We start from the raw sequence: 144,179 nt of genomic DNA, 5'->3' as shown, positions 1-144,179 counted from the left end.
AAAGCAACTGAAACGCCAACAGTAGCAGGTGTTCAAACATCTTCAAGATCAGCAACCACAACGGTTGCAACAGCTCCTCAAACTACAACTAAATTGTCAAGCAGCACAATTCTTCCAGTGTCTACGAGTCATGTCCAAACAACGACAACTGAAACCCCCTCCTCAACCATTGCTGAAACTACAACTATGACTCCAGCCACAACTGCACCAATTGAAACTGCAGTTCCAACCACAATTCAAACTCCGGCCCCAGCAGTTTCTGAAACTACAACTATGACTCCAGCCACAAATGAACCAAGTAAAACTACAGTTCCAACCACAACTGAAACCCCCGCCGCAACAGCTGCTGAAAAAACAACTATGACTACAGCCACAACTGCACCAGCTGAAACTGCATTTCCAACCACAATTGAAACTCCGGCCCCAGTGGTTTCTCAAACTACAACTATGATTCCAGCCACAACTGTACCAAGTGAAACTGCATTTCCAACCACAATTGAAACTCCGGCCCCAGCCACAATTGAAACTCCGGCCTCAGTGGTTTCTCAAACTACAACTATGATTCCAGCCACAACTGTACCAAGTGAAACTGCAGTTCCAACCACAATTCAAACTCCGTCCCCAGCAGTTTCTCAAACTACAACTATGACTCCAGCCACAACTGCACCAAGTAAAACTGCAGTTCCAACCACAACTGAAACCCCCACCCCATCAGCTGCTGAAACAACAACAATGACTCCAGCCACAACTGGAGGAACTAAAACTGTGGTTCCAACCAAAATAGCAACAAAAACCACAACTGTTGCTGAAACAACAACTATGACTCCAGCCACAACTGTTCCTCCAAATGCAGTTACAACTACATCAATTCACCAAACTACAAGAGAAGCTGTGAGCACCACATATATTCCAACAACAGTAAGTAATGCACCACCAAAAGCAACTGAAACTCCAACAGCAGCAGCTGTTCAAACATCTTCAATATCAGCAACCACAACGGTTGCATCAGCTGCTCAAACTACAACTAAATTGTCAAGCAGCACAACTCTTCCAGTGTCTACAAGTCATGTCCAAACAACTACAACTGAAACCCCCGCCCCAACCATTGCTGAAACTACAACTATGACTCCAGCCACCACTGCACCAACTGAAACTGCAGTTCCAAGCACAATTGAAACTCCGGCCCCAACAGTTTCTCAAACTACAACTATGACTCCAGCCACAACTGCACCAACTGAAACTGCAATTCCAAGCACAATTGAAACTCCGGCCCCAACAGTTTCTCAAACTACAACTATGACTCAAGCCACAACTGCACCAACTAAAACTGCAGTTCCAACCACAACTGAAACCCCCGCCCCAACAGCTGCTGAAACAACAACTATGACTCCAGCCACAACTGGAGGAACTAAAACTGTGGTTCCAACCAAAATAGCAACAAAAACCACAACTGTTGCTGAAACAACAATTATGACTCCAACCACAACTGTTCCTCCAAATGCGGTTACAACTACATCAATTACCCAAACTACAAGAGAAGCTGCAAGCACCACAAATATTCCAACAACAGCAAGTAATGCACCACCAAAAGCAACTGAAACGCCAACAGTAGCAGGTGTTCAAACATCTTCAAGATCAGCAACCACAACGGTTGCAACAGCTCCTCAAACTACAACTAAATTGTCAAGCAGCACAATTCTTCCAGCGTCTACGAGTCATGTCCAAACAACGACAACTGAAACCCCCTCCTCAACCATTGCTGAAACTACAACTATGACTCCAGCCACAACTGCACCAACTGAAACTGCAGTTCCAACCACAATTCAAACTCCGGCCCCAGCAGTTTCTGAAACTACAACTATGACTCCAGCCACAACTGCACCAAGTAAAACTGCAGTTCCAACCACAACTGAAACCCCCGCCCCAACAGCTGCTGAAACAACAACTATGACTCCAGCCACAACTGGAGGAACTAAAACTGTGGTTCCAACCAAAATAGCAACAAAAACCACAACTGTTGCTGAAACAACAACTATGGCTCCAGCCACAACTGTTCCTCCAAATGCTGTTACAACTACATCAGTTACCCAAACTACAAGAGAAGCTGCAAGCACTACAAATATTCCAACAACAGCAAGTAATGCAGTACCAAAAGCAACTGAAACGTCAACAGCAGCAGCTGTTCAAACATCTTCAAGATCTGAAACTGCAGTTCCATGCACAATTGAAACTCCGGCCCCAACATTTTCTCAAACTACAACTATGACTCAAGCCACAACTGCACCAACTAAAACTCCAGTTCCAACCATAACTGAAACCCCCGCCGCAACAGCTGCTGAAACAACAACTATGACTACAGCCACAACTGCACCAGCTGAAACTGCATTTCCAACCACAATTGAAACTCCGGCCCCAGTGGTTTCTCAAACTACAACTATGATTCCAGCCACAACTGTACCAAGTGAAACTGCAGTTCCAACCACAATTCAAACTCTGTCCCCAACAGTTTCTCAAACTACAACTATGACTCAAGCCACAACTGCACCAACTAAAACTCCAGTTCCAACCATAACTGAAACCCCCGCCGCAACAGCTGCTGAAACAACAACTATGACTACAGCCACAACTGCACCAACTGAAACTGCATTTCCAACCACAATTGAAACTCCGGCCCCAGCCACAATTGAAACTCCGGCCTCAGTGGTTTCTCAAACTACAACTATGATTCCAGCCACAACTGTACCAAGTGAAACTGCAGTTCCAACCACAATTCAAACTCCGTCCCCAGCAGTTTCTCAAACTACAACTATGACTCCAGCCACAACTGCACCAAGTAAAACTGCAGTTCCAACCATAACTGAAACCCCCGCCCCATCAGCTGCTGAAACAACAACAATGACTCCAGCCACAACTGGAGGAACTAAAACTGTGGTTCCAACCAAAATAGCAACAAAAACCACAACTGTTGCTGAAACAACAACTATGACTCCAGCCACAACTGTTCCTCCAAATGCAGTTACAACTACATCAATTCACCAAACTACAAGAGAAGCTGTGAGCACCACATATATTCCAACAACAGTAAGTAATGCACCACCAAAAGCAACTGAAACTCCAACAGCAGCAGCTGTTCAAACATCTTCAAGATCGGCAACCACAACGGTTGCAACAGCTGCTCAAGCTACAACTAAATTGTCAAGCAGCACAATTCTTCCAGCGTCTACGAGTCATGTCGAAACAACTACAACTGAAACCCCCGCCCCAGCCGTTGCTGAAACTACAACTATGACTCCAGCCACAACTGCACCAATTGAAACTGCAGTTCCAGCCACAATTGAAACTCCGGCCCCAGTGGTTCCTCAAACTACAACTATGATTCCAGCCACAACTGCACCAAGTGAAACTGCAGTTCAAACCACGATTCAAACTCCGGCCCCTGCAGTTTCTCAAACTACAACTATGACTCCACCCACAACTGCAACAAGTAAAACTGCAGTTCCAACCACAACTGAAACCCCCGCCCCAACAGCTGCTGAAACAACAACTATGACTCTAGCCACAACTGGAGGAACTACAACTGTGGTTCCAACCAAAATAGCAACAAAAGCCACAACTGTTGCTGAAACAACAACTATGACTCCAGCCACAACTGTTCCTCCAAATGCAGTTACAACTACATCAATTCCCCAAACTACAAGAGAAGCTGTGAGCACCGCAAATATTCCAACAACAGTAAGTAATGCACCACCGAAAGTATCTGAAACTCCAACAGCAGCAGCTGTTCAAACATCTTCAATATCAGCAACCACAACGGTTGCATCAGCTGCTCAAACTACAACTAAATTGTCAAGCAGCACAACTCTTCCAGTGTCTACAAGTCATGTCCAAACAACTACAACTGAAACCCCCGCCCCAACCATTGCTGAAACTACAACTATGACTCCAGCCACCACTGCACCAACTGAAACTGCAGTTCCAAGCACAATTGAAACTCCGGCCCCAACAGTTTCTCAAACTACAACTATGACTCCAGCCACAACTGCACCAACTGAAACTGCAATTCCAAGCACAATTGAAACTCCGGCCCCAGTGGTTCCTCAAACTACAACTATGACTCCACCCACAACTGCAACAAGTAAAACTGCAGTTCCAACCACAACTGAAACCCCCGCCCCAACAGCTGCTGAAACAACAACTATGACTCTAGCCACAACTGGAGGAACTACAACTGTGGTTCCAACCAAAATAGCAACAAAAGCCACAACTGTTGCTGAAACAACAACTATGACTCCAGCCACAACTGTTCCTCCAAATGCAGTTACAACTACATCAATTCCCCAAACTACAAGAGAAGCTGTGAGCACCGCAAATATTCCAACAACAGTAAGTAATGCACCACCGAAAGTATCTGAAACTCCAACAGCAGCAGCTGTTCAAACATCTTCAATATCAGCAACCACAACGGTTGCATCAGCTGCTCAAACTACAACTAAATTGTCAAGCAGCACAACTCTTCCAGTGTCTACAAGTCATGTCCAAACAACTACAACTGAAACCCCCGCCCCAACCATTGCTGAAACTACAACTATGACTCCAGCCACCACTGCACCAACTGAAACTGCAGTTCCAAGCACAATTGAAACTCCGGCCCCAACAGTTTCTCAAACTACAACTATGACTCCAGCCACAACTGCACCAACTGAAACTGCAATTCCAAGCACAATTGAAACTCCGGCCCCAACAGTTTCTCAAACTACAACTATGACTCAAGCCACAACTGCACCAACTAAAACTGCAGTTCCAACCACAACTGAAACCCCCGCCCCAACAGCTGCTGAAACAACAACTATGACTCCAGCCACAACTGGAGGAACTAAAACTGTGGTTCCAACCAAAATAGCAACAAAAACCACAACTGTTGCTGAAACAACATCTATGACTCCAACCACAACTGTTCCTCCAAATGCGGTTACAACTACATCAATTACCCAAACTACAAGAGAAGCTGCAAGCACCACAAATATTCCAACAACAGCAAGTAATGCACCACCAAAAGCAACTGAAACGCCAACAGTAGCAGGTGTTCAAACATCTTCAAGATCAGCAACCACAACGGTTGCAACAGCTCCTCAAACTACAACTAAATTGTCAAGCAGCACAATTCTTCCAGCGTCTACGAGTCATGTCCAAACAACGACAACTGAAACCCCCTCCTCAACCATTGCTGAAACTACAACTATGACTCCAGCCACAACTGCACCAATTGAAACTGCAGTTCCAACCACAATTCAAACTCCGGCCCCAGCAGTTTCTGAAACTACAACTATGACTCCAGCCACAAATGAACCAAGTAAAACTACAGTTCCAACCACAACTGAAACCCCCCCCGCAACAGCTGCTGAAACAACAACTATGACTACAGCCACAACTGCACCAGCTGAAACTGCATTTCCAACCACAATTGAAACTCCGGCCCCAGTGGTTTCTCAAACTACAACTATGATTCCAGCCACAACTGTACCAAGTGAAACTGCATTTCCAACCACAATTGAAACTCCGGCCCCAGCCACAATTGAAACTCCGGCCTCAGTGGTTTCTCAAACTACAACTATGATTCCAGCCACAACTGTACCAAGTGAAACTGCAGTTCCAACCACAATTCAAACTCCGTCCCCAGCAGTTTCTCAAACTACAACTATGACTCCAGCCACAACTGCACCAAGTAAAACTGCAGTTCCAACCACAACTGAAACCCCCGCCCCATCAGCTGCTGAAACAACAACAATGACTCCAGCCACAACTGGAGGAACTAAAACTGTGGTTCCAACCAAAATAGCAACAAAAACCACAACTGTTGCTGAAACAACAACTATGACTCCAGCCACAACTGTTCCTCCAAATGCAGTTACAACTACATCAATTCACCAAACTACAAGAGAAGCTGTGAGCACCACATATATTCCAACAACAGTAAGTAATGCACCACCAAAAGCAACTGAAACTCCAACAGCAGCAGCTGTTCAAACATCTTCAAGATCAGCAACCACAACGGTTGCAACAGCTGCTCAAACTACAACTAAATTGTCAAGCAGCACAATTCTTCCAGCGTCTACGAGTCATGTCGAAACAACTACAACTGAAACCCCCGCCCCAGCCGTTGCTGAAACTACAACTATGACTCCAGCCACAACTGCACCAATTGAAACTGCAGTTCCAGCCACAATTGTAACTCCGGCCCCAGTGGTTCCTCAAACTACAACTATGATTCCAGCCACAACTGCACCAAGTGAAACTGCAGTTCAAACCACGATTCAAACTCCGGCCCCTGCAGTTTCTCAAACTACAACTATGACTCCACCCACAACTGCAACAAGTAAAACTGCAGTTCCAACCACAACTGAAACCCCCGCCCCAACAGCTGCTGAAACAACAACTATGACTCCAGCCACAACTGGAGGAACTAAAACTGTGGTTCCAACCAAAATAGCAACAAAAGCCACAACTGTTGCTGAAACAACAACTATGACTCCAGCCACAACTGTTCCTCCAAATGCAGTTACAACTACATCAATTCCCCAAACTACAAGAGAAGCTGTGAGCACGGCAAATATTCCAACAACAGTAAGTAATGCACCACCGAAAGTATCTGAAACTCCAACAGCAGCAGCTGTTCAAACATCTTCAATATCAGCAACCACAACGGTTGCATCAGCTGCTCAAACTACAACTAAATTGTCAAGCAGCACAACTCTTCCAGCGTCTATGAGTCATGTCGAAACAACTACAACTGAAACCCCCGCCCCAGCCGTTGCTGAAACTACAACTATGACTCCAGCCACAACTGCACCAAGTGAAACTGCAGTTCCAACCACAATTCAAACTCCGTCCCCAGCAGTTTCTCAAACTACAACTATGACTCCAGCCACAACTGCACCAAGTAAAACTGCAGTTCCAACCACAACTGAAACCCCCGCCCCATCAGCTGCTGAAACAACAACTATGACTCCAGCCACAACTGGAGGAACTAAAACTGTGGTTCCAACCAAAATAGCAACAAAAGCCACAACTGTTGCTGAAACAACAACTATGACTCCAGCCACAACTGTTCCTCCAAATGCAGTTACAACTACATCAATTCCCCAAACGACAAGAGAAGCTGTGAGCACCGCAAATATTCCAACAACAGTAAGTAATGCACCACCGAAAGTATCTGAAACTCCAACAGCAGCAGCTGTTCAAACATCTTCAATATCAGCAACCACAACGGTTGCATCAGCTGCTCAAACTACAACTAAATTGTCAAGCAGCACAACTCTTCCAGCGTCTACGAGTCATGTCGAAACAACTACAACTGAAACCCCCGCCCCAGCCGTTGCTGAAACTACAACTATGACTCCAGCCACAACTGCACCAAGTGAAACTGCAGTTCCAACCACAATTCAAACTCCGTCCCCAGCAGTTTCTCAAACTACAACTATGACTCCAGCCACAACTGCACCAAGTAAAACTGCAGTTCCAACCACAACTGAAACCCCCGCCCCATCAGCTGCTGAAACAACAACAATGACTCCAGCCACAACTGGAGGAACTAAAACTGTGGTTCCAACCAAAATAGCAACAAAAACCACAACTGTTGCTGAAACAACAACTATGACTCCAGCCACAACTGTTCCTCCAAATGCAGTTACAACTACATCAATTCACCAAACTACAAGAGAAGCTGTGAGCACCACATATATTCCAACAACAGTAAGTAATGCACCACCAAAAGCAACTGAAACTCCAACAGCAGCAGCTGTTCAAACATCTTCAAGATCAGCAACCACAACGGTTGCAACAGCTGCTCAAACTACAACTAAATTGTCAAGCAGCACAATTCTTCCAGCGTCTACGAGTCATGTCGAAACAACTACAACTGAAAACCCCGCCCCAGCCGTTGCTGAAACTACAACTATGACTCCAGCCACAACTGCACCAATTGAAACTGCAGTTCCAGCCACAATTGTAACTCCGGCCCCAGTGGTTCCTCAAACTACAACTATGATTCCAGCCACAACTGCACCAAGTGAAACTGCAGTTCAAACCACGATTCAAACTCCGGCCCCTGCAGTTTCTCAAACAACAACTATGACTCCAGCCACAACTGGAGGAACTAAAACTGTGGTTCCAACCAAAATAGCAACAAAAACCACAACTGTTGCTGAAACAACAACTATGACTCCAGCCACAACTGTTCCTCCAAATGCAGTTACAACTACATCAATTCACCAAACTACAAGAGAAGCTGTGAGCACCACATATATTCCAACAACAGTAAGTAATGCACCACCAAAAGCAACTGAAACTCCAACAGCAGCAGCTGTTCAAACATCTTCAAGATCAGCAACCACAACGGTTGCAACAGCTGCTCAAACTACAACTAAATTGTCAAGCAGCACAATTCTTCCAGCGTCTACGAGTCATGTCGAAACAACTACAACTGAAACCCCCGCCCCAGCCGTTGCTGAAACTACAACTATGACTCCAGCCACAACTGCACCAATTGAAACTGCAGTTCCAGCCACAATTGTAACTCCGGCCCCAGTGGTTCCTCAAACTACAACTATGATTCCAGCCACAACTGCACCAAGTGAAACTGCAGTTCAAACCACGATTCAAACTCCGGCCCCTGCAGTTTCTCAAACAACAACTATGACTCCAGCCACAACTGGAGGAACTAAAACTGTGGTTCCAACCAAAATAGCAACAAAAGCCACAACTGTTGCTGAAACAACAACTATGACTCCAGCCACAACTGTTCCTCCAAATGCAGTTACAACTACATCAATTCCCCAAACTACAAGAGAAGCTGTGAGCACCGCAAATATTCCAACAACAGTAAGTAATGCACCACCGAAAGTATCTGAAACTCCAACAGCAGCAGCTGTTCAAACATCTTCAATATCAGCAACCACAACGGTTGCATCAGCTGCTCAAACTACAACTAAATTGTCAAGCAGCACAACTCTTCCAGTGTCTACAAGTCATGTCCAAACAACTACAACTGAAACCCCCGCCCCAACCATTGCTGAAACTACAACTATGACTCCAGCCACCACTGCACCAACTGAAACTGCAGTTCCAAGCACAATTGAAACTCCGGCCCCAACAGTTTCTCAAACTACAACTATGACTCCAGCCACAACTGCACCAACTGAAACTGCAATTCCAAGCACAATTGAAACTCCGGCCCCAACAGTTTCTCAAACTACAACTATGACTCAAGCCACAACTGCACCAACTAAAACTGCAGTTCCAACCACAACTGAAACCCCCGCCCCAACAGCTGCTGAAACAACAACTATGACTCCAGCCACAACTGGAGGAACTAAAACTGTGGTTCCAACCAAAATAGCAACAAAAACCACAACTGTTGCTGAAACAACAACTATGACTCCAACCACAACTGTTCCTCCAAATGCGGTTACAACTACATCAATTACCCAAACTACAAGAGAAGCTGCAAGCACCACAAATATTCCAACAACAGCAAGTAATGCACCACCAAAAGCAACTGAAACGCCAACAGTAGCAGGTGTTCAAACATCTTCAAGATCAGCAACCACAACGGTTGCAACAGCTCCTCAAACTACAACTAAATTGTCAAGCAGCACAATTCTTCCAGCGTCTACGAGTCATGTCCAAACAACGACAACTGAAACCCCCTCCTCAACCATTGCTGAAACTACAACTATGACTCCAGCCACAACTGCACCAATTGAAACTGCAGTTCCAACCACAATTCAAACTCCGGCCCCAGCAGTTTCTGAAACTACAACTATGACTCCAGCCACAAATGAACCAAGTAAAACTACAGTTCCAACCACAACTGAAACCCCCGCCGCAACAGCTGCTGAAACAACAACTATGACTACAGCCACAACTGCACCAGCTGAAACTGCATTTCCAACCACAATTGAAACTCCGGCCCCAGTGGTTTCTCAAACTACAACTATGATTCCAGCCACAACTGTACCAAGTGAAACTGCAGTTCCAACCACAATTCAAACTCTGTCCCCAACAGTTTCTCAAACTACAACTATGACTCAAGCCACAACTGCACCAACTAAAACTCCAGTTCCAACCATAACTGAAACCCCCGCCGCAACAGCTGCTGAAACAACAACTATGACTACAGCCACAACTGCACCAACTGAAACTGCATTTCCAACCACAATTGAAACTCCGGCCCCAGCCACAATTGAAACTCCGGCCTCAGTGGTTTCTCAAACTACAACTATGATTCCAGCCACAACTGTACCAAGTGAAACTGCAGTTCCAACCACAATTCAAACTCCGTCCCCAGCAGTTTCTCAAACTACAACTATGACTCCAGCCACAACTGCACCAAGTAAAACTGCAGTTCCAACCATAACTGAAACCCCCGCCCCATCAGCTGCTGAAACAACAACAATGACTCCAGCCACAACTGGAGGAACTAAAACTGTGGTTCCAACCAAAATAGCAACAAAAACCACAACTGTTGCTGAAACAACAACTATGACTCCAGCCACAACTGTTCCTCCAAATGCAGTTACAACTACATCAATTCACCAAACTACAAGAGAAGCTGTGAGCACCACATATATTCCAACAACAGTAAGTAATGCACCACCAAAAGCAACTGAAACTCCAACAGCAGCAGCTGTTCAAACATCTTCAAGATCAGCAACCACAACGGTTGCAACAGCTGCTCAAACTACAACTAAATTGTCAAGCAGCACAATTCTTCCAGCGTCTACGAATCATGTCGAAACAACTACAACTGAAACCCCCGCCCCAGCCGTTGCTGAAACTACAACTATGACTCCAGCCACAACTGCACCAATTGAAACTGCAGTTCCAGCCACAATTGAAACTCCGGCCCCAGTGGTTCCTCAAACTACAACTATGATTCCAGCCACAACTGCACCAAGTGAAACTGCAGTTCAAACCACGATTCAAACTCCGGCCCCTGCAGTTTCTCAAACTACAACTATGACTCCACCCACAACTGCAACAAGTAAAACTGCAGTTCCAACCACAACTGAAACCCCCGCCCCAACAGCTGCTGAAACAACAACTATGACTCCAGCCACAACTGGAGGAACTACAACTGTGGTTCCAACCAAAATAGCAACAAAAGCCACAACTGTTGCTGAAACAACAACTATGACTCCAGCCACAACTGTTCCTCCAAATGCAGTTACAACTACATCAATTCCCCAAACTACAAGAGAAGCTGTGAGCACCGCAAATATTCCAACAACAGTAAGTAATGCACCACCGAAAGTATCTGAAACTCCAACAGCAGCAGCTGTTCAAACATCTTCAATATCAGCAACCACAACGGTTGCATCAGCTGCTCAAACTACAACTAAATTGTCAAGCAGCACAACTCTTCCAGTGTCTACAAGTCATGTCCAAACAACTACAACTGAAACCCCCGCCCCAACCATTGCTGAAACTACAACTATGACTCCAGCCACCACTGCACCAACTGAAACTGCAGTTCCAAGCACAATTGAAACTCCGGCCCCAACAGTTTCTCAAACTACAACTATGACTCCAGCCACAACTGCACCAACTGAAACTGCAATTCCAAGCACAATTGAAACTCCGGCCCCAACAGTTTCTCAAACTACAACTATGACTCAAGCCACAACTGCACCAACTAAAACTGCAGTTCCAACCACAACTGAAACCCCCGCCCCAACAGCTGCTGAAACAACAACTATGACTCCAGCCACAACTGGAGGAACTAAAACTGTTGTTCCAACCAAAATAGCAACAAAAACCACAACTGTTGCTGAAACAACAACTATGACTCCAACCACAACTGTTCCTCCAAATGCGGTTACAACTACATCAATTACCCAAACTACAAGAGAAGCTGCAAGCACCACAAATATTCCAACAACAGCAAGTAATGCACCACCAAAAGCAACTGAAACGCCAACAGTAGCAGGTGTTCAAACATCTTCAAGATCAGCAACCACAAGGGTTGCAACAGCTCCTCAAACTACAACTAAATTGTCAAGCAGCACAATTCTTCCAGCGTCTACGAGTCATGTCCAAACAACGACAACTGAAACCCCCTCCTCAACCATTGCTGAAACTACAACTATGACTCCAGCCACAACTGCACCAATTGAAACTGCAGTTCCAACCACAATTCAAACTCCGGCCCCAGCAGTTTCTGAAACTACAACTATGACTCCAGCCACAAATGAACCAAGTAAAACTACAGTTCCAACCACAACTGAAACCCCCGCCGCAACAGCTGCTGAAACAACAACTATGACTACAGCCACAACTGCACCAGCTGAAACTGCATTTCCAACCACAATTGAAACTCCGGCCCCAGTGGTTTCTCAAACTACAACTATGATTCCAGCCACAACTGTACCAAGTGAAACTGCAGTTCCAACCACAATTCAAACTCTGTCCCCAACAGTTTCTCAAACTACAACTATGACTCAAGCCACAACTGCACCAACTAAAACTCCAGTTCCAACCATAACTGAAACCCCCGCCGCAACAGCTGCTGAAACAACAACTATGACTACAGCCACAACTGCACCAACTGAAACTGCATTTCCAACCACAATTGAAACTCCGGCCCCAGCCACAATTGAAACTCCGGCCTCAGTGGTTTCTCAAACTACAACTATGATTCCAGCCACAACTGTACCAAGTGAAACTGCAGTTCCAACCACAATTCAAACTCCGTCCCCAGCAGTTTCTCAAACTACAACTATGACTCCAGCCACAACTGCACCAAGTAAAACTGCAGTTCCAACCATAACTGAAACCCCCGCCCCATCAGCTGCTGAAACAACAACAATGACTCCAGCCACAACTGGAGGAACTAAAACTGTGGTTCCAACCAAAATAGCAACAAAAACCACAACTGTTGCTGAAACAACAACTATGACTCCAGCCACAACTGTTCCTCCAAATGCAGTTACAACTACATCAATTCACCAAACTACAAGAGAAGCTGTGAGCACCACATATATTCCAACAACAGTAAGTAATGCACCACCAAAAGCAACTGAAACTCCAACAGCAGCAGCTGTTCAAACATCTTCAAGATCAGCAACCACAACGGTTGCAACAGCTGCTCAAACTACAACTAAATTGTCAAGCAGCACAATTCTTCCAGCGTCTACGAGTCATGTCGAAACAACTACAACTGAAACCCCCGCCCCAGCCGTTGCTGAAACTACAACTATGACTCCAGCCACAACTGCACCAATTGAAACTGCAGTTCCAGCCACAATTGAAACTCCGGCCCCAGTGGTTCCTCAAACTACAACTATGATTCCAGCCACAACTGCACCAAGTGAAACTGCAGTTCAAACCACGATTCAAACTCCGGCCCCTGCAGTTTCTCAAACTACAACTATGACTCCACCCACAACTGCAACAAGTAAAACTGCAGTTCCAACCACAACTGAAACCCCCGCCCCAACAGCTGCTGAAACAACAACTATGACTACAGCCACAACTGCACCAGCTGAAACTGCATTTCCAACCACAATTGAAACTCCGGCCCCAGTGGTTTCTCAAACTACAACTATGATTCCAGCCACAACTGTACCAAGTGAAACTGCATTTCCAACCACAATTGAAACTCCGGCCCCAGCCACAATTGAAACTCCGGCCTCAGTGGTTTCTCAAACTACAACTATGATTCCAGCCACAACTGTACCAAGTGAAACTGCAGTTCCAACCACAATTCAAACTCCGTCCCCAGCAGTTTCTCAAACTACAACTATGACTCCAGCCACAACTGCACCAAGTAAAACTGCAGTTCCAACCACAACTGAAACCCCCGCCCCATCAGCTGCTGAAACAACAACAATGACTCCAGCCACAACTGGAGGAACTAAAACTGTGGTTCCAACCAAAATAGCAACAAAAACCACAACTGTTGCTGAAACAACAACTATGACTCCAGCCACAACTGTTCCTCCAAATGCAGTTACAACTACATCAATTCACCAAACTACAAGAGAAGCTGTGAGCACCACATATATTCCAACAACAGTAAGTAATGCACCACCAAAAGCAACTGAAACTCCAACAGCAGCAGCTGTTCAAACATCTTCAATATCAGCAACCACAACGGTTGCATCAGCTGCTCAAACTACAACTAAATTGTCAAGCAGCACAACTCTTCCAGTGTCTACAAGTCATGTCCAAACAACTACAACTGAAACCCCCGCCCCAACCATTGCTGAAACTACAACTATGACTCCAGCCACCACTGCACCAACTGAAACTGCAGTTCCAAGCACAATTGAAACTCCGGCCCCAACAGTTTCTCAAACTACAACTATGACTCCAGCCACAACTGCACCAACTGAAACTGCAATTCCAAGCACAATTGAAACTCCGGCCCCAAAAGTTTCTCAAACTACAACTATGACTCAAGCCACAACTGCACCAACTAAAACTGCAGTTCCAACCACAACTGAAACCCCCGCCCCAACAGCTGCTGAAACAACAACTATGACTCCAGCTACAACTGGAGGAACTAAAACTGTGGTTCCAACCAAAATAGCAACAAAAACCACAACTGTTGCTGAAACAACAACTATGACTCCAACCACAACTGTTCCTCCAAATGCGGTTACAACTACATCAATTACCCAAACTACAAGAGAAGCTGCAAGCACCACAAATATTCCAACAACAGCAAGTAATGCACCACCAAAAGCAACTGAAACGCCAACAGTAGCAGGTGTTCAAACATCTTCAAGATCAGCAACCACAACGGTTGCAACAGCTCCTCAAACTACAACTAAATTGTCAAGCAGCACAATTCTTCCAGCGTCTACGAGTCATGTCCAAACAACGACAACTGAAACCCCCTCCTCAACCATTGCTGAAACTACAACTATGACTCCAGCCAAAACTGCACCAACTGAAACTGCAGTTCCAACCACAATTCAAACTCCGGCCCCAGCAGTTTCTGAAACTACAACTATGACTCCAGCCACAACTGCACCAAGTAAAACTGCAGTTCCAACCACAACTGAAACCCCCGCCCCAACAGCTGCTGAAACAACAACTATGACTCCAGCCACAACTGGAGGAACTAAAACTGTGGTTCCAACCAAAATAGCAACAAAAACCACAACTGTTGCTGAAACAACAACTATGGCTCCAGCCACAACTGTTCCTCCAAATGCTGTTACAACTACATCAGTTACCCAAACTACAAGAGAAGCTGCAAGCACTACAAATATTCCAACAACAGCAAGTAATGCAGTACCAAAAGCAACTGAAACATCAACAGCAGCAGCTGTTCAAACATCTTCAAGATCTGAAACTGCAGTTCCAAGCACAATTGAAACTCCGGCCCCAACATTTTCTCAAACTACAACTATGACTCAAGCCACAACTTCACCAACTAAAACTCCAGTTCCAACCATAACTGAAACCCCCGCCGCAACAGCTGCTGAAACAACAACTATGACTACAGCCACAACTGCACCAGCTGAAACTGCATTTCCAACCACAATTGAAACTCCGGCCCCAGTGGTTTCTCAAACTACAACTATGATTCCAGCCACAACTGTACCAAGTGAAACTGCAGTTCCAACCACAATTCAAACTCCGTCCCCAGCAGTTTCTCAAACTACAACTATGACTCCAGCCACAACTGCACCAAGTAAAACTGCAGTTCCAACCACAACTGAAACCCCCGCCCCATCAGCTGCTGAAACAACAACAATGACTCCAGCCACAACTGGAGGAACTAAAACTGTGGTTCCAACCAAAATAGCAACAAAAACCACAACTGTTCCTGAAACAACAACTATGACTCCAGCCACAACTGTTCCTCCAAATGCAGTTACAACTACATCAATTCACCAAACTACAAGAGAAGCTGTGAGCACCACATATATTCCAACAACAGTAAGTAATGCACCACCAAAAGCAACTGAAACTCCAACAGCAGCAGCTGTTCAAACATCTTCAAGATCAGCAACCACAACGGTTGCAACAGCTGCTCAAACTACAACTAAATTGTCAAGCAGCACAATTCTTCCAGCGTCTACGAGTCATGTCGAAACAACTACAACTGAAACCCCCGCCCCAGCCGTTGCTGAAACTACAACTATGACTCCAGCCACAACTGCACCAATTGAAACTGCAGTTCCAGCCACAATTGTAACTCCGGCCCCAGTGGTTCCTCAAACTAGAACAATGATTCCAGCCACAACTGCACCAAGTGAAACTGCAGTTCAAACCACGATTCAAACTCCGGCCCCTGCAGTTTCTCAAACTACAACTATGACTCCACCCACAACTGCAACAAGTAAAACTGCAGTTCCAACCACAACTGAAACCCCCGCCCCAACAGCTGCTGAAACAACAACTATGACTCCAGCCACAACTGGAGGAACTAAAACTGTGGTTCCAACCAAAATAGCAACAAAAGCCACAATTGTTGCTGAAACAACAACTATGACTCCAGCCACAACTGTTCCTCCAAATGCAGTTACAACTACATCAATTCCCCAAACTACAAGAGAAGCTGTGAGCACCGCAAATATTCCAACAACAGTAAGTAATGCACCACCGAAAGTATCTGAAACTCCAACAGCAGCAGCTGTTCAAACATCTTCAATATCAGCAACCACAACGGTTGCATCAGCTGCTCAAACTACAACTAAATTGTCAAGCAGCACAACTCTTCCAGTGTCTACAAGTCATGTCCAAACAACTACAACTGAAACCCCCTCCTCAACCATTGCTGAAACTACAACTATGACTCCAGCCACAACTGCACCAATTGAAACTGCTGTTCCAACCACAATTCAAACTCCGGCCCCAGCAGTTTCTGAAACTACAACTATGACTCCAGCCACAAATGAACCAAGTAAAACTACAGTTCCAACCACAACTGAAACCCCCGCCGCAACAGCTGCTGAAACAACAACTATGACTACAGCCACAACTGCACCAGCTGAAACTGCATTTCCAACCACAATTGAAACTCCGGCCCCAGTGGTTTCTCAAACTACAACTATGATTCCAGCCACAACTGTACCAAGTGAAACTGCAGTTCCAACCACAATTCAAACTCTGTCCCCAACAGTTTCTCAAACTACAACTATGACTCAAGCCACAACTGCACCAACTAAAACTCCAGTTCCAACCATAACTGAAACCCCCGCCGCAACAGCTGCTGAAACAACAACTATGACTACAGCCACAACTGCACCAACTGAAACTGCATTTCCAACCACTATTGAAACTCCGGCCCCAGCCACAATTGAAACTCCGGCCTCAGTGGTTTCTCAAACTACAACTATGATTCCAGCCACAACTGTACCAAGTGAAACTGCAGTTCCAACCACAATTCAAACTCCGTCCCCAGCAGTTTCTCAAACTACAACTATGACTCCAGCCACAACTGCACCAAGTAAAACTGCAGTTCCAACCACAACTGAAACCCCCGCCCCATCAGCTGCTGAAACAACAACAATGACTCCAGCCACAACTGGAGGAACTAAAACTGTGGTTCCAACCAAAATAGCAACAAAAACCACAACTGTTGCTGAAACAACAACTATGACTCCAGCCACAACTGTTCCTCCAAATGCAGTTACAACTACATCAATTCACCAAACTACAAGAGAAGCTGTGAGCACCACATATATTCCAACAACAGTAAGTAATGCACCACCAAAAGCAACTGAAACTCCAACAGCAGCAGCTGTTCAAACATCTTCAAGATCAGCAACCACAACGGTTGCAACAGCTGCTCAAACTACAACTAAATTGTCAAGCAGCACAATTCTTCCAGCGTCTACGAGTCATGTCGAAACAACTACAACTGAAACCCCCGCCCCAGCCGTTGCTGAAACTACAACTATGACTCCAGCCACAACTGCACCAATTGAAACTGCAGTTCCAGCCACAATTGTAACTCCGGCCCCAGTGGTTCCTCAAACTACAACTATGATTCCAGCCACAACTGCACCAAGTGAAACTGCAGTTCAAACCACGATTCAAACTCCGGCCCCTGCAGTTTCTCAAACTACAACTATGACTCCACCCACAACTGCAACAAGTAAAACTGCAGTTCCAACCACAACTGAAACCCCCGCCCCAACAGCTGCTGAAACAACAACTATGACTCCAGCCACAACTGGAGGAACTAAAACTGTGGTTCCAACCAAAATAGCAACAAAAGCCACAACTGTTGCTGAAACAACAACTATGACTCCAGCCACAACTGTTCCTCCAAATGCAGTTACAACTACATCAATTCCCCAAACTACAAGAGAAGCTGTGAGCACCGCAAATATTCCAACAACAGTAAGTAATGCACCACCGAAAGTATCTGAAACTCCAACAGCAGCAGCTGTTCAAACATCTTCAATATCAGCAACCACAACGGTTGCATCAGCTGCTCAAACTACAACTAAATTGTCAAGCAGCACAACTCTTCCAGTGTCTACAAGTCATGTCCAAACAACTACAACTGAAACCCCCGCCCCAACCATTGCTGAAACTACAACTATGACTCCAGCCACCACTGCACCAACTGAAACTGCAGTTCCAAGCACAATTGAAACTCCGGCCCCAACAGTTTCTCAAACTACAACTATGACTCCAGCCACAACTGCACCAACTGAAACTGCAATTCCAAGCACAATTGAAACTCCGGCCCCAACAGTTTCTCAAACTACAACTATGACTCAAGCCACAACTGCACCAACTAAAACTGCAGTTCCAACCACAACTGAAACCCCCGCCCCAACAGCTGCTGAAACAACAACTATGACTCCAGCCACAACTGGAGGAACTAAAACTGTGGTTCCAACCAAAATAGCAACAAAAGCCACAACTGTTGCTGAAACAACAACTATGACTCCAACCACAACTGTTCCTCCAAATGCGGTTACAACTACATCAATTACCCAAACTACAAGAGAAGCTGCAAGCACCACAAATATTCCAACAACAGCAAGTAATGCACCACCAAAAGCAACTGAAACGCCAACAGTAGCAGGTGTTCAAACATCTTCAAGATCAGCAACCACAACGGTTGCAACAGCTCCTCAAACTACAAGTAAATTGTCAAGCAGCACAATTCTTACAGCGTCTACGAGTCATGTCCAAACAACGACAACTGAAACCCCCTCCTCAACCATTGCTGAAACTACAACTATGACTCCAGCCACCACTGCACCAACTGAAACTGCAGTTCCAAGCACAATTGAAACTCCGGCCCCAACAGTTTCTCAAACTACAACTATGACTCCAGCCACAACTGCACCAACTGAAACTGCAATTCCAAGCACAATTGAAACTCCGGCCCCAACAGTTTCTCAAACTACAACTATGACTCAAGCCACAACTGCACCAACTAAAACTGCAGTTCCAACCACAACTGAAACCCCCGCCCCAACAGCTGCTGAAACAACAACTATGACTCCAGCCACAACTGGAGGAACTGAAACTGTGGTTCCAACCAAAATAGCAACAAAAACCACAACTGTTGCTGAAACAACAACTATGACTCCAACCACAACTGTTCCTCCAAATGCGGTTACAACTACATCAATTACCCAAACTACAAGAGAAGCTGCAAGCACCACAAATATTCCAACAACAGCAAGTAATGCACCACCAAAAGCAACTGAAACGCCAACAGTAGCAGGTGTTCAAACATCTTCAAGATCAGCAACCACAACGGTTGCAACAGCTCCTCAAACTACAACTAAATTGTCAAGCAGCACAATTCTTCCAGCGTCTACGAGTCATGTCCAAACAACGACAACTGAAACCCCCTCCTCAACCATTGCTGAAACTACAACTATGACTCCAGCCACAACTGCACCAATTGAAACTGCAGTTCCAACCACAATTCAAACTCCGGCCCCAGCAGTTTCTGAAACTACAACTATGACTCCAGCCACAAATGAACCAAGTAAAACTACAGTTCCAACCACAACTGAAACCCCCGCCGCAACAGCTGCTGAAACAACAACTATGACTACAGCCACAACTGCACCAGCTGAAACTGCATTTCCAACCACAATTGAAACTCCGGCCCCAGTGGTTTCTCAAACTACAACTATGATTCGAGCCACAACTGTACCAAGTGAAACTGCATTTCCAACCACAATTGAAACTCCGGCCCCAGCCACAATTGAAACTCCGGCCTCAGTGGTTTCTCAAACTACAACTATGGCTCCAGCCACAACTGCACCAACTGAAACTGCAGTTCCAACCACAATTCAAACTCCGGCCCCAGCAGTTTCTGAAACTACAACTATGACTCCAGCCACAACTGCACCAAGTAAAACTGCAGTTCCAACCACAACTGAAACCCCCGCCCCAACAGCTGCTGAAACAACAACTATGACTCCAGCCACAACTGGAGGAACTAAAACTGTGGTTCCAACCAAAATAGCAACAAAAACCACAACTGTTGCTGAAACAACAACTATGGCTCCAACCACAACTGTTCCTCCAAATGCGGTTACAACTACATCAATTACCCAAACTACAAGAGAAGCTGCAAGCACCACAAATATTCCAACAACAGCAAGTAATGCACCACCAAAAGCAACTGAAACGCCAACAGTAGCAGGTGTTCAAACATCTTCAAGATCAGCAACCACAACGGTTGCAACAACTCCTCAAACTACAACTAAATTGTCAAGCAGCACAATTCTTCCAGCGTCTACGAGTCATGTCCAAACAACGACAACTGAAACCCCCTCCTCAACCATTGCTGAAACTACAACTATGACTCCAGCCACAACTGCACCAACTGAAACTGCAGTTCCAACTACAATTCAAACTCCGGCCCCAGCAGTTTCTGAAACTACAACTATGACTCCAGCCACAACTGCACCAAGTAAAACTGCAGTTCCAACCACAACTGAAACCCCCGCCCCAACAGCTGCTGAAACAACAACTATGACTCCAGCCACAACTGGAGGAACTAAAACTGTGGTTCCAACCAAAATAGCAACAAAAACCACAACTGTTGCTGAAACAACAACTATGGCTCCAGCCACAACTGTTCCTCCAAATGCTGTTACAACTACATCAGTTACCCAAACTACAAGAGAAGCTGCAAGCACTACAAATATTCCAACAACAGCAAGTAATGCAGTACCAAAAGCAACTGAAACGTCAACAGCAGCAGCTGTTCAAACATCTTCAAGATCTGAAACTGCAGTTCCAAGCACAATTGAAACTCCGGCCCCAACATTTTCTCAAACTACAACTATGACTCAAGCCACAACTGCACCAACTAAAACTCCAGTTCCAACCATAACTGAAACCCCCGCCGCAACAGCTGCTGAAACAACAACTATGACTACAGCCACAACTGCACCAGCTGAAACTGCATTTCCAACCACAATTGAAACTCCGGCCCCAGTGGTTTCTCAAACTACAACTATGATTCCAGCCACAACTGTACCAAGTGAAACTGCAGTTCCAACCACAATTCAAACTCTGTCCCCAACAGTTTCTCAAACTACAACTATGACTCAAGCCACAACTGCACCAACTAAAACTCCAGTTCCAACCATAACTGAAACCCCCGCCGCAACAGCTGCTGAAACAACAACTATGACTACAGCCACAACTGCACCAACTGAAACTGCATTTCCAACCACAATTGAAACTCCGGCCCCAGCCACAATTGAAACTCCGGCCCCAGTGGTTTCTCAAACTACAACTATGATTCCAGCCACAACTGTACCAAGTGAAACTGCAGTTCCAACCACAATTCACACTCCGTCCCCAGCAGTTTCTCAAACTACAACTATGACTCCAGCCACAACTGCACCAAGTAAAACTGGAGTTCCAACCACAACTGAAACCCCCGCCCCATCAGCTGCTGAAACAACAACAATGACTCCAGCCACAACTGGAGGAACTAAAACTGTGGTTCCAACCAAAATAGCAACAAAAACCACAACTGTTGCTGAAACAACAACTATGACTCCAGCCACAACTGTTCCTCCAAATGCAGTTACAACTACATCAATTCACCAAACTACAAGAGAAGCTGTGAGCACCACATATATTCCAACAACAGTAAGTAATGCACCACCAAAAGCAACTGAAACTCCAACAGCAGCAGCTGTTCAAACATCTTCAAGATCAGCAACCACAACGGTTGCAACAGCTGCTCAAACTACAACTAAATTGTCAAGCAGCACAATTCTTCCAGCGTCTACGAGTCATGTCGAAACAACTACAACTGAAACCCCCGCCCCAGCCGTTGCTGAAACTACAACTATGACTCCAGCCACAACTGCACCAAGTAAAACTGCAGTTCCAGCCACAATTGTAACTCCGGCCCCAGTGTTTCCTCAAACTACAACTATGATTCCAGCCACAACTGCACCAAGTGAAACTGCAGTTCAAACCATGATTCAAACTCCGGCCCCTGCAGTTTCTCAAACTACAACTATGACTCCACCCACAACTGCAACAAGTAAAACTGCAGTTCCAACCACAACTGAAACCCCCGCCCCAACAGCTGCTGAAACAACAACTATGACTCCAGCCACAACTGGAGGAACTAAAACTGTGGTTCCAACCAAAATAGCAACAAAAGCCACAACTGTTGCTGAAACAACAACTATGACTCCAGCCACAACTGTTCCTCCAAATGCAGTTACAACTACATCAATTCTCCAAACTACAAGAGAAGCTGTGAGCACCGCAAATATTCCAACAACAGTAAGTAATGCACCACCGAAAGTATCTGAAACTCCAACAGCAGCAGCTGTTCAAACATCTTCAATATCAGCAACCACAACGGTTGCATCAGCTGCTCAAACTACAACTAAATTGTCAAGCAGCACAACTCTTCCAGTGTCTACAAGTCATGTCCAAACAACTACAACTGAAACCCCCGCCCCAACCATTGCTGAAACTACAACTATGACTCCAGCCACCACTGCACCAACTGAAACTGCAGTTCCAAGCACAATTGAAACTCCGGCCCCAACAGTTTCTCAAACTACAACTATGACTCCAGCCACAACTGCACCAACTGAAACTGCAATTCCAAGCACAATTGAAACTCCGGCCCCAACAGTTTCTCAAACTACAACTATGACTCAAGCCACAACTGCACCAACTAAAACTGCAGTTCCAACCACAACTGAAACCCCCGCCCCAACAGCTGCTGAAACAACAACTATGACTCCAGCCACAACTGGAGGAACTAAAACTGTGGTTCCAACCAAAATAGCAACAAAAACCACAACTGTTGCTGAAACAACAACTATGACTCCAACCACAACTGTTCCTCCAAATGCGGTTACAACTAGATCAATTACCCAAACTACAAGAGAAGCTGCAAGCACCACAAAAATTCCAACAACAGCAAGTAATGCACCACCAAAAGCAACTGAAACGCCAACAGTAGCAGGTGTTCAAACATCTTCAAGATCAGCAACCACAACGGTTGCAACAGCTCCTCAAACTACAACTAAATTGTCAAGCAGCACAATTCTTCCAGCGTCTATGAGTCATGTCCAAACAACGACAACTGAAACCCCCTCCTCAACCATTGCTGAAACTACAACTATGACTCCAGCCACAACTGCACCAACTGAAACTGCAGTTCCAACCACAATTCAAACTCCGGCCCCAGCAGTTTCTGAAACTACAACTATGACTCCAGCCACAACTGCACCAAGTAAAACTGCAGTTCCAACCACAACTGAAACCCCCGCCCCAACAGCTGCTGAAACAAAAACTATGACTCCAGCCACAACTGGAGGAACTAAAACTGTGGTTCCAACCAAAATAGCAGCAAAAACCACAACTGTTGCTGAAACAACAACTATGGCTCCAGCCACAACTGTTCCTCCAAATGCTGTTACAACTACATCAGTTACCCAAACTACAAGAGAAGCTGCAAGCACTACAAATATTCCAACAACAGCAAGTAATGCAGTACCAAAAGCAACTGAAACGTCAACAGCAGCAGCTGTTCAAACATCTTCAAGATCTGAAACTGCAGTTCCAAGCACAATTGAAACTCCGGCCCCAACATTTTCTCAAACTACAACTATGACTCAAGCCACAACTGCACCAACTAAAATTCCAGTTCCAACCATAACCGAAACCCCCGCCGCAACAGCTGCTGAAACAACAACTATGACTACAGCCACAACTGCACCAGCTGAAACTGCATTTCCAACCACAATTGAAACTCCGGCCCCAGTGGTTTCTCAAACTACAACTATGATTCCAGCCACAACTGTACCAAGTGAAACTGCAGTTCCAACCACAATTCAAACTCTGTCCCCAACAGTTTCTCAAACTACAACTATGAGTCAAGCCACAACTGCACCAACTAAAACTCCAGTTCCAACCATAACTGAAACCCCCGCCGCAACAGCTGCTGAAACAACAACTATGACTACAGCCACAACTGCACCAACTGAAAGTGCATTTCCAACCACAATTGAAACTCCGGCCCCCGCCACAATTGAAACTCCGGCCCCAGTGGTTTCTCAAACTACAACTATGATTCCAGCCACAACTGCACCAAGTGAAACTGCAGTTCCAACCACAATTCAAACTCCGTCCCCAGCAGTTTCTCAAACTACAACTATGACTCCAGCCACAACTGCACCAAGTAAAACTGCAGTTCCAACCACAACTGAAACCCCCGCCCCATCAGCTGCTGAAACAACAACAATGACTCCAGCCACAACTGGAGGAACTAAAACTGTGGTTCCAACCAAAATAGCAACAAAAACCACAACTGTTGCTGAAACAACAACTATGACCCCAACCACAACTGTTCCTCCAAATGCGGTTACAACTACATCAATTACCCAAACTACAAGAGAAGCTGCAAGCACCACAAATATTCCAACAACAGCAAGTAATGCACCACCAAAAGCAACTGAAACGCCAACAGTAGCAGGTGTTCAAACATCTTCAAGATCAGCAACCACAACGGTTGCAACAGCTCCTCAAACTACAACTAAATTGTTAAGCAGCACAATTCTTCCAGCGTCTACGAGTCATGTCCAAACAACTACAACTGAAACCCCCTCCTCAACCATTGCTGAAACTACAACTATGACTCAAGCCACAACTGCACCAACTAAAACTCCAGTTCCAACCATAACTGAAACCCCCGCCGCAACAGCTGCTGAAACAACAACTATGACTACAGCCACAACTGCACCAGCTGAAACTGCATTTCCAACCACAATTGAAACTCCGGCCCCAGTGGTTTCTCAAACTACAACTATGATTCCAGCCACAACTGTACCAAGTGAAACTGCAGTTCCAACCACAATTCAAACTCTGTCCCCAACAGTTTCTCAAACTACAACTATGAGTCAAGCCACAACTGCACCAACTAAAACTCCAGTTCCAACCATAACTGAAACCCCCGCCGCAACAGCTGCTGAAACAACAACTATGACTACAGCCACAACTGCACCAACTGAAAGTGCATTTCCAACCACAATTGAAACTCCGGCCCCCGCCACAATTGAAACTCCGGCCCCAGTGGTTTCTCAAACTACAACTATGATTCCAGCCACAATTGTACCAAGTGAAACTGCAGTTCCAACCACAATTCAAACTCCGTCCCCAGCAGTTTCTCAAACTACAACTATGACTCAAGCCACAACTGCACCAAGTAAAACTGCAGTTCCAACCACAACTGAAACCCCCGCCCCATCAGCTGCTGAAACAACAACAATGACTCCAGCCACAACTGGAGGAACTAAAACTGTGGTTCCAACCAAAATAGCAACAAAAACCACAACTGTTGCTGAAACAACAACTATGACCCCAACCACAACTGTTCCTCCAAATGCGGTTACAACTACATCAATTACCCAAACTACAAGAGAAGCTGCAAGCACCACAAATATTCCAACAACAGCAAGTAATGCACCACCAAAAGCAACTGAAACGCCAACAGTAGCAGGTGTTCAAACATCTTCAAGATCAGCAACCACAACGGTTGCAACAGCTCCTCAAACTACAACTAAATTGTTAAGCAGCACAATTCTTCCAGCGTCTACGAGTCATGTCCAAACAACTACAACTGAAACCCCCTCCTCAACCATTGCTGAAACTACAACTATGACTCCAGCCACAACTGCACCAAGTAAAACTGCAGTTCCAACCACAACTGAAACCCCCGCCCCAGCCGTTGCTGAAACTACAACTATGACTCCAGCCACAACTGCACCAATTGAAACTGCAGTTCCAGCCACAATTGTAACTCCGGCCCCAGTGGTTCCTCAAACTACAACTATGATTCCAGCCACAACTGCACCAAGTGAAACTGCAGTTCAAACCACGATTCAAACTCCGGCCCCTGCAGTTTCTCAAACTACAACTATGACTCCACCCACAACTGCAACAAGTAAAACTGCAGTTCCAACCACAACTGAAACCCCCGCCCCAACAGCTGCTGAAACAACAACTATGACTCCAGCCACAACTGGAGGAACTAAAACTGTGGTTCCAACCAAAATAGCAACAAAAGCCACAACTGTTGCTGAAACAACAACTATGACTCCAGCCACAACTGTTCCTCCAAATGCAGTTACAACTACATCAATTCCCCAAACTACAAGAGAAGCTGTGAGCACCGCAAATATTCCAACAACAGTAAGTAATGCACCACCGAAAGTATCTGAAACTCCAACAGCAGCAGCTGTTCAAACATCTTCAATATCAGCAACCACAACGGTTGCATCAGCTGCTCAAACTACAACTAAATTGTCAAGCAGCACAACTCTTCCAGTGTCTACAAGTCATGTCCAAACAACTACAACTGAAACCCCCGCCCCAACCATTGCTGAAACTACAACTATGACTCCAGCCACCACTGCACCAACTGAAACTGCAGTTCCAAGCACAATTGAAACTCCGGCCCCAACAGTTTCTCAAACTACAACTATGACTCCAGCCACAACTGCACCAACTGAAACTGCAATTCCAAGCACAATTGAAACTCCGGCCCCAACAGTTTCTCAAACTACAACTATGACTCAAGCCACAACTGCACCAACTAAAACTGCAGTTCCAACCACAACTGAAACCCCCGCCCCAACAGCTGCTGAAACAACAACTATGACTCCAGCCACAACTGGAGGAACTAAAACTGTGGTTCCAACCAAAATAGCAACAAAAACCACAACTGTTGCTGAAACAACAACTATGACTCCAACCACAACTGTTCCTCCAAATGCGGTTACAACTACATCAATTACCCAAACTACAACAGAAGCTGTGAGCACCACAAATATTCCAACAACAGCAAGTAATGCACCACCAAAAGCAACTGAAACGCCAACAGTAGCAGGTGTTCAAACATCTTCAAGATCAGCAACCACAACGGTTGCAACAGCTCCTCAAACTACAACTAAATTGTCAAGCAGCACAATTATTCCAGCGTCTACGAGTCATGTCCAAACAACTACAACTGAAACCCCCTCCTCAACCATTGCTGAAACTACAACTATGACTCCAGCCACAACTGCACCAACTGAAACTGCAGTTCCAACCACAATTCAAACTCCGGCCCCAGCAGTTTCTGAAACTACAACTATGACTCCAGCCACAACTGCACCAAGTAAAACTGCTGTCCCAACCACAACTGAAACCCCCGCCCCAACAGCTGCTGAAACAACAACTATGACTCCAGCCACAACTGGAGGAACTAAAACTGTGGTTCCAACCAAAATAGCAACAAAAACCACAACTGTTGCTGAAACAACAACTATGGCTCCAGCCACAACTGTTCCTCCAAATGCTGTTACAACTACATCAGTTACCCAAACTACAAGAGAAGCTGCAAGCACTACAAATATTCCAACAACAGCAAGTAATGCAGTACCAAAAGCAACTGAAACGTCAACAGCAGCAGCTGTTCAAACATCTTCAAGATCAGCAACCACAACGGTTGCAACAGCTCCTCAAACTACAACTAAATTGTCAAGCAGCACAGTTCTTCCAGCGTCTACGAGTCATGTCCAAACAACTACAACTGAAACCCCCTCCTCAACCATTGCTGAAACTACAACTATGACTCCAGCCACAACTGCACCAACTGAAACTGCAGTTCCAACCACAATTCAAACTCTGGCCCCAGCAGTTTCTGAAACTACAACTATGACTCCAGCCACAACTGCACCAAGTAAAACTGCAGTTCCAACCACAACTGAAATCCCCGCCCCAACAGCTGCTGAAACAACAACTATGACTCCAGCCACAACTGGAGGAACTAAAACTGTGGTTCCAACCAAAATAGCAACAAAAACCACAACTGTTGCTGAAACAACATCTATGGCTCCATCCACAACTGTTCCTCCAAATGCTGTTACAACTACATCAGTTACCCAAACTACTAGAGAAGCTGTGAGCACCGCAAATATGCCAACAACAGTAAGTAATGCACCACCAAAAGTTTCTGAAACTCCAACAGCAGCAGCTGTTCAAACATCTTCAATATCAGCAACCACAACGGTTGCATCAGCTGCTCTAACTACAACTAAATTGTCAAGCAGCACAACTCTTCCAGTGTCTACAAGTCATGTCCAAACAACTACAACTGAAACCCCCGCCCCAACCATTGCTGAAACTACAACTATGACTCCAGCCACCACTGCACCAACTGAAACTGCAGTTCCAAGCACAATTGAAACTCTGGCCCCAACAGTTTCTCAAACTACAACTATGACTCCAGCCACAACTGCACCAACTGAAACTGCAATTCCAAGCACAATTGAAACTCCGGCCCCAACAGTTTCTCAAACTACAACTATGACTCAAGCCACAACTGCACCAACTAAAACTGCAGTTCCAACCACAACTGAAACCCCCGCCCCAACAGCTGCTGAAACAACAACTATGACTCAAGCCACAACTAGAGCAACTAAAACTGTGGTTCCAACCAAAATAGTAACAAAAAGCACAACTGTTGCTGAAACAACAACTATGACTCCAGCCACAACTGCACCAAGTAAAACTGCAGTTCCAAACACAACTGAAACCCCCGCCCCAACAGCTGCTGATACAACAACTATGACTCCAGCCACTACTGGAGGAACTAAAACTGTGGTTCCAACCAAAATAGCTACAAAAACCACAACTGTTGCTGAAACAACAACTATGACTCCAGCCACAACTGTTCCTCCAAATGCAGTTACAACTACATCAATTCCCCAAACTACAAGAGAAGCTGTGAGCACCACAAATATTCCAACAACAGCAACTAATGCAACACCAAAAGCAACTGAAACTCCAACATCAGCAGGTGTTCAAACATCTTCAAGATCACCAACCACGTCAAGTGCTCAAACTACAACTGAGCCTCCAACCACTGCAAATCATCCGTCAATAACAACAGAAGCTCCAACAACTACAATTGAAACTGTGAGCCCAACAGTTCCTCAAACAACAATTGTACAAATGACAGCAGTTGCTCAAAATACAACTGCAACACCAACCAAGGTTTTTACAACTCCCACTGGAGCTTCAACTACACCTGCCACTGCACCAGTACCTCCGATCATAGTTGCACCAACATTCTCTGGAACAATGACCACCACTGCAGCTCAAACCACCACAAGTCCACGTAGAGTGTATGTTTCCATTTTATTTTTTATTTCTGGTCCACCTTTTGAAATTGTTTCCCAAACTGTTCAACGATGGACAATCCTAATGTTGTCTCCATTTGTTTCTGCAGAATGGGCATAGTTTTTATCTTCTTCCGACTTGTATTCTACACCATCAAGCCTGTCCCCACTGAGAGAGAAATTTTCACAATTGTCCACACTCTCTTGGATGTTCGTATAATACACACAAATCATCCAGTGAGAGTACGGCGCTATGAAACGAAGATGAATGATCCTGTTCCAATGCAGAATATGACTTATCAGAGTAAGTCACATGTCCACACACCATATGTTAACATCTGGCCCCTGTCAGCTCCATCTGAATATAATTCCACAGGGGTATAAGCCCAGAGGACCATTTTACTAATATATATATACACTCTCTGGGTGCTTTATTAGGTAGACCTGTACACCAGCTTGTTAAATAAATACATTTAAATAAATACATATTTAATCTGCCAATCATGTTATAGCAACTAAATGAATAAAAGCATGCAGACATAGTCAAGAGGCTCAGAACAAATGTCAGAAATCTGATCTAAGTGACTTTGACTGTGGAATGATTGTTGGTGCCAGACAGGTTGGTTTGAATATCTCAGAAACTGCTGATCTCCTGGGATTTTCATGCACAACAGTCTCTAGAGTTTGCAGAGAATGGTGCAAAAAACTAAAAATATCCAGTGAGCAGCAGTTCTGTGGGCAAAAACACCCTGGTTAAAAAGAGAGGTCAGTAAAAAAGGCCAGACTGGTCAAAGCTGGTGACAGTAATGGCGACAGTAATGCAAATAACCACACATTACAGCAGTGGTATGCAGAAGGTCATGTATGAACTCACAATAGTTTAAACCTCTTGGATAGGCTACAGCAGCAGAAGACATTCTGTGTCTGTCTAAAAAATATTCTCATGATGATGGGAATGGACAAGTTTATGTTAAACCAACACAATTAAATTAAGCTTTTTTTCCCCTCAGAACTATCCAATGATTCCTTTGCTTTGACACTGGGCTATGAGATAAACAACGTGAGCATGGAAGAAAACTCTAGTCTCAGGAATGAGACGTACGAACGCATCACGGACCGTGTCAAAGACCTGGTGAGCATATACTTTGTCCATATCATACTAGGAAACTAATGGAGAGCAAGGTACCTTACTTTTTATAAATTCAGTTTTTTTAAAATCTGCATGCTCTTCCTTCTAATTCTTTTTCTTCTTATTCAAAGCGATCGTAGCAACACTGAACATTCCAGTTACTGCTCAGCTGATCATAAGTTCATAGCTCACAAGGCAGTGAGGAAGTAATTCCTGTTTATTCAACCATTTAAAATATATCTGTTTCTGCTTTAACCTTTCAATTTTAGTTTAACCGAATACTGAACCAACCTGGTGCAAATCCTGTCATCGCTCCACAAGCTGATTTTAGGTAAGTCCCAAAGGCTTTCTGTAAAGTTCATGTTCATTAAAAAAAAACTGTTTAGACAAATATCTACGGAGGCAAGCTGCAAACATATACTCACACTTAAATGTACAAAAGGTGTATTTCATCAGCATGGAGCCAAGGATTTATCAATCCCGCCTTTTTTATGTTCCTACAGGGACGAGCGTAACGAGATTCATGCCATGGTGAAGTATGTCTATCGCGCAGATGATATGAAACAACCAAGCGAATTCTTGACAGCAGTACTGGAAGCTAGTGGTAGGTATCTTCCTGCAACATCAACAGCTGTTTTTTTTTTAATTTTTAAATTTTTAAATTTTTTTACCTTTTTCATAAGCTTTTTCGAAGGGAATTAGCACAAAGCAACTTTACAGTGATCTAACCCCCCCATGACCATGCATTGAGTGGCAGTGGCAAGGAAACACTCCCTGTCTTGTAATAGGAAGAAGCCTTTAGCAGAAAAGGAAGAAACTGACCCAAAATGGAAGCCCATCTGCCATTAGCTGACTCCATTAAAAAGGCTGATTACATAATACATGTATAATAAACAGGAAAATGACAGTACATGCCATTGAAAATTTCAGTTTGTAACTGAAGCCGGGAAAGGATGACTCTATCCATAGCAAGAGAGGAGTTGGAAGGCCAATGAGTGGTACTCTCAGACAGGGGACAGGCATGGAGAAGGGTGCTCAGTCAGTCTTCTGGCTTCTGGGAGAACAGGACAAAAAGCTCACAAGAACGCTCACCACACACCAGCTGAGGTGGAGAGGGAGAGAACAATGTTTTCGCTAATTGAATCCGGGAATGATTAGATGGCAGGTTGAAAGAGCCAGGGTTGGGAATTTGGCCAGGACACCGGGGAACCTCCTACTCAGGACCTATGTTTTAACTTGTAGTTTTCCCAGGATGTCTCCCATCCAAGTACTAACCAAGCCTACACCTGCATAGCTTCAGCCATTTGGCAGGAGCGCGGTGCATGATGGTATGGCTGCTGTGCTGTGGGTGGACTACAATCACTACAGGCTCACCAATTACTGATATTGGTATAGTTACATGGCACCATTAATATGTTGTGGATAAATAGTTTTATGTGCAAAAATAACTAAAACATTATTTGATTTGATTGATGTTGTACTTTCAGGCCTGGCCCCTACCACAACCACCACTGCAGTCCCCACCACCACAAGCAGTGCTGTCCTCATACTGATCACAGAAGCTAAAGCCAGGTTCCCGGGATGGGCCCTGGCCATCATAATCCCCTGTGGTATTGCCATCATCATCCTCCCCTTCTGGATTCTCCTGTTTGTAAGTACTGTAGTATGTGTGTGTGTGTGTCTGTGTCTGTGTGTGTGTGCGTGCCTGTCTCATTTTTTCTCCATCTGTTTTTCAGCAAGCTGTGAGGAAGCTTTCCCTCACGATAACTTTCCCTCTGTGTTGCAGTGTATGCTCTCTCTCTCTCTCTCTCTCTGAGTTTCTCTCCCTCTGTGTTGCAGTGTCAGCTGTGTGGTTGCTGTGTGGCCATCAAGAGACGTTGGCGCAGGATGCGGGCCTACCACATACAAGAGTACAGGCCACATCCCATCTGAGGGTGGAGTTTTGATGTCCAGTTGGAGTCCGGAAATCCAGTTTCATTATGATTAATGTTCTATTATAAGTGTTATAACGCAAATGATAAATAGCAACTGCATGGCTTAATGGTGTAAGCTTTATGAATCCTTGTTCATTATTTTCGCTTTAACATGAGAATAACTACTCAAACATTAGACACAGGTATTTGAACACAAAAGGGTATACATGTTACTGTAAATAATTTTTCCTGTTGTTTATTATCCTGAATATGTGTGTTCTATATTGATATTTGATAATCCCAAAATGAAGTAATATTACTTAATTAAATTAAAATCTGCATAAAAAGTTGCAAAAGAAAATAGCTACATTTGACAATTATTAACTTAGGTTGTATTCTCATGTTTCTTTTCATATGCATTATTTTATATGCAAACTGTATATTCCATAGACTGTTTGCAGCTTCTGAAGGTTGTGGGAAACGAATGCATAGCACAATAAATTCATATCATTACTATTAAATTCCTCTTCTTTCTTGTTTATGTCTTTTCTAAAATTACAGGCTTCATGCAACGCATCCTTCACATCCCTCACATGCTTCATATAAGCGAGATCAGGACAGAACTAGGTGCATTAAACAGGTGATCAAAAGGGTAGCCAAGGCTGGGTTAAGTTAAGGCAAGATAAGGATGACATGCTAAACACACAAGGGATGACCAATACAGCCTGCTGGCTACAGAAAACTAAGGGATAGGAGCAGATGCTGGTGGTCATGGGGGGCTTGTGGTCATGGTCATTTTTCAGTTTCAGATTTTTTCCCTTTTTCCTCCCAATTTGGTAGCCAACTTTACCCTCTCTAATCCAATTAGTGGATTACAGTTGATACGGCCCAAAGGGATCTGGCGATCTGAGAACAACACGCGTTCTTCAAGCCGTCTCGTCCCATGCTCGTGACTGTGATTCCAAGGCCCCCCCCGGGGGCTGTTCTGCACCCTGCCAAGACCCTCCCTTTCGGCAGGACCGGGAATCAAACCCCAGTCCTCGGTGTGCAACTGCAACAAACAAAGTCTGCTGCATCTCAGCCTGTTGCGCCACCACAGCTCCAGGTGTGATGCTTTCTTATATCATTCAAGATCAGAGGTGCATTTAAGATGGCTGCCATGCAGTTGGAGCACGGAGTGGGACACATTTGTATTAAAAAGGCATTGGTGCCAAACTAATTGGAAAGTCCAAATAAAAAAATTAAGGATATTTCTTAATTCTGAATGATTTGTTCCGACTGAAGATTCCAAATGAACCATTTACATACACACTGAATAAATGTGATTCGATTAAGGTCTGTGTTTGCATGCCAAGCATTTAGTCAGATTAAAACATGTTCATGATCTCACGTAGCTACACAATACACATTTCTCGCATATCGCCAAATCTGTGTTGTGTAATAGGTACAATAATTAGTCAGGCTAGTCGAACTGACATAGCTGAATATAATTATCTTGCAACTAAACAAGAGATATTTCAGTGGATTCTACTTTCGCTCATTTTGTCAAACAAATGTTTGAATAACTTATTCTTTCGAGTCTTTCGAATAGCGTTTCATACTTTTTAGTTTGTTTAATGTTGGTTTGACAAGAAAAAAAAGGCTGACCCAGAGACATCTCTCTCTTGCTGGGTCAAAACTCAGTGGCGTCACTTACCCTGTGAACAAACAGGCGCAGGAAGAATATGTATTGCATTCAAAGAAAGCAGTCCATTTAAGTGTTTAAATGGGATACTGTGTATATATTCTCCTGTTAAATGGATTGTCAAAAGATGTCGACTACCCCGTTTAAACAAAAAAAATTTTTTAATCGGAATAGGGTCATTTGTTCCGATTGAGTGGTTCCATGAGGCAGGCACATAGAGCTACACACTGCCTCCACCTCCATGAGATTCAGAAACTATCCAGCACGGGTCTTGATTTGCGAGAGAGATTTGTGTCTGTAAGCAGGCAGAAGTGCTAGAGCATATATGGTTCATTACATCTCTTGAAACTGCTGGGTTTATTTCCGGCTGATTTCACAGAAGAGTCAGTCTTTGTTTGAGAGCAAACAGAAGAGTCATTGAATAATCTCACTCTGGGGAGTCTTTGGGCTCCATAAGCAGCAGGCCTGAGTCGTAATGAGGATCCATGGGATTTGTAGTTTTTTTTGGTGTTTTGTTTTGTTCAGGTGACAGGCTGAAAGAAAATCAATGAAAGAGTGTTCATATTTAGAGATCATTCCTAGGAATTACCTGCTTTATTCATTTTGAGAGCTGGACTCAGCAGACAGTCTGAATAATTGAACACCTTGTTTTGCAGTTCTCACATATCTCAAAAGTAATTGTTATAATGCTGTTTTGTTGTGACATGTCTTTTCTTATCTTTTTTTCCCTGTATATTCTTGGAAGCTTTTGTTTTTGCATTTTTTTAATGAATGCAGTGTAGCCAGAGGATGGGGCTATTGCTTGTTTCATTTGGTTGCCTTTAGAGGACGAACACTGGGGTCCTTTTTGTGAGTTTTAGGTTAAACCCCAGAAGTTCCATTGCATGCATCACTTAAATCAGGTCACTGACAAGTACAGAAAATCTGTGCTTTTCCCTCTGTGAGATTGAGCACCATAATAGAAAATGGCAAAACAATTAATATTCAGCAGGCATATTTTTACTATGTGCCTTTGCACCATTTATCAGTGTCGTGCCATGCTGGCATTCTGCCGATAAATGTGGAACTGTGCAACATGCCTTTCTGGGCTTTCTGGGCTTGGATTAGGTTCATATTAGATACAAGGGCCTTTCATAGGCTGGACACAGATGAGACTTGGTGGTGGAAGGCACTGCTTACAATACCAACAAGCCATCAATTGAAATAAGATTACGATCTCAATTGACCTGCCTGGTAAAATAAACACAAAGTAAAGTAGGTATCAGCCCTGCTATGATAATTGGCATTTGGAAGTCAGATTGATGATTATTATTATGTTTTATAGATCTTGTAAATGTTTGCTTTCAGATTACCATACATTGGATGTCAACTAGAAAATGCTAACATACATTTTCTATCTAATTTAGTTTACTCATTTATATTACAATAGCTTGACAAACCATATAAAGGCACATGTGTAAATTGGATAGCATACATTACATTAATGGCATTGGGCAGACACTGTTATCCAGAGCAACGTACAGTTGATTAGACTAAGCAGAATGCAGGTTTAAGGGCCTTGCTCAAAGGCGCAACGGCTGTGCGGATCGAACCACCGACCTTGCGTGTCCCAGACATGTACTTTAACCACTACGCTACAGGCCACTGAAGTTACCAAGCTTGCCCTTGCCCTTTTCTTGTTGGAGGAAGGGAACTACATTCTGACCCCTATCTGCCACAGTTGTCTTAACTTTAAAATCAGGCTTGAAGTTAAAAAACACAGCAAGTGTGTGTGAGTGTGTGTGTGTGAGTGTGTGCATATGTGTTTTTGTGATCAGTTGTGATTTATTCAAATTGCATATATTTGTATTTATTTATGGCGGCACGGATGGTGCAGTGCGTAGCACTGCTGCCTCACAGCAAGGAGGTCCTGGGTTTGAATCCCCATCGACTGGGCCTCTCTGTGCGGAGTTTGCATGTTCTCCCCGTGTTTGCGTGGGTTTCTTCCCACAGTCCAAAGACATGCAGGTTAGGTTGATTGGAGAGTGTAAATTGCCCATAGGTATGAGTGAGTGATTGAATGGTGTGTGTGCCCTGCGATGGACTGGTGACCTGTCCAGGGTGTATTCCTGCCTTTCGCCCAATGTATGCTGGGATAGGCTCCAGCCCCCCTGCGACCCTGTTCAGGATAAGTGGGTTAGGATAATGAATGAATGTATTTATTTATGTTTAATCTTTGTCGTGTATTTGCATTGCGAGACAAGTACACGATAAAATGGCCAGTGTTAATTAATTTGCAACCAAATGTATATGAGTCCAATAGGAACCACATGTACACTGTAACAGTTAATTTAACACAGAAGATGTTACTGCATAGTTTCCTCCACACCTGTTTCTCCTGCCATCGTTCTATCAGGTAGCTTCAGGTTCAGAGATTCTGGTGTTCTCTCTTAATTAAGATACAGTGGAGGTGCATGTTTGTTCCTAAAGGACACATTTTTCCAAATGTGCCCTGGAAGTACAATAATGTTTTATTTATGTACAAGGTAACTTATGCAAGCAAAAAGGCACAAATGAATTAATAAACCCATGGCGGGGTGTACAGTTTTATTTACCAAATAGGGTATCACCCCAGTGACAAGCATTCGTGCCTTATTAGGAACTTTTTGTACCTATATTTCCTGAGAGTGTAGGTGATTGTGCCACTGTGGTGACACAACTGGGGAGGAATGAAAATCATTTTTAAAAAGTTTATGAGAAACTGTCTGTTGAATCCGGGCCTGTGGAAAACAGAAGAAAACCCTCACAAAATAACAAACTGATGAAGGCGTGCAGCAAAAATGTCTTTCTCCCTGTCTTTATATTGGGACAGAAATTTGGTGAAAAACACAACTTATATTTAAATGTCCTTCCAACTGTGGAAAATGTAATATATTTTACTGAGTGGCAGTGACCAAAACAGAAAAAATTTGTGTGGGCTAACATCCACCTCCCTGCATTAATTTCTGAATTGGAAGCACTCACTGAATGTCACAAATAATAAGAGAGCATGAGTGCAATGGAAAAGGCCAAGCTACATGGCTACTTATTCAGAGGTAAAACATGTTTTTTAATGGTAATTATTATGGACAGATTCTCCACTATCAGAATTTGATTGGTAGATCATAGAACACTGCTTATAGTTCTCTCATTGTTATTAGTGGCATGATTATGATTCAATAGGCTACAAATACCGTAGTGTGCAAAGATTTGGGCACACCTGGTTAAAAAAGGCTTTTACAATGAATATTTAAGTGAATAGAAGTGAACCTGACCTCTACATGGTACAACGTTCCATATCGAAGTGATACCCCTCACACTGTACAATTCAACAATATAGAGAACAATGCAAGTTTGACATTCATTTACATAATTTATAATTTATTTACAGATTCTTCTTCTTCTTCTTCTTCTTCTTCTTCTTCTTCTTCTTCTTCTTAAAATGATGTTTTCCAGGAAGATGTAGGGGAGACTGGGATTGTAACATCAAAATGTTTGTTTTCTTGAACTGCACTGATCTATTATGTGTAAATATCAGAAAAATCACTACATTTTTTGTAGTGTCAATTTTGTAGTATCACAAGTGAAAAAAGGTCTTCACAATAAACGTATCATAAAACTGTGTTTTATACACAGAATCAGCTACATTTTAATACAACATTTGAATCTTAATATTGTGATATCATATGTTTAAAGAGGTGGGTCCCAATGTGAGTGGGGTTGGTTGGCACACGGATCATGTGGTAATACATGCATTTTTCATATATTAAACATGATTAAATATAATGTATACAAATCCACATGCCTGTGTGTGTGAGTGGAGCTCTGAGCACAATATTGTGGTTACTGTCCCATCAGTCACACACAGGCACAAAAACACAGATGAACGCAGGCACCATAATCCATAGATCCACACGTACACAGGTTTATACACAGATGCACACACTCAAATGCAGCCCCCCTACACACACACACGAGGAGAAAGATAAAACGAGAGAATAGTAGGCCTATAGGTATGGCATTTCTACTGATGAACTTGTTAAAATACTGTTTGGTTTCAACTCTATTTATTATATTTTTTTTTTTTAGGCCTTTTTCAGCTTTATTGGACAGTATATAGAAACAGAAAGAATGGGGGCGAGAGAGAGGGAAAGGCAAATTGTCAGATGGTCGGATTCGAACCGTTGACGTCGTGGCTCACAATGAGCATGCGGTCAGTGCTCTGCAGGCTGTGCCACCGAGACACCCTATTTAGTATATTTATAGTCTCCCATTGCATAGGTGTTCTTATTTGAATTTAATGTTGAAAATTATTTATATTGGTTGCTTCATTCTTTGTAACTACAGCATTTTAACATTGTGCCAACCAACCCCATAACGTGCCAACCAACTCTGTGTTGGGGTTGGTTGGCACGAGTGCGCAACATGATTTGAATCATTAGTCACCTAATTTTATGAAACATTTGTGGACAATAGCATATAGCTGTACAATTGATGCTTCTCATTCACCCATTCATACACACACTCACACACTGACAGCGATTGGCTGCCATGCAAGGCGCCGACCAGCTCGTCTGGAGCATTTGGGGGTTAGGTGTCTTGCTCAGGGAAACTTCGACACAGCCCGGGCGGGGGATCGAACCGGCAACCCTCTGACTGGCAGACGACTGCTCTTACTGCCTGAGCGATGTCACCCCATTGTGCCAGGGAAAAGTGTGCCAACGATGTATACCGACCAGCGTGCCAACCAACCCGTTCTCCAATACAGTGAATGTTGCAGTATGAAACAATAAAAATGACCGCACAATTGTATCAAGAGCACAAATCATTGAGTGAGGGCTCAGTGAGGGCATGCTACCTATACATCTCAGGCCTGTAACAAAAGAACCTCTGCTGCAACAGCCCCATGCCTCAGCACCCCCCCCCCCCAGAAAACAATTAAATTAAACTAAATGAAGGTGCACCTCAGAGACAGTTTGCTAGAGGCAAACCTGAGCATGAACCCACTGATGGCACTGGGGGTGTCTGTTATGTGCAAGCTAGGCTAATGTTATTTCAGGTGATGAATAATAACGAATAAGGTGTGTACTGGCAAGACTATGAAATACCTGGGGGGGGGGGATAGCCAGAGGCTAAACTCCCCACCATGAAACTCTGCAGTGATTCCATCTCTGTCAGTTGCCCTCTCTGCTTTCTCCTGCTCGGAATAAAGTGGGGGAAACTACACAAAGAGGTGGACTGTAAACAAACCTGTTAAGCACCAGCAAAAATAGTTCTTGAGACTTTATACCTAAAAAGGTTAGTGTTTTACAACAGAAATATATATATTTTGCGATGCCTAAGTCTAAATGGAAGACTCTACCTTCGGTGGCCTTGGGAGAAATCACTCCTCTCAGTAAATACTTCTGAGGAGGACAATGAAAACATCTTTGACTCCACATTAAAAGGCATTTTCTGGGACTTGGCCTCATTTAATATTGGAGAGCATCTATTTATATTGCCAAAATATTTTTATTATTATTCGGTATGCTTATAAATAAGGAGCAGGCCTCCTTTCAAATAATAAAAGACATGTGAAATTATGGGATGTTTGCATTTTTATGGGGGTTGGGTATTTGACAAATTTTATTTGAAGAAATTTTCTATAATCTTCTGGACCTGCTTCTGCCAGAGAGGAGAGCAAGGAGATTATATAGTATTGTATTTTACACCTCATATGGGGCAGCATGTAGTGGCATGGTGCATGACTGGGACCCGGAAGGTTAGTGGTTCAAGCCCTGGTGTAGCCATGATAAGATCGTGATAACTATCGGGCTGTTGAACAAAGGCCTTTAAAAGCCCATACACATTCTTTTCTTGGTTTTAGTATCTAAAACATTCACAAAGAGCAGGGACATCGGTTTTTTTGAAAGGTCCCTAACCCTACCCCCCAGAGCAAAAAGATACATCATGTCACGTGGGAAATTGTTTTACAAGCAGCTCGGAAAAATAGCAGTTAGACTTAAAGACCATAAAATATGCATACTTTCAGCAAAATTGCAATTGTTTCACTTGGATCAGTATGGCGGTGGCATGGATGGTGCAGTGGGTAGCACTGCCGCCTCACAGCAAGGAGGTCCTGGGTTCGAATCCCCGTCGGCCGGGGCCTCTCTGTGCAGAGTTTGCATGTTCTCCCCGTGTCTGCGTGGGTTTCCTCCGGGTACTCCGGTTTCCTCCCACAGTCCAAAGACATGCAGGTTAGGCTGATTGGAGAGTGTAAATTGCCGATAGGTATGAGTGTGTGAGTGAATGGTGTGTGTGCCCTGCGATGGACTGGCGACCTGTCCAGGGTGTATTTCTGCCTTTTGCCCAATGTATGCTGGGATAGGCTCCAGTCCCACTGTGACCCTGTTCAGGATAAGCGTGTTAGGATAATGAATGAATGAATGGATCAGGATGGAACACAAATTGAAAGCTCCAAGATTACATGAAAAGCTCAAAAACATGGGCCTTTAACCCAACATTCAGAGGGGGATAAGTTTAATCCTGATAAGTTTAATCAACTGTAAGTCATAAGTTGTGATGAATAAAGGTGCTTGAAAAGTAAGTCAGTTAACCATTAATTGTATTCATAATTATGTTTGGTAAAAAAATGTTTAAAAAAAGATTTAATTTGAAACTGCCATATTATTTGAAATAGTTCAATAATGTATTGCACATTTATGAAATGTACAATACATTGAATTTGTACATTTCAAATGGTTAACCCATTAGATTCTTACCCTTTTTTAACCCTTTTTTTAAAAAGAAAAAAACTATTCAACTTCACAACATAGGCAGTTAAAGCAGTGTCCCTATGGTCAGAGGACATTTTGTTGTCAAGGGATGTCCAGGCGTGGAGAGCGGGAGGTGATCCTGGAAAAATCTGAAATGTGAGCCCGCCTGCTCCCCCAAAGAGGGCCACCTCATTGCGTGCTCTCTCTACCTGGATGACCAGGCCTGGCTAAATGTCACGATTTTCACATCTTTTTAAAACCAACTTGACCTCACTGCTCTTAGCACAATACGCTTTGTGGGAAAAGGTTTTCTTGGGACTTATGAACAGAATAACAAACCGCGATGATGCCATCAGCAGTGGTCAGGTGATGTGAATCACTGATTCTTGTGTCGCCTGAGGCCTCCAGCTGCGTCATCCCCTACAGTATTATATAATTTCCTGCCATGTTTTTTTTAAATAACACTTTTACATTACAAATGCGATTATTAAGTTCTGAATTGAATATTCTAATGCTGATGTAACAATCACTGCTGGTGATTGAAAGCACCGGAGTTCTAGAACACTGATAAATAAAATAAAAAAATTTGAATCCAAAAAACCTACTCTTCAAATGGTTAAAAGGGCAAATCATTTGGGCATAACTCCAGGGGGGGATCTTGCACAGTTCACATGGAGGAGTGTGACTAAATGCTTTTGTACAACAAAACAACAATTTCATTAGGCTACTTGCTTGGTGTGCAGGTGGCTGGTGGAGAGGAGGGGACAGTGGATTGTTTTTTTTTTTTCATTAAAAACATTTCCATGCGCACGCATTCAATCACTCAGAGAAGTTAAGAAGTGTAAAATTTAACTTAAACTTAAAACAGTGCAAAATAATCTGTGTGAAGACTCTGTACAAGTGTTAGAACAATCAATAGTTTCTTTTTATAAGTGCACAGCTAACATTAATTTGAAGTTTTGAAGCCTAATTTGAAGCATAGTTAATGGCTTAGTTGGACATAGTAAGCATGTGCATCATGTTTTCTGGCGGAATCAACCTTTTTTTATCTGCAGCTTCATATACTGTAGCACACAGTGAAGTGTCTTAAACAATTATATACATGGTCTGTAGCTGTTTTTGCAAAATATCATACTGACATATGACCTCCAAAATAGTGTCTCCACAACTCCTTAATTTGCTATAATTTAATGTAACATGAATTAATCAGCTATTGAATGACTATGGTAATTCAGTTTGCGGGTCACCTAGCCGCAGTACTAGCATTTAAATGGGGCACCCATGCATTAGGGAAATCAAGGTGGTCCTTTCAAAATCATACCGATCAACAAGGTGCATTTATGAAATATTTATGTTCTCAAAGTCTGTGAGCTTGAACTAATTAGCTTCCAAATGCTCACACTCTCTCTGCCCAGGGAATTATTTCAAGGTAAAGTGGGCTAGTGTGTTTTCACCGGGCTCCATTAGGGCTCCATTTCTTTGTGCAGAGTGGTTATTGTACAACTGCAATAATGCACGGTTTTTTGTTCTGTTTTTCTTTGTGGTGAATTGGCTGGTGGTCTACAGCTATAATCAAGCTGATGCATGGGTGCTTCAATCGACCAATGGGGAGATAGCAGCAACTAGACTGGCTACAATAAAAGCTGAAAATATCACTTTTGTTTTTCAGTTTAGCATTTAATGATCTTTGGAATGAGCCAGTGTTCTACAAAATAATCTCTGATGAGATAATTCCTTTGAATTTATTTACACCTTGCCCTTGCAGTACACCCTGTAGAATTCCAGAGTACTGTATTTGTGGAAAAAAAAAACATTTGTTGGCATGGATAGTGATAGTTATACTGTTCTGTTTGCTTCACACACACTGTTCCTGACCAAAATGGCTTCAAACATGTATATACCTTGACTTTGTTATGAAAAACATCGTCACTTTTATGTCTAAGCATTAAATAAGAAATGTCTTCACTCAATATAGATATGGGAAACCAAGGGCTGACTTTAAAGATTCACTGTGCGCAAAGCGTGAGGTACTTTCTTTGGAACCATTTTGGTTATTTATTTATTTTGGCTCCAGAATCTGCCTTTCTTTGTCTCCCAAACGATCATAAACCCCTTAAGTATTGCCCTTGTTCTTGACAAATGCTTGAAAATTACATACCGAAAATGAAATGGTTACTATACATGAACCCTTTTGACAACAGGCATAATCCCGGTCTCTTTCGAAAGGTAGCCCTTTCTCATACATACATTATGTTTTTGATTGGATACAGATTCTTGTAGTTGTGGCTGGTGCGCTTAGGGACACAATGGAGCCAAATCACAACACCGGACAAATCCCCTTTCAAATATCACCAAAAATGAGCATTCTGCATTGTTTTTTCTAATCTATGTCTATGCAGTTTTCCAAAAAGGACATTTGGAGACTCCAAAAGGACACACGGAAACTAAATGATATTATGGGTATAAGGTGTTAAATACTGCATTTTGCTTACTAACTATACAACAACTTTTTATCCTGGAAAGAACTTCACCCCACCTGTCAGTCTCAACCTCCCTATCCTTGCAACTCTTATCAGACAGCATCGGGTTGTGTAGATCATAAAAAAATACTAATATATTAATTGAGATTCATTAAGTTTTTGTCAAATACCCAACCCCCACCAACAAGTCAAACACATTCCACAATTTCACATGGTAGTTATTATTCAAAAGCAGGCTGGCCCCTTATTTATAAGCATACTGAATAATAATAAAATGTTTTGACAATGTATTTAAATGCTCACCTATATAAAATGGGGTCACGTCACTGAAAATGTACTCCATTGTGGAGTCAATGGTGTTTTCACTCTTGAATGCTATGTTATCGTTACGCAAGCAAAAAAATGCTATGTTGTTTTATGCAAGCCCAAAGAGGTATACATCCTTGGAAATGGAATGTCCTCAGCTAAATTGCATTTTCAAATGGTTAAAAATAGCTAAGTTACACAAAATTTTATTTTCAATTACGTTACCAATACTGGTCAGAGATGCTTGTACTTTGGCTGATCATGTTCTAGAAAGCCTATACAAAACATAGATAATATAATTCCTATGTACAAGTACTTTTTGAGAAGTATACAACCAACAGCCAACTACAGCCAAGTATAATTCCTCTTAGTAAACAATGGACATTCTATCAAAGTTTCTCAGAGCTTCTCATTTTTACAATGAGATTTGTATTACGATGATGATTTGTTATGCATTTGGTCCGCTGGATCGTGAAAAGGACACTTACATTGCCTTATTTCTTGTACTATGTGGATTTCCAAAAAGATGAGGTCCCCCCGCACTTGTTTTACCACCCACATGTTACAAAATAAGAAACTGTTGTTGCTAAAGCAATGGCATCTTAAAATAGGTTATATTGATAGAACCATGAGTTTTAGTACAATGACCGATGAGACTCAAGGGGTTAAAATCTTCACAATGAAATGGGTAAACCTGTGGTGGGAAGCTAAATGGATATGTTTGCCATCCTGCTGGATAGCACAGAATGATCTTATAAGGTCTTACTGTGGCATTTCCCTGAAAAAATAGCCAGGCTTCTGTAATTAATTAGACGACTTCCTTCAGTTTTCCTGATGTTGCCACAGGATTTAAGTTTAGCTCTTGTGACTGTGGCTTCTGCAGAGATGTCATTTTAAGAACTAGGTTAGCCTACCGTAGAAGCACCTTGTCTCAAGATATGACAGTGTTGTCAGTAGACTACAGTAGGCTGTCAAAAGCCGCAGGCTACTCTTAGGCAATGCCATGCAAGACACCAAGCAAGACCGGGGTACAGGAATCTCTCAAGGAACAGATTTAATTTATTCATATTTACCTTGATTGTATTGTTTTTCAGCCCATTTGTGTAGGATAATAGCCCAACAAAAGGCCATAAGTTAAGAATGCGTCTCTCAGTATACAACAGAAGACGAGGATAAGGCAGATGTTTCTCCCAAAAAGTTATTTTGCAGCAGTTACAGACTAGCTTTTTTTATTTATTTTATTTGTTTATGTACTTCTAACAAATTTCTGACATTGAATATATTTTCAGAAAAAATAGCTGGGCTTCTGAAATTAATTAGACATTTCAGCTCCAAGACATGAGCACTTGTGCAAAGTCAATTCATCTGAGCGATTAGAAGTCCTCCGGTTCTAAGGTTCCATTTGAAAACCAGGGCATTGAATGTATTTTCAGAATTTCAGTCAAAATTTCAATAACACTAGTGTTTATTATGGGATAACGTTAACGTTTTACTGCAGCTCAATACCTTGAGCACGCTATTCTATAACTAAAAAATACTGACACATTATTCAATTATTTCACAAGTTTTACTATACAAAATAAAACCAGGGAAGATAATAACACAGGCTATCAAGCTGTTGGCAGCAGTGAATGACTCCGTGTGAACTGTTGCTCAAACAAAATAAAAAAACAACATACAATTCAATTATATTAATTCATATGAATGATATGCCTTACTAAACTGAACTGAGCAATTTTCTTTTGAGTGGAAAATGGGTGTTTGGGGTTCTCACACCTTGCATAAGTGACTTTCTCCTTGGTTATTTGAACTTGAACGTGACTCAAATACTTGAACTGGATTTTCGGGCCACCTATCAACATAGCCGGCCCTCCAGATAAAAATAATAACAACACGTCTTTTTGTTAATCAGTCTCTATGACATTGAGCACAATCGGATGAAATTAGCGAGGAAGACATACATCGGAAAAAACTGCAGTTTCGTTTTCTTAACTGCCAGAAAGACTGCTCAGTGATGTTACATTTACACACAGTTGATTAGACTAAGCAGGAGACAATCCTCCTCAGGATGCAGGGTTAAGGGCCTTGCTCAAGGGCCCAACGGCTGTGTGGATCTTATTGAGGCTACACCAGGGATCGAACCACCAACCTCGCGTGTCCCAGTCATGTACCTTAACCACTACGCTACAGGCCGCCCCTGTTGGAATTAGCCGCATCATAGTAGGTGTAACGATCATTGCTTGTTTAAAACAAGCGGTAATTATGTTTTGTGCCTTAGACCAGGTTTGAGCAGGTTGGTGGCAAAAGGGCGAAATGTAGACCTGTCTGGCTGTTAAATTGCAATAAGCTACACCAAATTGATAAAGATTGGCTAACTCTTGACTGACACAGCCCGAGCAATGGCTCTCCTCCCACTTCAGTGTGTCACGAGTCCCGAAATTACCAGAGGCATCTTGTTCATCCAGAAAATGCGAAATCAACAGCATGCTAGCGTGCAAAATATGGCCCCAAGAGTCTAACCTGCAGGATAACGGAATGATTCACAATGTAAGCAATAAAGTAACGCAAACATCATTGCAGCCTCATGTTCCCCACGTTCATATTTAGACAATAGGTGTTCCCCTTCCATTTAAACATTATTCTTTGGTGCGGCTGGAAATGTGATGCGTTTAGCAGGCAGATATTCACAAAGGAGCAAAGATGTTGTTTATATTTCAAAAGCATGTCAATAACAGTTTCCTTGAATAAGCCCTTTGGGGGTCTTCAGCTACTAGAATATGAATCTACTCTGTTTGTTTCTTGTTGTAGCTTTGTTGACTTGACAGTTTAGAAGTGTACTGGAGCTGGAGGCCACAGCCTGGGCTGAGAGTCCTAATAAATCGAGTGTTTGGGAACAAACTCAGCTGGATTAGATGAGTCAATTACAGTGTGCTTAGCTGGAGTTTAAACCCAAGGTTAAAGATGCTTTAAACTCCTTTAAACTGCATTACAACTGGAACGGCTAATCCAGCTTTCACAGATTTGGATAGCTGTTCCAGTTGTAATGCAGTTTTGTGGCCCAAAGGATTAAACTCCAGCTAAGCACACAGCAATTGACCCATGCAGTGCCAGTGTGCAATGTAGGCCACTGTGCGGGATGTGCAAGTGCTCATGGGCATGAATACGTGCCAAGGAACTCACAACCACGGGCTAATGGCAGACACAACAAATGTACGTTCACTTTTGAACATGAAGTCGACTGCAGCCTTGGTGTACGCGTCCTCTGGCTATGGAGATATGATGCAGTGCACTGAGTAACGGGGCTATATATAGACCTGGTACATACATGTGCGCCTGATGCATGGCATGTATATAACGGAGAAACCATTAGTATGATTTATAAACAGCTTCATAGGTCTGCAGGGCTAACTGTGATCAATGTCATCTTAGTTTTCACCACAATGGTACAAGGTAATAGAATGCTTGCTTGCTGAGATAGTATGAGATACTTCTGAGATCTTTTTTTAATCTAATTAATTAATCACCATCTGTTTATTATGCATCTCACATAGTTATGCGTAGTAACATAGTTTAATTTCACCTCATTGGATTAATGCATGTATCCCTTCTATTACAGTATTACATGATGGTGGCTGCAAGATACTATTATATATATATATATAATAATAAATATAGATATATATTATTATTATTATTATTATTGTTATTATTATTATTATTTTATGTATTTTGTTATTATTATTATTTACAGTACACAGTTTTAGTTTTGCCTATACGAGTTCCCATCAGTACTGTACTCTCAACAACACTGATATTTTTTTTAATGAAATACTTTGATTTCATCCCCAAGCCAGCTCTTGAAAGCAGATATTTTTTTGGTAAAATATATGCTCAGGTTATGCCCTGAGATTAAAGGTTGCCTGTAGGTACGTGACCATGTGTTTGCATAGATAACCATATCATAAAGAGATATCTGATTAAGTATTGAAAAAGCGTGCTCTTCATGTGAGGGATACTGGGAGAGTAACAGAGTACCTGTGTCTCTTGTGGGGAGACCATGTGGTGCAGCCTGCAGGGCCGCAGAATATCAACCCATGCGGGAGTCACAAGCTCCCCACTGCCACTGCGCTGATATAAAACCACCTGCTGTTTGTTCAAGCGCTTCTACCTCGCAGCCATTAAGCTGGAGACTTTGCCGGCTTAAAAGTCAGTTTAAGCCTCGGGTCCGGGGAGCTGACAACTGTGTTACAATGACAATGGGGGTTGTGCGTCGGAGACAAACCTTTAGACAATATCCTTTCACAGTCAGATTTGCACATACCTAACAGAAATTAACCATGAAAAATAGTAGGGCATTAATACCTGATTTACAAGAAGACATTAGACAGGTAAAGTGGAGCATCTACATATTGTAATATCATATTGCAATCATGATTGGATATTACTTTCACAGGTTCTGGCTGAATAGATATTTAGATGCAACAATTGTAGCAGTCATTTCTAATTTGATATTCAATTTTCATACTAGATAATGAAAAAAGATTTCCCCCCTTCTTGATTTGCCATATAATTGCATATTTGTCATACTGAATGGTTTCAGAGGTTTAGACAAAATGTAGCATTAGACCTGAATAAACACAACACATTATTATTTAATTTATTGAATGAAAACAGTTATCAAAAACCAATATCACCCATGTGAAAAAGTAATTGCACCCTTTATAACTGGTTGCACCACCTTTAGCAGCAATAAGTACAACCATACTACAATTTGATATCAGTCTTTCACAACACTATTGGCCACTCTTCTTTGCTGAGCAGCTTATTACACTGTCTAAAGATCTAATATTACATTTTGTCCACACATTCAGTGTGACAAATATGCAATAAGAAAGGAAATCAGGAAGGGGGCAAAAACTATTTCAAGGCACTATGTCTTAAGATAGCCTTTTTCTGTTTAATATGCTGATTGCATTTTTGTGTCAAATTTAATAGGTGATCTTTCGGCATAATTATGTTCAGCAGATGTAATTTATAAAATATATGAGCAAAAAAAGATTAGTTTTGTGCGGGATGATGAAAAATCCACGGATGCTAATGCTGCCAGTGCATACGATACGTGAGCTGGCAACATCAAAATCTGCATAATGCATCTCTCAACATCCTGCAATATTGCTACAATATATCACCCACCTCAATAATTCAGGCCAGGGTTTTCCAACCACCATGTAAACTGTTGTTTTCTTCCAACCATTTTCTGAGTTTTTGCTCATTTCCATTTGAAATGCCCTCGAAATTTGCATAAAACTAAAAGCTTAAATTTGTCTGAGAGCTCATCTGACTGATTAAAAATGTGGAAATGAAACACGCAGATCCCTATGTTCCAGCGCATGTTGCGATCTGGTGTACTGTCAATTTCGCATTTTCCAGACGATCCAGCTGCCTCTGGTAATTTCGGGAATCACGTCGAAGTGGGAGGACAGCTGCCGCTCAGTCAGTCAGGAGTGCTCATTGCCATTATCGTTTGGCTTATTGTAATTTTCGTTTGGCTTATTGTCATTTTCGTTTGGATTATTGTGATTTTTGTTTGGCTTATTGCTATTTTCCTTTTGCTTATTGCTATTTTCGTTTGGCTTATTGTTATTTTCGTTTGGCTTATTGTCATTTTCGTTTGGATTATTGTCATTTTTGTTTGGCTTATTGCTATTTTTGTTTGGCTTATTGCTATTTTCGTTTGGCTTATTGCTATTTTCCGGTCAGACAGGGTCCTCATTTTACCCTTTCGCCGCTCGCCTGCTCAACCCGGGTGCAAGTCACAGCCCAGTTTATGGCATATTCTGCCCTTTCACATGCAATGTGCACATGATCAGCCAACACAAAAGCCAATTAACATTTTCCGTGGATCGTATGCTGTTCAGTTTGTCTTTTGATATAAATCCCGCAAGCAGGAAAAATGCATCAGTTACATTGCATTTATTGTTCACTGTTTATTTCTTTGTTGTCGTGTAAAGTTTCTGTTTTTAATTGTTTGCGGCATTACAATACAATTTGTCATTGTAAATTCTAATCCCTCCGATACGGGATTTTATGTCTGAAGTGGTCTTGTGTGGAAGTGTCTGAAATGATAAAAAAGGCATAACGCAACTTTTAAATCTTTTCATTTTAATTACATGACCATAGTTAAAATGATCACTACAGTAGGGTTAACTAGCACAGATTATGATTAGTCTCTTGGCATATGCAATCTGTAATAAATGTAATATTTAATAGACATAATTATTGTTTGTTTTAAGCAAGCAATAATCAGTACATCATGGTTTCCACCTACCATGATATACTGGTTACTACCAACATTGAGCAGTCTTATCCATCTTGCTGTTAAAAGAATTAAACTGCACAATGTTTCTAATTCATGCCAGTACTGTATATGCAAACTGCATTAAGTCTATTAGTTATCTCCTAGCATATCTTCCTTGCTAATATCATCCGGTTGTGCTCAATGTCAAACCGTCTTGTTATAATTTTTTGTCTGGAGTCACTCAGTTCAGCTTAGTAAGGCATATCATGATTTATGATATTATGATTTAATTGTTGGTATGCAACAGTACATACCACTTAATTCACGGCTGCAAATGGCTTGATAGCCATGTTATGACCTTCCATTGTTTTATTTTGTTTCGTAAAACTTAATAAATACTTGAAAAATGTGTCGGAATTTCTTAGTAATAGAAAAAGTATTGAGCTGCAGGTATAATGGGAAATTAAACATTATTAAAACATAATAAACATTTTTCTGAAATTCTGACAGAAAATACGTACAAATGTATTTTCAAACAGATTTCTCTTATTTATGAGATTTGTCAGAAGTCAATTTCTGGAAAAAAATACAAAAAGCCTGTACGTACCGCAAAATAACTTTTTGGAAGAAACATCTGCCTCATCCTCGTCTTCCATTATATTCGTAGTGAGAAGTGTTCATTTTATTGCATATTTCACAACAGGCCTGGGTCAAATATTATTTTTGATTCAAATACGTTTATTTTCTACTGAGCTTGTCTGGTGTATTGGAATCCTCTCAACAAGTGCAAACCCTCCCTTCTGGTCCACTTGATTGGCTCAATTGCACCAGGCAAGATCAATCGAGCACAGAGAAGTATTTGCCTCAAAAAACAGCTATGTATTTGACCCAGGTCTGTTTGACAAGGGTAAATCCATCATTGAACAAGTGTCTTCAGTCTTCAGGAACTGCAATTTAGGTTCGAAAGAAAACTAGTGTGCATAGGGACCCTCAGGACCAGGGTTGTCTTCAATGTGACAGTCTCATATTCAGACAGTGTGTGGCTGTTGATATTCCCCGACAGGTCCTCTGCTGCAACCTCTCAGACAATGAGGCACATTGATTGTTTAGAGGTGGAAAAAGCAATTGTAGCTAGAGAAACTTAAGAACAGAATAATTTCCACTTGACCTATATACAGTTTTTATGGGCTACTTCTTCACGGCAGACAGGGTCCTGGACACAGAATCACTTCCATTGGAGTATATGATTTTGATGATTGATGGCTGAGAATCTAAGGGCATTTTCGTTGAGTTAATTTTAGTTAATGTCTAATGTCTCTCTCTGCACAGGAGCCTCTTTTTTGCTTTTTTTGATAGATGATTTTAAGTGAGGAGGCAATTAGAAGGGGTGGTGGGGTGCGTTCTTCATGGGGCGTCCTGTCATTGCTTGAACCCGTTGCTATTTTCAGCTGGCATAAGGAGTGTCCATAAGTTTGTTGCCAGTCTTCACTCGGACCGGCCATGGGGTTAGGTGATTCATTGCTGTAATTTATCAGTTCCAGCACCGCCCCCCACCCCCAGTCCCCAGGCTCCCTCTTTTCCTCTGACTGTTCCTGAATCAGTCTAACTGTGTTACGCAACGCTGAGTGTCAGGCTAGGGCAGCCTCAAATGAACATGCTCAGTTCAGTACCAACATCTCATGGGCCGTTTACTATTGCCTTTTTTTTTTTTTTTTTTTTGCAGACAGTCAAACATAAAATAGGACATTCGGTAGAATAAACCCACAATAAAGAGAAAAATAATGTATGGTTGGTTTAACCTAGTCTCTCTCTCTCTCTCTCTCTCTCTCTCTCTCTTATTAGTGTTTAAAGAGATGGACTTATGGTAGAATATAATATTATAAATTGATGAATAATTTAAAGAGGTTTTGGATGATTTTGTGGACAATGATTGGTATAGAAGTCAAGTATCACTCTCTCTCTCTCTATCTCTCTCTCTCTCTCTCTCTCTCTCTCCTCTGTCCGACTGTCTGTCTGTGTGCCCATCTGTCTGTCTGACTCCGTGCAGCTGATGTCATTGCCACTCTCTGTAAACCGCCAGTTTTATTGTAACTCTCTGAGGAGCACACACTCCCAGGGCTTTTCTTCCTCTTGCTTTACTGCAAGGGCTCAAAGGCCCCGCCCCCCTGGGCCACAGGCTCGGAGAGTGAAACAACCACAGATGGGGACACATGAGGAGATGTGCATCTGCACTGGAGAGAGAGAGGGAGAGAGAGAGAGAGAGAGAGAGAGAGAGAGAGAGAGAGAGAGAGAGAGAGAGAGTGAGAGTGAGAGAGAGAGAAAAGAGAGTAAAAGAGGGTGAAGAGAGAGAGAGAAAGAGAGGGAGAGAGAAAGAGAGGGTAAAGAGGGAGAGGGTGAAGTGAGAGAGAGAGAGGGTATGTGTGTGTAAGAGAGAGAGGGTAAAGAGAGATAGAGAGAGGGTGAAGAAAGAGAGAGAGTAAAGAGATAGAGAGGGTAAAGAGAGAGAGAGTAAAGAGAGAGAGGGTGAAGAGAGAGAGAGAGAGAGGGAAAGGGAGGGGGAGAGATCTAGAAAAAGTGAGAGAGTAAGGGGGAGAGAGAAACGGGGGAGAGGGGAGAGGGGGTGTGAGAGACAGCAATAGAGAGTGAGAGAGGGGGAGGGAGGCAAGAGGGAGCAGGAGAGAAAGGAAAAGAGAGGGAGGGAGAGATTGTGTGTGTGTGAGGAAGAGAGGGAGAGAGAGTGGAGAGGAGAGTAGGACACAGAGAGAGAGTGTCCTTTGAATCTGTGAGTCCTTTGAGTATGAAAAAGAGAGAAAAGAAGCAAAGAGATAAAGTGAGAGAAAGCAGCAGAGTGGGCAGAGATAACGGCTTCATTCAGGGGCTAGCGGTAAACGCTAATTACCTGCTCAGTAGTGGGAGATCCATGTGCTGAGTGGACTGCAGCTCTCTCTCTCTCCCCAGAAGCCAAGCGTCAGACTGCGTCTCGCCGAGCCCGGATTCTCCCTATCCCACGCCAAGAGGGCCAGCTGCTTTTCGGGGAGGGAATCTGCCATCGTCAGGCTCAGACAGTCCTGTCCCGAGGGGGCCGGGCCAACAGGAACACCCCTTTTTCAAACCATGGGCACCTGCAGGAAAAGATGCAAGAGGCAGATCCTGAAATTCGCCCAGTACGCCTACAGGATAATCACCGGCACACTCAGCACGGGTAAAAGTTCACCTGCTTTACTTTCACCTAGACTGTGGCCTTACTGCTGTCGTGTTTGTCTCAAGCTTGTGGTTTGTTCATTATATCGTTTTCGCGGCAAAATTTAACCATGCTTATGGGAAAAAGTAAGATACTTTCCTTGTCGTTATTTGTCACTTGTCATTTGCAGTGCGGCTGAAAGCTCTCAGTCCATCGAAGTCCTCTGTGATTATTATACAGATTGCATGCACAGAATACCCACTGTGTGTTTATAATGCCATGGGATATTGCAGAAAAAGTTGTTTTATTGGGTCTTCTTTGTTAATTATCTTTTCTGAATAGTTATCGCGATGATGTTGATAAAGGTTCAGTACAATGTTTATACGAACCATAGTACAATGCATAACTAATCAGTGTGTCCATAGTACTATGGACCATTTTCAATACTTGGCCACATCTGCTTTGTTTATTTGATAGTTTATAATTTTTTTCTGTCACATATATGTTTGTATTGCTTTCCCTGCGCTTTGTCATACTGCGCTTTGCTCAGAATTAAAGGCCAGCTCCTCTATAAGCCCTTTCAGAGTTTGCAGAGATGATTGGTGACATTGAACAATAATAGGGGCAATAATACTAAGTCTTAATGCATTCCTTCTCAGGCTTACAGCACAAGAGTTAGGGCCATGTCATTTCTTTAATGTGAAAACTTTTACAAACTTTAAGTAATGCATTTAAAAGTCTGGCTATTCATCAATAAATATACACTCACCAAGCACTTAATTAGGAACATTTTTACTTTATTACACCTACATATTCATGCGATTATCTAATCAGCCAATTATGTGGCAGCAGTGCAATGCATAAAGTCATGTATATACAGGTCAGGAGCTTCAGTTAATGTTCACATCAACCATCAGAATGGGGAAAAATGTGATCTAAGTGACTTTGACCATGGAATGATTGTTAGTGGGTGATTTGAGTATCTCAGAAACTGCTGATCTCCTGGGATTTTCACACACACACGTCTCTAGAGTAAGCAAAGAATGGTGCAAAAAAAACAAGTGAGCAGCAGTAAGCCTTGTTAATGAGAGCCATCAGAGGAGAATGGCCAGACTGGTCAAAGCTGACAGGCAGGTGACTGTAACACAAATAGCCACACATTACAACAGTGGCATGCAGAAGAGCATCTCTGAACTAACAACGCATCATGTGTGTCTGTGTGTGTTATAACTGAGGATCCACAGAATAAACAAGCTGTATATTTTACATTCCACACCCCAAGGCTAAACAGCACCACGGATGTGTTCTTATATTGACATTAACAATATGGAAGGAATAATGTGCGAAAGAGTATTGGCCTCATGTGACCTGCTGATCTTTACTACAAGAACCTTGTTCATGAATTTGTGGAATTTCCCAGTTCCATTTTAATGGAATACTGTACATTCTGGCGGATGTGTCTACAGAGATTCATGAAAGCATCTAATTGCTAATTGCAAATGCTGGGTCAAAAAATAAATAAAGAAAGAGAGAAATTGTAAAGCATATGGCTTCCTGTAATTTCAGGAAATGAGCGTAATAGGATTGATTACATTTTATTGCAGGAAATTCTCCTATGTCATTATGGCCATAACACATTTTCAGTAATTGTACTTTTCCTAACAGTAATTGCTATTACTGTGGAGGGACAAAACAACTGATGTCCAAACAGGCTTTCTGTGTTGATTATATGGCTAGAACAGTGAAAAGAAGCTCCACCCAACAGTGCAGTTTATTTCATGACCAATGTCGTGGGCTTCAATTTTCCAAAATGGGCTTTGCATTGGAGCTGTGTGTGACCCATAATGAGAGTGTGAAAGGTGGTTGCATTGTTGTGAGTATTTAAATCTGACCCTCATACAGTATCTGCAGTTGATGCTACTCTGCCCCATATCTCTCCTGGCCAATTACGTGCTGAGCTGAAGCTCCACCACCTGTTGAGAATGACTGAACTGACATTTCGGAATCAAGGAAGGAACCTGGACTCTGTTTACTGTCCTACCTGTTTCTAGGTCACTAGCATGGCAACTGTTTGGAGACTGAGCGAAATTAGCATCTCCTGATTTTGAGGCGTAGCTCCGATTCAGCCGCCTATGTGTCTTGCTATTCCACAGAAGCATAAACAGAAACAGATGTGACATCTGCAAAGGTGCCAAAGAAAGGATGTGGCTTTGTTTCTTTTCCTGCTCCAGATCTGTATGCGTAGCATACATAGCCAGCCTTGCTTGCTTTATTCCTAGTTCATTTGCCCGTTGTGCAAAGGTCCTAATATATTGTATCATTGACAGATTGTGAGGGGGTAAACATGATCCCTCCCCCAACATGTCAACTGGGTGGATTCATGCAAAACATTTAATATCAAACCATCCCCCAGTACACACACACACACAGAAACACACACAACCCCCAGGTGGTTCCCCCCTGCAATTATACCCCACCCCCCCACCCCATGTATATGCTGCCATGATGTACTGTAACTCATCCAGAAGAGAACTGGCTGCAGCATGATAGGGAACAGTTTGGTACTCAATCGGCTGTATACTAATCTGATTAGCCACAAGCTACAGATTTAGTTCACACAGAGAGGCTAATGTGTGCTGGGTGTGTATTTCGAGAATCAGACAAACAGATGTGTGCACGGAGAACCAAATGATGAAGCAAGAGGACTATAAACCGAGGTTTGCCGGTTCGATCCCCCTACCCGGGTTGTGTCATAGTGTCCCTGAGCAAGACACCTAACCCCTAAATGCTCCTGACGAGTGGGTTGGTGCCTTGCATGGCAGCCAATCGCCGTTGGTGTGTGAGTGTGTGTATGAATGGGTGAATGAGAAGCATCAATTGTACAGCGCTTTGGATAAAGGCGCTATATAAATGCCAACCATTTACCATATAAATGCATAGGTGTATGGCTGCTATCTGTTCTGTAAACAGTCCAGGTCTGCTAGCTGGCACAATAGATGTGCAATGTATCATATCACAATATATGCGATATGTATCCTTGAAGCAATATTGTGCCTGAGAATAAATTAGAGGGATATTGATACAGAGGGTGGAAAGTGGTTCCCCCACAGTTTTGCAAATGAAGAGCGGTACTCTCTATGGTCTTGTCCTCAACCTGTGATACAAATCTCAGAATAAATAACAGAAAGAAGGAAATGATGATTCCAGAACTCAGAAAGGGTGTAAGAGATAATGTAACATGCCCTTCTGTCAACGCTCACCAAATATCATTGTGTTCATTTTTTCTATGATCAGTTCTATTTTATATTTAAAAAAACAAAGGTTAACATATTCAACAGAAACCTTCATTTTTACTCCACAAATGGTCATCCAATCTGTGAATATGCATTGGGTTACCAACGTACAGTTTATGCCTGGCAGATCTTGAAGGTTACTGGATTTAGTGATTCTCCTTGCTACTGAAATACTGACAGTCACAAATGGGGAAGTAAAGTGGAAGATGGCATTTCCGGTATACTACTAAGTGCAATTCTAGCAGATTTCATCATCGACGGCAACAACAACAACTTCATATAAGTAAATGAAGCATTAAATCGGATTTGGCTATTTTAAGTTTAGCCTATTGTTGGCACTTTCTATGATGATTAAGCCTACTGCTTGGGGAAATGCCATTGAGGTTGGTTTATTATGACTCAAAATAAACTGAACTGAAATAAATAGCCTATTCAATTTCATATAGGCCTATTATACGTCACTTTTAGAGTTACGAAAATGTGTTCGGGACGATCTTAATTCCTGGTGTGTTCAGCTCTCTTAGGTTCTATCGCATTCACACATAATGGCCTGATAGGTAGCTGCAAAAACAATTATTTCATAGTTTTTTCCTCAGAATGGACCAGTTGGACAGTCAATGAGACACACTGTGGCACACCTTCAAGATTGCAAATCTACAATCTGTAATCCTGATCTTGTGGTATCTGGATCAGAATGACCCTAACTTAATAATTTGAAAAACCGAGACAAAACCTACAAGATCAATTTGAGCTGGCATAGCAAAAACATGGATTTCAAAATTCAGATAGGTCTGGTTTAGTAATCTAGTTTAGAAATTTTGAAATACTGGGCCTTGGGTTAAATACTGGGTTGATATAATTAAAGCTATCATAGTTGATAGTGCATAGTTTTTCCTTCACCAAATGTGTTTAACTATTCTAGTCAGGACAAAAGTAATCAATTTTAGCATTGACAGCGGCAGTGCAGTGTTGCCACTCACTAAAGTTGGATTTATTGATAATGCCAGTACAAAGGTCCAGTGGCGGCTGTTGACCATTTATTGGGGTGGGGCGCCATACACATGCAGGCACAAACCAGTATTCACCTCCAACTTCTATAATTATTTACTTAGATTATTTGAATATACACAAAGGGTAACAACACAAAAGAAACGGAAAGCCTCTTTAAGCCAAAGGGATTTCCTTCACTGAGCGAAAAATGGCACATCTACTACTCTGACCAACAGATTTTATATATTAGACAACAAAACATATATGCTTGTAAATAAACTGACAAAGGAATCACAAACCATCACAAAGATGAGACACAACAAGACCTATTACATTCAATGAAGAAGTTGCCATTTGAGCACCTACTGAACACCTATTCATGATGCTCCGAACAGCACCTGAAGCACAACTAGCCTACTAAAGTAGCTGGCAGGGGAGCACCATTACCTTGTCACTGTGTGCTGAAATGGATTGCGTATGTGACTTGTTCCAAGTTTTTGTATGAAAACCGAAGAAATTAGACTTAAATTAGACAAAAAAAAACCAAAGTTGATCGGGAAGTAATTTCCTATTTGTTAGTCATGAAAGTTGCAATGTTCAGAACATTGTGAGCTAACTTTGTGTCCCGAACACAGTGAGCACACCTTAAAGCAGCCATCATCAAATCTGGACCTCAAATCCAAATCTGGTTCTGGTTTTCTTTTCACCCAGGTAAATGGCAGGCATTTATATAGCGCCTTTATCCAAAGCGCTGTACAATTGATGCTTCTCCATTCACCCATTCATACACACACTCACACACCGACGGCGATTGGCTGCCATGCAAGGCCCCGACCAGCTCGTCAGGAGCATTTGGGGGTTAGGTGTCTTGCTCAGGGACACTTCGACACAGCCCGGGTGGGGGATCAAACCGGCAACTCTCCGACTGCCAGACGACTGCTCTTACTGCCTGAGCCAATGAGACGACTGCTCTTACTGCCTGAGCCAATGAGACAACTGCTCTCACTGCCTGAGCCAATGAGACGACTGCTCTTACTGCCTGAGCCAATGAGACGACTGCTCTTACTGCCTGAGCCATGTCACCCTATCAGGTAATTAGCTGAACAGTTTGATCTACTGAGTGGCCAGACTGTCCTCACACCTGACTTTCAGGTAAAGGGAGGATGGAAAACCAGCAGTCCTCGGACCTCAAGGACCGTGATTTAAAGATACCTGCCTGAAAGGGTTAACTATGCAGATTCGCTCAGAGGCTCCTGTGACAATTTGGAGGCCCCCTGTGACAATTTGGCGGCCTCCATGTCACCCTTGTCTCTTCGAGGCCTTTGTTAAAAAAGGCCTGGCTGTCCCCCTCTGTGTTAAGGACAAAGCACATGCCAGGGCTTGTATCTCCAATTTGTACCAATCAGGGGAGAGAAAACATCGCTTTTTCAGTCGCTGTCACTCTGGGGGAGATGGCCTCAGATTGGTTTTGGTGGGAGCGAGCACCAGGCCCGTCGACGACCAGTCCGTCTTTGTTCATCACCCCTTTGTTTCCTGACAGCGACAGCGCAGTATCACGTTGCCGCCGTCTTCTAGTGACGGCCGAGCAGAAAACCTATATTCCTGACCCAGCGCTGAATATTTCATACCGGGCGGGGGATCGCATGGCTCTTCATGAGGTTCTGTTCTGTTCCAGGGGTTGATGACTCGCAGTTGTGCTCCGAGGGAGGTCATTGCGTTATACGTTTGTAAGGACTTTTTTTTAAGCTTTTGAATGCATTAAAAAAAATAACAAGATAAAGCAGTATGTTAAAATTATATTTAACTTTCAAAGAGCGGAGCAGAATTTAGTAAGAACAGGCATCTTATATGATTATCGGCATTCATCATCATCCGTGCTGTCCCTCATATTACGGTTCAGAACGAATTAGTTTTTGTCATTTTAGTCAGGCTCCTTCTCCAAACCTGCGCAAAAACCCAAACCATTCCCCATGCTGGCCTTCGGCAAATGTAATCATGTTTCCTCTTTACTCTAATGTTTGCAAATGAGAGTCAGTTCAGTGCGCAGAATGAGCAGTTTATTTCCAGAGGCCCAGGCATGGCAGAGGCTCTATATAGCTTTGTATAATTTCTTGTATAGCTTTGCTTGAGATATAGGCAAAGGCAACGGTTGTGTAAGAACAGAACACATATAATTACTGTACTCACTCCGGGACCTTATTCAGCAACTACTGGATGCTCCCTTTGCTTCCTTGCGATGTAACAAAGGAACTGAAGTCCATCAAACTGAAACCAGATTGCGTGAGCAAAGAACTGGGAGGCGATGTCTGGCAGCTGTTTTGCAAAAGCTACTGCGGGTGTTGTTCTTCTTGATTTGTGTTTCTCGATATGTTTCTTTTTTAATGTCTAAATGAATGGTTGAGCATGTTCTGCTTGCACATGGGGAAGAGAGGATTTTAGAAATCAAGCTGAAGATGTCATACAATTTTATATACCCGCCCCCCCCCCCCCCATTAATCATTTTAAACCATCTGCGCTAATAGGTGCTTAAGAATATTATAAAAATGTTTTATTCCTGACTTTATGTGGAATGAATAGATACATAATTACAGATGTCATGTTTTTATTCAGGCGGCATGGATGGTGCAGTGGGTTGGGTTCGAATCCCCGTCGGCCGGGGCCTGTCTGTACGGAGTTTGCATGTTCTCCCTGTGTCTGCGTGGGTTTCCTCCGGGTACTCCAGTTTCCTCCCACAGTCCAAAGACATGCAGGTTAGGCTGATTGGAGAGTCTAAATTGCCCGTAGGTATGAGTGTGTGAGTGAATGGTGTGTGTGCCCTGCGATGGACTGGCGACCTGTCCAGGGTGTATTCCTGCCTATCGCCCAATGTATGCTGTGATAGGCTCCAGCCCCCCTGCGACCCTGTTCAGGATAAGCGGGTTCCGATAATGGATGAATGAATGAATGAATGAATGTTTTTATTCTTTTCTTTCTCGTCAAGTGTGTCATTGTGCGGAACGTCTCCTAATGCGGTGGCAGCTGCAGCTAGCACAGCTCTCGGACTGCTCTCGCTCTCTCCTGTCGCAGCTGTTCGCATTGATGCCCTGCCGCATCACGAGCGTTAAGGCTAACGTGTCAGCACACACGCACGCACACTCTCACTCTCTCACACACACACAGACACACACACACACAGACACACACACACACACACACACGCACACACGCACACACGCACACACACACACACGCACACACACACACACACACGCACATGCACGCACACGCACACACACGCACACACACGCACACACACGCACACACACACGCACACTCACACACACGCACACTCACACACACGCACACACACACACACACACACACAGACACACACACACACACACACAGACACACACACTCACACACACACACACTCACACACACACACACACACACACACAGACACACAGACACACACACACACAGACACACACACTCACACACACACACACTCACACACACGCACACACACACACACACACCGCGCTTGCGTGACACCACACTCATTCTTCAGACTAAACGATGTTCTGCCTCAACTTCACAACTCAATCAGGGTGCGTGAAAAAGAAAGGCGCAATCCGAATGCCCTGTTATTCGACTTTGTGAGCGCTCTTGCAGGTTTTTGCAGTCTTGCGATACTGCCCTGAAGAAGGTTCCGAACTGCATTGGCATTTTCAAATGTTTCATGACATGCATTTTACCTTCCATCACTTTCCCAAGTGAAAATGTTTTTATCACACTCATTCTTGTCACAAGAAAACGGAACCCCTGACATAATATATTCGGCTTTTGACCACTGTATGACAACTCTACAATCCATGTATAGAGTTAAGTAGCTACTGAAGCAGTTCAGGATATGTAACTTGCTCAAGGATATAATAGCAGTGATCCACCTGGGAACTGAACCTCCAACCTTGTATGGGCCCTCAATAAAATTTAAATGTTATTGTGTGCACTGACCAGTATGTTCATCACACAACCGTGCCCCTTATGACACATACATTTTTATTTATAAGTCTCAGCATGTTCAGTTCATGCTTGGCTATATTTGTTTTGCAGACATCCATAGACATTTTAATAATAGCAAATGCTGTGAAGACATGACACATGGAGGGTTGTGAAATCAATTCATTTTTTATACTTTGGAAACCGTCAATAGTCATTTTCTGTGAATAATTTAAATACATTCAAGGCCATGCACTCAGTCTGTGTTCAAAGTTTAATCTGTTCATCTTTTCTAGTCGCTTGTTATTTTTTAATAAACCATTTCAGGGAGGGAGACAAATTCACTGAAAGACTTTGTGGAGCCAAGAGCATGTGAGATGCTGGAAGACATACATTACCATGACAGAAGCCTTTTAAACCAATAAGACGCTTGCATAATGCAATTTCACCGGCTTTGAAACGGAAAGCATCTTATATTGTCTCGGTGAACAAAATTATGTTTTTCCAGAAGCTTCTGCATAAAGGGAAAAGCAAGCAGTTCTCCAAAAGCAGTTTTACGTGCTATAAATACACAATATCACAAACAATCTCATGGCACAGTAACAATAACACAGTACCAGTGCTGGAGGCTCTGAGCGGTTGGCACAACTTTAATGAAAATTCAAAAATGTTCCTATTTTTCTTGTGAATACCCATACTCAGGTGAACTGATCCTTTGTAAGTGCTTCTGCAAAACAAAATGACCAATATAATATTCTCCATGTCATTTCCCATCAAAATCTCTTTCCTCATTTCCTAATATAACACGGACACTACTTTCTTTCCAGCACCTTGAGTCACATCTAAAAAATAATATATAAAATGAAAAAGCAGGTGTCAAATTTTGAATTTGACGAAACTGCCTCGAACAGCTGAAAGTCCAAATGTAGACTTAGCAATAGGTGTCACTGAGAAGGGCAAGTTATGCGTAGGGTGTGAGTCCAAAGGGAGCTGAAGGACTGGGCCCCTGCCAGAACAGAAAAAAGGGTGTGTGAAAGTCAGGATGACACAGTGTTGTTTCGGAGTGGGGGGTGACCTCCGCCCGGCGTATTTCGTACACAAGGGTTTCCTTTTGTGAATCCAGTTAATCAGTCCTCTCCTGCTGGTCCCTACACAGCCTTGCAGCTGCGGAATAGATCACATTATTCGTGAGTAATGGGGAGACAGAGAAAAGTGCCCCAGCTTTGGGATAATGGATCTGTCCGTTAAACATGATATCAGTTTAGATGCATTGCCTGCGGTCTATCTGAGCAGTGTGATTAACAGTTATTAAAGCATGACCAAAAAATAAATTGTAAACAGCTACTGTATGAGCTTTCAGAGTTTAGGTACGATGAACAATGGGCCTCATGCAAGAACATTTTCATTTTCTTATTATAAATTCATCTTACTTGTTTTGTGTAAAGGGCTCATTCGAGTCTGCCACAGCGGATTCAACAAATGCTCCTAACTTCAGACAGCTGTCCTAAATGGAGATGTCCATTACAATACAGTATATACAGTAATGTAGATGGATTATGTTAAATAGAAGGCTAATGACCAATTAACGAGCAGAAGGGATGTCTACCTCATAGTCGGTATCTGATTGGGTAGAATGCGGTTAATTGTTTTTCGGCAAAACATAATAATATATCAGACCTTTGATAAAGAATAAGTCCTTATTCCTCCGAAACATTCCACTAAAATATGTTTCTGAAAACATTTGAGGCTAGAAATACTGTAAGAAATTCATATTGGATCTGCAAAGCCCAGTTAGAAAGTTTGATCTGAATTATGTGTGCCAAACGAGTGGCGCTGACGTGTACTGGAAGCCTCTCCATAGGAAATGAAGGGAAGGTGTTGTTTACATGATCCCTGCGACAGGTCAGGACCACTCGTAAACGTTGTTCCTACCTAAGAATACATTCTAAATAAGAGAAAATTGGTGAATGCGACAAGTTCTCTTAAATCACTCGTACAAGCGATTTACAATAAAATCTGTGTGTACGAGTGGTTCAAATGCCTGAGCCTGTACATTCTTATCTCCAGACATGATTGTGTGAGTGCATGCACGGACAGACACACACACACACACACACACACACACACACACAACACAGCAGTGTAGATGGAAACTAAAGCAGGACAGTAGCTCCATTTGTTTATTATTGTTTTATACAGCCATGGGCTAGGTTCTGAGAGGCTTCCTAAATCACCATGGTACCCACAGGACACTCAGGGCGATGCAATACCCAGCACAGCATGACCACTTGATAAGGATAATTTCCTCATCAGCTCTGTGCGACAGTCACGGCATGCTGTAAAGCCATGAACAGGGCTGTCTTCACTATAGCTGCTCTCAAAATGCCCACAACACACTTACACCTAGATAAATATCTTTCATCAAATTCAGTATATCATGGGGCCAATATATTGGCAAGAGCCAACAAAACAGATGGTCCCTACACCATCCCGCTTTGGGAAAGACGTCTCATTTACAGGGTAGGGCTCGGAGCTGGTGGGATTATTTGAACACTGAACCCATCCGGTCTAATGTAAAGAACCAGCGAGAGAGCAGCCAGTGAATAAATAAAAAATAAAGAAAAATAAAATAAAAAATAAAAAATACATTCCAAGTCATCTCTCATACGGATAAAGTGGCCATGGCCTGCTGGAATGCGCCCCGTGGAGCAATTTGACAGCGGCAGGGAGGAGTGAAAAATGTGCTTCGACAGAGCCAGGATAGTGTCAGAATAGGGCCGAGTGGCCTTTAGTGAAGACTAACTCTGGGATGGCACCGTGAAGCCTCTACGGATTTGGCGGCTCGCCATTTAACACGACGGAAGAATGGACCTGGTAAAGGTTTCAGTCACGGGAGAGAAAGCGAACGTGTCTATTAGCAACACTGCTGATGCGTTTTCTGCTGCTGCTGCAGAATTCACACCGCCTGTATTTCATGCGCTTGCAATGGCTTTTTTATTGGAAGGCTTGTGAAGAGCAAGATCATTTCTGTGCGTGTGTGTGTGTGTGTGTGCGTCGGTGTATTGATGCAATGCAAGTGTAACACTGACAATCCTAAGGCCCATCCACTCTAGCAACCTCGGTCAAAACATTCCTTGAAGATGGCGCCTCCCACTATTAAGCCACCTAATGTTACCACAATAAATAAGCAGATACCATAAAGAAGCTGGAGATGAACTGCCCATTTTGGCTTCCATTCACAAGTGCTTTGATAATAACAACATACATACATTTCAATAGTAATTGAAAAGTAGTACTCTAACTTTCGCTATTAAACATTTTTGTGGTGAAACCAGCGTTTGTTGAAAACCCAGCTAAATTTGGTTAAGAAGTGAAAGCTTTATAGACTACTAGGACATAGCTTGGCTATCCTATTTTATGTCCTGTTAAAAACGTTTTATTATTAAATATGCTATTGGGGTTAACCTGCAGTTATGTTAGCACTATAGCTGGCCTGTTAACGTCAAACCGTCTCCTAGATTTTTGCCCTCTAGATGTCTAGGTTCTGAGTTTTATAGTAATCTATAGTAATTCCAGCGACTTACTGGTAAAGAGTATCATTTGCAAATGATTCTGGTGTATTGACTTATCAGCATTATGACGTTAAAGGCGCCTAGGATCAAGCTTGATCTAGCTGATGTTAGCATCGTATACATTACGCTGGCTCTCTGCAGCTCTCGCTGCAAATCTTTTGACACGTTTGGTAAAAGCAAAGCAAGCCAGTTGCTAGTTTCAATTGTCACTTTTATTTAGACAAGCAAGCTTGCAAAAGTCAGGTAAAGTAAGCCTAAAGTGTTAAGTGGCAGACATGAAATGAGGAGATGAAATTCAGCTAAATAGTTACTGTTGTGTCTGGCCTTTGCAACACAACTACATAAAATAATAAAGCACGGAGCAGAGATAACGTTTCACTTCGTTTACTGGGCGAACTGTAAAAACATATCACTGCGCAGCATACGTGCATACATTATAGCCGTGTATCAGTGCAACATAAAATAGTTCCGGCTCTTTGCAAGTACATTACAGTTACTTTTGGACAGACTGTCATTGGAGATGGTGTTAAAGTTCAGTTGGTGATGAGGTCCCACATAACGTTAGCTGAATCCACTCCTGATATTTCAGAAAATGTGTCTTTAACTTACACATGATCAGGCTATCTTGTGTCACATTGCTAGTCCCCCAGGCACATCTTTTTACTATTTTTGAACAATAAAAATCTCTTTGCTTATCTATTTGAATGTGATGGATGCCAAAATTGCAATCATATTATGGCTCTAGAGGATGGAATGGTTTGTGTGTGTCTCTCTCTCTCTCTCTCTCTCTCTCTCTCTCTCTCATATAGAAAGATGGTCTTATCGTAGAATATATTTATTATTTTACTTATTGATGAAGAATTGTTTAAGGAGCTTTCGGATGATTTTGCGTACTACAGTGCAATTGGCGAATGACTGTTATTCTCTCCCCTCTCCGTATGTCTGTCTGCCTGACTAGACTTGTATTTTACAAAGGCTCAGGCTCGGAGACTAGGATGAGCAAGGATCGCGTTTCTGTATGGAATAGCTTCCTCTGGCTTGCTCATCCATGTGCTCTGCAGAATTGATGCTTGAACTAGCACCCATTAGTGTGTGACACTTACATAAGGTGTTAGCTGAAGCTTTAGTACAGATTGCTTGTGGTCCTGAAAACTGATCTCTGTGTTGTTTTGTGTTACCGGGGCATTAAACAGGAGCCAACAGTGTCAAGTGGACAACCTATGGCAAGCTAATTTTGTGAAAACACTCGTTTGGTTTCAGCCTCAGGTTCCAGTGTGTTTTTTTTTTTGCTAAATCTGAGAAGTCTAAAATCGATACTCTCTGGGCTTCCAGATTTAGAGGTCTCTCTTTGTTTCACAGAGTCCTTTTGAATCCACTGTTTTTCTCACTTTTAAATGAATGCTGGCAGTAATATCTGGGGCAGTGCTGCAGTCAGGGAATTGACATTTTCACCACAGGCATGCGAGTCAGAATCTGGGCTGTAGGACAATGTTTGACCCTTAACCATGGGACGTCTGCTTCAGAAATCTGGGCCACATGTATGAGAAATATGTTCAATTAGTATGCATGGACTTCTGCTAAATAAATACGATAATTAATCTGTTTAACCCTTTAAGGTGTGAGAACACAAATATTATGTGATTAGGATGGTCTATACTGAACATTCTAATGCTGTTGTGCAATTGCTACTGGAAATTGGAAGCAATGGAGCTCTAGAACACTGACAAAACATTTTTAAAAAATCAAAGGGTTTAACATCTCCTGTCGTCAGTTGGTGCTCCCTTCTTTTCTATTTTTTTTTTCATTTAATCTCTTTTATTATCTGAAGGTAAAGGCAATAACAATGTAAACATGACCCAAGTGTACACAAACACAGTCCATGCTCTAATATATATGATGCTTTAAACTGAATATCTTTAAAACTACTTTAAAGCTGTGTTCTTTTTTTAGGTTCCAAATTTATTTTTTGCAGTATATTAAAAAAATAATTTGAATAGAATTTCATTCTGCACTGTGCAACAGCTCTAATGTGTAGTTTCTTTTCATCACTTCAAAGTCGGAAAAAATGTTGGCGTGTACCTTTAGCAATATTACTCTATGGGAAAACAATGTGCAACAATGGGTACCCTCCAATTATTTGTGGCTGCTCTATATCCTCTGATAATATTCTCTTATATTAACGGGGAAAGAAAAATGCTTTTTCTTTTCATGATTGACCAAATTAAGCCAGTATAAAAACCAGCAATGTACAATGTTATTCATATTTGTTCCTAGCTGCTGGTTATTGCCATTTCAGTTGTATCCCACTGCTACTCATGACACCTATTAATTAATTTAATGAATAAATGTTTTTACTCTGTGATTTCTTCAATTTCTTTCCGATTTTCCTTGATTTTCAACAGCTTTGCCAGGACTACTCTATGAATTCAGTCAAGATTTTCCATGACAAATATCCAGCCTTAATTACTAAGCATTGATTTAATACAAAAGTTATTTAAATATTTCAAATTGGATCACATGATTTGATGTTGAAGTTTTAATTTGATGTGCAAAGTCAGCAGGACCTAAGCTTCTAATCTTGCACATTCCGAATAGTTCATACAGTATTGATAATACAGCCACTTAAAGCAAGAACACTTGGAATATATATCAATGATGAGGAGCACATGGTGTGTTAAATTAATTATACATTCTGTCCCAGTTGACACATAATCTTCCACTCAATGTTACTGTGACTGTGTTATTGCAACTTGATACCATTGCTCCAGTGCTCTGAGAACTATGCTGTACTGTACCATGAACCTCCAAAACTTAACTGTTCACAGATGGTCTTGAATGTTGGGCTCTGGTGGGTAATTTCTGCCTGCATTATTTGATTTGATTTGAATCTTTGTTTCGAACATGTAAAATAGTAACAAAACAGAAACAGTAGTTAAAAACAAAAATTCCCTCCACCAGCACTTAAACTTAAACCTATTTACATGTGCGAAAAGGAGTAGGAAGAATTAACACTCCTACCCCTTTAAAAGCCATGTTGAGTTATTGAGTGCTTTGAATGAAGAATTTCAATCAAATTGAAAATGAACTTGTGTTGTCCATGCCTTGGCCAGTGATTCAAGTCACTGCAAAAATATTTATCTCATGCCGACATGTCCAATGCAAAGCCATCTGTATTAAACACATCTTTTGCAATTCAAATTACAGTACAAAAGGTCAAGATGTTACATTTTTTAACAAATACTTTGGAAAGCTTAAGGCTTTAGACCTTATATGTCCGAGGCTTCATTTGAGATGATTTCAATAGGCGCACACCAAAGGTCACTGGTACATTGCAAAAGCAGAAAGAAAACCATTGCCTGCTTCATGAAATGAATCTGTCATGAATATGTATGAATATGTTCCTGACATTTAAAAAATGTTAGAATTGCTCAGATTATGCATATATTACATGACTGTTTTAGGAGGTAATTCACTGCAGAGTAAACTGAATGTTTATATATGGTTCAGGTTCAGTTTCCAGTTGCACTGTCCATAATTCAGGCTTGCAATTTGATTGTCAACTTAAGTCTTATGACATGAATCTGTCGCTCCAGAAATGAACTGTAACCTTGGAAGATATTTCTTTCTCCCCAATCAAAGGCTAACCTTGAAGCTGCATTGAAATGCAAGGCGTCCTTGTGGTTTGCATGCAGTCAGGCCCATTTGTTGTGTAGCCGATGCTAAAAAGAATTAGCCATCAGACACAGAAGTATAGGAACAGGGAACGTCTTTACTTCAGCATTTCTGAAACTCTTCTTCATTCATTTTCCGTAGCTTACGTCAGGCATCATAACGCAATACAGCGCCCTCTAGGGTCTCAATATAGTTTCAGATAAGCACCATAATATACTGTAGTAATCCAATGCGATACTGAAATAATGCAGTGAATGAATGCATATGGACACAGCACCATTGTCCCGGGAACAGGTCAGCAGCACAGTTGATCAGGCTGTCTGTTGTCGCTATGCTACTGGTGTGGAAAAAAGGACTAGATGGTGTTATGTGTATGGAGGGGGAGGGGACTATTAGCTTCACAAAGATTCGATTACACGGTTAAGAGACAGAGAATGGTGAATATTTAAACAGAGAGGAATCCCTGCTTAGTCAAGTAGCGTAAGGATATAAATAGTGAGGAAAACCTAGATGACCTGATAGCAGCGTAGCATACCCCTCATATTAATGACACTATAATTGTGTATCTTACGGAGTGTACGTCTCTCCTTCTCCTTCTACAATCCCTTAGACCTGGGTCAAATAAGTAATTGTTTTGGATTCAAATATTTTTCTGTGCTCAATTGATCTTGACTGGGGCAAGTGAGCCAACCAAGAGGACCAAAAGGCAGTTTTGCACATTTTGAGAGTAGGTTCATAGGTTCCAATATACCAGACAAAATAATTGTTTCGAATCAGCTACATGATTTAATAGCTTTTGATGAAAATAGGTATCTGCAGCAAGACAACATTTTTAGTTTTTTCTTGAAAACTCAAAAGATACATTTGAGGATCTGTTGAGGATTATTTTCACTGAGGGCATCATTCATATTTGCCCGGTTTTGTTGCGTATTTCACATAAATGCATGGACATGACATTCATTATGTTAATTTAGCAGATAGTCTTACCCAGAGTGGGTTGCAATACAAAAGAACATAAGCGCATCCATCTAATTTATGTAAAGAACTGTGTTAGACCTGGCTAAAAACATTCCTAGAACAACACATGCTTATGAAACCTCAATGAAGAGCTTAATGTAATTTACCCCATGCCAACCAATGCAAATTGCAGATGCACACAGTTAATGTATATATAGAACGACAAATCATGTTATAACAATCCTTAAGTAAGTCCGCAATGAATTATGTATATTTCACATTGCATTACATTGGCAGTATAGCCATGCATGCTGTAAAGTGTAGTGTATGAAAACCTATTGTAGTTATGCTTGGTATGCAATATAGATATGTACCTTGTGTATTATTAAACATGCAGTATACATAGCTGTCAATCCAGTTGATCAAGGAGATTAACTACGTCAAACAAATGTGTTTTAATGTACACCCATGGTAAAGATAATAGTCATAAGTATTTTCCTAGCCTCTTGTCTAGTCGTTAAGGTACATGACTGGGACACAGAAGGTTGGTGGTTCAAGCCCTGGTGTAGCCACAATAAGGTCCACACAGCCATTGGGCCTTTGAGCAAGGCCCTTAACCCTGCAATGCTCCAGGGAGGACTGTCCCCTGCTTTGTCTAATCAACTGCAACTCACTTTCTTCTTCTTCTTCTTCTTCTTCTTCTTCTTCTTCTTCTTCTTCTTAGTAGTAGTATTATTATGTGTGATAAGGTTAGATAACACATTTGGAGGGACTTTTTGACCATTCCTCTATGCATAACTTCAGAATCATTGAAAATCATGGGTTCACGCTTATGGTCCTCCCTCTCCAGTTCAGTCCATGGGATTTAAGTCTGGAGACTGAGATGGCCACTGCAGAACATGAATGTTGTTTTCACTTAACCATTTCTGTGTGGATTTTGATATATGTTTGGAGTTATTGTCCTGCTGGACAATTTGCCTGTGACCAAGTCTCAGCTTCTTAGCAGAAACTAGCAAAATGTCCTGCTATTTTGTTGAATTAATTGTGCCATTGATCTTAAATAGTACCCCGGGACCACTGGCAGCAAAACATCTGCAATACATCCATGACCCACTGCCATATTTGACAGTCAGGATGAGGTGCTTCTTCTTGTATACTTTCCACCTTTGCTGCCAAACATGTTGATGTGTGCGTTCAAGGCCTTCAAGTCATAATTCCAATGATGGCTGACAAACCCCAGATGCTTGGTTTTGTTTATTGTGCTCAGTAAGGGCTGGTATTTTTTGAGGCTTGGTGACCCAAAGACACAACTAATTCTTAAACTGCAATTCTTGGGATAGCCTCCCTCACCATCTCCTTCACTGTCCATGGGGTCAACGCCAAGGGTGCCAATAGTTCAGGAGTCTGTACTGTACTATAAGGACAGCACTGGAAAGTGGATACCCATTTGCAAATACACTGTGATATTGCATCAACTTCCATGATAATGTATTCAGTACATTACACATAAAACTACCATTAGAGCTGATATGACATTCCGCTGTATTTTCCATGCAATTAATGTTTTTTTTTTTCCCATTAAAAATGAATTAGTCATTAATGTTGGCGCACACACAATAGCCCCTTTCATATGAAGCCAGAAACGTGTCTCCCCAGGCAATTTGTTTTCATGAGAGGACTGTGTTGTGCTCTATTACCCCCTCCTCCATTTTGTCTGTCCATTTAAATCCATTAGGCTGCCAGCACTGTTGTAGGCTGATTAACCCTTTGACAAGTAGGACTTTTGAAAATGTTTTTTACTGTTACTGTTTTTTACTGTTACTGTTCTAGAATTCCATTCTAGAACCGGTGCCGTGATTGTTACAGTACATCAGCGTTAAGAACATTCTAATCACAGTTTTTATTCTTAGACCTTAACAGGTTAAGGGTGCTAGATGCTAGCAGTGTGAACAGAACTCAGTGCTGTTTCCTTTCCGTTATGTCTATGTTTGCTCTGTTTTCCGCCTCACGGATATCTCTGTGTGCCATATACTATGTGGGCTGACACGATACACAAATTATGCACACTGTAAAATGTTCAGTGTTAAATCAACTTACGGAGCACATATTGTCCCAGTTGAGTTAGAGTTGCATAATTTGTGTGCTTTGTGTATTGTGCACAATTTGTGTCTCTTACCTGTCCGTACTCAGCTTCAGTCAAACCAATCAAGAGTAACGGTATTGAAAGGAAGGGATTATAGTTGCAGTATTGTCATGATAAACAGCAGACAGGTGGCAGTGTTGCATAATGCTCAGGGTGAGGGGCTGCAAAGTCTTGCAGGCTTGCAGGTTCGATTCCCATCTGGGGCAATGCTGTTGTACCCTTGCCCGAGGCACTTCACTTGAATCACTTCAGTACATATTCAGCAGTGTAAAATGATTGTATATATATATATATATGTATATTGTATGAATATATATACATATACATATGCTGTGCCCCCAGAGGGGGCATGCTGTTGAGATGCCGATGTGTTTATTTTCTCTTGCATGTGCATTTCGGCGCTAACATGGGCATCACATCACAGTGATCCGTGGCAAGTGACAGTAGAATATAGCGGCAATATTCAAGAATACCAATCGAAATGTTGACACGGCAAGACATGCGGAAGACTCTCATGAGAGGCAAGGCTGGAGGTCAAACTTGTGAGCGCAAGGTCAAAGGTCAAATTGCGGAGGTTGCTATCTGGGTAATGTGGACGTGATACCTTTCCTGCATGGATGAGGTCATAGTACAGCATGAGCACGTTTGCATTGAGTCCAACCTTCGGGTTGGGCTCAATTATCTTCCTTTTTCAGCCATGTCATGTGAAAGAAACATCTCGCCTTACGTTCATAATCTCCCCTTTCATTTAATCTTTTCATTGTTTGCATCAGACATGGTAAATCACCTTGTGACAATTACACCATTAATGGCATCGTAATTACATCATCTCTGAAATTAAATTAGGTATCTTGGCAAGCTGATCTAATATAATGGTGACTCCATGAAGAACTGAAGGGGAGGCCACAGTATGGATCGATTCATATGAGCTAGAGGCAGTAAAAAGGCCTGAATCTCCCACAGGGTGTATGCTTCTAATTGCGTTCTGATTTAAAGCACAATGTTATTTAAATGCCAGAAAAAAAAGGTGTGTTTTGATCATGTGCAAGCTGAGGTGTTGAACTGGCTGGGCCACTCGCAAGTACCACACATGTAAATATCAGCCTTGGCATACTGACTCACTGGCTTGTGAATCAGCTGATGGACTGTCACGTTAGAACTTGTAAGAGTGCCTTTCCTAATATGAGAACAAAAAAAACAAAAAAACCTTGCATTCTTAGGAGGCAGTCTGTCAGGAGAAGCCTAACCAGTTGTGTGTAATTCCCCCATGGTTGTCACCCATAATAAAGGATACATAAATAGCTAAAAACATGTTTTATTATTTATTTATTTGATTGTATGTTTTTTTTTATTTTTTTTTTATGAAGCATATACAGTATCTAACTAAAAGCACCACGTATTCTCTCTTACTGTGACATATTTATTGTCGCATCACAGCCAACAGCCACCATTTTCTTTTCTTAATCATCCTGCAAATGCTAACCTGGTACTGTCTAATCATGGCAGCCAATCACAGTCGGTGTGAGTGTGTGTGTGAATGGGTGTATGAGAAGCATCGATTGCACAGCGCTTCGCATAAAAGCGTTATATAAATGCCAGCCATTTAACATTTCATCACAGATTACTATTACTCTGATGAATGTATACATCTGCCATAGCTTGCTGTTCCACCCAGTTGGCAGATCTTCATGTATTGAACAGAGGAGTTTTTGTGAGAGTCAATGTATGTACTGATGTGGTCCTGGTAAACACAGAAGGGAAATTATGCCCAGGGATTAAAGGGGGGTGGGCGAGGGGGGTGGAAGGCCTCCCCTAGTGGATCATATCCCCATCTGGCCTGCAATTTACCCTCATTCTACCCCCTTCCAGTTTGTGAACATACATTGTTGCCTGGGTAAAATAATTAATGGGCAGCCAAAAGGTTTGTAACGCATTAAAAATGGGGTATAATGGATTTGTGAAAATGTGTTTCAGATAATGTATAGGCCTATGTGGCTGCTGTTTAAATACTGTACATCCACCTTCTAACATTTGCATATTCTGTGAAGGCAAGGTGAGTTTCAGGCAATGCATTTGCCCTAAGGATTGTCCCTGGGGTTTAATCCCAGCACATACACCCCAATTAGCATATTAGGGATCACACATCTTGCTGTGAAGTCGTCAATCTCAGTAAAACTCTGGGTAAATGGTTCTACTCGATAAGAATCACATTCCAATTCCAGACAACACATCCACCCTTGGAATTGTGGCTGGAGTTTAACCCCTGCAAGATTTTGGTTGAAATTCCACCCCCGCTTTTGACCCAGGAAAAACCCCTGTTCTCACATGCAGTAATGAGTTTTGCATTAGATTATTCTAGATGAGATAAATTTGATTTGTTTCAGTTCATTGCTTGCTGCTGTGGACAGTGCTCATTTGAACTGTGGTCTGCTCTTCATCACAGGAATGACCTTAGATAAATGATTGTGTGGCTCCTGAAAATGATCTATTCTGAGGAGGCGCATTGTTATTTTAGAAGGACAATAACAGAAAAGTCCTCACAGTCACTGACACCCATAAACACCTCTTTATCTTATAGCTGGTTCATATCCCCACAGGGGGGATACAGGACAGAGCACACTCACTTTCAGGGCTGTATACAGTGCATGAATGGCCATGCTAAGAGTGCCCTCTGCTGGCCAAATTAGAGAACACCACATGCTCTTGAATTAGGAAGGTACACAAAGTTTAACAAAGTTTAACAAAGCTTGAAGAAATGTGTAGCCGTGTACAGCAGTGTTTTTTTAAAAAGTATCTTATATGTGAGATTAGCTAAGGAATTAAGGTATCTCCTTAATGCTTCACTTTAGGAAACAGTATGAAACATACAGTACATATGTGATGATTAGTAAAGAGTTTCTGGCATACAATGTATTTCATAATCGTGTAATATTTCTTGCCAACATAATGTCTGATTAAAGAACCATCTTTAAGCTGATCTATAACACTGAGTGTGAGAATGAATACATGGAGTCACACTTCAAATAAAGTGTATTATTATTATTATTATTATTATTATATATGGTCTGCATTCATATAGTGCCTTTATCAAAAGCGCTGTACATTATTATTTATTGATTGATTTATTGATTTATTGAATTTATTTATTTTATTTTATTTTTTATTATAACATTTGTAATAATAATGATAATGTATGTATTTGGTCTGTAATAACTTTAAATAAATGCATATATTCATAATAATTTGTACTGGCTTATTGAGCAAACAAGTTTTAAGCTCTGGTCAGAACTCGTTTAATTGGCATAGAGAGAGAGAAGTTAATTTATCTATTCTTTCACAAAATCTAGTACTCATGGTTAAACATGCAATGAATCAAAAAATATTTATTTATTATTAGAATTTTTTTTTTTTTTTAACAATACAAAAAATCTCTGTGTGTGACTAATACTAATGGTTTTGAGAGGTGGGGAGTATGAGCAAAACGCATACACCCTAAGCCCTATTCATCACTCTTAATCCTATAACCGCCCATCCAAATGTGCAGCTCTGAACTCATATACTAAATAAACAAACAAAACTAAACACACAGGCAAGGCGGGACCATCACACAGGCTCTCATAGCTGAGATGTCATCCAAACAGTTAGCAATTTCAACAATGAATTGTCAATATGAAGGAATTACCGACAATGGATTAGAAGTAGCTTTCCTTTTGTTTTGTGTTGGGTTAACAATTGTCCATAATATGACATTTGAAGAGATTACTCTGCGCTGACAGGTGAAAATGCCTGAAAGGTGACAGTGCTCCGATAGAAAAAAATGACTCAAACACTAAAATACTGAAGAAGAAGAAAAAAAAACACAGCAGACAAACTGTGCCGGTCAGAACAGTGCTGTACAAAAGCGTGACATTCAAATGGACATTCAAACATCAAAGGCATTTTTGTTATGTTTTCTCAGTGATAACTACTGTACGTAGAGCAGCGCACATGGGAGAACTGTACTCTAGTAGCGATATTTCTTCAGTTGGTAGGTTCTAGACTGCTTCCAAAAAATATCCCCCAAGATACAACAAGTTAGTCTAGTGAGGAATTAATCTGTCCTCGGTGCTGCTGTGGATCACAATGGCATTATCTCATTAAGAGTCTCTTACAGTCCCCTGGAACAATTTCAGTGGAAATTCACTGAGTAGCATTTTTTTTTTACCCTTTATTTAAGGTCCATTGAGAACATGTTTCTCTTTTTCAAGGGCAACCAGGGAGAAATGCCAGAGAGAACAGTTGCGCGTGGGGAAAGTGAGAGAGAACAGAGGGACAACCCCAGGAGCGGTTTTTGGGTTAAGGGCCTTGCTCAAGGGTCCAACAGCAGAGTTCTTCCTTTTTCATTTAGGGACCCAAAGTCATTTCTCCAAATGAAAGTCAGCATCCCTATGGTCCCCCTGGGGTCTTGAACCAACAGCTCTACAGTTGCCATTCAAGCAACCTAGCACTAGGCTACCCTGTTGCCCAGGTAGGTTAGTTAGTTAATATTTTAGCTTTTTAATACAACTCCCCGTATTCAAGTTTATATTTAAAATAGCTCCCTCAACTTACGCAGCTTTTTTAAAATTTAGTATCCATTTATACAGCTGGATATACTGAAGCAATGCAGGTTACCTCATTCAACGGTAAAATAGTAGTGTCCTACCTGGGAATCAAGCATGTGTGTGTGTGCATGGCTGCATGTGCGTGTGTGTGCATGTTTGCGTGTGTGTGCGTGTGTGTGCATGGCTGCATGTGTGTGTGTGTGCATGGCTGCATGTGTGCGTGTGTGTATGTTTCTCCTACTGGGAGGTTTAGTGTCCCAACCGCCCTTCTGCAGACGTCTTTGATCTTGCCTCCTACAGTAATTAGCTGATACTGAGAAACAAGGGTGATAATTGCCGCACGTCAGAGATAATTGGCTTCATCATCAATCACAGGTCTTTGACAGTGACAAACAATCTGCCACAGAAGACTAGCAAGAGGCATGCGGCTTGTAACACAACCCCTACAGCAGGTAACAGTCACTCACGCAGAGAGAGAGAGCGAGAGAGATGCTGATTCTTTCGTGTGTTTGCAGTGTGTGTGTGTGTGTGTCTAAAAGAGAGAGAGAGAGAGCTTTAAGTCTGTTTAAGGCAAAAAATGTCAATGATGTAAGTAGATTAGTCAGCAAATTCATTTCAGATTTTTCACTACCTTCTCTAATTTATTCTGCAGTCTACTACAATCGATATGTACACTATCACATTTCAGCAGGAAAAGAAATCCATGGAAAGGGACTGAATAAAAAGCTTTGTAGAAAGAAAGAAATGCTGTAGAATGTGTTTAAGAAAATGCAGAATAAATCAAAATAGCAACTGGTCATGAGGCCAGGGGTGTTGATATCCTCCAACAGACATGAAGGTGGCAATCATGGTCCCTGCTTTCTGTTTGGCCCTGGAAGAGAAGGCTTCTGGAGCAGGCTTTGTTTACCTGTCCGACCACGGCTAGACTTCGCCACAAAGGCACGCTAATTCCCCATCCGGGCCGCCAATCTATTTTTAGAATGTGCCCAGCTGCTACAAATAAAATGGCAACCGATACCCCTCCATGTTTGATGGAAAAAGACGAGCCCTCTGCAGAAGTCGTTGCCATGGTGAGTCTCAACCTTAGCCCCTCTTGTGACCTTTACCAGGGGATAGAGCAAGCAAGATTATTCATTCACCCTTATGCTTTCAGAGAGTTTGTGATCCCTTTCATTGACAAAACCAGCTGCAGCCTTCCCCACAGATAAACCTACAGTTTGTGAGAAGCCACATATAATAGCACACATGCATGCACCACACGTGCACACACACACACACACACACACACACGTGCACACACTCACAAGACAAGTGTTTGTGTGTGTGCCTGCATGTGTGTGTGCCTGTGTGTGCACTTGTGTCAGGGGAAGTGGAATGGGGCTCTGTGTTTTTACCTTGAGATCAAATCTTCAAAACTGAAAGCTGCTGTCCCTGAATACGCTGGTCTGGAGATGGAAAGTGCATCGCAGTGCAGCGCTACTCATATTCCGTTCCTGGAACACCATTATTACTCTGCCCGTGCTTGTTCCTTTCAACTGTGCGGTCATACGAACACTGAAGTCTATCAATAAGTCGGTCAGTGTGGTAGAGCACCATTTACAATAAGGCTGTGACACTACACTTCACAGGGAACATATTCCTGAGGGAATCAAAGAAACATAAAAATGCCATTTCAGCCAAAAGGGTGAAAAACCAGAAGATAATGAATGACAATCCTTTAAAAGGAAAGGATCCTTTAAATGCAGAGAATGTTACATTCAGAATGTATATTGTTTGGTTCTCGCTTCAAAATTGCAGTCATTACAGTGATCATACTTTGCAATAAGGTTACATGACTTAACATTAACGCATTCAATGTAATTCACCGTAAACACATTAATTAATAGATGTACAAATACATGAATTAAGCATTAAATTAATGTTTCATTAGTTCATGCACTAACTAATATATTAGTCACATGAATATGTATACAGTAGCAAACCATAAATAAACTAAACTTATAAATAAACTTTTCTTTTTCAATTCCAGTATGAAATGGAATTAACAAATGTAGTTGTTAACATGAATTAATGATGTATAATTACATAAGCAAAGCTTCTCAGAAGTTAGTGAACAAATAGATTAGTTGTTGCCAATTTGTGTAGCCTTATTGACCTCAAGTCGTAGAAGTTACCATTGCGCTTGTTGTTCTTTACATTTAGAAGGCCTAGGCATTTGCTTGCAAAAGCAAAAGGATAACTCAAGAGGCGTATATATTACAGTAATTAGAGAACAAAAAGCGAACAGGATGACAGTATTATCCTTCAAGCCTCCCTGTTTGAGTCTCCACCCGGATGCTTAACTCATAAACATTGCAAACACCCTTCTAAGGTTTAACCACATAAATGTCTGTTTTAAAAGGTCTCGCGCTGTCCCTATAGGCCATTGTCTTCATCCTGGAGGTCACTTTGGCACACTCTTGCATTAGTGTCACGATAAACTGCTCTGCTCCTCCGAGACTGCATGACCTTGCTGGTGACATTTCGTGAAGTTCCCCAGTCGCCACCGTTCCGTCGTGGGCGTCGAACCTGGGAATGACCGTGTGGCGTTCCTAATTACCCGCTTATGAGCATAATTACCCTCATTAGTTACTCAGTTTGACTTTATAAAATGTTGCAGAGGATATAGGGCTGCAAAATTGCGCAGTTCTCGAGATTTTTGCATTTTTAGTCTGGAATGGACCCCGTACCCACTTACTCAGAGCTTATTCTCCTAAAAGCATTCTCTTATTTATTGAATATGTTAGTATACAAAGAAATTCAGGTAGACAATGGTGAGAGCAATATGCACACTCTCAAAATGAATGTTATGAATGAAAGAATGTTAATACCCAAAATACTTTTTGTGTTACTACTTTTGTGTTATGCATATCCAATTTGCAGTATGTGTTACATGCCTTTCTTTTGATTACAGTACTGCAGAGTGGTTTGGACTGTATCTGATTCGCTTCAGATAATTCAGTGATCCTATACTGTATCTGTACCAAATCTTCTCCAGAGCAACCTACGCATATTACATTTGTATTTATGGCTAGCATTTATATAGCTCCCTTTATCCAAAGGGCTGTACAATTGATGCTTCTCATTCACCCATTCACACACACACTCACACACCATTGGTGATTGGCTGCCATGCAAGGCACCAACCAGCTCGTCAGGAGCATGTGGGGGTTAGGTGTCTTGCTCAGGGACACTTCGACACACTTTGGCTGGGGATTGAACCGGCAAGACTGCCAGACAACTGCTCTTACCGTCTGAGCCAATGTTGCCCAATTTATGGTCCATCCTTCTCATTCCAGAAGGGTGTAAGAAAAAGAGCGAAATACCGTACCCCAGTCTACAAAGAGAATAGCCACAAATAATTGAAAATGGAAATAAATACAGGAATTACAATTATAAAGAAAAAAAAAAACTATGAACAATAAATTCAATGTAACTGATGCTGTTTCCTGCTTGTGGGATCTATGTCAATGACAAACTGAACAGCATACTATCCACAAACACTGTTCATTACTTATGCCTTAGACCTGGGTTGAGCAGGAGGGAGAGATGTGGACCTGTCTGGCCGTTAAATTGCAATAAACTACACCAAATTGATAAAGAGTGGCTGACTCTTGACTGACACAGCCCAGACATCAACAGCACTCCAGTGAGCAACATGGCAGGCACCGGCCGGAAAATGTGGCCCATGAAGTGTTGATTGACTGAAACTGAGGGTTCAAGTCCAGGGGGTTGGGCTGTTGTCCTCAGTATGTCGGAGGTGGATGAGCAGTCCTGCCCTGCAGATTAGCACATGCTGGGAGTCTGACCTTGTGGGTGTGAAAAATGAACAGCCCAGATAATGTCATTAAATCTGCAGAGTGAATTTAGGTAATTGAAGAAACAGAGTCGCCTGTAGCATTATTATTGCTGGGTTTCTATTTGTGTGTGTGTGTGTGTGTGTATCTGTGTGTGTGTGTGAGGTGTGTGTGTGATGTGTTATCTAGCACTTTCTGATAGCAAGAGGATGAAGGATTCGACAAGTTGGGGACTGATTTAATTTAATTTAACCAGGCAGGTCAACTGAAAAGTTAATTTTTTTGAAGGACCACCTGAAGACTCAGTGTGAATATGGGTTGCCAGGGATTGTGGGCATTACATTACATTACATTATTGGCATTTGGCAGACGCTCTTATCCAGAGCGATGTACAGTTGATTAGACTAAGCAGGAGCACAATCCTCCCCTGGAGCAATGCAGGGTTAAGGGCCTTGCTCAAAGGGCCCAACAGCTGTGCGGATCTTATTGTGCCTACACCGGGATTAGAACCACCGACCTTGCATGTCCCAGTCATTTACCTTAACCACTACGCTACAGGCCGCCAATAACATGTGAGGGCTGATGTAGTGGCCAGATGGAAGGAACCGGTTGGTGTGCGAATTTCACTATCCAAGACATCAGAGTTTACACACCCCTGCTCTTGTTAAATGTGCCATGGCATCATTAATGATCACAGTGTGTCAGGACTGAAGGACAGCACCATCAAACGCACAGTGCCCCATCTCTGTGCTGTTGGATTGCATTGGATTTCTGTTGTTCCTAGGTTCAGTACATTTCCATGAGATGGGTACTACTGCGGGATGTATGGCCGCTGGTGCACTCGCTGACTCGCAAATTGAAGTTTAGAATATTTACAGTCAAAAGTGTGTATTCTCGTCCCATTATTGTATAAATGTGATAATTGGGTGATGTAGTCAGTTGGGTGTTGTATTATTCATTAGATATACACATTCATCCATGGAATTGAACCTTCAGTATGGGCATGTTAATATGCTGATTTTCATATTAATGGGAATCAATAAGTAATCATCACCTGTGAATGGAAGGCTACCCATACAAACTGCGTAAAAGATGCTCCAGTTTTTCAAAATAATAATACATGATGGAGTCCCAACAGGAGTTAATCAATTCCTTCCATCCTGAAAAAGACCAAATGCCTCATTATCCTCACCCCTGTTGGCGCCCAACACTGCTGTTTGCACCATCTGCATTTACATTTTCACTATTTTTCATGAGCATCTGTTTCTGCGTATAATTCTGAGGGTGTGATGGATATTTAAATATTTTGTCAGGGTGACAGCCGGCATTCAGATGGTATTTATGTAATCAAAACGCGGCATTTAAAGTGGGTGTTGGCCAATCAATACAACTCCTTTCTTAGCTCTATTCTTCTGTGTTTATTTGGACGGTTGTCCGCAGCAGTTTAAGGTTTCATATGCAGGGCCTTGTTTTGTATTTCCTGTATTGGTTTCCTCTCAGAAGCTGTGACGTGTGTCACCGGATCCTTGTCATTTTCGTCTGAGTGCACAGAGATGCAACGCTGAGAGCACAGAGATGCCATGTTCAGAGCACAGAGATGCAACACTGAGAGCACAGAGATGCAATACTGAGAGCACAGAGATGCCATGTTCAGAGCACAGAGATGCCATGTTCAGAGCACAGAGATGCAATGCTGAGAGCACAGAGATGCAACACTGAGAGCACAGAGATGCAATACTGAGAGCACAGAGATGCAATGCTGTGAGCACAGAGATGCAATGCTGAGAGCACAGAGATGCAACACTGAGAGCACAGAGATGCAATACTGAGAGCACAGAGATGCCATGTTCAGAGCACAGAGATGCAATGCTGAGAGCACAGAGATGCCATGTTCAGAGCACAGAGATGCAACGCTGAGAGCACAGAGATGCAATGCTGAGAGCACAGAGATGCAATGCTGAGAGCACAGAGATGCAATGCTGAGAGCACAGAGATGCCATGTTGAGAGCACAGAGATGCAATGCTGTGAGCACAGAGATGCAACACTGAGAGCACAGAGATGCAATACTGAGAGCACAGAGATGCAATGCTGTGAGCACAGAGATGCAATGCTGAGAGCACAGAGATGCCATGTTGAGAGCACAGAGATGCAATGCTGTGAGCACAGAGATGCAACACTGAGAGCACAGAGATGCAATACTGAGAGCACAGAGATGCCATGTTCAGAGCACAGAGATGCAATGTTGAGAGCACAGAGATGCCATGTTGAGAGCACAGAGATGCAATGCTGTGAGCACAGAGATGCAACACTGAGAGCACAGAGATGCAATACTGAGAGCACAGAGATGCAATGTTGAGAGCACAGAGATGCAATGCTGAGAGCACAGAGATGCAATGCTGAGAGCACAGAGATGCAATGCTGTGAGCACAGAGATGCAATGCTGTATCCACACAGCTGACTTGGGTTCTAGACTGTGCCAGCCCAGTTCTTTGATGCAACTACCTTGTATACATATTGTATTGATAGTCTGAAGTCAAATTTGTTTAGTCTAATTCCCTCTCATCAAACTATTACTTACTGCACTTTTGACTTTTTCTGCTCAGTGTAATCCTTGTCATCACAGGTGAAAAAAGTCATAATGTATCATTTAGATAATCTTTGGACCCATTTCAACATTAGCAGCAGGGTTGCATTATGTTCAGATCCCCAATCTTACAGTCATGTTTGACTTAAATTTGTATTTAGACATGCACATGCCTTCCCATTACACGTTTTCTCTCTCTGGGCAACAGCAATTATTCATTAATAATTTCCCAAAAAAACATTCACAACACAATTTTCTTCTCTATTGCCACTGTTTGGGGGCATGGAAAGACCATGGAAGGTAACAGGGTCCATGGTGGCAACACTGGAAACCTGTCACTCAAGTTAAGCAGCACTAACGCTTGCTGCTGCTATTGCAGCTGTTGCACTTGATGATCAAGATGGTACATTTAAAAACCAAATTCATAAGCTATGTGCACTGTGGGCAGTCTAATTAATGTGCAGCCACCTAGTCTACCTGCTGTGTTAATTATCAGATAATTAAAGTGGCTTTGTTAAGACTTTGACATGCTACCGTGGAAAAGCAATAATCTCAAGTTGTTAAAGATAATGGGCTCAAAACAAAAAAAGTTAAGATGGAGAAAAGTGTACTTTTAAGTTGCCATTTACTTATATCATATTCATACATTTAGCAGATGCTCTACTACAACACACATATGATTTTACTTACAACCCATTTATACAGCTGAATACAGCTGAAATACAGATATTTAACTGAAGCAACTCAAATTACGTTTCCTTTCCTCAAACGTACCGCTACAGTAGTACAAGAGGGAAATGAGCCTGAAACCTTTGCATTAAAACCCACTTCTTTAACCATTACAATGAAATGTTGTCAGACATCATACCAAGAAGGTTTTCCTTAAGCACTTGCTCTTCCCATCTTGTATTTACAAAAAATACAAATAAAAAATTGCACCATATTCTCTGTAAAACAGAAAACATTCAGCCTTGCTCCCTGCGATCGATCGCATACTGTAACTACCACAATTTCAGATTCAAAGGAATACATTTTTTTGTAAATGTATGCAATCTGGATAAATTCAGCCATTGGTGCACTTTGAGTGACCGTGTTTATCTATAGCGTTAGGAGGCTGCCGTCTGTGCTTGTTCAGACACACGCTGGTGTCATGTTGAGCTCCCGGGCTCAGGGCAGGATGAGCACGCTCCTGCTTCCCTCAGCTCCTGCACCCCCCCCCCCCCCCTCGTCCAGAGCACAGCCACGCAGTTCTCCGAGGTCCTGTTGCCCCAGCAACCGACTACCTTCAGCAAATGGCACGCGTTGCTTTGGGGGAGAGAGTTTGGGGAAGGGGTGTTGAGAGACGCGGGACTGAAACACACCCCTACGGGACAAATCTGGCTCCCCTAAAGCAGGGCCGTTCATTCCACCCTTCGGGGGATGGAAAGATAAGATGCCGACGGCTCGCTAGAGGTCAGAAGTTTATCGCTCTGCCACCTCTGGCCTTTAGAGGGAAGTACAGGATGTACACACTCCCTCCCTCTACGGTCTCCTTCCCCACCCCACTCCACCCCACCTCTCTCTCTCTCTCTCTCTCTTTCTCTCTCTGTCTCTCTCACGCTCGCTCTCCCTCTCTTTCTCTCTCCGTCTCCTCGTTCCTGGAGAGGTTGCCTGTGTTAATGTTTGAGTCTGACTGCCCGAAGGGCTCCGTCTCTCGGCCGTGAGCGCAGTGCCATGACCTGACTCGTCATGAACTTCGAGGGGCTCGAAATGATCGCCGTGCTGGTGGTGGTCGCGGTTGTGGTGAAGGTTCTGGAACAGTTTGGGTTCCTGGAAGGGATCACTGACGGTAAGAAAGGGGGGCAGGTGGGTGGGGTGTGGTGGCACTCCATAACAACTTGTAACCGCTTTAATGTCATATACAGTAATCAGGATGTTTGTGCCAATCCACATACTTTAAATTGAAAGGGATGTGTGATTTGTGTTCTAAAACTTCAATCCGGAGGACTGATGTTTAGCAATTAATGATCCGGAATGGAAATTACTTTAATATTTCGGCTCAGACAGTACTCTTATTTGCTGTTCTGCCCAAATGTTGAGAGAAACGTTGCCGCATTTTAAAGACAAGAACTTTGTTATTTTTAAATATTGTGTTCATTTGCCAATTTCAAGAGTTTGCACCACTTTTGAAATGTTTTCTTTCTTCGTCATACACTCACCGAGCAATGTATTAGGTAGACCTGTGCACCAGCTAGTTATTTCAAATATTTAATCAGCCAATCACGTGGCAGCAACTAAATGCATAAAAGCATGCAGGCACGGTCAAGAGGTTCATCTGGTATTCAGACCAAATGTCAGAATGGGAAAGACATGTGATATAAGTGACTTTTGACTTGTGTATCAGAATGTTTAGTTTGGCTAGGTAAGCAGTGTTTAGCTAGGTAAAAGGTTTGTTCATACGTTTGCGTGTTGCGGTATTACGATTAGAAAATAAATAAATAAATAAAATAAAATAGGCCTTGGTCCTTATCTTTGTTGTGCTGGTAGCAGTTGAAATTGTACTTCCCTCTAGGGTCTTTCAGTGCTCTTATCCCTGGTTGTGGGTATGCACTTTGCCCTTTGTTGTATGTCGCTCTGGATAAGAGCGTCTGCCAAATGCCATTAATGTAATGGAATGATTGTTGGTGCCAGACAGGGTGGTTTGAGTATCTCAGAAACTGCTGATTTCCTGGGATTTTCATGCGCAACAGTATCTACAGTTTGCAGAGCATGGTGTGAGAAGCAAAACACTTCCAGTGAGCAGCAGTTCTGCAGGCAAAAATGCACTGTTAATGTGAGAGGTCAGAGGAGAAGGGCCAGGCTGGTCAAAGCTTACAGGAAGTTGACAGTAACACAAATAACCACACATTACAACAGCAGTATGCAGAAGAGCATCTCTGAACACACAATGCATCAAACCTTTAAGCGGAAAGGCTACAGCAGCAGAAGACCAATATGTCTAGAAAATGGTGTCTACTAAATTCCTAATGAAGTGCACGCGGAGTGTATATGTTTTTCCTTTATCGATCTGTCCTTTATCTTTATTGAGTAAAAAGTTACATTTTATCTATTCATTCCTAGTAACCACAAAATCAAAAAATCTGTAAATGGGGAGTTAAAAGCCTGAATGCTGAATCAACAGGTCAGCTTTTCAGTCTGCACAATTTCATGTACATGAATTTAGCCTCATTATTATTATTATTATTATTATTATTATTATTCATGAAATCTGTTCTTGAGAATTTTTTTACAGATTTGCATGAAAAAAGAACCACAGATTCACAATTCTAATCAATAAGAGCAATGTATTTCATGGGGTATTTGTACTTAATGCATACCTGCGGGGGAATCAGCTTGGCCTGGGCTGGGGGTTGGGTTTGGGGGGGTTTGGGGGGTGTGCTGTCATCAGATATCCCCTGCAACACCTTTAATGGAAGTCGAGAGAGTGACATTTCTTGTTTGGTCTTGACCTTTTGCAACCTGGCACTTATGTTGTTGTGCCACAGAGGAAGCACTTGCACTCAAATCTGCAGCTGGGGAGGAGATAGTAAAATAGACTATGCATAAAAAAAGGGCTGAAAACTCCTACAATGTTCAGCCAGTAGGGATGTCAATATGCTCAGGTTAAAACCAACAGTCTGCATTTTAACCTCAAATTCATTGTTTCATTTCAAATCCAATGTGCTGGAAGTGCTGAGCCAAAATGAACAAAGGTGTCACTGTCTAAATACTTACGGACTCCACTGTATATCCTGCATGTATCCAGCCAACAATTTATTTTTCTTGCAAGCAGTTTCTTGATTGCACAAACAAAGTGCTTATTAGCATTAGCATGTAGAATTTCAAGGGAAACAATGATTTGTCAGCTCTTTTGAAATCTGCAATAAGGTAGGGTTCTGGGAAGTGTCTGAGGATGTAAAATTAGACCAAACGGCAGAGTGGGGATAGAACGAGATGTAATTTTATCTACAAGGAAAATGGCAAGGAAACTGGAGATGCTGGATTACTGTAGATCTTTAAAAAAAGAAAAGAAAAGAAGAAGGGCAAAAAAAAGAAACTCCATGGGTAAACAGTGGCTTGCAAAAGCTGAAGATCACTGATGGAGTGCAGTTTAATCTCTGTAACATGAGCACAGGCTGTCTGAACTACAACATCTTAGGTATGGTTCCCATCTGGAATATGAAGGTGCAAATGGATGGATGGACGATCACCATTTTGAGTGGATGACTACTCTTGTTACCAATAGCAGTTAACTACAGATACATGTTTGTACTGTGCACAACAACCCCAAAAATATCCCACATACAAAAAAAGGACCTATATCTGGACCTGGAAGGTTGGAGATTCAAGTCCCAGTGTTGCCACAATAAGATCTGTGCACGGGGGGGCTTAGGCAAGTCAACTGTAAGTTGCTTTGGAAAAGTTTTGCCTAAATAATAATGTAATTGTCCCAATACTGAGTAAACAGCTATTTACTCTATGGAATCCTTTTTATGTGCTTTATTAATGCAATTGTAATTTTAATAGATACATTTTAACAAATTATATGTGGAATTTTTATTGAAGGTTATTTGAAATACTCTTTTAGAGAGAGAGAGAGAGAGAGAGAGAGAGAGAGAGAGGGAGAGAGAGAGAATTAAACTCCCCATGACATCTGCCTAATTTCTCTTTTCACTTTTTGTTTCCCAGATCATCAGCACTGTGTATGGTAACGGTATGACAGAAGGTAATCTTTTCACCGTTTGAGGGCACAGTTGGCTTTTTCCGAACACTGGGTGTTGAAATTAACAATCCGCTGATTAGTTTGTCTCGAATGTGTGCTTGAAAACACCAGCCTGTGATTGTGAAATGATGTTAAAATAATTACCTTTGCAGGGGTGTTCCTCTTTAAAGATGTAAAATGACAAACTATTAAGAACTGATCACAGCTTCATCATTTTCAAAACCTACACAGGTTAGAGAGATCTTCAAATAAGTAAAAACTATTGTAACTTCAAACACACAGACTTTTAATGACAAGAAAATGTGACATTATATCCATAGATATGCACTTTCTTGAAATAATCATTAGTCACCAACAGTATGTTAGGTATTATAGTCCATACAGCAACAACAAAGCAAAATAATGTCTCAAATGGGGAATGACAGTCTAGTCAGCCTGTATTTTGGGGCTGTAGTCAACAGAAGTGTGTCTGAATTTCAATCAGTGTTTACTGTAAGTTGTTCCACTAACCTAATGGCCAACATTTACAAGCACTAACATGGAGATCCAGGTTAATGTAACAAAGTTTTGGCTGTTGGCTGTTGACTCATATTTGGGGCAGTGATGGGAGGTCATACAAGCCAATTGCTGGTCCTTACTGTCCTTACTGTCATTTTAACCAAAGCACACACCAGTGGACCTCATTGGCATACATTTGCTGGATTTGCCCAGTGAAGCAGCAGAAACAGCAAAACAAATTGTGCATCAAATCAGTTTCCATTGCCACTCCCAGGATGCGTGAGCAAAAGCAAGTTGAAGATGTAGCAGATATTGAGTGAGATGCCATTCATCCCCGTGGGAGTGAAAGTCAGGAAAAAGAAAAAAAGGAAATGTGGTTCTCAGATCCGCTTTCATAAGAGCTCGGACAGAGAGAAATGGGAGGTGTCGTAGCTCACCATGATCCTGTGAGATTTTCAGTGAGGGTAACGGGGCCAGACGTGATCGCACTGTGGAAACCCAGATGAGGTAGACTGCAGTGAATCTTTGTAACCGAGGTACAGTCTCTGAAATAAAGGTACAGTGGGGGTACAATTTATTTTCTTTCTGGAACAAATTCCCCCCCAAATGTATCATGATAGTGCAGTAATGTTATATTTGGGTACTAATGATTACCGTTTACAAGCAAAAAAGGTACAAATAAATTATATATTGCTGGCAAGGGGTACAATTTTATTTACCTAGAGTATCAGTACCAATCCAGTGATAAGCGTTTGTACCTTTTTTTGGCACTTTTTGTACCTTTTCTTGAGAGTGTAAAGGACACTGATGGGAAACACATTAGGACTATTCACAGTCACACTGTCCTTAGCCCGAGCTAAGAGCCTCCTTAGTCCTGACCTAAGAGAGATTAGCTCAGGGCCGAGTGACAGCTAACACCAACTTTAGGACTAGCTGACCTGCCCCGGGGCAGGGTTAGCACTGATTTTCAGGGGCGACATGGCTCAGGCAGTAAGAGCAGTCGTCTGGCAGTTGGAGGGTTGCCGGTTTGATCCCCCACCTGGGCTGTGTCGAAGTGTCCCTGAGCAAGACACCTAACCCCCAAAATGCTCCTGACGAGCTGGTCGGTGCCTTGCATGGCAGCCAATCGCTGTCAGTGTGTGAGTGTGTGTATGAATGGGTGAATGAGAAGCATCAATTGTACAGCGCTTTGGATAAAGGCGCTATATAAATGCCAACCATTTGCCATATCCACCGGGTACAGTCCAAACTAGCATCATCTGGGTTCAAAAGCTGTCTGTTGGGCATATTTTTGCGTATATTGGCTTTGTTCCAACTTTTGTTACCTTTATCAATGGCATAGGACTGCTTAATTTTAATCTATTTATGTTAATTGTTTAATTTCTTGTACGCTGGCTACTTGACCAGAAGTTCCCCATGGGAAAATAAAGTTGTTCTATTCTATTCTATTCTAGTCTATATGATATACTGAAACCCAAATCCTGTGTTTTAGAAGGATTATTAACCTGGCACCCCAAGCGTACACCATAATTGCTTGGTTTTTATGAAAAATAGAAAAACTTTGCAATAATCTCCAGTAGGAGAATTTTAATTTTAAGTGATGAAGGATGGTGTTGAGAGCCTTCCTTTTGAATGTCCATTTCCATTTCCATTTTTCCCTATGTGTTTGTATATTTTTATTAGCCAGGGACTCTCATGAAAAGGAGAGCTGGTGGTGTTTACACTGTCTTCCATTAAATAAATATAGAAATAAAGAAATAAGATGCTAAGCTTAGATTCAAATGCTGTATAAGTATCAGTCCCCTTGTGGTTGTGTATGAAAATTACCCTGCTATGGTAGAATCGGGAAAAAAAAGATATACATTCCACATATCACTCTCTGCTGTCTCAGCATGGTGCGGTTCTTAATTCATTTTAATGCGTAAACAGAAGGCTTTTGTTTTCGTGGAATTTTAAAGCAAGGTGTAGTTATACACAAGCAAACTTCTCATGGTCATGGTGTTCTTAAGTCTCAAGTTCTACAGCTTACTTTGTATTGTTGTAGCATGTTCACCTTCAATCACGGTGTGCGTAGAGCTTGTTGTGATTGATTTGCTTTCAATGGAATGCAGCATGTTGGGAGAAGCGATGCATCAACAGGCTTTCTTTTTATCATGTCGGGAAAAAAATACTGAATTTTCAACCGGCTTCAAGGTTGCTTTTGCGGGAGCATCTTTCACACAAGACTTGATACAGAACTCAGCACATCATTCGCAGGGCAGGAGAACAATTACCCACCATTACGAACGGGCATGATGTTGCACTTTTTACTCAGGTAGGCCCTTAATTTTCCCAGATGAATGAAATCTAACTGAAGGGGAATATATGTACAGAACATTCTCCGTCGCTGTCACTCCAGCACTGGCCTCAGAGAGATAGCTTTGTGTCTGTTGTTACCTTGGGGAGTTGCAAGTCACTGACACTGAATCAGTCAGTCAAGTGAGTGTAGCTGTCATTGAGTGAGCCAGTCTCTGCCTGTGCAACTTTCTCTAGAAAGTTCTTTTGACTTTTGACTCAGGTATCTGGGTTTGAATGTGGAGAAATTCTATATATATATATATATATATAATATTTCCTCTGAGAGATCGATATCTGACCTTTTTGGTGGGCAGTAATGATCAAAGCATAAATATAACCTCCTGAGGCCCATAGTAGAATATATGGTTCTTAATATTAAGACCAGAGACTCATGTTCCCGACATGGAACAAAAAATGAATGGCTTGGACTCAGGAGGTTAGTAATGTTTGTTTCTCTCACTGTACCCTTGGAGTCTCCTAAGTTTTTATTTTTCAAATTGCCCACATTATTAACACACATTCTTCAGCCATTCTTTTATTTGTAATTGAACTAGCCCTTGACCTGCTGCCCTTCAAGGTTAGCCATTCCTTTATAATCCAGGGTTGCTTTGCTGTTAACTTCTGTCCCTATATATCTGTGTACTAGAGCACTGCACTGCAAGGTTGGAGTGCGAGAGTTATGGCTACAATATAAATGTCAAGCAATTACGTTTCCCAGCTATATTTAGTGTAATTTATTGATTTGCTTTAACCAGTCAGCTATTTTTTTGCAACAATGAGTTCCTCTCAAAAGTCTTTATCCCCCTTTAGAGTGAAATGCTGGCTCTTCACAACTTACTGCTAACACAGAAAAGAGATGGACTTTAAAAGGATAAATGTGATCAGATTTCATTATAATGAAAGTATTGGATTCCCCACCATGGCTAAAACAAGGCAATGGTTAGGTTTATTACCAAAAGCCAGGGCTGTATTTCTAAAATGTTTTATTATAAAGCTAAGTCAGCGCTGTAGCTATATCGTTGCTTAGTTAGCATGCAAAATTGCTTGAAATGGATTTGGTTTTGCTTTACCTGATCCAATTTGCTTCCATGATTCAATTAATATTTGATCTGTTTTTGTGCGATAACACTTGTTTAATGTGTCTCTATTTCCTCTCATTGAAGCTCAGTCTGACAAATATGCAGAATTATTAATGGCTTCCCCCAGTAAAAGAGCAACGGTGCTCTTTTACATATATATTTTTAATTATTAAATATTTTAATCAAATCAAGCTGGTGTCTAAATTGTTTATTCCTGTTCATCTCTTCATAAGCATCCATCATTTATGCACAGCTAATTTCCCACTGCAGCATTTCCTCAGCTGTTTCTGAACAGCACAGCAATCTGAAGATCTGTTGCAGTGTAGATATTTCAATAATATTCTTTTTTCCCACACAATAGCTATAGTGAATTACTGGTATTCATTATGTAATGAGGAGGCTTTTTGGTAAAATTCAGCATCTGTCTTTTGTAAAAACAGCTTGATACACCATTGTCAGGCTCATCTGCTCAGCTCCTCGTGATTGGACATGCAGCTGAGGTGTTGGTTTCTTGATTGGTCCTTGAGTGCAGCAGCCAAATGTTAAAGCCGAAGCATCCAGCGTAAGACCTGAGTGAAGACAATTCCCTGTAATCATCAGTAATCTTGCCGATCTGACAGATATCTGATTGTGCAGTCGAGGCCGGGCTGTCAGTGCTTCATGAAGAAAGCCATCTCAGCCCATTGAAACAAAGCTCACTCCTATGCTTGAAGCTCAATGTTTTACAGAGCAGTATTGTGATTGGTGAACTTCTTTTTAGGACAAGCTCCCCGCAGACTCACTCAATTTGCCATCCACCTACACAAATGAATAATAAGAAAACACATAAGCTTTGTACTGTAAGAGGATCACATGAACAGTTTCTAATAAACAACTACTTTAAATAAAAATAGCAGCAAAATGGAACCTCTATTATATGTTGAACATGTCCTGCAACATATCAGTCTCCTTTGTTCACATTGTAATGAATTACCTGAGCAAGTTAATTAATTTTAGTTTGTTATAGCTTAGTTGATGTGAAATTACTGTTGAGCAACACTACATCTTTAATTTCACTCTGTGATGCTGAATGTGAGAGCTTGCTCTTTGGTCACAGAGTGTGTTTGAAGATAAAAAATGTATTGCCTGGTTTGCCCTATACTGCATTAAAGGGTGGAAAGCCGATGAAATGCCCTTGGGAACTGGATTATGTTGAGGTTCTGTTGCTCTTACACTGCTTACAGGGAACCCCAATGTGTATTTAAAGCAGGCTCATGGGGTCACAGTGACTAATGTGTCTTGGTTATGGTAATGTGATTCAAAGATGCTTATCTGGATTCTTATCCCAGTTCATTCCTGCAGCACACACTACTTCAGTCTCCCAGCAGATAAGGTGATATTGAGTCTGGGCATATGGACACACTTTATTTATTCATTTTAAAACAACACTTTGAAAAATACTGCAGAGAAGTTGTGCTGTAGTTTAAATACAATACAGGGCAATGCAGTTAGAATGTAGCACCATGGAGTTCTACTTTGTGGGTACTGCACTGAAACTGCATAATATAGTATAATGCAATACAAAAACAAGTGTATCTAACATATTGCATATTTCTGCAGTAATACTGTAAAGATTACATTCACAATTAAACATGCAAGCAGGACAGCGGGGCAGGGTCACCATGACACCAGTTCTGAGTACATATACCAAGTTCAACACATCAACACTGTTGCTGAGATATGCCCGCATATCCTGTTTGGTGGCTTTGCCGCCAAATTTGATTGGCTGTAATGAACATCAAAAATCCATCTTATTACATTGTGAGCCTTGGTTTGAAGATAATCTGTGCCAAATTTGGTGAAGATTGGGCAAACATTGTGGCCTGTGAAACTGTTTTGAAATTTTGATAAAATCCAAAATGCCATGTCTCAGCCTTGGGACCTCTCATGGTATCACCAGACATGATCATTCTTTTTTTAAGCAAACAAATCACCAGTTATTAGCCGAAACTTATTTTTGCTTATTGCAGTGACCCCGGGCGTCAAATGACAGGTCAAATGGCGGTGCTTCTTCAAAATGGGGTCCCAAGTCCATGTACCATGTTTGGTTTTGATCCATCAAAGCACTGCTGAGTTATGACCTCACTTCCTATTTGGCAACTTTGCTGCCATTTTTGATTGATTGTAATGGAAAAACACTTGACTTACCTTTTTAAGGCAAACACATCAACAGTTGTTGGGCAAAACATGCTTTTACTTATTGCAGTGCCCCTCAGTGGTCAAATGACTTGACTCGACTTGACTTGACAAATGACTCTTTTTTTTTGGTTTTTTGCACTTCCTCAGGAAGGGGTACTGAGTCTTGATATGAGCTCACTTCCTGTTTGGTTACTTTTCTGCCAATTTTGATTGGCTGTGAAGGACTGCTAACTTCGGTTAGGTTTGGTCTGTGCCAAATTAGGTGAAGATTGGACAAAGTTTGTGGCCTGTGAAATTTTCTAAAACTTTTTTTTAGAAAATCCAATATGGCGCAAATTTACGTCAATGTGTGCCTTGAATTTGGCTTGATCCAAGGAATTCAGCGGTACCTCATTTTTGAAAATCGGGCATATGGCTCAAAATGTACATGCACAAATGTACCTCCAACATGCCCAATTTTAAAACTTTTTACCATACGGTTCTAGGGGCTGCTATAGATACCCTAGCCAGAAGAAAAAGAAGAAGAATGGTTATTATTGTCCTGCCGCCCTGTGTAATTACAGTAGGGGCCAGTAGGCACAGTGGCAGCACTTGCCAATCCTGTTTCCCTGTAGTTTAAGCCAAAGTTTCCCAGTGTTGTGCATCTTCTGAAAATGAATTTTGAATGCAGTGTAAATGTATGCCCTATTTACTTACTCTGTTTCTATCCATCCCAACTCAAATTACAGGCCTCGATCGGTGAAATGAAAATATGCTAAGAAATATGCGAACACAGTAGAAAAAGATTGCAATCGTAATTGTGTCTGGCTAGACGTAAGCAGGAATAAATAGGACCAGCAAATGCTAAACTGCTGTCGCAGCACACAGGTAGGCTACGTCAGAGCTGATTTCACGATGAGCATTTTACCTTAAAGGCATTTTAGCGCTTGATGCCCCTATTTATTTATCTGGGTGTGTTTAGCACCAGACATGCGCGCTTGCAGTTTGATCAGGCTTCTTTTTTTCTTAAGTGCTAGTGTAGTTTCACTGACCGTGGCTTGAAATAAATGTGACAGGGTCCCAATGGCCCAATGCAGTGCAAACAATGAACGGATCTCTGTTTTAGTGAACGTAGCGAATGTTAAATGGACTGGAAGATCTTCTCTCGTGGTTGAATGCCGCTTGTTATCACATGCCGCCATGACATGCATATTACAGTAAATCCTGAAAAGGGGTTGAACTGCAGTCATAGGAGTAAGAACTATTCGCTATTGAGGGGACTATAATGATCCTTATAGATTTATGGAAATTCCATGTAGCCTACTGTCCGGTTTTCTTTTTTTAAATGTTTATTAGATGACATGCATACAATCTGATTAGGCTACGTGTATTTTATGAGGGAGAAGGACTACAGTATCATGATTACATCTCATCTTCATTCTGCATTTTTACATACATTTTACTACCTGTATGGTGTCTTTGTTCGATTAGAACTGAAATAAACAGGTCATGCATGAAACAGTACATATTACATGTGCAAATAAATCACAAATGAGCTTTAATGTCTGTACTGGGAAATTTACAAACGCCCCAGGACTGAATTGATTCATTAATTTATTTTGGTTCCCGGCATTTGTTTTTTTAATCTTTTGTAGTAGTTGCCATTTATCTCCAGCAGGGGGAGATAATTTCTATTTAACTCCAATAACTATTTGATGATTTCCAATTTAAGAGTCGTGTAGTCAGTATTCAGCTCCTCACTATTATATTATTCCCTTGTGTTGCAAATACTTTTTACCTCATAGTACTTTAATGAAAATGCTTTCATTTGCTGGCTTGTGACAGGCTCGAAAGCTAATAGGACAGTATGTTCAAGACTGGGATGTCAGATTCCGAGGAAGATATAGTACTTTCTTGCAAAAAATAGATAGAGATGTACCGTCCTGTAGGTTTTCATTTCAACCCTTACTGTTCAGCAGCTCAACAAGATCTCTAGCAGTTGCGCATGCTTTGCTTGGTTTGGAGTGAAAACCAACAAGATGACCTGCAGGAACAGGATTGGTTACCACTGCTCTAAGTAATACCAAGCTCAATTTTAGCCATTTTCCTACTTCATGTACTGGCTGAGCACTAATGTGCACATGTATTTCAGGACCGCTTCTGAGGGAAGTGTATTAGCTAGGCAACGTCTGCGGAATATAAATGATCTGACTGTATATGTCACAGGAATCACTGTAAGATACATTCATTAGACATGATATGTGACCTCTGGCTCAAGGTTAATGTGCCACTGTGCACGTTTGCATATTGCTTTGGACAGTGTAGGCAGCAGTGTAGTATCATGGGTGTATAGCCTACAGGTTGCTGGTTCTATTCCTGGGTAGGACACTGGCCTTGAGCAAGGTGCTTAACCTGAATTGCTTCAGTAAATATCCAGCGGTATAAATGCAAACTAGGTTGAAAAATGCCAAGGTTATGTGAGTCGTTCCGGGTAAAAGTGTCTTCTAAAATGGCAGTAATGTAATGGCTTCATGCCTTTAGGTCTAGAGGTGAAGGAAACAGAACTTTGTTTGAGGCCGTTAGAGTGCTCTGCATGTGTTTCTGAAGGAACCTGTACAAGACACATCGGGGAAAGAGTAGTTGAGAGCCATATGTCTATGTGTGCATGTACATGTGTGTGTGCATGTGTATTCAATTTTGAGTGAGAGGGGGAGAGAGACATGGAGAGAATGTGTTTGAGAGAGATGGGGGAAGAGAGAGACATGGAGATAATGTGTTTGAGAGAGAGGGGGGAGAGAGATGGAGAGACTGGGTGTGAGAGAATGAGAGAGAGAGAGAAAGAGAGAGAGAGTAGGAGAGAGTAAGTGTGTGCGCGCCTCCCCCCCCCCGCCCCCCCAATGAAAGAGCACGCTCTCTCCTAACAGTGAGAGTAAAGTCTCAATCCCAGCAGCTCATCACAATCTCAACTACAGGGCTACAGCAGAGCTCACTGCCTCCCTCACTCTGGCGCCTCCTGTGTTGCAGCACAGGCATAGCAGTGGTCGTCTTCACCCGCGTGCGCTAGGGTCTCCGGCGCGACCTCCGTGACCCCTGCGACCTCTCGGCTTCTTTTCGTCCTTTTCGCGGGGCTTCAGGTGAGGCCGAGCGCTCCGGAGAGCCCCCCCCTCCTTTCCAGCAGGAGAGGAAGAGGTCTCCTCGTCTTCCGGGGGCGATCTTTTGTTTCTTCTTCTCAGCGGGCGACGGGCTCTTCGGCGTGGCCGTGGAGCGGGACGGTGGGAACCGCAGCTTCGGGTGGGGGGGCGGGGGCGGCGGGGCGCTGAGCACGCCGTGGGAGATGGAGGGGCTACAGACCGCGGGCATCGTGCTGGTCGTGTGCGCCTCCTTCAAGCTTCTCCACTTGCTGGGTCTCATCACCTTCTCGGAAGGTAAGGGCCGCCAGGTGCGCCTGAACGCAGCCAGACTCCGCCGGCTCTGTCTGTTACCCTTGCGTGTGATTGAGCACAAAATACGCTCCGGAGAAATAAGTGGTTTTTACCGCAAATTAAACTTTACTTCTGTGCTCACCTTTAGTACATTGAATCAACACAAGAAGCAGCCCTGAATGTGTGAATTCTGAACACTGCTGAATAGCTGGGTCCGTAAATTGTCAAGACAAGCTATCAAATTAAACAGTGAATATTGAATATCTCTCTCTCTTCCTATCTCTTTTTTTTCTTTCTTTCACTCTCTCCATATACAGATGTACTGATATAATCTGGATATAAGGGTACAATAGCTTGATATATTTTCACAGCCATTGCCGAAGAGACTATTTCTAGTTTTCTTCATTTTTGGCATTGCATTGCAACACCATTTCTCATCCATCACTGCAGTCTATTGCCTGCTGTATTTGTGCGAGAGAGCTATCTGTTCATTACAGAAAATGTTCACCTTCTCAGATTTATTGATCAGCTACTTAACTGATAATGTATGCCATCCAATAAGCAATGTGGACAAGAGTGATACTGAAAGTTCTTCTTTTAAGAAATAGATTGTAATTAGATTGAAATAGACTTGGCAGAATTAGCAATATAATGATTATGGTCATAAATCACTCGCTGTCACTCAACATTGAGTTATCAGCCTGATAATACAGCCAGTTATAATGCCAGGATTAAAATATAAATCTTCAGCTTTTGCTTTAATGGACAAAGTGAATTAAAACCTGTTTTATCTGGATCATTTAAAAAAAGAATCTATCTCAGTAACTTTGAAAATGTTATAGCTCATTATTGGCATTCTCTCTCCCTTAGGGGCAGTAGACCACCATAAAGCCATGCATATGATCTTTGACCTCTGAGTTAATTTGTTGTTTTAATGTGGTGGTACTTCTTCATGTAATACAGGTACAATTTTATAACATCAAGAAATATGAAGTCAGTTAAATTCAGTGAAGTGCATCCAATTCAGGTCAAAGCTAGAGAAGATGAGATAAACGAAGGTAAACTAATCTGAAAGACATGTGTGCAACATAATCATGCAACCATTGTCTGGTTACACTAGAACACGCATTTAAGTAAGTGTAGAGCAGTCATTAACCTACATAAGATATTTTTAGACAGATATGTGTTTCAAGAATTCTCAATAAATAATTTGATTCACTTTTATTTGTATTGTACTTTTAGAGACACTGTTACAAGTGTCACGAGTGATTGATGTAAGAAGGAGAAACTCAAACAGAGAAGAGAGAAGTCCCCAGTAGGAAGAAATACCAGGAGGGACCTGAAAACCAAGAAAAAGGGTTCTGCTCCCCCAGACCAGCTTCAGGACCTGTTGTATGAATAAAACATACAAGAACAAAATGTAAATTGCAAGTGATATTACCGTCTCAAACAATCGCTTAACCTTTCACAGGACTAGGAAGGGACATGATTAGACTCCTGTCCGCCATAAAGTGTCCTAGCAGTGAAATGGGTAATAGCACAGGAAAAGGACAGGATATTATTTGATAGCGATCTCTGTCAGAAAAGCCATCAGCAAGACAGAGGTTGTCAGATTTATTCTAATAAGTTTGCAAGGCTGGAGAGAGGGAACCTGGGCAACACAAGGACAACTTGTGTTTTACGTCAACCCTTACCCCCAGGGTCTTTAGAAGCACTCCGTTTTTATTACTGAGATTAAACTGTATGATGGCTAGGAGGACTTTATTACACACTTAGTTTCATTGTGAAGCAAAGTGCACAATATGATATACAGCACAGTAAGTGTGATGCATGCTGTAACATGCAAAGACTTGGGGGAACTATATACTGCATATTGCTATTATGAAGAACAGCTAGATGTGTTATTGTGGTACTATGATGAATGCAAAGTTCTTTTTTATCATGCTTTGCTTATTTTTATTCTTCTGTAATTGATATTTGTTATGTTACTCTAGGTGATCAGGAAAATACATAAATAATTCATAAAGAAAGTGTAAAACAAAAAGGCACTGATCGATTCAAATTCTGCCAACAGTGAATTTGCTGTTGTTATAAATGTTGTATTTATTTGTTTCCTCACGGTGACTGCATCAAACCTTCTAATTTCTTTAAATCCCTGTTGAAATAGAGATTTAAACTGCTATTAATGCCGGAAACATTGCCGTGTTCTTTAAAAGCACATTCTGCCAGGATCACAAGAGTATTGTCAGAGTCAATATCTTCCGGCAGCAAGACCTAGAAAAAAATAACTGTACTGACTTTTTTTTAGTGAGTGTAGTGAGATTTTGTTCAGCATCTGTCCCAATGATCTGGTATTTTGCAGGCAACAGAATGACCATCATAACAGCCTGAGAAATCGGCTTGCTTTTAAACAAATTTGACTTCAGCTTGGTTTTAAAAGACATCACATTGTGTCCCAGACTTATTTTAATGAAAAATAAAAACTATTTGATTCCTGTTCATTGATGGCCTGCAACATTAAGGGAGGGGCGGAATGTGTAAATGATTGCAATTAAATGTAAATCGGCCTTGTGAGAAGTTGCCCAGGAAACCTTGCTTAATACCACTAGTGTGTCTAATGGTATCATGGGATCTTTGATGATCACAAGCCAAGATCTCAGCTGATTTCATAATCACTGTAATGGATTATATTAAGACCAGGGCAAAGAGTACCCCCTACTGGTCCAACATCATCTCTTCCAGCAGCAATATTGTTTGCAGGATGTACTTTCTGTTTTTAGCCACACAACTGCATATTTACAAAGCCAATTTAGGCTAAGTAGGCTAGGAGTCTAAGAGTATGGCCAGTGTGATTTTTAGATGTGGCTTACCATCTGCTACCCCATCCGTGTGGAGATACTGTACACAGCCTAGCATCTTCACAGTAAAATATAAAGAAACACCGCAAAATTATCAAATTTAAGCTGTTTAAATTCAATTTCACCAGCAAATAAGCAGACTACTAGTATTAGAATCCAGTGAAACCTCAGTGCGGCCATTGAAAAGTTGCCCTGAGCACTTCAAGCCAAAGAAACAGCAGAACCATTATCTTACTGTTCATTGCCAAAGTTATGGTTCTGCTTGGAACAATGTTGCTTAGAAAATAGTATTTTTTGTTGTTACGCAGGCATCTGAAAGAGGCTGGGAAAGCTTCTGAGCTCTCACGGACCTGGGAAGTGAGACGAGAACGTCAGAGCTCAGTCTGCCACAGAAAAATCCAGGCAGAAATATTCCACATTTACAGCTGCACACGTTCCCTGCCTCTCCTGCAAATGCGTTTCCAGCCTATCTTCAGATTGACACAAGCGATAGCGCTAGACAGATTGCTCTTGTCTCCATCACCCCGTGTAATGCCCATTCGCGTGGCATACTAAACTGTCTCTGGTCTTGATTAAACACTCAGGGAAAAGGTACAGAGGAGGTACGATTGTTGTTTAAGGAAGAAATATCACAATTGTGTACCCTCAAAGTACAAAAAAATCATATTTGGTAAATAAGTAGGCATATTTGTTAAGTAAGTAGGCATATCTTTTATAAGCAAAAATGGTACAAATGAATGGGTATTGCTGGCTAGGGGTACAATTTTATGCAGACTACTTATAGTCACCCCAGTGACAAGTGTTTGTACCTTTTTAGGCACTTTTATGTAGTTTTCTGAGAGTTCATTTCAGGGGGTAAAAAAGCACCTGAGCTCAGGGCTTCAAGACAAGGCTTGAACCAGAACTGGAGAGTCTGTTGGAATTACAGCAAATGATGAGTTGAAGGATACATTCTTTGGTTATTTAGAGATGCTCTTCTGCATACCACTGTTGTAATGCATGGTTATTTGCATTACTGTCACCTTCTTGTCAGCTTTGACCAGTCTGGCTCTTCTTTTCGGACCTCTCTCATTAACAACGCGTTTTGCCCACAGAACTGCTGCTCACTGGATGTTTTTTGTTTTTTTACACCATTCTCTTCAAACTCTAAAGACTGTTTATGTGAACATCGCGGGAGATTAGCAGTTTCTGAGACACTCAAACCACCTTGTCTGGCACCAATAATTCTCATTCCACAGTCAAAGTCACTTAGATCACATTTCTTCCCCATTTAGAAATTTTGGTTTGAAAAACAGCTGAACCTCTTGACCATGTCTCGATGCTTTTATGCATTTAGTTGATGCCACATGATTGGCTGATTAAGTATTTGCATTAACAACCTGGTGTACAGGTGTTCACTTCCTAATAAAGTGTATTTTGAGATCAGTGCCCTCATTAATGTGAAATGAGAGAAAAGTATGAACAAAAAGAATGCTTCAGTAGCTGCCTCGAACAGAGACATATCAAAAAGAGAGTGGATATTGTCAGGGGTCAGTAATCAATGACCATAAATAACTCATATTTTCTCAGTAGGCTTATTTTTCTCAGAAGACCCAATAGACTACAACCTTTAATGTGTTGCAGTGCATTGCATCACCCAGCAACTCAATGATGGAGACAAGTGACAAACTGGCAATCTACCAAATAACAACTTTTTTTATGACAGTTAAGGGGCCCGCTGGTTTGAGTAATGACCATCTATTGATGGAGGTAGATAGCTTTATTGTTCCAAATGGGAATTTTGTGTGCTGCATTTAAAAAATCCACACACACACACACACAAACACACACACACTTGACCACCATACAAAACATAGTTAACACACTTTATAAGAACAGAAATGGGTATAAAATTATGTATAAAAAAAAGTTAAATAAGTCCATTGGCAAAACTTGTGTTTTTTTATGATGGTTTTGAGTTTAATTTCGGAAAAAGGAAACGCTTCATGCATTTTGACTGACATTCGATGATAGCACCATCTGACTACATTTGCTGTAAAAAGCTGGTTTTCATGACTTTCACTTTTTAATGGCTGTGTCTCTTATCACTAGCTGCGAGGGGTTTTGCATCTGTGTTCTGTGACATTATTACAGGTGCTGACCCCAAATATGCCAGTGTGCTTCTCTGTCATTGCAGGACATGGCAGTGTGATGTGGCTAATGCTAATGGAACTGTTCCTTGATGTAATGGGTCTGGATATGTATATAAGGCCCTCATCTGGTTGGTTGATGATGAGGGCCTGATGGTGAAACATGTTTGGGATCATTGAAGTAGTGTGTGTGTGTGTGTGTGTGTGTGTGCATGAATGTGTGCATTTATGCTGAGCTACTATCCACAGAACGTGTATCACAGAACCAGTGTAGAAGTTATTTGACTGTTGCTGCCTTATTCCTCTCTCAGAACTAGTCATCCAAGCTTGGTGATTTTAATTTCTCTTCCAAAAATGGAACATGACTCTACAACTAAATATTAACTCAAGAGGGACAGGAAAGGTTTGTTGTAAATCACAGATAAAGTGCTTAAAATGCAGACTTATAGATACCTGACACATCCAACCGAGAATATTCCCTGGGTTCTATTGCCTTATAAAAAACTATACTCATGCACCTTCTAATATCAGGCTAGCTAGCCTAGGTAAACAAGAATGACAAGTGTACCTGTAAACGTAAAACTTTCACAATGTTGCGGCTACCTCTAAAAACAATTAATTAAAAATCAAGACCTTTTGTGAGCAAAAGTAAATTGAATCCAACTGATCCTGACACAAGACCCTTCATTCTGTTGGCAATCTTTCATTCTGGGATATGTGGGCTTTTTATAATTTCATGGCTGTTGAGTTTGAATTTGACCTCAAAATAATAATAGCCTATAGTTCCATGTTAATGCTATGGGTATAAATGCAAAAAAAGTATTGTGCTGCACAAACCGAATATAAACTATATACATGGCTGTGGCATGTTGTCAAAGACCTGTGCTGATAAGCCTTGATGGAGAGCAGGTTGATGTTAGTGTTAGGGCTGATTAAATTAATTTCCTGTCTTTTGAGCCTTTCAGAAAATGCAAGCATTGCACTTAAAACTGTTTTCTTGTGATTAATTATCATTGGTCAAGAGCCATGACAACCCGAGAAATTATATTAGCCTTCCCTTAGCTACAAAGACCTTTCAGAAACAGATACTCTGTGGCTTATAATCAACCCATGTCCCCAGTGAGGTTTTGGTATTAAAATAAATGACAACTACATAATAGAACAATGTCTATGTCTGATCCTCATGTCTTTTGTAATGTACTGTATGACTCACTCAAAACCAGAGATGATCATCACATTATACTGACACTAATGGTGTGTCACAAAGGGAGAGTTCAAAGACCCTGAAATAGAGGTGGTTAAATGCATACTTCTTGTGTATTCAGTGATTGTTTTAGACAATGATCACCCATCTGCCTTCAGTATGTCAAGGTCACAAGCCATCAGTTTTCATTCCCATTGAGTGACAAATCAGTGACATGGAGAGGGACTGACTCATGGACCTCTATCCGTGGATCCCGATGATTGATTGGATGGAAGCTCTAGTTTCTGCTATTGTTGGACCACCATAGTGCACTAACAAGGCTTTCATCAGAATTCGGACTTTGCGTTCCTGAATTTAGAGTCACTTGTTAAACACTTTGCCTGAATCATTTTGCTGTCTTTGGAACTTTGTTAACCAAGATGGCCAACTATCTTAGTCAACTGGATTTTCTTTGCAAGTGATCCTTGTGTGAGTAAGCTGGGCTGATTATTTGTGGCCTCCTGAGAAGATATTGTGGAAGATATTTGTGTTTAACTAATGTCTGTCTCTATGCTAAAGGGCCTGATCATGAAAAGGAAAACAAGCAGACAGAAATGTCATTACATTTTGTAACATCCCTTTAACATTACATGAATTGCTTATCAATCGGCTGGCGATATTGTAACTTTGTATTCTTGAGAGAATCTATGCTCGATGTTCTCCACTTCTGTATGTCGCTCCGGATAAGAGTGTCTGAAAGGTGTTTTAATGTAATGTCATCTAACCTCTTCACCTGCTTGGATCTTTGTTGTGGACAGCATAGATGAGTTACACAGAGGAGTCGGTGTTTCAGTTAGCGTCTATCTGCTGAAGGGCCAGATTTTAGGGGCAAAAAGAGAAAGACAGATGCATCACTGTGGCTTCATGGCTCTCCTGCTTGGTTCTGCTTTGCAGACAGTGTCGATGATGAACTCGAGCAGTCCATGGTACGCCACCGCCCTGAGGCGCTGGAACACTTGGAGGCAGAGACCAAGTTTACAAAGAAGGAACTTCAGATCCTCTACAGGGGCTTCAAGAATGTGAGTGCCACCGACCGCGAAAACCCTGCTACTGTTTGCCCCCCTTAGAGGGATATTTTCGCTTTCAGATTGTAAATATGTTTGAACTGGCTTCACAATTGCTGGTTAGGGACAATCAAGCTGCTTTGAAGGTATGTTAAATACCTTCAAACATAGCCTTCATCGCTATACAAAAATGTTCTGGGCCAATAAAAAAGAGAAATAAATAAATAAAGAGAAATAAATAAATACATAAATAACACACTACAACTGAAATGCTAGATTAAATAACTCAATAACTACATTGAACTATCCCTTTTATGTATTGCCTTCTCGGTATAAAACGGGTGTACAGTGCTATACAGCACATCCATTTAGATTATAATTTCATTGAGGAATTCCGCCATTTTGTCCTCGCTGACTGAGGCGGGAAACTCTCTGCTGTGATGCGTTCTTCAGCCACGTCAGAAAGCAGTGCACAGAAGAGCCAGGTGTGCAGACAAGGGTGACCTCCATTCTCTGTGCCCCAGGTCCTAGTGAGGCTGGTGCCATTAAAGCTGATAGAGGATGTGACCTTTCATATTCTCTCTTCTCTACCTGCCCTCCGGCTGAATTCTCACTGCCTCTGGCTGCGTTTCAGCTATGGACCTGGGTAAAGTAATGATAGTTTTAGTTAGAGGGACCTTCCTGAATATGATGAGGGAAACACAAGCCATCACAACACCCCAGACAGCATCTTCTGGGTGGTTAAAATGCTGATTACAGTGGCTATAATGAACTCAAATAGGACGTGCTGAGATTTTGCTCTGACAATTAATCATATTTTATTTAACAGACAAGGCATTGTTATGCAGTTCCAGTAGTTAATGGGGTTTCACTTGAAGGCACTTTGTATTGAGACTTAATTTTCTTATTAAAAGTGGAGCTCTTCTCGAAGTGCTGCAGTAACTATATAGTACTGTTTTGTCTTGAGGGCATTAACAATTAATGTTGTTGAGTTTCCTCACAGATTTATTTCCTCAAATGCACTTAATTGTTTAATCCAAGGTGACTGTTAAAAATAAAAAGTATCAATACATTTGGCAATAAATAAGTTTATATTAGTTGCAACTATCAACAGTTGTACCGAGAATGTTATTTCCAAATGTAATAAATTCCTTCCTCTGAAGATAACAATTAAGGAAGTTTGGTGATTCAATTGCATTTGTCTTGTTTGCCTATTATGGAGAAGCGACTGGCCTGGCTCAGATGTACTCTTTTGTACTTTTTACAGGAATGTCCAAGTGGGATTGTTAATGAGGAGACTTTTAAAAGCATCTATGCCCAGTTCTTCCCCCAGGGAGGTAGGCTACGCAATATCATTACAATGCTATTCTTCCTCGTATGGTGTCGGAACGTAACGCCACGTTTCTGCTTCCTTTAGTAATAAATCCACATCACTGCAGGGTACCACTGGTTTAACAGTGCCAGTGTTGTCTGAGCACTTTTGTTGTGTGAGCCATCCCTGTGGAACTGCCTTTAAATTGAATGCTTTATGAAATGAGGGCTCTCTCTATGGTGTGGTTAGTTCACAGCCCAAGGCCCACCACAATTAGTTTCTCGGCTTGTAAACCCCCCCATCACCCGATGTTGAATCATTCTTCCTAAATCAGACTAATTAATCTGAGAATGAAGTTAAACAACAAATTATCATTAGTTAGAGTAACTTCTATTGACACAATATTGAAACAATTAAAACTTGTTTTAAGAGTGGAAACAAAGGTTATTTGCAAGTGGAGTTTATTCATGATTTTTAAGACGGCAGGGAAAATGATGTTTAAACTTTACTTTTTTTGGTGTGCGTACTGTAAGTCCTACCTCCCTTGTGGTGGCTTCACGCACTGTCCGGGCAAAACTCTTCAAGGTTATTATCTTGAAATTCTTTTTTGCAATTGACTCAGGCAAGACGGGAGCCCCAAAGCAATCAAAGCCCTGCAAAGCCACTATAAAATGCACTATGGTAAATTGGTGTTCCGTTGCCGACAATTGTCCTCCACTTTAGAGCTTCTCAAAATTTGCCTGTCTTTGGCAAAAATTGAACGCTGAGGACAAAAATGATTACATGTCAGTTGTGATGGATGCCCACTGACGTGTGTCTTTATGCTCGGTTTGATTTGGGTGGCATTAAAGGTAATGACAGTCGCGTGTTGCAGGACTTTGTATCGCTTGTCATTTGCCCTATAGTCGCCTCTATTAAAACGCTGTTATCTGTTCCAGTACACAGAGATGGACATCTGTGATCAAGCGCTTTTATTCATGTGCACATACACACATACACACACCCCCACACACACACACGCACTCACATTCGAATGACGGCAGTCTGTTTTTCGGCCAGCAATAAACAGCACACCTTAGGACCTTAGAGGGTGGTCTTGATTGAATGAGTAAAAAGATTTACACCAAGAGCCAATTCAGTGTACCCCAAATGGCAAAAAGGGTCTGTGAATTTACTGGTTTTAGAAGGGTAATTGTTGTGCCTAGATGTTTTGTGTCAGATTTGAACTGATCCCTGATAAACAATCTAACTGACACTTTTTCATGTATCGTTTCAGATGCATCGAGGTATGCACATTTTTTGTTCAATGCATTTGATACAGATCACAATGGATCTCTGAGTTTTGAAGTAAGTATCTACTTTTGCATGTACATTTGACACAATTGTTCATGATGTCAATGAAATATTATATGGGTGTCTGGCTTGTACTACAGTTTCTATTTACAAACATTATTTTGAGAAATATGCTACTAAAGTATCTCTACTTTAAAAAGAAAATGTGTGGCTTCTCTCCATTTGAATTGCATGGTACTGCATGTGGTAGGAATATATCCCATGCATTTTCAAATATGGTGGGTGGTCTTTATTTTTTTTAAATATGAAAAATTCTACAGGTCCTGGAGCACCTGGTAAGATAGACGTGATCATGAACACCAGTACGTACCAAGACATTTCGATAACAAAGCAATGCACCCCCCCTCCCAATGAGCAATTTCCATTTTCATTTAAAATGTGAAAAATTTTTAGTACAATTCATTTTTGATTATCTGCGTATATATGTACACATATCATATAATTAAATATTAAGTGTTTATAGACAGGTTTATGCAGTTTAAAGCATTTTGAATAATGAAAATACTGGTTTAAGCAGGTGGTTTTAATGTCGTAGCTGATCGGTGTCATTTTTTGTATTGGAACAAGGCTTCGTGATATCCTCAAAAACTGCTACATAAACACAACAAAAGCACTGATCACCATTTGGTGAATTCTGAAGGTCTCTAAAAAATGGTTACATCTGGTCAAATTTGACCGGGCAGAGAATATTGGCTGTTGATAGTATGGCATGCAGAACTGAAAAGTTGTGTGTAGTTCTGTGGATCAAATTTGACTGAAACAATAGCATAGTATCATCCTGTGGGGATGTGGCATGAACAACAGTTCACAGATTTCTCACTACATTGGGATCTCTCAATAAGGCTTGTTTGAGTTCTCATAAATTTCATTCTGCAGCAGCATCTGTCTATTCCAACATGTGCAACATATTCACTGTCTATGAGGTTATTGATCATATCTTTGATCATGACAATGATATGGACAGGAATGGGAAAAAATACATCAAAATGTATTTTGATACAAAATAAAAAATACCCCAAATGGATCAAAATAAACTACAAAATACTGCAACCAAAAGATTTATCAAAATAAAATTCTGTATTTTGTATTTTGAAAATACAATAAAATACATTTCCCGTTGAGCATTAGATTTGTGGTTCAAAAACATGAAGCGCCTGCCAAAAGTATGGTAACAGTAAAACATTTTTTGCTATATACTTACACCATTTGTATTTGTAATCAATGGGCAATCAGCTTTAATTGCATGGTATTTACATGTCCATTTGTTTTGCCATTTTATGGGATCAGCTCTTTTTCTGTTGAGTTTCCTCATTTTTCAAAGTTCAAGTTCAAAGATGAGTGACAGGTGTTGCTTGGGTGTTTCCTTTTGGACTTTTAACACATAAAAGAGCAATGAGTAAGAGAATTAGCTTTTGTTTTCATCTGTGGAGATTGAATTTGGAGTCAGCAGACATGCAGCATTATGAAAGAAACTACTGGTTGACACCTAAGAGCTACAAAGAAAAACTCTAAAACAACAGACGGTGACATCACCAGCACTCTCCAGAGTGCAGGGGTGGAAATATCAAAAGCCACCATACACAAAAGACTTCAACAGCAGAGGGGAGGCGCCACTGCAAGGTGCTAACTTCTCGTCAGCAGCAACAACAAAAAAGAAAGGCCAGATTAAAATTCACCAAAAAATGCAAGCAAGCCAGAAGGTGTGGAAAAATGCTTTATGGACCGAGAGAAAGGCAAAGGTGTGGCCAAAGGAAGGAGTAGCCCATGGTCCAAAACACCCCCTTCATCTGTGAAATATGGCAGAGGAAGTGTATGACATGGCTTGGGCATGTATGGTTGCTTTTGGAACAGGATCACTTGTCTTTATTGATAATTTAACAGAGGATGGAAGCAGTCGGATGGCCAGCACCTCTTACTGCAGCAATACTACGCCCAAACCCCAAACATGCTGCCTAGTGCCTACACAACCAAAGCATTCAGCAATTGGAAAAAGTGGAAGGTTTTGGAATGGCCAAGTCAGTCACCTGATTTAAATCAAATTGAGCATACAATTCACTCGCTGAATGGGAGATTGAAGACAGAAACCTCCCAAAACAAAGATTTGAAGGTGGCAGCAGTGAAGGCCTGAAAAGGCATTTTGAAATGTATCCACCCCACTTGCTGACCGTCGCAGGCGAAAGTACGCCACTAAGGAGCAACTTAAGCTTGATTAAAAATATCACTGACAAAGATAAAGATTGTTTCACCTGTTGATACTGCCCAAATGGCATATCCCAGGCTGCCTTTCCACTGTAGGCCAAAAGCCTAGGGACATAAGCCCAGGAACTCATACCTGGAACCAAAGTGCCACGGCTACAGTTTTTGTCACATTTCCTCAGGGATTCTGCCAGCTGTATCCCAGCTGTACCCATGGCAATGAAGCAGAACAATGTTTTCACATCTCAAAGCCAAGACAATAACAATGGAGCTGATGCAGTTGTGCATTTTACTTCGATTCTTCTCCAAGAAATGCAGTGAGAGACTGTACTAGTTATTCTGGTTGTAGTTAAAGTTCTGGATAGCAAGATACTGATACTGGATATGGAGGAGAGAGTGCACACAGACACACACACAGACAGACACACACACACACACACACACATAAATACACACACACAAGGGGAAATACACACATTCTCTTCAATGGTAAAAGATCTTCTCTTCAAAGATAATCCTGTATCTGATATTGTCTGGTTATAAGTGTAATTGTTCAGGGCAGCTATTATGACATAATTGGATCTATTTTGACATAAGTCAGGTAACATTTTAAATCAGTGATGAGCATTTGAATCCATAATCCATAGGTAATTGGGTCATTGGCTTGTAGAACCAATGATTGAGATCAGGTTTGATCCCTGAAAAATTACAAAATTGAATTCAAATACTTGCCTCAAGAATAATGACATGTTCTATCAATGAATGTTTATGGGCAATAATGTATAACTGAGGAAGCAACCTTTACTGAAATGGCTGAACAAACTTGTTCAAATAGTGTGACTATACTGAGTCTCATTGCTCATACAAACACACCTTCAATTAAAATGCCTTTCTCTTCAAGTACAAGGAGCAGATTGATGTTGGACAGTGCTAAGATCAGAATTGAACAACTCAACTAAACTTTATTGAGCAGTTTTTGTTGAAGCAGAACCATAGAACTTGTGGCAGTACATTGCTGTCACAGTAGTGTTTTAACACGGTCATGAACACCATGAATGTTGCAAATGTGGTTATAAATATTGTCCTACCCTCTTGTACATGCATTATGTCAACTGTAGTAGTGTCTGTGAAATAAATTGGTGTTCAAAAAGAACTTACAGTCTCAGCTGATGCTTGTCATGGTTGCAGGACTTTGTCATGGGCCTCTCCATCTTGCTAAGGGGCTCGGTGCAGGAGAAGCTGAACTGGGCCTTCAATCTGTATGACATAAACAAAGATGGATATATAACTAAAGAGGTATGGAGACATTTGCAAAAAATACTTGCCAAAATGTACCAATCCCTTATGTGTACCTTTAACATGAAAGACAATTTACTTACTTTTACTTACTTTTTGCTTTTTATTTTTTGCTTTTGGAACGGTAACTTACTTTGTCTAATCTTAACAATAGAATGTACGCACAGTGTCATTGATGCAAAGCCCCACTCTTATGTCGCTACTTGAATGCTAATAGCTCTCCCTTGTGGAGAATCTTCAGCCTGCTAAACGTGAGCGTGTGAGTGATTGAGTGAGTTACAAACCAGGTTTTTTGGGGGGGGGGTTTCTTTCAGGAAATGCTGGACATCATGAGAGCCATTTATGACATGATGGGGAGATGTACATACCCGATGCTGAAGGAAGAAGCCCCCAAACAGCACGTGGAACTGTTCTTCCAAGTAATACCGCTACACAGGCGTCTGACATGCAGGCTGCTATAGCAGTTTATTTGTTGGCAGATCTAAAAATGCGGGTGTGGTGAACAGTCATAAATCCACCCTTTTACCCTCTTTAGTGTCAGTGTACTTTAATCTTTCCCATGAGCAGTTATTAAATTAAATCAGGTCATTGACAATTAGGAAGAGAACAAAATCTTACACAACCTGTTTTTACCTTGAATTTCAGCCGCGCCTCTGAACTTTGTGCCAACAGAAAAAAACGGGTAGTGTATTTACTATACTAATTGCATTTTTCTTAATTCTTTCCCATTACCTGCTCACTAGAAAATGGACAAAAATCAGGATGGTGTGGTAACCATAGATGAGTTCATTGACTGCTGCCAAAAAGTGAGTACTTTTGTCATTCTTCTGGCTCAAGTGCAAATGAACTCTTTTAGTGGGTACAGTTCTAACAGGCCAGCGTGTGTTTACCATGGAGCACTACGTGTTGTGACGATACTGCTTTAGGGCAGTATTGAATGCATAGACAAACCGAAACAGGCTGTACTGACACCGACAAAGGAACGTGTCTACACAAGAGGGTCATTTCAAACCGGTTCCTCCTTTGCACCTTGTTTGTGACACACTTTGAGACATTTCTGCTGGCTTTGTATGACTAATCAGCTGTCCTCTTTTGACAGTGATTCAGGCTACTGTGCTTTTTTGTTGTTGCCCCCCTGTAGGATGAAAATATAATGAGGTCCATGCAGCTGTTTGAGAACGTCCTATAACTGGAACCTAATACGGAGTCCCCGTTCTCATCCTTCAACATACCCAGTACTTCCCAGGATGTTCAACACAGTATTGAAAGATAGCGTTACGCGTTGCGGCACATTTCTTAGTGTTTTATGCAAACTGTGCTCATTTGACTGTGCTCACATTTTACAATATGCTGTATATTTTTGAATGGTAAGATTCATTTTGGAAATTTGAGGAGGGCGTATTTGGTATTCTAGCATTTTTAAATATGAATAGAAACAAGAAATATTCTCATATAATTTTTAGGATTGACTATTGATCCAGTAACCCAGCCAACTCCACCTTATTTTCTTCTGTTACTGAAAATCTTTGACTGGCTGCATTAAACAGCAGTATTATGGCCAGACCTTTATAACGAAGCAGAGTTATAGCATTCGATTGAGCTGTCATCTTTATTGTTCCTTTGGAAGTTTCCAAGAGGGACACATCTCCACATCTTTTAATCTTCTGTCAATCAAGAGCAACCTTCCCTGAAAGATAACTGTGTTAGACAAGTGTATAAACAAAACAAATGTAAGTGATATTTTATGATGTATGAGTGAGTTGGATGACAGTTTATGATTATTTGCCAATCAAATTAGGTAGCTACATGCTACTCAAGTCTTCAAGTCAAAAAGCATAGCACAGTTCTTCATTAAATTTAGCATACTGTACTTGATATTTCATGAGCAATGGCAGTGCTTTATTACCTTATGCAGAGCAACTTATGGAAAATATGAATCACATAAAATAACATTCTATACTGCTCTATAAATACTTTATAATACTGAATTTTCTAATGCTAAAGGTTGTGTATGTGATGTAAGCGTGGTCCAATGTCCTATCATAGATTGTATGTACTTCCTGTTTAAAGTCTTGGCAGATATCGGAGTGTAGGTTTAAATAGAAGCACACTGATGCAGTAGTATTTACCTCAAATGCAGACGTAACATGAAATCCTAGCATACTACTGAAGGCGATTACATTTTCTAAATGTTTCTATTCTAGAACTGGACGCAAGTTATTCATACGTATTGCTTTATTAAGTGCTTTCATCCATTGTTTTCACTGCTATCTGCTGCATGGTAAGCAAAACTGGACTACACATGCAGGATAAATATAAATAAATGCAGTGTTATTTCTGGGATGTGACACAGAGGACAAGGTACATGTTTTTTATTGTCTTGTAAAGCAATCATTAAAATTATTTTAAAAACTCACATTTGTTGTGTGATGGAATATATGCATTCTCAGGCATAGATTCATTTTTATTATTTCTTGATAATATTATGTCTTTATAATAATATATTACGGTCTTGCTCGGTCTGTCTTGTCAGACATTATCATCACCAGAGCTAGTGTCTATATAGTGCAGCTAGATACATTTAAATGCATTCTCACAGTAAATATTATATTTAGAAGGGCAAGTAGGGTTATTGTACAAAACACCACTGGGATAATTACATGCAGGCTGCAAAAGCTATCAACATTTTCTCTTGTATGGGCAGTTTAACAATTGCTACCATTTTTCAATCAGTCAATGTGTACCACAGGTCATTGTGCCACATTTACATAATTGCCAACTAAATTGAGCCATATTGTACATTATTGTGTACATTTAGGTACAGGTGATGATTGATGCATTGATGAAACATTGTAGAGGATTACCAATGCATGTACATTGCAGGTAAATATCTTTCATTACATTTGATCCTGACATTTTACTAAATAATTTTCATAACATTTGGTCCTGAAATTATATCTATTTTTAAGTAGAATTTATTTACACGGAAAATAAACTTGTAGGAATGTCAACACGAGTAAGAAAGTTAGTAATTGATTTGATGACTTTCCCTGGCTAGCTTCCTTAGTACCCTAATACTCTGTGACATTACATCAATTATTCAAAGAGTGGCTATGACCAAACAAACACGGTATGTTAGAAAATATACATTCAAAGATTAAGCTCTCCCGGCTCATTGGAAAGTCTGTGCCATTCTGGTATGTAGGACAGGAGATCTTGGATAATGCAATGGCGCCCTCTATTGGCTGCAATATTTTTGATGCTGTATTTCAGTTTGCAAAAGTGGACTGGCTCATGCCACCTGAATCTCAGTAACCAGAATGTTCTTTTCTCAACTCTTCAGACTTATTCCTAAAATAAATAATCGCTTTTAATTTCTTTATATATCCCATTATGATAACATTTGTAATCATTTATCTTTAATTAGATCAAGACATACATTTTTAAACTGACAGTGCCTCACCTGGAATCTGAATCAACATTCAACTGGACAAATAAAGTAGCCCAAGACAGAACAGATTGAGATTTGGGAGTTTAATCAAAATACAATTCTGCAAATGCTTTAATATACACAAATTGCACAATGCTCTCAGACATCAATGAAGATTCCTTTGAGATCAAAATGGCTGTTCTCCATTATAGTGTAGTAAACTCCACATAATCCTTGCAGGGAATAGTTCTGTGCAATCATGACACTGGTTATACACATGCATTACCTGAGATGAGTATACGTATAAACCCTTCTTATCAGCTATGTATTATAAGAATTAAACAAAATATTCACAAGTTACATCCTCTGAGAATTCATTAAGGCATGAGACAGACAACAAATCACTTCATGAGCTTCATACGAATTAAAGTAAACAAATGTACAAGTGACAATTTTTCAGAAGAATAAATTAATTAATACTAACAGGCCAGAATAATTAGCAATTTTTGTCAAAATCTATATTTTTGAGATATTAAGTGTGGGTACACAACATAGTTGCTGACAAAAGAGGCTCTTCTGTCAACCCAGAAAAACTACATTGAACATTTAAGTATTATTACTTAAAAGTTATCAAGTATTAACTTAAGTATTATTATTACTTAACTTCCTTGCCCACCTGCCCCCCTCCAATATTTATATATTTTATATAAAAAGAAAATGAAATATATGAAATAGGTGGACCTGTGGTTTCCTAGTATGGATGAAAATAGTACAAAATTAAAGATGACAAAACATTCTGCCTAGTTCTGTCTGTTGGTCACAATGATGTTGTGGCAATTAGTAAAACATCCACTCTACCAATTCTTATGTACAATTAAGGCTGATGAGGACAGATTATTAAATCCTAGTCCTAGGTATAAATTACATTTTGAATGGAGATTCTCCATACAAAACTCAATCTAGTCCAGGACTATGATTACTCTGTCTCAGTGAAACTATATGTATTTACCAATCTCTCAGTAGAGAGTACTTCATGTATCCAATGACAGTTGGCACTCAATGGGTTAATTTAAAAAAACACCGTTATAAAAAATGGATTACTGCGTTTACTACTTGAACACCATTTGGGCCAAAGACCAACGTTAAATACTCTAAACTGACACCACTCCAAAACACTCAAAGTAACATTGCTATCAGCCACAACGTTTTGCTGACGCCTAATATTATTAACTATTGTATCATGTAATCTCACCATCCTTGTGCGGCACTCTATGGTATGGTCTGTCAGTTAATATTAATGTTCTGTTGGTAGGGGGTAGAGATTGCTGAGGACATCGGGACTGGTGTCTCAACTCCAAACAGCGCCATCCCCGTTCGGAATGAAATGTGCTTAGATGTGCATAGAAAGGTTTTGAAAAATAGGATAGAAGGCATCTTCGTAAAAATACACCAGTTTCCGGGAGAAAGGAGACTCATTAAATAACGTCAGGAGGAGGGTTGTTTAGATGCAGTTTTTTGGGGGTTTTGAGGTGGTACCACCTAGTACCACCTAGTCCCCTCACGGTTAAGAGAGGAGCTGTCGGATCTCTTTGTGGACGTAGCAGAGGAAGTCCATGTATGATGACCCTCCATAAAGGCCTTTGTCCTCCACCAAATGCTGGCGAAACAGCATCTCCTGCTGATCCTTCTGCTTCACTATCAGGAGCTGGGAGAACACCAGAGAAAACTTCATTTCAAAAAAAGCATCCCTGCTCAAGGCACACGAGATGCCCGGGAACCCCCCTTCCTAGGCTGAATCCCACGCACACTACCTGCTTTTTATATTATCTCTCTATCCCCATACAACAACCCTGCATATTTGGCACTCGATTCCCAGGTGGGGCATTGTCTCAGCGCTCTTGAGGAATGTACTAACCCTGAGCTGTTTCAGTAAACATCCCGCTGTATAAATTGATTCTATTTGTGAATGTGTAAGTCCGCACTGCATAAGACCATCTGCCAAATGCCTAGTTATAATAAATAATAACAAAATAATGTTATTATTTTTTTTTATATATGTGTGCGATTGTGTGTCCATATGTATTTCAGGTGTAGCATCAGTATTTATTCTGATATCCTTACGTACTGTAGCTATTTATCTACTTGGCAGATGCTGGTGTCCATTATGATTGACAAAGCTAATGTGAAATCACACATAAATCATGATGACTATCACCAGAGGATTACCAATTATTCAGCAGGTACAGCCAGAATTAAGAGTAAAATGCTCCCTAGGAGAGATAAATGACAGAAGTAAAATCATACAACAAAATCATATTGCGCTTATGTTTGCTCTGTACCTTCATTGAATGAGATCTCTGCTGGCGGATGAGCTCGATGATGGACCGGAGGTGTTTAGACTGAGGGTTCTCCAGCTCAGGTAATGACTTCTGCAGGAAAGATCGACAATAGATGTTAAATAATAATAACAACAACAACAACAACAACAACAACAAGAAGACGTGTTTTAAAAGTTCCTTTGCTGAGGTGCAAACCACTGCAGGTGAACTGGCTGTAAAACAGTAAGCAGTGTTTGGATAGTTAACTTTGGTCACTTTTGCTCTGTTTCTTTGTTTCTTTGTTGTACAGGTAGCAGTTGAAATTGTACTTCCCTCTAGGGTCGTTCAGCGAACTTATCCCTGGTTATGGGTATGCACTTTGTTGTACGTCGCTCTGGATAAGAGCGTCTGCCAAATGCCAATAATGTAATGTAATGTAACAACAACAAGACATGTTTTAAAAGTTCCTTTGCTGAGGAACCACTGCAGGTGAACTGGCTGTAAAACCCCCAAGTCTCTGGCAGCAGAATGGCGCGAGGCCACCAGGGGGCGCTGGCTCACCAGGTCCGAGCCGAGGTGGGCCAGGGACGGCACGTTGAACAGGTTCTGGATGAGCTCGGGGGGGCAGGCCTGGCCCAGCCAGAGGAAGAGGAGGCGCCCGTTCTCCAGGAGGAAGAGCCCCCCGTCGGTGAGACGCTCCCCAGAGCAGCGCACTGCAGGCGGTATCCCCTCTCCCTCTGCCTCCAGGTTGTGCTGTGGAGTGGGGGGAGGGGGGGGTTAGTAACACGCACCTCTGGAGCTACTGCGCTGCCTGGGAATCAGAGATAAACATGGTTTGGTTTGTCTCATTTCATGTAGCACTGGTAAAAGGAGAAGGTCTTCTAACCAAAATGTTTGCGGTCAAAAAATACTTTCATTATCCACCTCACACTGGAGCCCTTTTATTTTATTCTGCCCGATAGGATACACTTGGCTAGCTTGGCCTTTTAAATCTTTTTCTAATGGGCTCGTTCTGAATTTTTTAGTTTTCTACCTGATAAAAAAAAAGATATAAAAATAGCTCATCGGGGGACACATTTGGGATTTTCTGGAATTTTGGCTTTTTGGTGCAGCTCCCCATCTGTTTCTCTCACCAGGGGGAGGAGTCGAGGGTAGAAGAGGACCTGGGTCTCCTCCACACCCATGGCGGTGACTGCCAGCCTGTGCAGGGCGCGGTCGTCGGTGGAGAGCTCAACGCTGCCCACCAGGGCGGCGCTCTTCATCAGGCTGTTCATGTACACTGGAAACACCTTCATTGCATCCGGCAGAATCAGCTGGGGAGAGATTCAGGATTCATTCTTTACTTCTTCTTTCACGAAAATCAGCTCCTCACATACTAGCGACTGCTTCTCACACGCTAACGACAGCAGCTCACACGCTAAAGACAACTCCTCATACGCTAAAGACAACTCCTCACATGCTAACGGCAGCTTCTCACACACTAATAACTCCTCACACACTAATGACAACTCCTCACACGCTAACATCAGCTTTTCACATGCTAACGACAACTCCTCACATGCTAATGAAAGCTTCTCACATGCTAACGACAACTCCTCACATGCTAATGAAAGCTTCTCACATGCTAACGACAACTCCTCACATGCTAACGACAGCTCCTCATTAGCAAAGTATTCAAATTTAAAACAATTATGTATTTGACCCACCACTGGCCAGGCAGCAGAGGATTATTGCTAACCAGCAGACCTGCGCATTTTGACTCTAAAACTCCAAGTTTAAGGGTTTCCATGACAACGATGATGGCCAATGACTGAGTGGGTCAGTTATCTCCCTCCCATTCCCAAGCCCGGGGACCTTTGTTAGTTTAATTTAGAGGCCGGGGTATTCCCACACAGACTCCCCGTCATCTCTGTTTATGGGCATTATGGCAAAGACTTCTGGAGCCAAGCAGCTGTCCCTAGAGACTGGCCATAAAGGGCCAGGCATATTTTAAAAAAGCCACACTAAGTTAAACCTCTTGAAAAAGAGAAGTGAGATAACAAGTAAGACCATTTTCAAAGCAAATTCAGAGATTCAGATTGCATTTGCGAACAGCAACCTCATGTGACTTTATGCCAGCCAATCATCTGTGGACCACACAGGGAAAAAAACAAAAAAACAACAGAAAACCAGTAACTCAAAAACACCAAAGGCAAAAGCAGTAATATGTATAAACATAACCAAAGGGAAGTATTTGGTAGGACATACAAAGCAATTACAAAAATATTACATTATTATTATGTATTATTGGAGCATTCACCTAAAAACTTCCCAAAAACATTCACCTGACTTTCAAAGGAGCACCTGACAAACAAAAGCATATACCAAACAGGCTACAAACAGGTCTGGCTCATCCATTATCTCAGCAAAAAACATCCCAGCATGCAAAGGGCCTGGACATGTCTGGTTGCTTATATTTATGAAGAGTGAAGATGAAGAGTTGTAACCTGGCTGATAGCGGACGAGCTGGCACAGTTCTTCCTGTAGCTGGCCAGCATGTGGGCTGTCTGGTTCACCAGGATCTCCCTCACCGTCTTCAGGGGCTGGTTGACCATGGCGCGGTAAGCTGGGAAGCAGAGATGTGGGAACAGGGGAACCGTGATCCAAAAATGCACCACACACTAAACCAAGCACTGATTTGATATGTCTGGTGCTTTTCTAGATGTGAACTCCCAGATGGTTCTGCCTCCACTATTCCACACAGTGACCACTCTGGAGTTGCAACGCTCATTATGGAGGGTATATTGTGATGGAGGGTGTCTGTGATGGGTCAACTTTAACCCCTCGTGGTCTGTCTTCACAGAAGCTGAACACATCTTTCAGACAGATGAAACAGATGCAACACAATGCTCAATGTGCAGACAAACAGCGGTTAGTCCAACAACATTCCCTGCAAAAGTTTACCGGATTTGGCGAAGAAGTTGATGAGGGCGTCTGTCTCGCAGCTCTTGTAGAGGTCAGCCAGCTGGGTGCTGCACGCCAAACCCAGGTTGTGGATGCGCAGACGCCTCTGCCCGCCAACTGTGGTGTAGAGTAAGGCACACTGCAGACACACACGCACGCACGCACGCACGCACGCACGCACGCACGCACGCACACACACACACACACACACACACACACACACAGAAAGGTATGTATGCCCACACACACACGCACACACACACACACACACGCACACACACACACACACAGAAAGGTATGTATGCCCACACACACACGCACACACACACACACACACACACACACACACGCACACACACGCATGCACGCACGCACACACACACACACACACACACACACGCACGCACACACACACACAAACACACACACAGAAAGGTATGTATGCCCACACACACACGCACACACACACACACACACGCACGCACGCGCACGCACGCACGCACGCACGCACGCACGCGCGCACGCACGCACACACACACACACAGAAAGGTATGTATGCCCACACACAGACACACACACACACAGAAAGGTATGTATGCCCACCCAAACACACACACGCACACACGCACACACACACATACACACATACACACATACACACACACACACACACACACAAAGATATGTATGCCCACCCACACGCACACACCCACCCACCCACACACACACACACACACACACAAGGAGTTGGTCATAAAGCAGTTTGCTGGGTACGGACCCCAGTACCATGTGACACCATTAGTAGCAGTGATGTCAGTGATGTATGACATAGTGACGGCATGAAATTCAAACTGCGGAAATACATTTTGAGGTTCCCACAGGTGCCTGAATTGTCTTATGCTTTCATGTTTAATGCTCAGGTTCTTGTGCAAAACCAAAGACAATAAAGGTCTGATTCATTCAGCCGTCCGTTCATTGAAGCAGAGCAGACGTACATCCACACCTCACCTGTATCAGGGCTCCTGTGTCTTCGGCCAGCGCGTCGTCGTGTTTGAACTCCACGGTGACGGTTTTGTCGCTATCCACAGCGGCCATCTCCACGTCGGTGGTGTTGCTCATGTGCAAGGCCCCAAAAAAGTCTGTCGCCCGGAAGCCTGGGGGTGGGAGGGTTCTATCAAAGCACAGCTTTAACCCTAAACACTGAGATAAACTGACATTCAATCCAGAAAGCTACGGTCTTTAGTGCTTCGTGAACATGCAAGAGCAAAACAAAAAAACCCATGATGCGTGCGTTTGCCGGTGTGTGCTTGTCTCTGGGTGTCTCTCTGTGTGCGCGCACTTGTGCGTGAGTAATGGTTTGGGCTAATAACCTGTGCTGGTCCGAACTCGCATCATGCCATCGAATCCAATTGGCTTCTCCACGTCTCTCCTCAAGTCACTGACAAAATGGTCCCCATCGACTGGAACCTGAAAAAGAAGCAAGTGTCAATCTTCCCACTAGGGGGCAGCAGAGCACAAACCATATTGTGCACTGGGCATCTTTATACACAAGGACCCATCTGGTCAATCAATCAAAGCACAATGGTCTCTGCATACCACTGCTAAAGACAGACCTGCTATAACATAAATTAAAACAAAATAAAGATAAACATATAATGCATAAATATATGATATATGGCATATGACTTAACGAAAATCTACCACATCATTTCACAGATATGCTTATGGTGAATGTGATAAAAGTAACAGCTAACTTTATGTAGTGTACAACTAGAGAAATCATTTGCTTTATAACCAAAAGTGAAATGAACGGGCGAAACAGTGTACGTAGCTTTTTCATGTGCTATTTAATCATTTCAGTTCAGTTGGGGGGCTTTTTGGCTAAAGGATGCACTGTATGTCTTACACAGATTCAAGATACGTATCTCTCATTCCAATGTGTGTTAGCAAGAAAAACATCACTTAAGCAACAACATGTGATCCCTTGCATAACGCACTAAAGTTGACAAACTATATACTCTGTGAGGGACGTGAAGCTAGTTTTGACACAAAACTCTGGCTTCACGCACAACAGGGGTACCCCTCTGAGGTGTGCAGGTACCTGGAAGTTGTTGTACTTGTAAACAGATCCCCCAGTGTGCATTGAGACAGAGCCCATTGTGGCCACATCGGTGTATTGGCTGGGGAACAGGAAGAGATCCACACAGCAGCCAATAGAAATGCAGTCTTGCACCAGCTGCTCGTAGACCCCCTTCTGAGGCTGGAAGAGCGTCTAAAGACAAAGAGAAAAAACCCTGTTTTACTGTGTGTGTCTCTGTAGGTGTGTCTCTGTGGGTGTCTCTGTGGGTGTCTCTGTGGGTGTCTCTGTGGGTGTCTCCGTGTGTCTCCGTGTGTCTCTGTGGGTGTGTCTCTGTGTGTCTCTGTGGGTGTGTGTCTGTGTGTGTGTGTGTGTGTGTGTGTGTGTGTGTGTGTGTCTGTGGGCGTCTATGTGTGTTCTTTTGTTTTGTGTTAATTGCTCATTTTACTAGTGGCTATTATTTATACCTAAGTGATGTATTTACAAAGACATATCTATGTACATGTTTCTTTAATTGAATGGACATAAACTCTTTGTACCATTTTCATTATTACATCTATGAAAAAATATGTGGCTTAAAAAACTGGTTGGTTTGGCTGGTTGGTTTGTTAAAATGTTCAATACATTTTACACCTACAGAACATGAGTTCAAAAAGGACTGTGCACTTATGGAGTTGGTGCTGCTTGCTTTTATACAGATTTAACTGGAGAAGGAAAACTGTAAAACCAGATTATGAAGTATTGTCTACATTCAAATAAAAATGCCAAATAATGCAACTGGAATATGATCTAATCTGTACTATAACACTAATAATAGTACTATCTGTAGTACTATTATTCTTAAATGGTGGACCCCTTTAACCCTTTGAAGAGTGTGTTTTTATAATGTCTATAAAATTCAGTTACGTCAGGATTATAATGTTCATATAAGAACCTTCTAATCACATGCTTTTTGGCCAAATCCTTACTGTTCACTGGACAATGTGTAATACAACAAATGGTGGACAATTCTTTTTTAATACCACTACCATTATCAGATCTTTGAGATGCATCAGTGACAGATGCCAGTTTGCGCATATATTGTAAATACATTCCAGTCTGTCCATACACAGGGTGCTTCCCCTTAATGCACAGAAACGATGATGCTGTGTAACCGCTGACCGCTCTCCTTCCTGTCACATGACCCACCTTCTCTTTGTCGGTGTTGATCAGCTTCTTGTCGTCCCGGTTCTTCAGTTTGCCTGGAGCCTCTGCGGTCGGCATTGAGGAGTGGAAGATGAACAGCTTCCCGCTGCACTCTGCCGCCTACAGAGAGGAGACAGCAGGGGGCGCTGGTGAGGAACTACTGCGGGGAGACTCCGCCGTGCTGTTTCAAGTATGAAGGGCTGCCTATTGGTCAGCAGGGGTGAACCCAGGTTCAGAAAATAAAAGTGCACTCCAGTATTTTGTTCTGACCACCTGGGTTTGCTGATCAGCACAATTCTTCAGCCAGCAGGTAGAACAAATTAGTTACATCAGCTGTCTGATGAAGTGGACAAAACACATGACAGAACTTTTACTTTCTGACTCCTTGACTGATAGTCAGTACTATATAAACAAATCAGAATATTACAGCCATGGGTGTCTTTAAAAATCCCAACTTTCTTCTTTTGAAAGTGTAGACTAAAAAAAAGTAAAACAGCGTGACCCCTGACCTTCAGGGCCTCCAGGCCTGCCTGGATGACCGGGGCGAAGACAGTCTCACTCTCGCTGGTGCTGGTGAACATGTCGGGAATCTGGTTCAGCAGACTAGAAAGACAGGAAGCACAGCACACTAAAGGCTTTTCTCACAGAACACCGTCTGCAGCCAGGCTACAGAACATAATGCAAACCAAGTGCATCATGGGGATTTTGAAGAAAACCTCCACAAAAAAAAAATACAATGACTTTATTGATGTTTTTTCCATGAAAAGGTCACATTTCTATTTGTGGCCATTTACAAATTATTGCACACCAAGGGGGTATATCAAAAAGCAAGATTACGGAATCAGCTGGATAAGTTCACAGAGTAAAACCCGGAACCCTTCTAAATCTGGAACAGCCGTTGCAGGTTTTACTCTGTGAACAGTATCCAGCTGACTGAGTAATCCTACTTTGTGATATACCCTCCTGGCTTAATCAAGTGCTGTTAAAGGTTGAATACAGGTACAAAACAAAAGACTGCACACTCCTCTAGTCTAACCAGTCTTATTCTGGTGATCAGGCATTATTACATGTACTCGTCAGGGTAAAAAACCCGGTTGCATTGTGAGAGTCGCCAGCCTGGTGAACGTACTTATTGATGACGGTTCGAGACTCCTGATAGTTGACCAGGAAGCCTTCGAGCAGCGGCAAGAACATCTCGGCCACGTCGGACACCACCATCATCTGGGGCTGGACCAGGGCGCTCTTCACGTTGTAGAAGTGCAGGACCTTGTTGTAGGTGACGAAGCCCACCCTGACCGCGGAGCCGTCAGCCCCCTCCTCTCTGCAGGGGAGTCATGAACAACAACCCGGTCCCTTCAACCATGCCAGAACACCATCACACGGGGCACTCCGTTCACCAGACGCATTACCTCAGTCCGAGTCTCGGGGACCCAAACACAACTTCATAATGTGCAAAAGCAATTAAATCTACTGTGTAATTTCAGAGAGGAATATGGATTCCTTCTGTACACTTTGCATCCTGTGTAGTGGTACAGTATAGCGGCCATGTTGGTAGAAAAGTGACAAAAATAGGAAGAACAGCATTCTTAGGCTAAAGTTTTCACTAATACGCTCCAACCACCTCTAACCATCTTTGTACTGTGAAATGGTGAAGCTGTCTCTTGTAGGAAACAGAACTGGAGGCCTGCTGCTTGTCTTCTGCAGAGACCACAGTCAATTACAGTGAAATGTATCATTCTGAAGTTGAAGGATGATGTCAACAGTCCATGCGGTAAATTTCCCCAGGAAATAAATTACATTCAGGAGGAAGCCTTCCCCCCTCGGGCTGCAACATCTTACAGGCGTTTGTCAACTTCATAGCAATTACCGCAACACTTCCAGACAAGCTCACAATAGCAGCCAGGGGAGAAACATTTAACCCTTTATGGTGTAACAAAACTGAAAGCAATTTAAGGTAACTGAAAGAAATGGGGGCGGCACGGATTGTGCAATGGGTAGCACTGCCGCCTCACAGCAAGGAGGTCCTGGGTTCGAATCCTGGTCGGCCGGGGCCTCTTTGTGTGGAGTTTGCATGTTCTCCCCATGTTTGCGTGGGTTTCCTCCGGGTACTCTGGTTTCCTCCCACAGTCCAAAGACATGCAGGTTAGGCTGATTGGAGAGTCTAAATTGCCCGAGGGTATGAGTGTGTGAGTGAATGGTGTGTGTGCCCTGCGATGGACTGGCGATCTGTCCAGGGTGTATTCCTGCCTTTCGGCCAATGTATGCTGGGATAGGCTCCAGCCCCCCCCCCCCTACGACCCTGTTCAGGATAAGCGGGTTAGGATAATGACTGAAAGAAATGGCGTTCTAGAATACCGAATTAGAATTTAGAAGAAAAAAAAAAAAACATTCCAAAAAACTACTCTTCAAAGTGTTGAATGGAACTGCAAAGCTAGATGAGATGTAGCTGTGGGTTCAGTGAGATGACAGTGAGGTTTCTTCACATGGCTGGCAGTGGGGAGAAGAGCAGGGGATTGGAGATACCAGCACCAGGGCATGCATTTGAACACAAACTGTAAAACCAGACAAACACAATGAATGGGACCTTTACTTCACTACGTCAAGAGAGCGTCTTGGAACTAAATGGCTTTCACAAAAAACAACATCTACACGCCTACAGGTTTTAGTCACCCCCTCACTGCTAGCACAACATTTTATTCTGGAGTCATAACACTACATCAGTGTCATACATACAATTGGAACTTGGCCGATGCTCTGTTTGAATTAAAACCCTAGTACTTTCTAGAGGGTTTTTTTGTTTCGTTTTGTTTTGGCTCAAACCAATAAATGTTGGCTCGCTGCAGTCTCCACAGAGCAACACTGAACTTCAGCCCAACATTTCTCATCAAAAAATGTAAGTATTTACACAAAACACCAGTGGTAGCCCGTTGCCAAGAACTCATTAGAAAAGTCCACTATCGCTCCAAACCTCTTTTCCTCCTAGGGAAATGACTGGGTAATGGTACATCCATCCATCAAGCCCACAGGCCTATCATCGTGGTGTTATGAGCCCTTATCCAAAGGATTACATTGAGATTCATATTTAACAATTGGAAAAAAATCAAAAAGTCAATTGTAGGAGGCCAGGTGAATGATTGTGACCCTGCTGGCACTGATTTAGAAATGCTCAGCACATTGGAAAACTTTCCTTCAGAGTGACCCTAGGGTCAGCAGATATGGTATGACCCTAGCAGAAAAAAGGATATTCAGAGGTTGGTCTGTTGTAATGCCACATCACACAGGAATGAAGGAAAGACTACAACACAACCTTTAACTTATATACAAATATGCCACTCATTTTGACTTTCATTTGTGTTATAAATCTCGAATCTCCAATAAACAGCCTCTACTGTACAAGACAAATTTGAAGACATAACATTATCTCTCCATAAGCCTCATAAACCTGTAGCAAACGGCAATAATGATCTGATTTCGTTATGCAATATGGCAGGAGGCAGATTTACCATCATTTCTGTTTCTGTTTCTGTTTTACTGGATTCCTTGTAAAATTAGGAAATATCGGCCATCTATATTGACTTAAGTGGTAAGCCCATTCAGACAACACGTGGAAGTAAAGGGCTAAACCCTGCTTATCTTGGGAAAAACACTGTGCGGCCAAATGTGTTTCGCATTAGTTCAGCTACTTAATAACAAAAGCTTTCCAAGTGCAACATGGGAGAAAAAAATAAGTCAAACTTGACACTGACTTCCTGACTACATGAAACTTTTGATTGAAATGTACTGATTACAAGCGTTTGTGTTTCAGGTGCATGCAGGGGAGTTTTTCAGAAGGCCGATAAAATCAGTTCACCGGGCTCTGTGAGAGCCACAGGCTCACTTCTCGCCGACATACATACGATAACACAAAGAGAATCTGCAGCCGTTGCAATAGCAAAGACCAGAGGTTTGACTGCTCACGTCTAATAACGCATTTTCCGTTTTAAGTCCTCGCTTCTGTAGGTCTGTGGCACGGGGTACTCAGACGATGAGAAAGGCCAGATAAGTATACAGTACATATGGGAGGTCCTTATACTGGCATCGAGGGTTCATATGGGATGTCCTTATATGGGCCTTGGCTGTATTTCAGTGTAATCTGTTATCCAGGGCACTGTGTTCTGTCCTTCTTTCGCTTGGGGTTGTAGCGGGAATCCTCTGAACCCAACCCCCGGTTTTTCCCTGGCGTACCTCTCTAAGACGTAGACTCCCCACCACACTCCCATGCTTTTTTGCATTACATTACATGTCATTTACAATTACATTACAGTTGCTCAAGGGCTGTGTGGATCTTTTTGTGGCTACACCGGGATTAGGACCACCGACCTTGCGGGTCCCGGTCATTTACCTTAACCACTACGCTACAGGCCGCCCTTCCATTGCTTTTCCCTTCCAGCGGAGCTGGACTGGCCTGACTGAGTGATCATACTGCAGACTCTGTCCCGGGACAGTGACTAACCGTGGGGTTTTTCCTGTACTACTACTCCCCAAAATAATCCTCTTTACTGACCTGGGAGACCGACAGGAATTCAGCCTATTTATGACCCTTGACCTTAGCAACTACACTACAGCTACTAATGAATGGGACAGTAAACTATTAATAATTTATTCAGAAAATGTTAAATAGGTGGCTTTGATAAGGGGACAAATTGCCCCTATTGCCCCTGCTATTCTGTGTGATTTAGCTACAAAATTGGTGTTAGGTGGTGTTAAGTAAAGTGCATGGAGCCGCTGAGTCGCGGGTGTAGCAGCGTGTACGGGTACCGCACCTGGGCAGGTGTTCCAGCAGCGTCTTCAGCTCCTCACACAGCAGCCTGACGAGCCCGCTCTGGACGTTGTTGTACGACACGTCAATCATGAAGACGAAAGCCGGCGGATTGGGTGACTTCTTGTTCTGAGGAGGCCGACAGACACTTTTCAACGGCCGAGACAATTACACCGGCTTCATCGCGCCCTTGTGGAGAGGCGAGGTACTCCGACTCGCTGCCAAGGGGGGCCACTTAGCAAGCGAGCGAGTAGGTCGCTCGGTGAAGACAAGACGATACTGTTTCGTGGGCTGGGCCTTTTCCTCCAGATGCGGTCCAAGAAATGCGGTGAGGCTGCCAAGAACTAAGCCTCCTACATCCGCAGCCTGGAGCACTCTGACCTGCCGAGGAGCCTTTTGATCCTTTCACTGCAGAAAGTGGTTCGAAACAAGCTCCATACTGAGAAGAATCCCTCCCCACTAATCTGCGTCTGGTCACAAAACCAGCGTCTCCTGTCTCTATGATACAACGCGAATTAACGGGAATTTTTTAACGACAACACGGCAAGCTTAGTTCTGGCCCTCGTTTTCATCGAACAGGGATGCACTCTGTCCTTGTCTTTGAATACCAAAAGTATGTCATCATCCATTTTCCCCACGCTTACTCACTACACATATTCTTTCAATTTAAACAGCTGCCAACCTCACTGTGTTTTACACCAATGGAAGAACGCAAAACTGCCTGATTTTCCCCTCAGATGTTAAGGAATAAGAGCATTGTGTGTTGGCCTAATCCTAGGAGTAGCCAGCTCTTACACAGAAAATAAACTGGCATAAAACCATTGAGATTTGAGCCTTCCTTCAAAATAGCAAAGGGATTTGCAAAAGGGAAATGCATTATTAAGCATTTAAAACAGGTTCTCAAAACACAGGCTAGCCCATTGTTAATGTGCAACCCGACACCCTGATAACCAGATAAAACAGTTATCTTCAGGCCACACCCACCTTGCAATATTCCGATGTGGCAGCCAACTCGTAGGATCCTAAAGACAGCTCCGGCCTCTCGTAAAAGTCCACCCGCCGGCCAACATGGTCCAGGTGTTGGAAATAGAAAGCCGGCACTGTGTGTACAAAAGAAAGGAAAATAACCTTTCCAGCATGACAATGCAGCAAACACAAATTGACCAGACATGAGTGTGAAATGTGTCTGGGCCAGACTCATGGGCCTGTAAGGGGACAGAAACTATTAAAACTGTTACATAGCAACGAGCACTGAAGTTCAGTTCGTGCAGGAGTTGCAGGGTACATCACAGTACGGAATGAACAAATTCACTGCATCTTCTTCTGTAATATTACTGGTATAAGACACAGACCAGCAATAGTTTTTATATATTTAGGTATTATCTAAATATAAATACCTGAATATATAGGTGGTTTAATGAATACATACAGTATTTTTTGTTTATATGAAAAATGTGCATGCTTGTGAGTATATAAAGCAACGTAACGTGACATATAAAATATAACGAAAATAATGTGCAGAAATTTAAAAACAAAATAGTGCACAGTAAAATGTTAAAAGCATTAAAACCAGCTCTTACAGAGAGCACATGGTCTCTTTTGGACTCATACTGTATGTACTCTGTTTGAGTTAAATGAACACTGAACATTTGCTGTGTGGTATATCTCGAACCAAAACCCCAAACTGTGTGGGGTGAGCGGGGGCAGTAAAAGCTAGTCTCCATTTGTGATTTGTGAGGGGGGGGGGGGGGGGGCACCTTCATTGACACAGCCACAGAACCCGCACTGGAAGCGCCGACCCCCCTCCATGAACTGCATGAAGGGGCACATGTAGGCCTTGCAGCGGTTGCATCTGATTGGTCCAGACTCGCCGTGGTCCACCAGGTACAGAGGGGTCTGCAGAGGAATTTATTTATTTAAGATATTTTTTAGGCCTTTTTCAGCTTTATTGGACAGTATATAGTATAGAGAGACGAACGGAAGAATGGGAGCGAGAGAGAGGGGAAGACATGCGACAAATGTCGGACGGGCGGATTCGAACTGCCGACGTTGCGGCTCGCAATGAGCATGCGGTCAGTGCTCTACAGGCTGCGCCACCGAGACACCCAGGAATTAATTTATTTGATTGTTTGATTTTATTGATTGATTTGACTGACTCGCCTACAGAGCATCAGCGTTCAGCTGGACCACTCAGACTTATGAACCAATGCAATTTTTTACACAGTTTCAACAGACCACATTTTCATTGTCAAAATCTTCACAACCTTATTTCCACAACGTTATTGTTTTGCATTCAGATACATTTTTTACTGAGCTTCTATGGTGTATTGGAGCCCATTAACTACTCGGAACTACTATTAACAACAAAATGTGTAAAGCCGACCTGGTCCTCTTGGTTGGCTCAATTGCACCAGGCATGATCAATTGAACACAGTAGTACATAAAGTATTTGAATCCAAAACAATTATGTGTTTGACCCAGGTCAATGTTATGATTAGTTTCACTGTTATATTAATTACACATCTTCACAGATCTAATGGAACCCAAATACTGGAGTTCAGGTCCAGAATTTTAATCCTGTTTTGACCTGGCAAGGAAACCGCTCAATTAATTTATCACATACAGTGCTTTCTGTCACATTCTGAAATTTGTCAGAGTGCTTTTTTTCACTTTCTGGTATAAATAGTTTAAAAACAATGAAAAAACATATACATTACACTCCAACACTGACTAATATTATGACAGCCAATTCCATTTAAAAAAATCTCCCCACAACCACTGTCACTTTCCATGACTACATATTATTTAATTCATACTGTATGAGTGTGAGAATGTTCATATCACGCACTGTTACACATCACAGAGAGAGCTCAGGCACCATACTTAATAAGGCACAAATGCAAGTCACCGGTTCCTTTGTTATATAATTTGTTTACGTATTCATAAAGAAACCAGAGTGTGACAATCCAGATTCCCTTGCAGACAAGTCTTAGTTATTCACATGATAGATGTTCTGACAGATGGGGTTGACAATCCTTCAACTAGTTTATATTTCAAGTGCAGCCTAACCTGTCGGCATGGCAAGGTGAGCTGATAATGTAAATCTATACATGGTCAGATGAACAGGCTCTTGCTTCTCATGCCAATGCCTTAGAAGAAGGCTCAGCCATGCTGATTACTGGTAGTTATGTTTTTAACACACACCTGCTTCGCCAAGTAAGAGTGGACACTGACCTTTTCTTTTCCTTTTTTTCACATACTTTCTTTCCAAAAGAACTTAAGGCTATTCCTAGGTACAGCATACATGATTCATAACCCAGATAAAATTGACATCCTTCCAGAGCCCTCTCTGTCTACCAGAGTCCTCTCTGTCTTTCTCAGGGACCAGACCTCTTTTAATTTGACAGAGACCATCCTCAATTTCAGAGGACCCCCCACCAATTCTAAAGCAACCCCCCTTCCGACAAATATCCCCTCAATTCTACAGTAACAAACCCTTCCAAAAAAATCCACCTAATTTCTACAGCAACACCCCTTCCAAAAACACCCCTACAGATGGAACTCAGTACAAGCACAAAGTGCCCCACCCCCAACTCACTCCCCAGTTTTAAGAGTAAAATAGAAGGCAGGCCATTCAGTCATGATTGTTATAAAGACACTGGGGTCAACCACAACCAGCTGCATAAACAGCAAACAGCCAATGTATAAGGAGGTACAGCTGAAAGCTATTCTTTTCCCCAGTCATCTTCATGTTTCTTCATATGATCCTTTACATACTGTATAAACAAGAGCAGACCATCCAACAACTGTACAGCTCTCTATGTGTATCCACAGAATAGTAATTTTTCCCCCTGCTGTCAACCCATAAGAGTTCACGTGGCTAAAGAGAAAGTTTATACTTAGATGTGTTTATGTAAGGGGAATCTCAATCAGATATACAGTGAAATGTTTAAAAAAAACATGTCCAAACACAACCCTGAAGTTCAAGCTTAAGTGGAAATTAAACGTGTGATAACAATTAATTGAATTCCCATCAAAAGTACTGATTATTTTTTATGCAATTCATGAGGTCTGGTTGTAAAAAAAAAATGGATGAGCGAATGGTGTGTTTTATTTTTGGTAACAGCTATCTATTCGGAAACTTCAACAAAAGGATTAACAGGGGAAAAAAAAATGTTTCAAATGTATTTTTGGCGCAGGTCTGGCAGACACAATGTTTTAATCCCTGTCATCCACCCGGGTCTGCACAGATGTGACACATTTGCTAATTTACTTTCTGTGAGTTGAAGCGCGCTGAAGTTTCCTTAAAAGGTCTCCAGTTTGCAGCGCTCATCTCTTTACAAGAACATGGAAACTTTTTGGGAACATTTAAAGGCCACACAGGCTTAATGCAAGGTGTAGCACTGAACTTCTGGCTTTCTGAGGGACAATGAACACGTCAAATGCACATTTATACAGGAAAAAATGGGAATACAAGTTAAGGTTTTAATGTTTTACATGAAATTTGCTTATTTAAAAAAAACCTGCTTTTGGTTAAATGTGAAACGCGAACACACGCCCACTCCATTTGATTACAGCTAGCAAACGAAATCATGTGCAGTACTGGTTTTGAAATGCTTTTTGCGGACCATAATGCGTGGCTGTTTTTGGGTCATCAGCGAGGAAGCAGCATTGAGACGCATGGAGATGAGACTCACTTCATTTTTGGGGACCGCGGCGAAGGGTTTGATAATGGCCGCCAGGGGTACTTTGCACTGCTTGGCCAGGTCGGCTGTGCAGGGGAAGGAGTACGCAGTGCACCGTATGTAGCGGGGACTGGCGTTCCCTGAGAGAACAACACAGGCACGTGAACGAAAATAAACTGTTATAAATTAACTGCCTTTTTAATGTTCCCAACCCGAGGACACGGAACTAATAGGAAACAGCCTGTGAGTTTCCATTTGTCAGAATTATTTTTCCCCCATGTTTGCAAAAACGTATTTCCACGGAAAAACAGATACTAATTTTGTCAGGAGTTATTCCCCTGTGGATTCTGGTCGAGTTACAAAATACGACTTCATAAAAAAAGCAGCAATTAATCAAGAAAATATAATGTTCATCACAAACAAAGAGGGTTTAAGGGCTTAACTATATTTTTGACAAAAATAAATCATGCACATTCACAACCGTAAAAATTGAGAAGGAAAAACATTGGGTAAACTTGGTACAGATACAAAATCTGTGTGTTGATCTAATGTAGGTTTAATTATAAAATATTGATCTTTCTGTTTTTTTTTAATTTTTAACTCACCTTGATCCTGAACCACAAAGTCAGTGGTGACCAAAGGGGGTACCTGGCCCCGCAGGTTAGTGGCGTATACCTGTCCTCCACGTTTGGCCTGGTCGTCCTCAATCACCTGAGGCTGGGGGGAACAGAAAGGAGAGCACTGGAACCATGCTGATTATACGTGTGAAATCGCTGAAGTGCTATAACTATGTTAATTACACGTGTGACATCACAAAAAGACAATGTGCCCGTAAAAGGTATTCAGAATTACAAAGAACCAGACACACGAGCGTGTCCACCGCTAACTCATCATAACATGTTCTCTCTTATAACAGACTGTGATGTGGTTCCAACAGACAGCATGTGGGCTTCACATTCCACTTAGACTGGTTCATACGCCAAAGAGCACATAATCTGCCGAAGTACAGAATGTACATAAAACCGCATAAAAGTATCCCTGGAGCCCTGTGCGAAGGTTTGAAGGGCGGCCTGTAGCGTAGTGGTTAAGGCAAATGACTGGGACACACAAGGTCGGTGGTTCCCAGTGTAGCCGCAATAAGATCCGCACAGCCGTTGGGCCCTTGAGCAAGGCCCTTAACCCTGCATTTCTCCAGGGGAGGATTGTCTCCTGCTTAGTCTAATCAACTGTACGTCGCTCTGGATAACAGTGTCTGCCAAATGCCAATAATGTAATAATGTAATGTAATGAAGGTTTGACTCACTGTTATTATCTCTTTTTTCTCTTGGTGGCTATTAATGTTTTATCTGAATATCTGCTACATATAAATAAGTTACCATTATTATCAAGTACAACAAAATAATTTAAAATATCAAATTGTAAAACAAATTCAATTCAGGTTCAAATTACATACTGGTTGGTGCCTTTACCATTTACCATTTAAAACAGCAGTGAAATACCACAAGTCAAAGCCTCACCTCGGGAGTCACATGCGCACACACACGCACATACGCACATGCACACACACACACACACGCACACACACAGGTTTGGAGCTGGCTGTACTCACTGCACTGGGAATGGAATCGGGGTCCAGTTTCTTTTGCGGGGGTCCGGACATCTGGGCCGCTCCAGCAGGGAAGGCTCCAGGGAACCCAGGCTGGGGCCCTGCCATCTGCCCACCATACGGACCTGAACCGGATCACACACGGGTCACACTCAACTCACCCACATATCCAGAGCTTTCAGCGTGGGAATAAAAATGCCTCGTTAAATGTACTAAAAATACTAATAACAATAACAATGCTATACTATTTATAGAAATTATCATTCTGATGTGCCCTTCCTGAAACACAACAACACAGTAAAACACACTGAAGTGAGATAAAGAGCAGGAAACAAAAATGGAAGATACTGTAGAATAGGGCATAACTGAACAATGAACACACAAAAATAATCGTGCACAATAGAAACAGAGAGATCCTATATGAATGCTATACTAAAGAGATTGTGGCTGGGATTTGAACAAAATTTGTAATCTTTTAAGTTCTTTGGACAATTAAAACAAGCATTGTTTTTCTTTTTTTTTTATTAACAAGATACAGTTCCGCAAGTTCAGCAATCATTAAAATATAAAACTTGGCAAACTGAGTTTGTGAAGCAAAAGGCATAATGTTTGCTCCTCCTTTGCGTTTAAGGAAAGTAGACTCAAGGACAAATGTTGATTGAACGAACAGTGGCCTGTATTTTCACACACAACTGCTGGGGGTGGGGGGGTGGGGGTTGTGGGGGGGGGGGGGGGGGCGTGTGTCCTGAGAACAAGCCCATAGTGCCAAAGTTCTATGACATCAATCGCAGAAGTGCATCGGCAATCAGGGCCGGCTGAAGTTCAGCAAACAGCCGATAGCGTTAGGATAGGGAGGAGCTACTGGAGCGGGGCGGGTGAGTAAACGCCACCAGAGACAGAGCCCGGAATAGACCTCTGCTCCAACACACTACAGCCACAGAGCAGGCCTTGGTTAAGGAGCTGAGCTTTTGTTCAGATGCCAGGTGGGGGCACTTCTTGTCAAACTCTTGTACAGATTCTAAAGATAAATATCTATGAGATAAAAATCTATGATGAAGGGGAACACAATGTTCTTAATCGGGGCCAGCATGGGGGGGGGGGGGGGGGGGGAATTTCACCTGGCTGCCCTCGTCTTGATATTTAATGTCTGTCCTGATAACGCCTGACGACACAGTAACATGTTGTCTTCAAAGATTGGGAAGATTCTGACTTATTCAAATCAGATATTTCTTGGTTGTGCAGCAGTGTATTATAATGGATGAGGGCCAGGGATTCTAACCTCAAAGTTGCAGGTTTGATTCCCAAGTAAAACACTGCCATTGGAGCCCTGAGAAAGTTACTGAACCTGAATTGCTTCAGTAGTACAGTGTATCACTGTTACTCAAATCATGGTCCTCGATGGTCAACTGTTTCCAACCTCCCTTTACCTGGGACTTAGGTGTGAAGGCCCAATCAATAGCACCAATTGTTCAGTTAATTGGTGAAATGGTGAAAAGGGAACCTGGGCCAGATTTGGATTTGAGGGCCAAATATGAGTATCCATGGGGTATACATCATATGTATCAATGGACACTATGTAGAAATGCGAAAAAAGAATCTGTGTTCGCTAAATCCGGAAATGTAATTATATAGCCATTGGTTATCACCTTGTTGTGCTGGGAATCCTTGTGGCCCGGTTGGTCCAGGAGGCTGTTGGAATGCACCACCTCCAAGAGGGGGCGGGCCAAGGAACTGCCCGGGTGCTCCCATTGGTGGAGCCGTGGTCATGGCGCCCATAGGGGGGCCTGCTGCCATAGGCGGGGGGGCCCCAGGTGACATGGGCGTAGGAGGACCCATGGCGGGTGGGGGAGGGTGGAATGCCGGAGGCGGGGCTGAGATGGGTGGAGACTGAGGACCCTGTGGAGGTGCTTGGCCTGGAGACACAGAGATGAGTGAAGAACAGGTCTCCACTACACACACTTCCCCTTCAGAGCCTCGCGGCAATCGATCACACAGCTATTCTTCGATTCGAAAATTAATTTTTTTAAACCCTGCCTTATTTTGTTTCACAGCTCAGCCAGCAAACAGGACAACAGGAAGCCAACTGTGGATCAAGTGTGTTCTCCTCAACCAAAAAGACGTTAGCATAGCCAGCTAAAAGCACAAATAATTTCCAATTTCCAACCATTTAAGGGGTAAGAACAGAAATATGTGACCTGCCCTATTAAAATTAGATGCATTGACACCTTGCAAACGTATTTTGAGTGTTCGTAACGACTTGAAAGACTAGAATGTGAGCTTTTCTAACGATATCAAAGTTATCTCTCGACTCCAGATATTAAGGGAGTCATATCTCGTTGCATTTGCAGTGTTTTATTTCCACAAAGATGGCATAACGTACCGTATCCGCTAATCTGCATGCCGCCTAGCTGGTTGGTCAGATGATGCGCAGGGGGCAGGGCCTGGTCAGGGGGGGCAGGGCTGGAAAGCATAGCTGGAGGAGGTGGTCCATATGGAGACGCAGAGGAAGAGACAGGAGGAGGGAACCTGAAGGTACCAAACAAATAAAACACATTTTACATTACATTACATTAATGGCATTTGGCAGATTCTCTTATCCAGAGCGATGTACAGTTAGTTAGACTAAGCAGGAGACAATCCTCCCCTGGAGCAATGCAGGGTTAAGGGCCTTGCTCAAAAATGTCATTAAATTATTGTTTGGTTTCGTGTCTTTGCAGATTTAGCTTTCTGTTAGCTTTCTGTGAGCGTTCTGTGAGCTTTCTGTTAGCTTTCTGTTAGCTTTCTGTGAGCGTTCTGTGAGCTTTCTGTGAGCTTTCTGTGAGCTTTCTGTTAGCTGCAGCTACAGGTGAAAGCTACACTAAAAGCAAACAACACTTCCAGGGGATCGGTCTACATCCCGGACTATCACGTCTTCCAAACAGCATCTGAGCATTACCTCTGGGACGGAACTCCATTTTGAAGGCCATTCGGGCTGAAATGTGCGGGGCCAGGGGGTGGAGGGACGGCAGAGGCCAAGGAGGGAGGTGATTTGAGCGCACCTGAACACAAAGGTCTCAGATAAAGGCCAAGTCATAGCAAGGAGCATCATTAACCCTTTAAGGTGTAAGACCACAAATACGTTTATAACAGACCACAAATACTGTACAATGGGCCTCATGCAAGGACATTTTCGTATTCTTACCATACATTTTCTAAGGGCTCATATGAACGTGCCAGAAATGCACCTAACTCCAGACAACTGTCTTAAATGAAGATTTCCGTTATAATACACTACTACACAGCTTTGTTGAATACTCGATGCCGACTGGTCAATTACGGCATTTTATGGTCTGTTATTTCTGAATAGCAGACTGCTGCTATGGACTATTTTTTTCAGCAAAAGCAATAAAATCTTTTTTAAATCAATATTTTGTTTAGCCATGTAACAAGCGGGATAATGTACAGCAAACCAGTCATTATAAACTTTCTCTTTTTTTCTCTGAAACAATCCACTGAAATGTTTTACTGAACTGAAGTGAAGTGAAGTGAAACTGAACTGAACTAGAAATAAGCAATGCAGTGTGCCAGGAGAGCAGCACAGACAAGCACTGCAAGGCCCTTGTTTACGTGACTCGTACAACAGATCGGGACCACTCGCAAATGTTATTCCTACCCAAGGAAAATTGTAAATAACAGAAAATTGGTTTGTACTGTACAAGTGGTTCTTGCACGCGACCCAATTTTCTCAACTGTACATTCTAGCGCTGATTTAACAGTCACTCCAGGTAACTGAAAGCAATTGAGTTCCTGAACACTGACTCAAAAACAATCTACTCTTCAAACGGTTAAGAACAAACGGATGAAGTGTGTTGTGGTCATTGATTACCCTACGCACAGAAGGATGTCAATCCTGCTAGACCTGTTGGCAAATGAGAGGTACTCATCCTACATAAGCCAGGGATTAGCCTCCATTCGTGGAGGGCTGGTGTAGTGTGTGCGTGTGGACCACCAATTATACTTAACTCAATTAGCTAAGTGGCTCTATGCACAAATGTGGGTTCACATGAAGAATTAATTAAAGCCTTCAGCTATCATTAATTAACATTAATACTTAATTAAATAGAGCAGATGATGAAAGTATGAAACAGACATGACCCACCACCACCCACAGCAACACCCCCCCCCCCCCCCCCCACCCAACTACACCAGAGGCAAGCAAACACCCTTACCCAGCTGTCCGGAGGGGTATGACTGGGGGGGTCCGTAGTGCCCATACAGGGGCTGAGCTGGCGGGGCTCCAAAGCCTGGCTGATACCCCCCCATGCCGGGTGGGGCTTGGGAGTAAGGCGGCGTGGCCACATAACCCTGTTGACTCATTGCGGTAGTTGGCAGTCAGGCTTGTCTCATTCCAAACGGCCGGGGTACATGAAGGCCTGTCGATGTGGACGGAAGCATGTCATTGTACAGAAGATTGTACAAAAATGTTATAAACAATAGGATTCAAGAAATGTGAAAATTCATGAACAATCAATATCAATAATGCCACTATTAGTTGGGGTGGAATGTGTGCTGCTCAAAACAGACTGGCCAAGCAGATAGAGCAAGGGTAGGCAATTCTGGCCCTTGAGGGCCGGTATGTATGTTAAAAAGTTTATGGTGTGTGTGTATGCACGTTTTTGATTCCAATGATTACCTTGGCTAACTGAGCTAATTGGCTAAATTTTCAGACAAATGTTAGGGCCAGAAGAATTAAGGCCAGAAGTTGGCATGAAAACCATAAACAGATACTGTACGGCCCTCGTTGCCCACCCGGTTGTCATGTGGTTGTCTTCTGCTAGTGTTCCATTAAGCCATTTACCCTTGCCTGCTTCAGCACATATTTCTGCTAAATATTATGTTAAATAATAAGGTATTCTTCCTGGATACAGGTGTATGCTAACTTTTCTATTAGCATACACCTGTATCCAGGAAGAATACCTTATTATTTAACATAATATTTTGCAGAAATATGTGCTGAAGCATGCAAGGATAAATGCATATTAACATATTATAAAAGTGAAGTATTAAAAGAGAAAAAATGAAGCCTAGCATGTGGCCCGATATTTGTGCCCAGCTGCAAAGCACTTACAGTACTGGTACAGTAAATAATCCGCATTTTAGATCAATAATCCAGGGAAATTTAAGAAAACTATAGTAAATGAAAGATGGAAAGCAAATAAATTGTACTGTACAGTAAATAATATGTTATAAGTCATGAGCTTGGCTCCATGGACTAAATTGCACAACTAACTTGCTGTAATTGCATGACTGCCCCCAAATAAAACACCGTGTGCACGTCCAGGCTACAGTTGAAGATTAATCTGAAAGGCTAATGATAAGGTAGCGGTGAGAATAATAGCCAATAGCCAGCAATAAACGCTAACACGTTAGCTCTACATGTTGTTTACTGAAGAATTCATAGTAATCACCGCTGATTGACTCATTTCAGGCAGAGAAATAGGCAACGGAATTTAAGAGCTCTCCGATTCCGAACTCTAATATGCCAGCTTCTCCCTCAGATAACAACTGCACGTGACATTGCTGACTGTCCTGCGCAAAACATTATCGCACCTATTATGTATTACCTGTTAGTAAGAGATCTTCTGCGTATGGCGAAGGGCAATCTTACAGAATCCCAATCTTACAGAATTCTTTAAATAGAATTTGTCTAGACAAACGGCAGTGCTGCCAACTAGCTATGATGTAGCCTATCCAAAGACAACAAATGTAAATATTTGCTCAAAACTGCGGTGGACCAAGAGTTTATAGCCAAAATTTCTAACACTATTAATGCTGAAACATCAAATATGATGAACCCTGACAGACAGATACAAGATTAAGTTATTCTCTTTTCGTATCTCTTGCAACGTGAGGATAGCGAAGCAGTCAGTGATAACGGCAAGTAAAACTTAATCCACAAGAAAATATTTTTTTTGTGTGCAACTATATTTTGTGTGATTGTTTATCCAGGCATCTTCAATCCAAATGCTGTGAAAATATTTGATTAAAATATTGTTTTATTTATTTATTTTCCACATACAGCACTTGTCCTTAACTGCACTTAGCTAACGTGTTAGCAAGCCGCACTGAAGTTTTGCTTGTTGTCAGATGCTTGCCAGATGGTTCTCTCAATGGTTTCTACAATCAATCCTGTTTAAATTAAGGCCTCGTTCAAACTGAATGCATACTTAAATCTATCACAGACAATCGCCATAGCACGTAACCTATAGGCTAGTTAACAAATTAACACCACTCATTCAGAGAAGGGATGTGCAGCAAGAAGCATTTGCCACGTCAAAGATAACAGACGTCAAAAAACGTCAAAACAACCGTGTCAATATGGAAACACCAGATGTATGAAAAACACACTTTCTCTCATAAATTATATGTAGCAGTCATACGACTAATCGCTTCTCCGATAAGACGATACGTGTCGCTTCTGTACAGCTGTGATGCCGCTAGCAGGTTAGCTAACTGTCCGTACGGAAAAGAGACAAATAATGAAACAAAGTTTAAAATAACGGTAGGGGAAAAAAGTACGAGAAATTACATCTGTTCAAATATAACTTGATGCCATCTCTTATCAGTTCAGCGTTTCGTGAATGACAGAGCCCCGTGTCTTACCTGTGCAACAGAAACGGTGAGCTGGAGGACCTTAAACGTACTGTAAACAGCTGTGTTCATGTACGCGAATGCCACGTCAAAACTCCAACACCGCACCGGGTTCACCCATGTCCATAGTGCAATTCTCTGTCGAATTTGCGCAAGCGCAAATTAGTTGGAATGCCTAACACGTCAGCGAACTTCCAGGCAGGATCAAATACGGCGCTACTCCTAAGGACAAACAATAAGAGAAACTCGAGGGAATTGTGTTTTCTCTATTCTATTGCATATTCTAAATCCAAGAGACACACAAAAGACATACAAAATATATAAATGACAATCACATATGAATGCATATTTTTAGCATAATGAATATATACATCTGTAAATATGTTTCAATCATGTGTCATAAGGTACAGACAAACAAATATGCACAAATTCATAGGAATGCACAAACACAAATGCACATTTTATTATCTGTTTTTAATTTGTATTCTCTGTCATTGATGTTCAAAGGGAGGGGCAGAGCGGTCAGTAACCCTGCTGTTGGACTCCTAGTCAAAGGTCAAATGTTTCTAATGTACAAGTAGTAGTAAAAGTCATAATGTTTGTACCATCAGATGTAGCAGTAGTTGAAGACTATTAGTACAATTAATAAAATCTTTGCTGGTTGCTCAAACATTACAGTTTTTCTCAATCGCTTTGGCCCATTTTCCTCTACATTTTTCATGTTCTGTCCTGTCCTGTCCTGACTATAGGAGCATTTGCCTAAACATTTTCTGCATACAGCAAAACATTATGGTTCACCTTCAAAAGAGTATACATCACTCAAAATCTTTAACTCATGTTTCAAAATTAAAAAATTTTTCACTGAATTAGTCAGTGTCATCAAAATGAAAAGTCCCTTTATCATTGTTTGAAATCAAGACAGTCAAAATGGTTAGACATATTGTCATTATGACAGTGAACCCTGGAAGAACATTTGTTATAACTTCAAATCAGACTCTCTATCTGCAGCACAGTATTTCACACTGAAATATGTAAAAAAAACTCTTGGAAGTATTCTTTATGAACTTCAAGCATGCATTTACTGTAAACTGAGGAATTGCAATATTGCACAACTGTGCACCTGTTTTCCCTTCAGAATGTTATATGATTGATGACACCGTGGACTGCCCCGTGTAAGTTTGCACTCTTCGCCCAGGTTGATAACATGGTGGTCCTCATTTCATTGTAGACAACCATGTGCCTTCCTCTGTTTTGTCTGACCATACCACCACGCATCCTTACTCCTCTTCCTCTCTGCACTTGCCCCTGTTCAATGTTTGCCCGAGGAGGTTCCTCAGTGTTCAGAAAGTGTGCATATGCGCTGTAATTGCCTTTCACCTGTGCCCTACAGTAATTTGACAGAAGGTTTGTGAGCAATTTATCAATTTAGCTGACATTACATCAATACCAAGTCACTAAAATTGAGGGAATATTCACTTGACATATTATGATGGTTGGATGCACCATTTTGCATGTGATGACAAAGGGTAGTTACACAGATGTGTTTGAGAGTAAAATTATTCAGCAGAAAAAAACATTAACTATTCTGATCAGCAAAACTTATGCAATTGATAATTGGGCCAATTTTAGACAATTGTACTTAATAATTTGCTCAAATGTGCTTCATTTGTAGAAAGCAATGAGAAATGGGTTCTGCCACGAACAAGTGATGTTATGGGTGTGGAACTTTTCACATATTGTTTTGAGAATTTTAATTGTCATTCAACAATTGGGCCAAAGCGATTGAGAAAAATAGTAACATATACTATGGCCTCTAATTATGCACATAGTATAATTGCAATTGCTTTTAAAAAATACTGAAAACATTTATAAAATATTTTTTCAGAAAATATTTTGTGTGAAAGCAAAACAATATGTTCAGAACATTATTGGCCAACATGCTACAGATTACTGAAGTGGGAATGTGGCAGAATGCACTTTGATTTTTTGAAAACTGAGTTGTGCAATTGAATCTGGTGGTACAGCCAATGTGTCAGCACATTTATTTTATTTTTTTTCTCCCAATAGCCTGCACAGTTGCCTCATGGATCTGGATCGTGGAATTACATTTTTGGGTCAATGTCAACATCATACTTGGCAGTGCAGCACACAAGGATTTATTTTCCCAGAATTCAACACAGTAAAATGTCCAGTACAGTCTCCCCTTATTAGATGACCAAAAGTAATTGAACAATTTGTTTCTAAGCTGTTTCCGATTAGTAAGGCGTATTAAATTACTTCCTTTGTTCAAGTACAGGAAAAGCATTCAGAAATAGTTTGTTTCAGTATGCCTGTTGTTTTCAGTATGCGTATTGTTTCTGGTAGACCTATTGTTTGGCCTTTGTCTGGCAGTTTTATTCTTGTTTCTCAGCCTCACAATGGCTTCCTCAACTGTCATTGGTACCACTCTGGTCCTCCTATTGACAAACGCCAGTAACAGACTTTGAAAGGCTATAGTAAAAGGCTAGAATCCAGACTAGATACTGAGAGCTTTCTTATACCTGCACTGAGGAAGCAATTGTATACACCGGACTAATCAGAAACAGCTGAGAAGCTAACTGTCCAATTGCTTATGGCCCTCTAAAATGGGGGACTATGTATATAAATGCATGGCCTCAAATTAAAGGTGGCAGTCTGCACTTTAATTTATTGTCTCATTTCAAATCCAATGTGCTGGAGTACAGAACCAAAAGAACAGAAAGTATACCACTGTCCAAATACTTGCGGACTGCACTGTATGTGTCCAATAGGGTCCACCTGTACTCTATTAGAGTTAAAACTACCCTATTGATTTAACACTGAACATTTTACTGTGTACACCACCACAAACCCCATTTCTCAACATGTTTCCCTTTAAGGTGTAAGATTACAAATATACAATTAACAGAACATTCTAATGCAGGTGTAACAATCACTACCAGTAAGTGAAAGAGTTACAGAACACTGACTTAGAATTTTGAAAAAACATTCCAGAAAACACCTCTTCAAAGGGTCAAAATAAATAAATAAATAAATAAATAGAGTCCTATTTATCATGTGGGTGGAAGGTGTAAATGAGTCCCACCACTGTGAGAAAGCCACACTCGTCCAGACAGAGGATGTGGAATGTGCACTTGAAGCCATTACTGTGCAGCAGTGCCAGGGATGGATAACACACTCCAACGGACAAAGTGGATTGCTAAAGAGGACACAGGCTGTGGTGTAGATTAAAATAGGTTGCAAACTTTGCAGCCTCTGTACAGCTCCATGACTACCAGTATGGGGCAGAATACCAAAATACATACAGTATGTGACCTTTTCAAATGTTGTTTTCCTTGTAATTTGGACTTTGATTTAAGAAAAATATGCTTGTTCATTGTCAATATAGGCCTATTTTATGTTGTGCTTCAGTGTTATAGGCCTACTTTGGGCTATTTATGTTACCATTTGCTTTTGTGTACACTCTAATAAGAGATGAGTCCGGGATGTTGTGAAGAATGTTAATACGCTTAGAGGGTGGGCTGAGGGACAACGCGTGTTGTGTTGATTTTGACACGGTAAATGTGTAAGCCATTCGTTTGAATGGACTCAATGACTGTGAAATGGCTGATGGTTTTTAAACGTTTCTATTTCAATTGGAAAATATGTATTTCATCCACTTAAGGTACACATTAAATGCAATAATTACTCGCTTATTATTATTATTATTTTTTTTCAGGATTTTGAGTGGCCAACACGTAAACGCGTCAACTGATTATAGAGTATTCTTGCACATTGTGTGTGCAGAGTATTCCGATTGAACGCAACCTGTATCAAAGCATATGT

The 144,179-nt window shown here is 41.8% G+C and overlaps 4 protein-coding genes across 4 annotated transcripts; 3 read left to right on the top strand and 1 right to left on the bottom strand.

The window, feature by feature from the left end:
• Nucleotides 1-27,542: 27,542 nt before the first annotated feature.
• LOC133130542 (mucin-2-like) lies at nt 27,543-28,811 on the top strand. The gene is made up of 2 exons (XM_061245196.1): nt 27,543-28,740; nt 28,803-28,811. The coding sequence occupies exons 1-2, from the start codon at nt 27,544-27,546 to the stop codon at nt 28,809-28,811; spliced, it is 1,206 nt and encodes a 401-aa protein (XP_061101180.1). The 5' UTR covers nt 27,543.
• A 35-nt stretch (nt 28,812-28,846) lies between these two features.
• Nucleotides 28,847-33,215, top strand: LOC133131234 (mucin-2-like). Its single transcript, XM_061246490.1, has 7 exons — nt 28,847-29,666; nt 29,771-29,964; nt 30,671-30,792; nt 31,059-31,120; nt 31,293-31,393; nt 32,277-32,440; nt 32,629-33,215. Exons 1-7 carry the CDS (start codon nt 28,933-28,935, stop codon nt 32,719-32,721), a joined length of 1,470 nt encoding a protein of 489 aa, XP_061102474.1. The 5' UTR covers nt 28,847-28,932; the 3' UTR covers nt 32,722-33,215.
• Nucleotides 33,216-53,171: 19,956 nt separating this feature from the next.
• On the top strand, nt 53,172-113,080 carry LOC133130798 (Kv channel-interacting protein 4-like). The gene is made up of 8 exons (XM_061245643.1): nt 53,172-53,445; nt 104,398-104,522; nt 105,775-105,844; nt 107,096-107,166; nt 110,557-110,664; nt 110,979-111,083; nt 111,408-111,470; nt 111,806-113,080. The coding sequence occupies exons 1-8, from the start codon at nt 53,358-53,360 to the stop codon at nt 111,851-111,853; spliced, it is 678 nt and encodes a 225-aa protein (XP_061101627.1). The 5' UTR covers nt 53,172-53,357; the 3' UTR covers nt 111,854-113,080.
• A 1,099-nt stretch (nt 113,081-114,179) lies between these two features.
• LOC133130696 (protein transport protein Sec24D-like) lies at nt 114,180-140,455 on the bottom strand. The gene is made up of 23 exons (XM_061245470.1): nt 140,349-140,455; nt 137,915-138,118; nt 136,642-136,744; nt 136,087-136,232; nt 135,353-135,619; nt 133,710-133,831; nt 132,706-132,817; nt 132,113-132,240; nt 129,173-129,311; nt 128,400-128,515; nt 127,420-127,544; nt 123,747-123,938; nt 123,127-123,220; nt 122,621-122,737; nt 121,457-121,627; nt 120,726-120,822; nt 120,364-120,509; nt 119,356-119,494; nt 118,899-119,017; nt 117,546-117,725; nt 116,974-117,165; nt 116,434-116,523; nt 114,180-115,799 (listed from the first exon to the last, which is right to left on the bottom strand). Exons 2-23 carry the CDS (start codon nt 138,060-138,062, stop codon nt 115,659-115,661), a joined length of 3,084 nt encoding a protein of 1,027 aa, XP_061101454.1. The 5' UTR covers nt 138,063-138,118; nt 140,349-140,455; the 3' UTR covers nt 114,180-115,658.
• Between the last annotated feature and the right edge of the window lie 3,724 nt (nt 140,456-144,179).

Source organism: Conger conger, chromosome 6, assembly GCF_963514075.1.
Source record: "Conger conger chromosome 6, fConCon1.1, whole genome shotgun sequence".
Taxonomy (NCBI): domain Eukaryota; kingdom Metazoa; phylum Chordata; class Actinopteri; order Anguilliformes; family Congridae; genus Conger; species Conger conger.
The sequence above is the reverse complement of the archived record's forward strand: the minus strand, read 5'-3'. Positions and strand labels throughout refer to the sequence as shown.

Excerpts from the sequence above, each read along its gene's own strand:
- LOC133130542 (XM_061245196.1), top strand. The coding sequence starts at position 27,544 with ATGACTCCAGCCACAACTGCACCAACTGAAACTGCAGTTCCAACCACA.
- LOC133131234 (XM_061246490.1), top strand. The coding sequence starts at position 28,933 with ATGACTCAAGCCACAACTAGAGCAACTAAAACTGTGGTTCCAACCAAA. Across the intron at positions 29,965-30,670 it reads GCAGAATATGACTTATCAGA|AACTATCCAATGATTCCTTT; the intron begins GTAAGTCACATG and ends TTTTCCCCTCAG. Across the intron at positions 31,121-31,292 it reads GCTCCACAAGCTGATTTTAG|GGACGAGCGTAACGAGATTC; the intron begins GTAAGTCCCAAA and ends ATGTTCCTACAG.
- LOC133130798 (XM_061245643.1), top strand. The coding sequence starts at position 53,358 with ATGGGCACCTGCAGGAAAAGATGCAAGAGGCAGATCCTGAAATTCGCC. Across the intron at positions 104,523-105,774 it reads TCTACAGGGGCTTCAAGAAT|GAATGTCCAAGTGGGATTGT; the intron begins GTGAGTGCCACC and ends TACTTTTTACAG. Across the intron at positions 111,084-111,407 it reads ACGTGGAACTGTTCTTCCAA|AAAATGGACAAAAATCAGGA; the intron begins GTAATACCGCTA and ends CCTGCTCACTAG.
- LOC133130696 (XM_061245470.1), bottom strand. The coding sequence starts at position 138,062 with ATGAGTCAACAGGGTTATGTGGCCACGCCGCCTTACTCCCAAGCCCCA. Across the intron at positions 129,312-132,112 it reads CCGCGGTCCCCAAAAATGAA|ACCCCTCTGTACCTGGTGGA; the intron begins GTGAGTCTCATC and ends ATTCCTCTGCAG. Across the intron at positions 123,221-123,746 it reads TCTCGAACCGTCATCAATAA|TCTGCTGAACCAGATTCCCG; the intron begins GTACGTTCACCA and ends CTGTCTTTCTAG.